The 141990-nt window shown below is 44.9% G+C and overlaps 5 protein-coding genes and 2 pseudogenes across 10 annotated transcripts in view; 6 read left to right on the plus strand and 1 right to left on the minus strand.

Annotated features, from left to right (window-relative positions):
- Positions 1-12999: 12999 nt before the first annotated feature.
- On the plus strand, positions 13000-18388 carry CYB5R1 (cytochrome b5 reductase 1). Its single transcript, XM_003938292.3, has 9 exons — positions 13000-13108; positions 13401-13550; positions 13699-13771; positions 14286-14392; positions 14732-14861; positions 15536-15619; positions 16517-16602; positions 17132-17231; positions 17593-18388. The coding sequence occupies exons 1-9, from the start codon at positions 13094-13096 to the stop codon at positions 17763-17765; spliced, it is 918 nt and encodes a 305-aa protein (XP_003938341.1). The 5' UTR covers positions 13000-13093; the 3' UTR covers positions 17766-18388.
- A 3098-nt stretch (positions 18389-21486) lies between these two features.
- On the plus strand, positions 21487-41168 carry ADIPOR1 (adiponectin receptor 1). Of its 5 annotated transcripts, none has more exons than XM_039465584.1 (9): positions 21487-21695; positions 26129-26195; positions 29170-29404; positions 32070-32186; positions 34861-35032; positions 36881-37067; positions 38085-38272; positions 39767-39960; positions 40283-41168. In XM_039465584.1, exons 3-9 carry the CDS (start codon positions 29264-29266, stop codon positions 40409-40411), a joined length of 1128 nt encoding a protein of 375 aa, XP_039321518.1. In that variant the 5' UTR covers positions 21487-21695; positions 26129-26195; positions 29170-29263; the 3' UTR covers positions 40412-41168. The 5 variants fall into 5 exon arrangements, with proteins under 5 accessions (XP_039321518.1, XP_039321517.1, XP_039321520.1 ...); XM_039465586.2 differs by lacking the exon at positions 21487-21695 and adding an exon at positions 21817-21981; XM_039465583.2 differs by lacking the exon at positions 26129-26195 and having other exon boundaries at positions 21558-21695.
- A 13927-nt stretch (positions 41169-55095) lies between these two features.
- KLHL12 (kelch like family member 12) lies at positions 55096-95244 on the plus strand. Of its 2 annotated transcripts, XM_074385020.1 has the most exons (13): positions 55130-55179; positions 55952-56051; positions 57332-57562; positions 64209-64362; positions 66105-66322; positions 71225-71374; positions 73372-73486; positions 89601-89707; positions 91140-91335; positions 92110-92268; positions 92572-92670; positions 93563-93749; positions 94314-95244. In XM_074385020.1, exons 3-13 carry the CDS (start codon positions 57380-57382, stop codon positions 94438-94440), a joined length of 1695 nt encoding a protein of 564 aa, XP_074241121.1. In that variant the 5' UTR covers positions 55130-55179; positions 55952-56051; positions 57332-57379; the 3' UTR covers positions 94441-95244. The 2 variants fall into 2 exon arrangements, with proteins under 2 accessions (XP_010347190.3, XP_074241121.1); XM_010348888.3 differs by lacking the exon at positions 55952-56051 and having other exon boundaries at positions 55096-55179.
- Positions 73494-89594, plus strand: LOC141581062 (phosphatidylinositide phosphatase SAC2-like; annotated as a pseudogene).
- Positions 86306-86475, minus strand: LOC120362893 (small nucleolar RNA SNORA26; annotated as a pseudogene).
- A 2766-nt stretch (positions 95245-98010) lies between the features above and the next one.
- RABIF (RAB interacting factor) lies at positions 98011-113670 on the plus strand. Its single transcript, XM_010348886.3, has 2 exons — positions 98011-98332; positions 110861-113670. The coding sequence occupies exons 1-2, from the start codon at positions 98027-98029 to the stop codon at positions 111104-111106; spliced, it is 552 nt and encodes a 183-aa protein (XP_010347188.2). The 5' UTR covers positions 98011-98026; the 3' UTR covers positions 111107-113670.
- Positions 113671-136362: 22692 nt separating this feature from the next.
- Positions 136363-141990, plus strand: part of LOC101029721 (tubulin alpha-8 chain-like) — a 6785-nt gene continuing 1157 nt past the window's right edge. Inside the window, 3 exon segments of the mRNA XM_074385021.1 lie at positions 136363-137087; positions 137089-137542; positions 139726-141990. The exon segment at positions 139726-141990 is cut by the window's right edge and continues 1157 nt beyond it. Of these exon segments, the coding sequence (XP_074241122.1) occupies positions 136948-137087; positions 137089-137542; positions 139726-139935 (804 nt within the window). The 5' untranslated portion in view covers positions 136363-136947 and the 3' untranslated portion in view covers positions 139936-141990.

Genomic DNA, 141990 nt, shown 5'->3' on the forward strand with positions numbered 1-141990 from the left:
AACAAGTTAAAAAGCTGACTTGATGCAATCAAATAGAAAATTAGTATATAATTGAAGATATTATCCACAATACAGCACAGATTAAAAGATAGGGAAATAATATGAGATAGAAATTAAAGGCTTAGGCCGGGCGCGGTGGCTCAAGCCTGTAATCCCAGCACTTTGGGAGGCCGAGGCGGGTGGATCACGAGGTCAAGAGATCGAGACCATCCTGGTCAACATGGTGAAACCCCGTCTCTACTAATGGTGCAAAAAATTAGCTGAGCATGGTGGCGCGTGCCTGTAATCCCAGCTACTCCGGAGGCTGAGGCAGGAGAATTGCCTGAACCCAGGAGGCGGAGGTTGCGGTGAGCCGAGATGGCGCCATTGCACTCCAGCCTGGGTAACAAGAGCGAAACTCCATCTCAAAAAAAAAAAGAAATTAAAGGCTTAGCAGACTGAAGAACAAATATAATTTCAGTCAGGGTTCTGCCCAAAAAGAACTGAGAATTAAGGAGAGGTAATATTCAAGAAGGTATTACTAAAAACTATTTTCCAGAACTGACAAAAGGAGCCAACTGTTAGACTGAGGAATCTCAATAAACAGTAAGAAAAATTAATAAAAAGAAATCAACCCATATCAGAAAAAATACAGAACATCAAAGAAAAAATAAGTTACTAAAGGCAGCCAGAGAGAAAAGAAAATTCACTTATAAAGGAAAATAATTACCCTGACAGGTAAGGCAGTGGCAACAATTATGCCAGAAAACAAAACACCGTCTTCAAAATGTTCTAAGAAAATAAGCAGCAACTTACAATTAACTTCTCAACCAAATTGTCTTTCAACATAAGAAGATTCTTAAAAAACTAATAAACATGGCCGGGTGCGGTGGCTCAAGCCTGTAATCCCAGCACTTTGGGAGGCTGAGGCGGGTGGATCACAAGGTCGAGAGATCAAGACCATCCTGGTCAACATGGTGAAACCCCGTCTCTACTAAAAATACAAAAAATTAGCTGGGCGTAGTGGCGCGTGCCTGTAATCCCAGCTACTCAGGAGGCTGAGGCAGGAGAATTGCCTGAACCCAGGAGGCGGAGGTTGCGGTGAGCTGAGATCGTGCCATTGCACTCCAGCCTGGGTAACAAGAGTGAAACGCCGTCTCAAAAAAAAAAAAAAAAAGAAAGAAAGAAAGTAAAGCAGTCTTATTGCTGATAGGGAGAAAGTTTGAGTGGTCTGGATAGATCAAACCAGCCAAAACATTCCCTTAAACCAAAGCCTAATCCAGAGCAAGGCCCTAATTCTCTGCAAGTCTATGAAGGCTAAGAGAGGTGAGGAAACTGCAGGAAAAAAGTTTGAAGCTAGCAGACATTGGTTTGTAAGTGTAAGGAACTTACGAACCATAATCTAAAAGTGCAAGGTGAAGCAGCAAGAGCTGAAGTGAGTCACGTTATCCAGAAGATGTAGCTAAGATCATTGATGAAGGTGGCTACACCAAACAGATTTTCAGTGTGAATGAAATAGCCTTCTAATGGAAGAAGATGCCATCTAGGGCGTTCTCGCTCTGTCTCTCTCTCTCTCTCTCTCTCTCTCTTTCTCTCTCTCTCTCTCCACCCCCCCCCACTCTTTCTTTTTAAGACAGAGTCTCGCACTGTTGCCCAGGCTGGAGTGCAATGGCAAGATCTCAGCTCACTGCAACCTCCACCTCCTGGGTTTATGTGATTTTCCTGCCTCAGCCTCCCAAGTAGCTGGTGTCACAGACGCACACCACCACATCCATCTCATTTTTTGTATTTTTAGTAGAGATGGGGTTTCACTCTGTTGGCCAGACTGGTCTGAAACTCCTAAACTTGTGATCTGTCCACCTCAGCCTCCCAAAGTGCTGGGATTACAGGTATGAGCCATCGCGCCTGGCCTGCCATCTAGGACTTTCATAGCTAGAGAGGAGAAGTCAATGCCTGGCTTCAAAGTGTCAAAGGACAGGCTCACTCTCTTGTTTGGGGCTAATGCAGCTGGTGACTTTAAGTTGAAGCCATGTTCATTTACCATTTCAAAAATCCTAGGGCCCTAAAGAAATATACTAAATCTACTCTACCTGTGCTCTAGAACTGGAATAACAAAGCCTGAATGACAGCATATCTGTTGATAGCATGGTTTGCTGAATATTTTAAGTCTGCTGTTAAGAACTGTTGCAAAAAAAGAAAAAAAAAGATTTCTTTAAAAATATTACTCATCGACAATGCACCTGGTCACCCAAGAACTCTGATGAAGTTGAACAAGAAGATTAATATTGTTTTTATGCCTGCCAACGCAACATCCAGTCTGCCATCTATGGATGGATCAAGGACTAAATTTGACTTTCCAAGAAACACATTTAGTAAGGCTATAGTTTTTTGGTTTTGTTTGTTTTTGAGACTGAGTCTTGCTCACTGCCACCTCCATCTTCCAGGTTCAAGGGATTCTCCTGCCTCCGCCTCTTGAGTGGCTAAAGCTACAGGCGCTGGTCATCACGTGTGGCTAACATTTTTATTTTCGGTAGAGACAGGCTTTCAGCATGTTGCCCAGGCAGGTCTGAAATTCCTTACCTCAAGTGATCTGCTGGCCTCGGCCTCCCAAAGTGCTGGGATTACAGGCATGGGCCACCGCACCCGGCCTAGTGAGGTGACAGTTGTATGATTCCTCTGATGGATCTGGGAAAAATAAGTTGAAAAATCTCTGAAAGCATTTACCATTTCAGATGTCTTTAAGAACATTTCTTACTCATGGGAGGAGGTCAAAATATCAACATGGGCAAGAATTTGGAAGAAGTTGATTCCAGTCTTCATGAATGACTTCGAAGGGTTCAAGACTTCAGTGGAGGAGGTACCTGCAGAGGTGGTACTTCTGGTTCAGGAGAACTATAATTAGAAGTGAAGTCTGAAGATGTGACTGAATTGCTGCAATCTCATGATAAAACTTGAAAAGACAAGGAGTTACTTCTTATGGAAGATCAAAGAAGGGGGTTTCTTGAAATGGAATCCATTGCTGGTGAAGATGCTATGAACATGGAAATGACAACAAAGGATATAGAACATTATACAAAAAATTAGCTGGGCGTGGTGGCAGGTGCTGGTAATCCCAGCTACTTAGGAGGCTGAGGCAAGGAGAATCACTTGAACCTGGGAGGCGGAGGTTGCAGTGAGCCGAGATCCTGTCACTGCACTCCAGCCCTAGCGACAGGCTGTTGACAGTGTGAGACTCCATCTCAAAAAAAAAAAAAAAAAAAAAAAAAAAAAAGACATTATATAAATTTAATTGTGGCTGGGCACGGTGTCTCAACGCCCGTAATCCTAGCACTTTGGGAGGCTGAGGCGAGTGGATCATGAAGTTGGGAATTCAAGACCAGCCTGGCCAATATGGTGAAACCCCGAAACCCCGAAACCCCGAAACCTCATCTCTACTAAAAATACAAAAATTAGCCAGGCGTGGTGTCCCGTGCCTGTAGTTCCAGCTACTTAGGAGGCAGAGGCAGAAGAATCACTCGAACCTGGGAGATGGAGGTTGCAGTGAGCTGAGATTGACCCACGGCACTCCAGCCTGGGGAGACTCTGTCTTTAGAAAAAAAAAAAAAAAAAAAAAAAGTAATTGATGAAGCAGCAGCAGCAGGATGTGAGAGGAATGACTCCAATTTTGAAAGAAGTTCTACTATGTAAAATGCTCTCCAACAGTGTCACCTGCCACAGAAAAAATCTTTTGGGAAAGGAAAAGTCAATCAATGTGGCAAACTTGATTGCCATGAAGGAAGGAAGCCAATAAATAAATCACTGGTCATTTATTTATGGGAGAATTGTACAGCCACGTTCTTCATTAGAGGAAGGGTGATGAGATCCAGTGCTCAAGCGGAGGGAGTAATTTTAAATTAACTAGTGGTAACAGGTGGAGGAGGCAGAGTAGAAGGGTGCTAAAGCTGGAGGGTGGGTGGACACGGTGGAGGGAGTCTATAGAAGTTTGCTTCTTATGCTTTAATTTCCCAGTGGAAAAAAAGAGGCCAAGTTATAAATTGAGAGTGAGGATGGAGAAAAGATATTGGAGGCTAAGAGGACAGAGAAGGTGGGAAATTGTCTATGAGATTATGAGGGAGAATGAATTAGGGAAGCATTACAAACAACATTAAGGGCCTACTCAGGGCTCTTGATTATGAATTCAACAGGATGTCAATCACCATGGTTGTGTGTTTCTCCCAACCATGGTCAGCTGAATAGGTGCAGGCTCAGAATAACCAGAGAAGATTGGCCATTGGATTTGAACAGTGCTGTGGATTTTCCAATCTTATACAAGGAATGGAGAAGCAAAGAAGTTACAAAAACATGCATGGCTCTGACTACAGGGATGGACGACTGAGTTAAATCTGTAAGCATGGGAGACAAGATATCAGGGAGGTGAGGTGTAGTAAGAGATGGAGGCAGTTCAGCGTCTAGGTCAGCACTCAGTGTCAGTAATATCAAGACATGAGGGGCTCTGATGACCTCTCACGTTTGTCAGAAATGCTGTTTCAGTACCTGAGGAAATCTCCCCACTGAAAACAATCCAGCAACTACAGCTCTTACTAAAGGCAAAACAGAACCAACAAAAATCTAGTAAAGTATCACCAACTTCCATAGGAACCTTGCTCAAAATCACTGGCATTTTCTAGAGTGACCATGTGATTTGTAAATATCATGGGCCTTAAGAGTGAGGATTTAAAGTCAGATTGCATGAATAAAAAACATAGCTCTACCTCTTAAGCAACTTCTTTCGGCCCCTCTAGGCATTTTCTCATCTCTAATACCGGAATAAAAATAGATCCTACTCATGAGGTTGTGAACATTAAATGATTTTATTAATGAAAGACATTTAAAAGAGTATTAGGCATGTACTAAGGGCTTGCTTATATTAGCTAATACTAACAGTGTCTTCATCGTTTAAAGGGTTAACTCCTAATACTTTGCAAGAATACCATCTGGCCACTACCTACATCTGCCAACTCACTGCTACTGGCCATCCCACACTCTGCTCGTTTCCTGGAATACCGTTTCTCCCTTTATTCTTTGACAATGTACAATGCTCAAACAGGCATGGAGAACTTGGACGTGATTCAGACCACGTCCTCAGCAAAGACTGATCAAGGCACAGCACCACTCACAATGAGGGGTAGTGGGCAGGAAAAAGAAGATAAAAAAACAATTGGGGCCGGGCACGGTGGCTCAAGCCTGTGATCCCAGCACTTTGGGAAGCCGAGGCGGGTGGATCACGAGGTCGAGAGATCGAGACCATCCTGGTCAACATGGTGAAACCCCGTCTCTACTAAAGATACAAAAAATTAGCTGGGCATGGTGTCACGTGCCTGTAATCCCAGCTACTCAGGAGGCTGAGGCAGGAGAATTGCCTGAACCCAGGAGGCGGAGGTTGCGGTGAGCCAAGATCGCGCCATTGCACTCCAGCCTGGGCAACAAGAGCGAAACTCTGTCTCAAACAAACAAACAAACAAACAAACAACTGGAAGAAAGAAACAGTCAATCCCAGTTATTTCCAGGGCTCTTTCTGTCCCCATGGAAGGCACTATTTCCCTCCAGATATTGGCTCCTCACCCCAGCCTCTATCATGGCAGGAAGGATATGTAGGAGGTATAGCAGATGCTGAAAAACAGATGCTGAAATTTGGGCTGTTTTAAATAACAAAGAGTGGCAAAGAACAGAGCAAAAGCAAAAATAAAATGAGACCATAAAGAAGTGTTTGATTTTGCTTCCCCAGTTCCACCCTACCCTCACCTTACGTATACCTTTTTCCCAGCCTCCCTGCATTCCGTTATTCCAGGGTCCTCTTTTCAACTGTGGTTCTCACTCAGGAGCAATGTTCCCTCAGGAGGACATTCTGCAGTGTCTGGAGATGTTTTTTGTTGTCACAGCTAAAGGATGCTATTGACATCTAGCGCAATAGCTGGAGATGCTGCTGTGAAAGAATAAATCTTGGGACCCCAAAATCACTAAGCCAGAGAAAAAAGTCAAGCTGGGAACTGTATCAGACAAACATGCCTCCTTCCCCGCTTTTTGTTTTTAGACAAAGTTTTCCCTCTCATTGGCCAGGCTGGAGTGCAATGTCGCGATCTCAGCTCACTGCAACCTCTGCCTCCCAGGCTCAAGCAATTCTCCTGCCTCAGTCTCCCAAGGAGCTGTGATTACAGGTACCCACCACCACACCCAGCAAAGTTTTGTATTTTTAGTAGAGATGGAGTTTCACCATGTTGGCCAGGCTGGTCTTGAACTCCTGACTGCAGGCGATCCACCCACCTCGGCCTCCCTAAGTGCTGGGATTATTCCTAAATAAGATAGCTAAGAAGATTTTTGTTTTTTAAAGCTACATACCTTCCTCACAATTTGCCCACAAGGAAATTCCTTGTGGGCCTCAGGATCTTTATCCTAAAACTGTTCTGCTGAATTTCACCTTGGCAATGTAAATTAATACCTTCTCTTCACAGGCGTAGGACAAAGAACTCAAAGTCATCCTGCTCACCTGAGACAAATGCATATCTATCTGATGCCTCCCTCTGCCTTCTTATTTATATGAAAATGCAGATTCACGGAGCCAAACTAAGGCATAAGTGACCATTTCTTTACCCCCACCTCACATGTAAATTGCATATTCAGTGAAAGGCTGATCGAAGACTCAAAATAGTGCAACCATTTGTCTCTTATCTACCTATGAATTGGAAGCCCCTGCTTCAAGTTGTCCTGCCTTTCCGGGCCCAACCAATGTACATCTTACATGTATTGATTGATGTCTCATGTCTCCCTAAAATGTATAAAACCAAGTTGTACCCCAACCACCTTGGGACACACAGTCAGGACCTGCTGATGCTGTGTCGTGGGTGCATCCCTAGCCTTGGCAAAATTAACTTTCCAAGTTGATTGAGACCTATCTTGGATACTTTTGGTTCATACTGTTAGGCAAACTATAATGGGCAGAACAGCCTTCGACAACAAAGAATTGACCAGCCCCAAATGTCAATGGTGCCAAGGCTGAGAAACCCTGCTCTTTGATAAATTAGCAACAGCTTTCATGACAGAGTGAGACTACATTTAAACAATTTCACTAAAAGCAGAGAGTGTCAAAATGATGCAGAGGGAATAGATTCTTCAAACAGCAGATGGGTCAAATTCCACCACAAAAGGCAAAACCACTAGGTAGATGAGCAAGGCATGGTACAGAAAACATGTCTGGAAAAATATCTATAAAGGACAGAATTCATGAATGTAAAGTCTTTACATTTAGATTTGTGTTTTTGGTCAATTGAAGGTTTTACTTGGGATTTATAGTATAAAAATAACCTGAATCCTTGAAAGAATTATACCTATATTTTATAAATCTATAAATGTCTCTCTCAGACCCTCTCCAACCAAGATTTTACCTCTGCCACTCAAGCAAAATTCTTCTTGTCATGATTTCTCCTGGCTGCACAATTTGAGGTTTGTCGCAATATAAAGCCATGAGATTAGCAAGGACCTCTCCCTGGATCATTTCAACATTAAGAGGTAGAGCAGATGAAGGGGAACTAGGAAAAGAAAGTGGGAAAGGGTAGATAAAGAGGTAGGAGGGAAACCAATTATGTGTGCTGTGAGGACAGTGTTCCAAAAGCAGGCAATAATCAGCTAGATCAAAGGCTGCTGATCAATCAGGTTCAATGAAGCATGATCACAGATCATTGGAGATTAAAAAAAATAATAGCAACAGAAGGATTATAATGAAAAACAGCCCTAGCCAGGCATGGTGGCCCACACCTGCAATCCCAGCACTTTGGGAGGCCAAGGCAGGCAGATCACCTGAGGTCAGGAGTTCGAGAAATGCTGTCTCTACTAAAAATACAAAATTAGCCGGTCATGCATGCCTGTAATCCTGGCTACTAGGGAGGCTGAGGCAGAAGGATCAGTTGAACCCAGGAGGCAGAGGTTGTGGTGAGCTGAGATCATGCCATTGCACTCCAGTCTAAGCAACAAGAGTGAAATGCCAGAAAGAAAAGGAAAAGGAGGGGAAGGGAGGGGAGGGGAAGGGAGGGAAGCAGGGAAGGGGTGGGAGGAAAAGGAAAGGAAGGGATGGGGAAGGGGAGGTGAGGGAAGTGGGGGTGAGAGGGGAAGGGAGGAGGGGGAAGGAAAGGGAGGAGGGGAGGGGTGGGGGCAGGGAGGGGAAGGGAGAAGCGGGGAAGGAAGGGAGAAGGGGAGGGGAGAAAGGAGAGGAGGGGCGGAGAGAGGATAGCCGCATCTTTGGCCCCAGTTCTGTTCCCTAAACATAACTGTAAGGCTCTCTACTATTTCTTCTAGTGTTGCACCCATCTTTCTAAATAATATACTTACATTGCCATTTTAAAATGTATTATAAACAATTCCTTGTCATGTTAGGACATATCCTTTTATTCAACTCAACAAATATCTCTTTCTTCTATTATTCTCCCTTTTTCTTTTCTTTTCTTTTCTTTTTTTTTTTTTTTAGACAGAGTCTCACACTGTCACCCAGGCTGGAATGCAGCGATGTAATCTCAGCTCACTGCAACATCTGTTCTGGGTTCAAGCGATTTTCATTTCTCAGCCTCCTGAGTAATTGGAATTACAGGCACGCACCACCACACCTGGCTAATTTTTGTATTTTTAGTAGAGACAAGGTTTCACCATGTTGGCCAGGCTGGTCTCAAACTCCTGGTCTCAAGTGATCTACCCGCCTTGGCCTCCCAAAGTGTTGGTATCACAGGTATGAGCCACCTCACCTGGCCCCATTCTTTCAATATAGTTGAATTAATAATTACATTTTGATGCTTTTGTAAAATATTCACTGCTGAACAAGTAGTTGTTGGGAGACAATTCTCCAAAGCATTTCTACATCTCGGACTATCTTTTCCAGGATATGTGGGCAGCAAACAACCTTAGAAGCTAGAGGTAGTGTCTCCTTTGACTGGGGGCAGATTTATTCATAAAGACAGTGACTCCGTCTGGGAGAGATTTAGAGGCATGGTTCTCCAGCCATATTAAGGGATAGTAAGATCTCCCCTCTTCTCCCTTCCTAGAGATTTCTTTGTTAACCAAGAAAATAAAGATAATGACTCCCTGTGGGACAAAGATTGGGCAGGCTTGCTAGTGGTCCCTTATAAGACTGGGGGTTTCCTAGGCTTAGCATTTCTCAGCTGTGAGGCAGATCCACTCTGTGCTTGGCATCCACCCAGGCCCACTCAACCTCCCTACTGCTCACCAAGTTCCCTCTTGGAACTTTTGGGGAAAGGGGCATTTTTGAAACCTTAAGCCCATGCTGCCTGCTGTGTCATGGGAACTAAAGGGCCCACTGTTTTCTTACTGGTTGGATTTATGGCAATGTGGCAAGTCAGCCTAGAAGCTTCACTGTGCTTGGGAATTGTTTGACCTGTTTTTTTGTTTTGTTTTGTTTTGTTTTTGTTTTTGTTTTTGTTTTTGAGACAGAGTTTCACTCTTTTTTTTTTTTTTTTTGAGACGGAGTTTCGCTCTTGTTACCCAGGCTGGAGTGCAATGGCGCGATCTCGGCTCACCGCAACCTCCGCCTCCTGGGTTCAGGCAATTCTCCTGCCTCAGCCTCCTGAGTAGCTGAGATTACAGGCACGTGCCACCATGCCCAGCTAATTTTTGTATTTTTAGTAGAGACGGGGTTTCACCATGTTGACCAGGATGGTCTCGATGTCTCGACCTCGTGATCCACCCGCCTCGGCCTCCCAAAGTGCTGGGATTACAGGCTTGAGCCACCAGCCTGGCCTTGACCTCTTGGTTAAACAGTAGCAATCTGTGATTATATTTTGTGTATAATTATTTTCCTAGAACAAATAATTGACTCTTTTATTATTTGCATTATCCTAGCCACTTGAGGTTCATGGGTAAACAGACCAAGTTTGCAACCCTCATGGAGCTTACACACTAAAGTGCAGGAGAAACAACGAAGATAATAAACAAGTGTGAAGCAGAGGAACTGCAGGGTTTCCAGTGAATGGTTAGGCATGATCTGGCTGCAGTTATGAAAGTAATACTCTGCCTGCTATGTAGAGACTAGATTATAGAGGAACAAGCATGGAAACAGGCCAGTTAGGATGCTTCTGCAGGAATCCAAGCAAGAAAAGATGGTGGTTTAGACCAGAGTGGTGGCAATGGAAGTGGTGAAACCAGCCAGATATTAAGTATATTTTGTATCTATTTTAGTAGCTGGGACTACAGGCGAGCGCCATAGCGCTCGGCTAATTTTTGTGTTTTTGTAGAGAAAGGATTTTGCCATGTTGCCGAGGCTGGTCTCAAACTCTTGGGCTCAAGTGATCCACCTGCCCCAGCCTCCCAAAGTGAAGGGATTAAAGGCATGAGCCCAACCTGTTCTATTCTTTACTATTACCCAGGAGGAAATCCTAAACTTAAAAGATTGGGTTAAATAAAAATTCAGAAATACCTATATTTTCCTCCAGACAAAGAATAATGAAAGATTACCGTGAGTCACAGTGGAGTAGAGTTCACCACAGAATCTGAGACAGGAAGACCTGCCAGGTCATCAGATCCCACCTCTGTCCCACTCAAGGCAGCAGCCCACCACTCCTGCAGCATTCATTTTCAGGAATGAAGGAGCTTTCCCACTATTGAGAACGACAGTTTCCAGGGTAAGCCCACACTCAACCATTCCGTCCTGTGGTTCCCGGTGATCGACTCATACTTGTTAGAATGTGCCACTTTGGGATTCAGAAAATGCAGTCACTGAGAGAGTTGTAGTTATGCTCTCCTTTGGTTCCATACCTCCCCCTCCTTTGCCATATCTATCCACTAGACGGAGGAGGGCCTAGAACCTCTTCAGCCAGTGACAAGCATCAGCAGTGTGTTCTTAACCAAGCCAGCAGTGGGGGCGTCAGAAGCCCTGAAACACAATCGCCTCATTCTCTAGAAACAGAAAAGAGGAAGGATCCCTTCCTTCTCCTTTTCAACCCTCTCTGCACAGATTGGCACGTCACCATGCCCTGGCACACTCACTTCCCCGAAGTCACTGTGCATGCCGGCTGCTTCAAAAATTCAGAGGAACATGTACTGGGGTCTGAGGAATATTTTAAGCCAGTGCAGCGGAAAAGGAATACTAACTATCTTTTGGATCATTCACAAAGTTCACCAAATACAACTGAAAATGGGCTCCAATGTCCCTGTTGCCCTGATGGCATTAGCTTAAGATGTTGACAATGACATCTGCAGAGATCTCATCCATCACTGTACATAAAAGAGCGAATGTCAGTCTAGTTGAGAAACTCATGTATGAGAAAGAATGATCACCTTGGGAGATTCGTAGCTCCAGTGGCTCCTGATGTCTTTTCCTGCCTCCCCCTGTCCCATGCTTGTGCCCTGCACAGAGCTCATTCCTAAAACCCTGGCTGATCCTCCCTGCTGTCTTTTGAGCTATAATAGTAGCTGCCATTGTTGAATAGTTTGCTTTATGACAAGGCATTACACTAAGCACATTAACATAGCTCATTGAAGCCTCATGCCAAGGCTGTGAACTAGATGCTATCCATCTATAGACAATCATATATATCCAACTGGAGATAAGAAACTCAGGTTGAGTAAGTTACCTAAAGTCACAGAGCCAATAAGTGATAGAGGCAAAATTCTTATTCTGTACACTCTGGCTCCAAAGCCCCCACCCTTTTTTTTTTTGAGATGGAGTATTGCTGTGTTTCCCAGGCCAGCTGGATTGCAGTGGTGCAATCTTGGCTCACTGCAACCTCTGCCTCCTGAGTTCGAGGGAGTCTCCTGCCTCAGCCTCCCAAGTAGCTGGGACTGCAGGAGCAGGCCACCAGCCCGGCTAATTTTTGTAATTTTAGTAGAGACAGTCTTTCACCATATTGGTCAGGCTGGTCTTGAACTCCTGACCTCATGCGATCTGCCCACCTCGGCTCCCAAAGTGCTGGGATTACAAGCGTGAGAACCTGCACCCGGCCTCCAAAGCCGCCCCCCGCCCTTTTTTTTTTTTTTTTTTTTTTTTTTTTTTTTTTTTTTTGATCCTAAAGGCACAAGAACCCAAATCAGGATGTGTAGCTTGGACTCTAAAGCCGAAGGAAGTTCCTGAATGATCTAGATAGCCTGACGGCTTGGCGCTGTAAACAAAATCAGTCTTTTGTCAAAAGGTAGCAGGAAATGAATTTGCCATGCCACTGTTCACTTCTGTAAGAGACTCCTCCAGGCTGTTCCATTCTTTTGCTGCAATTCAGCCAATTGAAAAACTAAGATGACTACACAATTCTTAACTTGAGGCCCTTCTGCTCTACTTTAAGCCTCTCTCGGGTTCATCGTTACACTCTCCGCTCAGCACTGGCAGAGTCAAGAAATTTCCAATCCCCCAATTTTGCGTGGTTCTACCATAATAGGCAGAACTCTCATCCTGTTCGAATATAAGTGGGTCAAAGTGGCAAGGACCACTTCACTGGGAGGAGGCGCTTGAGCTGCGGTCTTAAAATATCTTGGGGCCGAGCGCGAAAGCCCACGCATGTAATCCCACAATTTGGGAAGCCGAAACGGGCGGATCATTTGACGTCTGGAGTTCGAGACCAGCCTGACCAACAACGTCTCTACTAAAAATACAAAAATAAATAAATAAATAATAGCCGGGCAAAGTGGTGCACGCCTGTAGTCCCACATACTCGAGAGGTTGAAGCACGAGAACCACGTGAACCCGGGAGGCGGAGGTTCAATGAGCCGAGATTGCGCTACTGCACTTCAGCCTGGGTGAGAGAGCGAGGCTCCGTCTCAAAAAAAAAAAAAAAAAAAAACTCGGATAAGCCCCGGAGACCCTGCGCGCGAGAGCCACCAGTAACGGAGGGTGAAGGTGGGGCGCAGTGAAGGCCAGGCCCGCCTCTGCAGGCCCCGCCTCCAACAGGCCCCGCCCCCGACATCTGCTAGGCCCCTCCCCCGACAGACCCCCCCCCCCCCACCGCCAGGCCCCGCCTCCTGCCCCCCCCTCCGCCGCAAGGTCCCGCCTCCTGTCAGGCTCCGCCTCTAGCCTGCCCCGCCCTCCGACCCGCCCCGCGGCGCATTGTGGGATCTGTCTGCCGGCGGGTGGTGGAGGACAAGGCGCTCCGTCATGGGTATCCAGTCGGTAAGACCCCTGTTCCGTATCCTCCACTGGGAGACCCCTCCCCATCTGGTTCTAGCCACTCAGCTCCAGACCAGGGGCTGTCGCTGCCGACCCCGCCCTGTAGGGCTCTGGGCCCACCCTGGATGCTGGCGTGCCGGTCCCTTACACCTGGGATCAGGACCCTGCCAAGTTACCCCTCTGCCCTTGGCATGCCTCCGCGCTGGAGCTCGGGGTCGCCACCCCTGGAACGGTCACCACCTGCGCCCGGGGCTCTTCCCCAGCCTGGCGGTCACGCTGCCTTCTCTACCCACAGAGCCCCGTCCTGCTGGCCTCCCTGGGGGTGGGGCTGGTCACTCTGCTCGGCCTGGCTGTGGGCTCCTACTTGGTTCGGAGGTCCCGCCGGCCTCAGGTCACTCTCCTGGACCCCAATGAAAAGTACCTGCTGCGACTGCTAGACAAGACAGTAAGTTGGGGAAGAAAGGGGCAGGGTAGAGGAAGGGACCAGAGTGTTCCTGGCATGGAGGGGACAGTACCCACGGTGGTTGGGATACCCAAGGGATGTGGCAGTGCCAGGCGTGCTTGGTGAAACACTTGTATCCTCCACCCTCCAGACTGTGAGCCACAACACCAAGAGGTTCCGCTTTGCCCTGCCCACCGCCCACCACACTTTGGGGCTGCCTGTGGGTAAGGAAAGTGTGGAATGGACTCCTTTCCCTGGTATCCTCAGAAGGTGACTCCCCTCCTGGGGTCTCATGAAACATGCTGCTTCAACCTGTTTGCTCCTCACACCACTCCCCTTCCCCGACTTGGCTCTGCATCCTCCAAGCTGTGAAGTGCCACTGGGCCCCTCTAGGGTGTGGCTTCCGTGACCTCCAACCAGCTTTAACACTCAACAGTCTTGCCTCTTCCCTGCAGGATTTGCTTATTACTCCCTCTGAGCAAGCACTACTAACTTCTTCCCATTGCCCAGACCCTTCTGACTCAACTGTCAAGGTCCTGGCACTAACTGTTAAGTGTTTTCCTCAACTGGGGTTTTATGAGGGATCCAACTGAGGGCTCAACAGGGTGAATCTTCCCTGCCTGGTAGCTCCTTGGCACCACAACAGGAAGCAAGACATCTTGTTCTCTCAAATCTCTCGAGTATTTTGAGAGCAGCACATCACAGACAGCCCTTATGTAGCTCTCTGCACGTCCCCAGGCAAACATATCTACCTCTCCGCCCGAATTGATGGCAGCCTGGTCATCAGGCCATACACTCCTGTCACCAGTGATGAGGATCAAGGCTACGTGGATCTTGTCATCAAGGTAAGGGACTAGGAAGGGACACTAGGGGCTGCTTACACCTTCTTTCTGGGATTTGTAGAAATTTCTAAGATTTGCCTGATAGCAGGAAATGGCATGTACTTTGTGGATGTGAAGAAAGTATGTAGACTTTCTTTCTGCATGGAAAAGATAGCAGCACATAGCTGATCCCTGCCCCAGCCTCAGGGAGGTTTAGTCAACATGCGTTTAGTCATCCTGAAAGTCCCTGCAGATCCAACCCAATGCTTTCTGCTTTTTGCCAGCCAGGTTGGTTTGCTTTCCTCCACCTTAAAGCTTCAAAGTGATATTCCAAATAAGGTATTTTTCTCTCTGTCTTATAAGGTCTACCTGAAGGGTGTGCACCCCAAATTTCCTGAGGGAGGGAAGATGTCTCAGTATCTGGACAGCCTGAAGATTGGGGATGTAGTGGAGTTTCGGGGGCCAAGCGGATTGCTCACTTACACTGGAAAAGGTACTGACCTGTCCTCTCCTTGAGCCTGTCTCCCACTTTACCAGTTCCCATATGTCTGTGTGCACACGTGTGTGTACATGTGTGTAAGGGCCAGGCCGCCCTTCCTTCTAAACATAGCACTGATATAATAGAAAGGCATGTTTCTCAGCCTCATTTGCCCCAGGGAGCAGTTCCTCACCCACCTGAATTCCCTAGCCATGGCAGCTGTGGAGATTACTAAAGCAAACATGTGCCCCTCTTCCCTCCTTCAAAAATTTGCGCCCCAGCCCACCCCCGCCAGGGTGAGCTATGGAGAGAGCCAGAGATAGCTTTCAGCCCTTCCCATGGGAACAGCTGGGTGCATTAGCAAGTCCCTGGAGCTGCTGTGTACCACTTGGGAAAATAGATTCACATCTGGCTCCGTGCCTGTCTCCTTCACCAGGGAGTGACACTTTGCCAGAGGCAGCTGATATGCCTCGAGGCCCTGAACTGACTCACAGATAGCCCTGGCTCCATTGTCCCTCAAGTGTATTATTGTCAGGGCTGGCTCAACTCAAACTTCCACCCAAGTTCCAGGATCAGATTTCATAGCAGCTGCTCAACTGGGCTTGGGCAGATTTTCAATTCTGCATTTGTTTTCTAAATTTGCTGTATTGACTTTATTATTCCATTGCTCTCTTCACCTGATTTCTCAGGGCATTTTAACATTCAGCCCAACAAGAAATCTCCACCAGAACCCCGAGTGGCGAAGAAACTGGGAATGATTGCCGGCGGGACAGGTGCATTACACGGAGGGTCTTTCTCTCCCACCATTGTTGATTGTTTTCCTAAGTGACCCTCTGGAGACTGGTAATCATAGCCAAGTTGTTCATCAGGGGATTTCTGGCAATGCTTAGAGCTCCCTAGTATCTGAAAAACAAACTCATAAGCAGGTAGAAACCAAAAAAAATTTTAACTGATGGAATTAGAGAAATCCAAATCAAGTGAGCTTTCCTCATATTGAAAGGATCTAATACATTTTAGGTGACAGAAGAGGGAAGCAGCTAGGAATGACTAGCCAGGAAGAAAGAAACATTGCACACAACAATGTATTAGACACTATGTAGTCTAATAGTAGACACTGTATGTAGCCTAATAGGCTGCTATACATTAGACATATAAATTAGACACATATGTATGTATATATCTATGAAGTAGGTATTAGCCTTTCCCTTTTACAGAGAGACAATGGAGGTCCAGAGAGGCTAAATGATTTCCACAGGGTTATTTAACTGGTAATGGCCTGGAGTAAGATTAGTATCTGGCTCTGCCTGATTCCTAAGTATATGCACTTAACCTCTCTCCCAGTACAGTGTTCTAGAACCCTCATCACTGAATCCGGAAGTACCTGGAGTCATCTGACATGGGAGTCCTAGCTTCCAAGGGACTTTCAGAAGAGTCTTAGATTGGTTCCTAAGAAAGATTTCTACAATATGAACTTACATGAATTTGGAGGGTGTCTGGAAATGTAGATATTGGAGAATATGCAGGAGGAGTTTCGAGGATGGGAATGCTAAAGGAAAATGGAGCAGAGTGATGAATGAGCAGAATTAAGATGAAAAGGCTAGTCAGCCAAGAAGCCAGGACAGGGCAGAGAGTGTGGCCAGTACATTTCACTGTGGGGTATCTTCATGCAGGAATCACCCCAATGCTACAGCTGATCCGGGCCATCCTGAAAGTCCCCGAAGATCCAACTCAGTGCTTTCTGCTGTTTGCCAACCAGGTTGGTTTGCTTTCTTCCACCCTAAGACTTCAAAATTGCTGTGTGGGTAGAGCTGAGAAACATGGTAAGAATGGGCAGAACTGGCCCAGTGCCCTGTTTTAGTCTCTGCCCAAGGTCCCATCTCCAAGGTACAGGGCCCTCTTTTACTAAGGAGGAGAAAGGGCAGAGCACTGAATCAAATTCCTTTCCTGGCAAGCAAGGAAAGAAAACTTTTCAGGTATCTACTCTGGAGCAGAGAAACTTGGATCTTCTTGGTTAATTCATCTGTATTCCTTCATAATGTGTAGATAAAGGCGGTTCCCCTCTTCTCCTCATCCGAACTCCCTAAAAGCACTGCAAGTCTTGCATATTTCCTAGAATTTTGACATTCCCTTAACATTCTTTTTCCTAGTTGGAAAGTTGTAGCAGCAAAATACTTTTTTGTTGTTGTTATCTTTTTTTTTTTTTTAACATTCAAAACAACAGCAAAATATTTTTTATGTGGGCCTGAGAAGGTTCCTTAAGACTTTCCTTCCCCTTTGCCTTCCAGACGGAAAAGGATATCATCTTGCGGGAGGACTTGGAGGAACTGCAGGCCCGCTATCCCAATCGCTTTAAGCTCTGGTTCACTCTGGATCATCCCCCAAAAGGTATCCCTCCCATTTCTGGACATCCCACTATCCCTTCATCATCAAAACCAAGGGCTTGCCCGTCTGTGAGTTCTGGCTTCAGTGGCCTGCCTCACACTGCCAACTTGAAAGTCTGAGTGCACAGACACAGTGATCTGGTCCCTTTCCTTTGGGTTCCTGTTTGCCAGGTGGGTGACAGGGATGGCTATGCTGCTATGGCTCAGCCTAAAGCAGGCTGAGTGTACCCATTCCCAGCTGCTGCTACAACTTGACACTTTCTCAGGAGCCTTTCAGGTCCCTTCCCAGTGGCCCATTCTCATGGCATCACACCCTTTGCCGCTTGTATCTAGAGTGTAAGTACTTTCTTCTCCCCATACTTCAGACTGGGCCTACAGCAAGGGCTTTGTGACTGCCGACATGATCCGGGAACACCTGCCTGCCCCAGGGGATGATGTGCTGGTGCTGCTTTGTGGGCCGCCCCCAATGGTGCAGCTGGCCTGCCATCCCAACTTGGACAAACTGGGCTACTCGCAAAAGATGCGATTCACCTACTGAGCATCCTCCAGCTTCCCTGGTCCTGTTCTCTGCAGTTGTCTCCCACCCATACTCAAGCACTATAAGCCCTAGATTCCTTTCCTGAGAGTTTTGGCCTTTTTCAGCTCCATCTAAAGCTGAAATCTGGATAGTACCTGCAGGAACAACATTCCTGCAGCCATGGAAGAGGGCCAAGGCTGAGTCGCTCCTTGGAAGGCCCCCTAAATCTCCCCGTGGCAACAGGTTCAGGAGGCGTCCATGGAGCAGCTCCTTCCATGGAGTGGGAAAAAAGGGAGCGTGTACCCTTGGTCCAAGATTGGCTAGTTCCTTGATGGCATCTCACCTTCTTTATGTCTGTGGTGAAAGGAACAGTCTCTGCAATGAGTCTTACTTAATATTCACTGTTTTCCCTATGCGCAAATCCATACACGTGAGTGTAAGTGGAGCATACTTCCAGAGGCGGCCTTATGGAGATGGCAGTTTCTCAGACTCCATGGAGTCTGAAAGATGTGTTTCTGTGTGTCTCTCTCAGCCCCTGCCCAGGCTCGAGGGAAACAGCTACTGATAATCTAAAACTGCTGTTTGTGGCAGGAACCCCTGGCTGTGCAAATAAATGGGGCTAAGGCCCTTGTGTGATATTGAAAGGGTTGTCATGTCTGGGGGCCTCGTTTCCAAATGCCCGAAGACCTGGGGAGGAAGGGTTTGCCAGCAGGGAACTCTCCCAGGTGTTCCAAAGAACCTTTGAGAAGCTGTACCACGTGCTGAAATGTGAGCTGCCAGTAGACTTAGTGATCATCTCAGCAGCTGTCTCAGCAGAGCCAGAGCTCTGCTTCTCCCTGGAGGCCCTTGAGGTGGGGGAAGGAGAACACACATTAGAGGGGACTTTTCTGAGCCCAGCTGCCCCTCGCAGTGTTCCCTTAATATGCCACTCTTCCCCTTCTTCCTTCTGGCCCATCCTTCACCGTATTTATCCTTCAGGGAAGCTGGCACACAAATCAAAGTGTTGCCTTTCTGTTTGGAAGAGAAGCCATCTCCTTTAAAAAGTAACCTGACATCACCAGCCCCGGCCAGACTTGTTGATGCCTGGACAGAGTTGGCCTTCCCGAGGCCCAGCTGTCCTGAGCGCCAATCTACTCTGCTATGGAAGGCCAACCCTTTCCTAGGGCAGGACTAGGGCAGCCTCTCCAGATTCTTCTTTGTTAGTCTTACTGGAAGAAAACAATGTGATGGGCTCAGAAGGTCGGTCAGCATTGTTCTTCTGCTTCTCAACAACTATATATAGCTGTTCCTGAGGCTCCTGAGAGAAAGGTTTATGAGACCCTCAGGATACACTCCTCCCTAGAACAGAGGCATCAGTAAATTCTGTTGATGCTTTTCCATCCAGCATTTCTTGATCAGCTAACGTGTATGGCACTATGCTCTGTAACACAGTCTCAGCCACGTCACCTCCAGAAAGGAAAATGTTGCCTAGGAATGTTGGGCTCAGACAGTGACGCAGGATTGTAAAGAGAATTTTCCTCATGGAAGATCACCATTCCTTGTCTGGCATGGGTTTTTGCCTCATGCACTCAACATACAAATGTTTATTAAGGACTTGTCATGTGCCAAGCACTGTGCTAGGTCCTGAGGATACAAGTGTGACCAAGACTGGTCTGAGACACCCAAAGAACTCACAGTCTAAGATAGACAAGTGACAAATAATTATAACAGACTGTGACTAATACCAAGCAGAGGTACATACAAAGTGCAGCTGGGAAGAGGTTGAGAAAGATTCAGAAAGGAAGGAAGGGGAGAAAGACCTAACATTTTTTACAGTCAGGGCAACATAGTGAGACCCTATCTCTACAAAAACAATAAAAATTTACAAATTAACTGGGCATGGTGGCACAAATCTATAGCCCAGCTACTTGGGAGGCTGAGGTGGGAGAATCCCTCAAAGCCCAGGAGTTCGAGGCTGCGGTGAGCTATGATCTTATGATCATACCACTGCACTCCAGACTAGAGGACAGAGTGAGAGCCTGTCCCTAAAAATACAAAGAAAAATATTTTTGAGTTAATAGCTGTATATCAGGAACTATGCTAAGTATTCGATCCATAGCACATAATTTAATCCTTATGATACTCATATGAGTTGAAGATTAATAATTGGCCAAAGGTCGTACAGCTGGTCAGGGGCTGGCAGAGCCTAAATTTGAATTTAGGATTGTCTGAGGCCAAAGTCAAACCTAGAAGTGGGCATTGTAAACTGCTGGCATCTTGCAGCAATGAGAAGGGCAGTCCAACAGAAGGATCAGCCTGGACGAATGAAAGAGAAGTTCACTTTAGAGAACGAGTTCACCAAGGCCCAACGTGCCAGAGGGAAAATGGTCTCCAATGAGGCCTGAGAGGTTAGAACCAATTCATAAAGGGCCTTGAAACACTATGCTGAAGAAACCTGGACCCAGTCCTGTGGACAGTGGGAAGTTTCTGAGGGTCGGGCAACATGGTAATAGCTAACATTTACAAAGCACTTAGCATTGGCCGGGTCTCATAATCAGAGCCTGCATGGATTATCTCACTAAATCCTAACAAAGACCCAGTGAAATGCTATTATTTTATTCCCACTTTTCAGATGAGGAGATGAGGTAATTATCATTTGGAGGGGTTCAGTTATGTGTTCAAGATCATAGGCTGGCCTGGGACAGTAGCTTGGCTCTATATGACTTCAGAGCCCATGCTTTTAACCGAGACCAAGAGAACTAACCCCACGTCCCTGAGGCACCTATGTCAGATTACAATGAGTCGCTTTCTCTGCCATTAGAATGGCACTAGTTGCACAGTGAACTATGATCTCATGATTCCACTACTGCACTCCAGCCTAGGTGACAGTGAGAACCTGTCCCCCCCCCAAAAAAAAAAAATTGAGTTAACAGCCATATACCAGGTACTATGCCAAGTACTCTTTCTACATCACATAATTTAATCCCTATGATAATCCTGCGAGTTGAAGGGTTGGTCACAGGAGGAAGATCCACATTGCTGTTCAGCAACTGTGTATTGCCGTATCAGGGTCTCCAGAGCATGGGCTGTAAAGTCACACAGCGCCACGCTTCTGTCCCTGGCCAGTCCGTCACCTTGAGCACATTACGGAACCCCTCATCTGAAAAATGGGAATAAAATAAATACTATTTCATTCTTGGCAGAAATGAGAAAATGGCCAGACCCTGAAACCCCCTTTTGTGTTGTGTGGTTCAGACAAGGGCTGCACGGCCCTAGGTCGTCTCCCCAATCTGCGCTCTGGGTGCGTGTGGGAGCAGGAGCTGGGGCGCAGGTTCGCCAGCAAGAGTAGTTAGAAACAATTCGGCTCCCTGACAAGAAAATAACAGGAGCCAGAACCGAGGTCTAGCCCAGGGCCTGGCACATGGTAGGCGCTCAGTAGTCTGTGGAAGGCAGGGAGGGGCCATGCGGTTGAAGAAGGGATTGAGAAGTGTTTAGAGATGGAACGACTGGTCTTGGGGACAGATGAGACAAGGTGTCTGGTAGAAACGTCAGCATTCCCTCCCGGAGTCCCGTCTCATTCTCTGCAATTCCTTCTCCATCACGCACTCCAGGCTGCGAAGACGAGGCGGAGGGCGGAACGCGACCGGCGAGGGGAAGCCGGGGGCCGGTGGAGGCCACCTGGCCGCGGCCGGGAGGTGCCGGGCGGCGGGAAAGGCAGCGCGGCGGGGCGGGAGGCGTGGCCGGCGGGCGCGCGCCTGTGACCGGGACTCCGCGAGGAGGTCTGGGATTGGAGGGGCCCGGCGGAGCCCGCGGGGAGGTGACGCGGCTGCGGAGGTGACGCGTGCGGTCGCGCGCCCCTTCCGGCGCGGGGAGGGCGCTGAAGATCGGGGCCGCTCGGCCGCAGGCCGCCTCCGACGCCGCGGGATGTAGCGCGGGGGACCGCGGCCCCCAGCACAGCCCGCCCGCCCGGCCGTAAGTCTCCCCGGGGCTGCGCTGTGGGCGGGGACTTGGCGGGAGCGCGGGGGCCCCGGGGAACCGGCCCGGGCCTGCGGAGGCGACAGCCGTTGGGGGAACCCGCTCCGACGTGCCGAGAGCCCCGGGCCCCCGCCCTGGAGCCGCCCGGCCTCCGGGCGTCCCGGCGGTGGAGGTTGTAAACATTTCCGGCCCCTCCCACTGCGCGCCGCCTCCGAGGCGGCCTGGGTGCGGTGGGCGCCCGTGCCCTGCTGTCCCCGGCTGTTCCCCGACCCCCGGCAGTCCCGTGAGTACTGCGCCCTTAGCCCCGCGGGGTGGAGATGCCTGGGTTCCCAGGGTCGGGACCAGACCGCCAGAGATAAGCCTGGCCCCGAAGCCGCCGCGCTTGGGGACGGAGGGCTGCGGGCCTAGGTCGCGCACCGCCTCTCAGCGGGGAACACCCGCCCAGGGTGGCTGGGAAGCCCTAAGGTTCCTCGACCAACCATCTTTGGCAGGTCAAGCCGTGACAGTGCCCCCACCTTGATGAGGTGGGAAGGAAGGTTGGTGATCTCTGCAGGGCGAAGGTAATCCTGAAGGCCGAAATGCGGGGCAGAATCTAAGCTACTTTGGGGAGAAATGAAATTTCATTACCTCGCAAATCTAGAACTGATGTATGCTTTCTTCTGTTTAAGAATTTGGGTCTTGAAGCCTTCGATTTTAAGAAAACAGAGAAGTGCTTTTCCCTCGGTTTCTGGTGCTTCGTGGGAGAATGGGAAGCTGACAAGGCCCATTTCAGTTTACACAGTTTCAGATGTCAGAGGAGCACTGGGAGGCCACGGCACTTTGCTAGATTAGCCATAGTATTTCCCTCAAGTAACTTAGAAGAGGGGCTAGAAAATACAGCAGAGAATACATAGGCTGCCATCTTCAAAACAAATGAAGATTATAATGGCTGGCTCTTTTCTGAAATGAAGTAATAGTGGGGTCAGTTCATTGCTTTTCTCTTTTGCTGGTAGTTGGGGAGGCTACATTGGTGCAACTTCGGTTCCTGAGGTTGTGTATTATCTTTATACTGCCAGGAATTTAGAGTGGTGCTAAACAGTCTTCAGTGTCAGCGTTCCCAGCTTGCAGCCACTAAATTTATTTACTCCAGAGGTAACTTTTATGTACCTGTATTGTGATTTGCACTTGGGAAGTCAGTCATAAAAACTGATGTTACCTGTGAAGGCCCATCTTAGGGTAGACCTCCTCAAAACTATACCAAATTGCAGAGTAGAGTCTGAAAGCCTTCTTCTATTCTCAGTGGTCAAGGCTTTGCCAGCAGGTGGGAGAGAATCTCGGAAAAGTAGCAGGAAGCAACATTAATCCACTGATCCCCATTGCTGATTAGAAAAAGTACACCACCTTAGGTGGGCTTTTAGGGTATTTTCAGTTTCTTCAGTCTGGCCTCATTTTACCTTCCCAGGACTCTATGGAAAAATGAATTGTTTACTGCCCTAGGGACTGTGTTCCTTTATGGCTTTGTTCACACCCTGTACCCTCCTCGAATGCCCTGTTTCCATCTCCACCTATCAAAAGCCTTTCGTAAAATCTTCCCCAAAACTTTTCTGATCACTTCAACTAAAGTTGCGCTTTTCTTTTGAATTCCTCCTGCACATAATGGCACTAAGCCTTGTAGTAATGATGTTAGAAAAGTTACTTCCCCCATTCAGAGGCCAGCAACCATTTTCAAGCCTCTGACCCCTCTTTGCCTTGTCCCTGTGGCCACAATACCATGCATATTGTAAGTAATCAATCAGTATTCTCAGATTAATGAAGTATAGAAATTGCCCTTCTTTCTAGGCCAGAACGTGTTTGTTCTCTCTTTCCATAGGAAATTTCCTTTGACTTCTAATGCAAAGCCAAACAAACCCTTTAACACTCCTGCTACATTATCCTGTCCCATCTGCTTGTTATCACACAGGTAAAATAAGCAGTCGTCTTTATATCTAGAAATTTTATTAATTATGGTGAAGTTTTTTTCTTGGACCAGTACTCATCAACGTTGTTATGTCCATTTGTCCCTAATGTCACTTCCTGGACTTTGTTCCTCTCACCATGCTCAAAGTTGATTCCCTTCTTCCTGCTCAGAAATGTTGGGGGCATAGGCTGGGCACGGTGGCTTAGGCCTGTAATTCCAGCACTTTGGGAGGTCAAGGCAGGCAGATCACGAGGTCAGAAGTTTGAGGCCAGTCTGGCTAACGTAGTAAAACCCCGTCACTACTAAAAATGCAAAAAATTAGCCAGGCGTGGTTGTGTGCACCTGTAATCCTAGTTACTCAGGAAGCTGAGGCAGGAGAATCATGTGAACCCGGGTGGCAGAGGTTGCAGTGAGCCAACATCACGCCATTGCACTCCAGCCTGGGTGAGAGTGGGAGACTCAGTCTCGAAAAAAAGAAAAAAAATGTTGGGGACATGAATGATGTTACAAATTTTAAACTTTGTAACTATCTTGGATTGAGAAGATTCTTGAAAGTACCCTCTAGCCAGACCACTTCCATACATGCCTCTAGTTTGCTTTTGTCTCATTAAGCCTTCTGGGGTACATGGTATAAAGTGAGTACTATATTGTGCAATTGTGTTGATCATGTATCTGTAATGTACTTGAAAGATGGACATTAAAAATGGGCTCTCGGCCAGGCGCAGTGGCTCACGTCTGTAATCCAGCACTTTGGGAGGCCGAGGCAGGTGGATCACCTGAGGTCAGGGGTTCGAGACCAGCCTGGCCAACATGATGAAACCCTGTCTCTACTAAAAATACAAAAATTAGCCAGATATCTGGCAGGTGCCTGTAATCCCAGCTACTCGGGAGGCTGAGGCATGAGAATCACTTGAACCTGGGAGGCGGAGGTTACAGTGAGCCGACACCATGCCACTGCACTCCAGCCTGGGGGAATAGAGCAAGACTCTTGTCTAAAAAAAAAAAAAGCAGGGGCTGGCATTGGCTGGATATGGTGGCTCACAGCTGTAATCCCAGCACTTTGGGTGGCTGATGCAGTAGGATTGCTTGAGTCCTGGAGTACTAGGCTGCAGTGATCACACCACTGCACTCCACCCTGGGTCACAGAGCAAGATCCTGACTCCAAAAACAAACAAAAAAAGAAACAGAAAAAATGGGCTGGCATTAAAATCCTTCATATGCCTGTATACTGTTTACTTTTTTTTGTCATGATATTAGGAAAGTTTGCCTGTTAGGGCTTAAAAACACCCCTTCAGCCAGGCACAGCGGCTCATGCCTGTAATCCCAGCACATTGGGAGGTTAAGGCAAGGGGAATCCAAACTAGCCTGGACAACATAGTGAGACCTTGTCTGTACAAAAAATAAACAAAATTAGCTGGGCATGGTGGCACATGCCTGTAGAACCAGTTACTAAGACTTGGAAAGTTGAGGTAGAAGGACTGCTTGAGTCTGGCAGGTTGAGGCTGCAGTGAGCTGAGATGACACCACTGCACTGCAGCTTGGGTGACAGAACAAGACCCTTTCTTTTTTTAAAAAAAAAAAAATTTCTGTTGGGGAAGAGCTACAAAGGAAGTCAGATTGTTTTTTCACTGGGAGGCTTGACATCAAGTAGGAGAGCTGAGGCCCTATTGCTGCAGTTTGGTGATTTCAAGCATGTGCCTTTGCTTTGATTCATATTTCTCCAACACAGCTGTGAAACTGTCCTCCTAACAGACAGTAGATGGGAGAAAGCTGGCTATGTTCTTTATCTATACTGCTAGACTGCTCTTGCTTTAGCGCAAGAATCAAGCTAGGCATGGATAGAACTTAGCCATAGAATCTCTAAAGGCCTGGGAACCCCAGATTAAAAACTCTCAGAAGCTTTGTGTCTTTGCCTCCAGGAAAGGTGTGCTGTAGCCTAGAAAACTTGGGAATTGGTTCACAGTATAAATGTCTCCAAAACCTGTAAGTGAAATAACTCTCCAGTTAACTGACTGGTGATTAAAAATCAATCTTTTCCCCAAGTTTGACACAGGATTATCTTATTTATAGGAGCAAAAACGTCTCCCTGCTCCACAGCTTTACTCTAATATCCTAGGTTTATCCAGTTGGAAAGCTTAGTGGTAAAGGTTTATTAGCTAGAGTTGAAGAAATCCCATCAAAAATGCACTCAGTGGAGTTTGGCTCAAATAGAATTTGCAATATTGGGTGTGGCAAGCTTGAGGGGAAAGGCATTTCCTCTAAAACACATAAGGATATAGAAAGCTGCCAGAAAGTTGGCTCTCCTAGGATCACTCTAACACCTTAAGGATTTGTTCTGATTTTACATCATAGACTAAAACACACTTGTAATTCTCCATTGTATGTTAGTGGTCCATCCCAGAGAAGTGGTATTTTCAGATCCTGGTATTTGCTCTTCTTTCTTGCCAGACATCCGATCCCTATCTCTCCCTTTCCTGTCTCTGTGTTGCTACAGTTTAGAAGACCAAACTGGACAATGGACTTTGCTTACTATGCTGACATGATCTCCATTGACCTCCATTGTATGTACTTTAATGCATGATGATATATTTTGTGTGATGAGTTGTAGCTTACTATTAGTTGTGGTATAGGTACTAGTGATAAATGAGCCAGAGGGAATCAGAAGAATTAACAGAAAATGATTTGGACTGAAAAGGGAAAAGACTGTGGTGATAGCCAGAAGACTTGAGGGCATGAAAGCTTTTCAGATCAAATGATGAAATTAGTAAGAATGCCAAGCTGGATTCTGCGTATGATCTTTGGACCCTAACTGCCCAACTTAAAGTTTCTCTATATTATTCTCATTGCCTCTACTACAATAGTTACATAGCACTCAAAATAACTGAATTTAGTGTGTGACCATTCTAGTTGAGGGGTTCTCTCTCTCCACTGCCCTCCTGGAGCAATCAAATTTTATCACTTATTTTGTGCATATCACAAACTACCTATGTTATTTGGCTCTTTGAAAACAATGCTATAACTTGTTCTACTTGAATTTTGGACAGTATCTTAGAATGCCTTAGGGTGCCCGTCCTAAATACACTTGCTAAATATTCAATGAATGTGTTGACTTACTCTGGGGAAAGGGATAAAAGAAGCCACCACAAGGACAAGAAAATGCACATGAACCCTTATCTACATGGCTAGAAGCTAAGTCGTATGCTCTCAAGCTGGAATCTGCCCCCTTCATTCATTCGTCTTGAAATGCGGGTTCTAACCAAAATAAGAGATACTATGATTGTATAATCCATATATTGCATCCCAGAACCAGAATTTTGTTTTGTTTTGTTTCATTTCTGCCTTGGTGGCCTGATCTAAATTACTGCCAACAGTATTCCAAGCTAAGTGTGCCCCTCTTTTCAGACTTATTAAAGATGCCCAAAACTGTTTGTGTTTTTTGCTCACGATATAAAATATTTTTTAGTAAAGCTGTTGATTGAGTAGTACTTCACTTTGAGGAAATACGTTTTGAGGTCAGCCTATTGAGAAAGATTTCCCAGCGTCCCTTCTCAAGATGGCTTGCCCATCTTCAAGGTTTTCAGAAGCCTCCAGTTTCCTGTTCTCCTTGAGTGCAGTTGTTCACTGTGATTGTGTGCTGGCATCTCATTAGAGCCTTGCACATTTATAGGAAGAGGAACTGTCTATGTGTTGACACCATATAAAGGTCTGCTGTATAGCAAGTTAATTGTTTTTGTCTCTCTTGGACTAGATTTGCCGGTTGCTTTCAGCTGTGCCTGTGGGTTGAGCATAGCATGACTCACAACTGTTTAGAAGTTTGAGGATTGCCCTTACCTGATGTGTTAGTAAGTGTTCTCCAGAAAGAACCAATAGGATACATACATATGGATAGAGGGGGGATTTATTAGGGGTATTGGCTCATGAAGTTATGGCGGCTAAGTCCCACAATATGCCATCTGCAAGCTAGATAACCAGGGAAGTCAGTGACTGTCTCAGTTTAAGGCTGAAGGCCTGAGAACTCAAAGGGCTATTGGTGCATGTCCCAGAATCTCAAGGCAGAAGAACCTGGAGTTTCTGATATCCAAGGGCAGGAAAAGAAGGGTGTCCCAGCTCCAGGAGGGAAGAAGAGAGTGGGGAGAGAGAGAGAAAGAAGAGTTTGGGGGTCAAAGAAAGAGATTTATAATCCCTGAGAAGGAATTGTGATTACTCTTAGATAAAAAACAACACAAGATATCAAAGATATTTGTATATATAGTGAACAGCCCTGGATGATATAGTGTTGCCCTCAGAAGCAAAGTTATGTTTACTGTCCACTATAGAACACTGGGGCTCCCTAAGCTTAAGTTTCCTCTCCCGGAATGCAACCCATTCCACGCACAGGTGTTACCTGGCCCTCCCTGCATTGCAATGTGGTTATTTGGGTTTGGGTGGGGCTTGGGTAACCAATGCAAGAATATGCTAATATTCTGGCTACTGCTATTGCTATAACTCATCAAGTCCTTAGTACGGAGAGTGGGGGTGGGGAAAGTACTAATAATCTATAGCATCGTGGAAATCTTTGGAAACTTTCTTCCTCTTTCCCTCTTTTTTTATTTGCATTTTTCTGAGGCTTGATTAAAGACCACTGCTAAAGTCCAACCCAGGAAAATCCAAAGTGTCTGAGATTTTTCCTAGAAAATGGAATTCTGGTTTTTCTGATTTTCTGTGTGCCTGTCTCTAGTTTCTCAAATACTCGTTTGAGTGGGGCTTAGATTATGGGTTGTGGTGGTTGAGACAAGTTCTTGCGGAGCTAGTTATTAGGCATGTGTGTGGCAAAGGGCAAACTGGGGCTGCCTCCTCGTCTTTCGCTTCCTGCTTCCAGGTAAGTGCTTGCTTGCTTGCAGGACAGATTGTGATGAAAGCTTGTTATCCCAGGGTTGAACTCAGGCTATAATCCTATAATAGAATTAGTAGACTTTGCAGAGAAATTAACCACTAGGCATCTGTTCCACAACCAAGTTCCTTTTGTATGTATGACACATTTATCACAGCATTTGTAGATAATTGTAGATAAAGCCTAGCTGAGTTCAGTTGGCATTTAATTCATTTCTAAGTCTGGATGATGTTATTGTAATTGCAGCCAGATGTTGGGTTTATATTTTTGTTCCTCAATCTCAGAGCTAGACTTTTCTTGGGCAGAGTGAGGTTTGGGAGTGGTAGGGGAGACTCTTCTCACTAAACGGTTCCATACCTGTAGGAGGGAGTTGAGGGTGGGTGGCTGGTTTTCTGTGGTGAAGTTGGATGCAATAACCATAGATCATTTGAAGGCAAGCAACTTAATTGTTGTATTTTCAGCCTTACCTATAAGATGAGTGAGGTTCTGGGTAAAGGTTGACATTAAAGAGGGAGGACAGGAATAGATTTCATTTAAGCAATTAACTGTTCTTTAGAATTGGATACAGTATATGGGTTGGTTAGTTTCTTATTCAATATTAGATTATAGAAATGAAATGCAAGAGGAATAAATTGTCAATCCTTCATGTTTGTGTTTGCTTTTAGTGTCAACCATCACAGGGAGATCTCTGCCCCCTGGGGCTGAGAGACCCCAACCTTTCCCCAAGCTGAAGCTGCAGGGTATTGAGGTACCAGCCAGATGTCTTCCCACAAAGGATCTGTGGTGGCACAGGGGAATGGGGCTCCTGCCAGTAACAGGGAAACAGACACGGTGGAACTGGCTGAACTGGGACCCCTACTAGAAGAGAAGGGCAAACGGGTCATCTCCAACCCTACCAAAGTAAGTCATCGTCCCAGGAGTCATCCCTTGTCCATCTTCTCTCCCTAGAACTCTGTCACTTTCTCTTTTTTTAGGATCTCACTGTCCAAAAGGAGGAACATAGCCTGGAAATCTCTCTACCCAAGTCCCTATGATACCATTCTCGTTTTCTGTTTTCCTCATTGTAAGCTTTTGGGAGTTCACTCATCTTGGTAACCCTAGTACTTAGCACAAGGCCTACGGTCCAATAAATAACCTGTAAATGTCTGAATGAATGAAGGAAGCAGTCAGTTAGGACGACGTTCAATTTCATGTAACGCACAAAAATCCTTATAGCTTCGATAAGACAGAAGTCTCTCAAGCAAAAGCATTTTAGAAGTAATCAATCCAGGACTGATATGGAGGCTCCAGCACTGTCAGGCACCTGTGTTGCTCCCCCATCACTCTTAATATGTTGCCCACATTCTACCCACCATGGAAGAAAAAGAAGGAGAAGAAAGGCCCTCTCTTTCCTTTTTATTTTTATTGAGACAAGGTCTTGCCATGTTGCCCAGGCTGGTCTTGAACTCCTGGGCTCAAGTGATCCACCTGCCTCAGCCTCCCAAAGTGTTGGAATTACAGGTGTGAGCCACTGTGCCCAGCCAACTCTTTCCCTTTTAACAGGACTGTCAGGGCTGGCACAGGGCTCACATCTGTAATCCCAACACTTTGAGAGGCCGAGGCGGATGGATCACCTGAGGTCCAGAATTCAAGACCAGTCTGACCAACATGGTGAAATCCTGTCTCTACTAAAAATACAATAATTAGCTGAGTGTGGTGGCACATGCCTGTAATCCCAGCTACTTGGGAGGCTTAGGCAGAAGAATTGCTTGAACCTGGGAGGCAGAGGTTGCAGTGAGCTGAGATCGTGCCATTGCACTCTAGCCCGGGTGACAAGAGTGAAACCCTGTCTCAGAAAAACAAAGCTAAATAAAGGAACTATCAGGAAGTACCTCCTAACACTTGGGCCAGAACTTACTTACATAACTATATTCAGCTGCAGTGGAAGTTAGAAAATGCAGCCTGAGTAAAACTGCAGTAACACTATCACCCTGAACAAAACCATGGACTTACTTAGGAAGAGAGAGAATGGATATTGGGGTAGGCTGGCTGGAAGCTATAGCACAAAATCAAAGATGGACCATGTGTTTACCAGGGACCATCAACAACAGGAGAGGTATAGCCCAGAGAAGGAGTTGAACTGCCAGACTCTCTATAGCCATGATTCAGAGCCGTGGGATAGAGAGAGAAAGTTCTCTCCCTTTCACAGCCAAGTGCTCTCCTGGGTGCACTCTTTTGGGCCCTGGAGTCAGTACTGCTGTTTTCCACCGAACCAGTTCTGAGGCCCTAGTACTCCTGGGAGCTGCTATAGATAAAAAGTTTCAGTCATGACAGCATCCCTGGAATCATTGAACAGGGAACTCTGAGCAGAACTATTGTTAAGGAAATCTCTGAGCCTCTGTGTCTTTTTCACTATTTTGAAAATGTAGGCTGGGTGTGGTGGCTCATGCCTGTAATCCCAGCACTTTGGGAGACCAAGGTGGGAGGATAACTTGAGGTCAGGAGTTTGAGACCAGCCTGACCAACATGGTGAAACCCCATATCTACTAAAAATATAAAATTAGCTGGGCGTGGTGGTGGGTGCCTGTAATCTCTGCTACTCGGAAGGCTGAGGCATAAAAATTGCTTGAACTCAGGAGGCAGAGGTTGCAGTGAGCAGAGATCGCACCACTGTACTCCAGCCTGGGCAACAGAGGGAGATTCCATCTCAAAAAAAGAAGAAGAAGGAGGAGGAGGACCAGGCATGGTGGCTTATGCTTGTAATCCCAGCACTTTGGGAGGCCAAGGCAGGCACATCACCTGAGGTCAGAAGTTCAAGACTAGCTTGGCCAACATGGTGAAACCCTCTCTCTACTAAAAATACAAAAATTAGGCTGGGTGCTGTGGCTCACGCCTGTAATCCAAGCACTTTGGAGGCCAAGGCTGGCGAATCACCTGAGGTCAGGAGTTCAAGACCAGCCTGACCAACATGATGAAACCCCGTCTTTAAAAAAAAAAAATACAAAAATTAGCTGGGTGTGGTGGCATACACCTGTAATCCCAGCTAATTGGGAGGCTGAGGCAGGAGAATAGCTGGAACCTGGGAAGCGGAGGTTTCAGTGAGCCAAGGTCGCACACTGCACTCCAGCATGGCAACAGAGTGAGACCCTGTCTTGAGAAAGAAAGGGGCGGGGGTGGAGAGAGAGAGAGAGGAAAAAAAAAAAAGAAAGAAAGAAAATGTAATGGTCTAAAAGAGAGAACTATTTGGGAAACAGGGGGATGTTGAGAACCACTATCCTAGAGAAAAGGATGTTATTCAGTGCCTAGAGCTGGTGTGCTAATCTTGCATTCCTCCAGTGCTAGTCTGTGAGAGTCCTTCTCTTACGCACTGCACATGGAATGTTCACTGCAGCATTTATGAAGGATTTATAAGTCTCTAGTGTTGTAAACTCAGTATGTGTGCTTTTGGAGAAGAGACCACAAGACGCTCTGTAGGAAAGAGGCTGGGCAGAAAGTGTTAGGTTTGGATTTTTCTGGGTCTCTCTGCTCTGGCATAGTACAGTTTATGAGATGACTCCCTGGATTGTTGGGTTTTTTTCCCCCACAGGCTGAAGAAGAGCAAACATGCCCAGTGCCCCAGGAAGAAGAGGAGGAGGTGCGGGTACTGACACTTCCTCTGCAAGCCCACCACGCCATGGAGAAGATGGAGGAGTTTGTGTACAAGGTGTGGCCAGTGAGCTTCTGTCCTGGAAGGGGAAGGGCAGCAGGCCTGTCTGGGATGTTCCTAGCCAGCAAGCTTGCACTGGGTCGAAGAACTTTTACTCCTGGGAAGGAGTGGATTTGTTTTTTTGGTTAAGATGAGGTAAATCAACGTGAAGCTGGCTAAGTTTTTACTGCCTACTCTGTGAGGCATTGTTCAAAATATATTCTTAAAACAGGGGTTCTTTTCTATGCAAGGGGTCCCTTTGGAAGTCATCAAAATATTTCAGTATGACAGTAATATGAGTGCCTTTATTAACACATTAAATATGCATTAACGGTGAGCACTCATGTATTTTATTAAAGTTTGCAATTTCTGAGTAGTGATAGAGTATTTTGAGATACCTGCAGGACTCATGTGTGAAAGTATCTGATTTCTTTTGAAAGTATCTGATTTCTATTGGTGACAAAGCCACAAGTTCTACTAATACTGTGGTTTGTTGCCTATGCTCATAATTGAGGAAAATGCTCAATTCGCTTAGAGCTAAATGGAAATACAGTTTTTTTCCGTCATTCCTCAGATCCTGTCCATAGTACGTGGATCCTAGATTAAGAACCCCCTACTCAAGGCCGGACACAGTGGCTCAAGCCTGTAATCCCAGCACTTTGGGAGGCTGAGGCGGGCGGATCACAAGGTCAAGAGATCGAGACCATCCTGGTCAACATGGTGAAACCCTGTCTCTATTAAAAATACAAAAAATTAGCTGGGCATGATGGGGTATGCCTGTAATCCCAGCTACTCAGGAGGCTGAGGCAGGAGAATTGCTTGAACCCAGGAGGCGGAGGTTGCAGTGAGCCGAGATCGCGCCATCGCACACCAGCCTGGGTAACAAGAGCAAAACTCCGTCTCAAAAAAAAAAGAAAGAACCACCTACTCTTAAAAGACACAGGGCCAGGGCATGGTGGCTCACGCTTGTAATCCCAGCACTTTGGGAAGCCGAGACAGGCAGATCACAAGGTCAGGAGATCGAGACCATCCTGGCTAACACTGTGAAACCGTGTCTCTACCAAAAATAAAAAATTAGCTGGGCATGGTGGCACACGCCTGTAGTCCTGGCTACTTGGGAGGCTGAGGCAAGAGAATCCCTTGAACCCAGGAGGCAGAGGTTGCAATGAGCTGAGATCACACCACTGCACTCCAGCCTGGGCAACAGAGCAAGACTCTGTCACCAAAAAAAAAAAAAAAAGACATGGTAAGAACTTGGAATCTAATTGAGGGAGGGAATGGTACAGGAGGTTGCAGTGAGCCAGGATTGCACACTGCACTCCAGCATGGGACATGAGGTAGAATCTCCTGAAGAGGGGTAAAGGAGGGATCTGTATGTTTCTTAAAACTATGTTTATGAGCCGAGTGCAGTGGCTCACGCCTGTAATCACAGCACTTTGGGAGGCCAAGGTGGGTGGATCACAAGGTCAAGAGATTGAGACCATCCTGGCCAATATGGTGAAACCCCGTCTGTACTAAAATACAAAAATTAGCTGGGCATGGTGGTGCATGCCTGTAGTCCCAGCTACTTGGGAGGCTGAGGCAGGAGAATTGCTTGAACCCAGGAGGCGGAGGTTGCAGTGAGCCGAGATCACACCACTGCACTTTAGCCTGGCGCCTAGCGAGTGCACTCCAGCCTGGGCGACAGAGCAAGACTCTGTCTCAAAAAAAAAACTATGTTTATAATTTTTTTTTGTTTTTATTCAGTATATCAACTTTGAAATTTCAAGTATCCTAAAGGAGGTTGTACCATATTTTCTTGAAAGGTTGAGAAACACTGACCTAAAACTTCTCCATATAAACTAACATGAAACAAAGACAAAAGGATTTTTTTTTTTTTTCCTGAGACAGAGTCTCGCTCTGTCACCCAGGCTGGAGTGCAGTGGCGCAATCTCAGCTCACTGCAACCTCCGCCTATCCCAGGTTCAATCGGTTCTCCTGCCTCAGCCTCCCAAGTAGCTGGGATTAAAGATGCCTGCCACCATGCCTGGCTAATTTTTTGTATTTGTAGTAGAGATGGGGTTTCACCATATTGGTCAGGCAGGTCTTCAACTCCTGACCTCAGGTGATCCACCTGCCTCAGCCTCCCTTAGTGCTGGGATTACAGACCTGAATTTTTTTTTTTTTTTTTTTTTTCTTTTTTTGAGACAGAGTCTTGCTCTGTCACCAGGCTGGAGTGCAGTGTCACAGTCTTGGCTCACTACAACTTCCACCTCCCAGGTTTAAGGAATTCTCCTGCTTCAGCCTACTGAATAGCTGGGATTGTAGCTGCGCACCACCACAGCTGGCTAATTTTTGTATTTCTAGTAGAGATGGGGTTTCACCATGTTGGTCAGGCTGGTCTTGAACTCCTGACCTTGTGATCTGCCTGCCTCGGCCTCCGAAAGTGCTGGGATTAATAGGCTAGAGCCACTGTGCCCAGTCTGATTTTTTTTTTTTTTTTTTTTTAATGTTCAAAATATGAATCAGGACTCTACTAGCCCTGTTCTTGCTATGTCTTGGATATCTCCCGGTCCAGGCTGGTTCTCCTCTATTACTTAGAACCATTCAGAGCCTGATTGACATCTTCCTAGACTGGTTCTCCATCATTGCTTGTCCTTGGGGAAGGTACTATTCTCCAGTGCCCTACCTAAAGAAAGTGTATATATTCTAGGTCTGGGAGGGACGTTGGAGGGTCATTCCATATGATGTGCTCCCTGACTGGCTAAAGGACAATGACTATCTGCTACATGGCCATAGACCACCCATGCCCTCTTTTCGGGCTTGCTTCAAGAGTATCTTCCGCATCCATACAGAAACTGGCAACATCTGGACCCATCTGCTTGGTGAGTGATTTGGAAGGGTAAAAGTTGAATTTGTTGTCTCCCAAACTGCCAAGGGATTATAGAGCCAAACAAAGGTGCTCAGATTGATTGTCAGCTGGAGTTCTGTCTTTAAACTGCTAGTGACTTTAAGCTAATGACCTTGGTTGACCCTTGATCACTGATCTTTAAAACTGAGAGTAGGGCCGGGCGCGGTGGCTCACGCCTGTAATCCCAGCACTTTGGGAGGCCGAGGCGAGTGGATCACGAGGTCAAGAGATCGAGACCATCCTGGTCAACATGGTGAAACCCCGTCTCTACTAAAAATACAAAAAAATGAGCTGAGCATGGTGGCACGTGCCTGTAATCCCAGCTACTCGGGAGGCTGAGGCAGGAGAATTGCCTGAACCCAGGAGGCGGAGGTTGCGGTGAGCCGAGATCGCGCCATTGCACTCCAGCCTGGGTAACAAGAGCGAAACTCCGTCTCAAAAAAAAAAAAAAAAAAAAAAAAAACTGAGAGTAAAAGGCCTAGAAACCAAAGAAATTGGAACTGTATATTCTCTTGTGATCCCTGGCAGAACTTTTCTAGGTGGAGGCAATTCCTCCTACTTCGTAATTTCCCACTGTAAAAGTAAAATGTCAACATTTCAAAAAGTGGTCCTTTTGTGCCACTTTCTTTGAAACGTTTGACTGCAGTTACACAGCTAAACCTCACAGCCTTCTGATTTTTTTTTTTTTTTTGAGACGGAGTTTCGCGCAGAGTGCAATGGCGCGTTCTCGGCTCACCGCAACCTCCACCTCCTGGGTTCAGGCAATTCTCCTGCCTCAGCCTCCTGAGTAGCTTGGATTACAGGCATATGCCACCATGCCCAGCTACTTTTTTGTATTTTTAGTAGAGACGGGGTTTCACCATGTTGACCAGGATGGTCTCGATCTCTTGACCTTGTGATCCACCCGCCTCGGCCTCCCAAAGTGCTGGGATTACAGGCGTGAGCCACCGCGCCCGGCAGCCTTCTGATTTTTTAAAAAATTTCAGTAGCTCTTGGGGTAGGGGGTTTTGGTTACATGGATGAATTATATAGTGGTGAATTCTGAGATTTTAATGTACCCATAACCTGAGTAGCGTACATTGTACCCAATATGTAGTTTTTCTATCCCACACCCCTACCTCATCCTCCCACTTCTGAGTCTCCAAAGTCCATTATATCACTCTGTGCCTTTGCATACTCATAGCGTAACTCCCACTTATAAGTGAGAACATGTGCTGTATTTGATTTTTCACTCCTAAGTTACTTAGAATAGTGGCCTTCAGCTTCATCCAGCTTGCCGCAAAAGACATTATTGCATTCCTTTTTATGGCTGAGTAGTATTCCATGGTGTATATATACCACATTTTCTTTATTCACTCATTGGTCAATGGGCACGTAGGTTGGTTCCGTATCTTTACAGTTGTGAATTGTGCAAGAAACACACATGTGCATGTGTCTTTCTCATAGGACTTCTTTTCCTTTGGGTAGATACCTAGTAGTGGGATTCATGGATCAAATGGTAGCTCTATTTTTAGCTCTTTAGGGAATCTCTATACCTTTTTCCATAGAGGTTGTATAAATTTATAATTTACATTTCCACAGGTAATATGTATTCATTCCCCTTTCACCACATCCATGCCAACATCTGTTGTGCTTTTTTGACAGTTTAATAATGACCATTCTTGTAGGAGTAAGGTGGTATCTAACTGTGCTTTTAATTTGTGTTTCCCTGATGATTAGTGATGTTGCCCACAGCTCACTGATTCAGAGTGTCAGCTGTCACGTGTACACGTTCCCTTTTTCCTTACCGGTTTTTTCTTTTTTTTATTTTACCCTCCTGCAGGTTTTGTGCTGTTTCTCTTTTTGGGAATCTTGACCATGCTCAGACCAAATATGTACTTCATGGCCCCTCTACAGGAGAAGGTGGTTTTTGGGATGTTCTTCTTGGGCGCAGTGCTCTGCCTCAGCTTCTCCTGGCTCTTTCATACCGTTTATTGTCATTCAGAGAAAGTCTCTCGGACTTTTTCCAAGTGAGTGGAAAGAACAGCATAGGAAAAGACAGTGCACTGTTGTCACATCTTGAGACCCCAGTGCTGACTGGGTGCTAGGAGCTTGTGTCACTCCTAAAGGTTTCTTGGTTTGCCAGAGGAAAGGCTTTCTGTTTTGTGGGGATACTGGGGTGATGAAGCCTCTTAAACACTTCATGAACAGACTTACTGCATCCTCCTCAACAGATGGAGACCAATTGTGGAATATACTTTCTACCTGGAAAATACTATCTTTTGTGAGCCTTGGAATGCCAGTAGGCTGCTTTCCAAGACCTTGTACCCTTTCCTACAGTAACTTACTGTTGGCCCAAGCCAAAGTGGGGTGTGGTAAATAGTCTAGGCTTCGTTCTGCTGGTGCTCCTACTCAACAGTCAGCTAAAGCTTATCTTTGCTCCCCACACATTGCTGGAAGCTCCAGATGTCCATCACTGTGTGCTTTCTCTCTTCCCCAGCTGTGAGCCTGGGGTTCTATTTGTTTGCTTGTTTTTGTTGTTATTGTTGGTTTTGGTGGTGACGGTGGTGTATTATTTTGTTTTTCCTAATAACACCAGTAAGAAGGGTACATGTTCCTCATTTAAAAAGTCAACTAAGACAGAACAAGCTAGAATACCCCTTAATACTACCTCCAATTTAAGAATTCTGGTTTTTAGAACTCATTCTTTCAGAATAGGAGAATTTTCAAAGCCCTTCCTGAGTGTGATGCTGGGAACCAGCTGGATTGTGATGGAATTTCTAAACTCAAATGTGTACCAGGGGAGATACAGCTGTTCACTAGTAAGGGAAAGGGATAAGAGTTTTGAGTGGGGACTCTTAGAGACTTTTCCATTGTAAAATCAAAGTTACCTTGTGGAATTTTAATCCAGAATACAGGATAGAGTGTATGGGAAATGAGGGGATGGTTAAATCTGGGAGCAGGCAGAGAACAAAGAGAGCTAGTTAAGTGAACCATACAAATTCATTTTGCTCACTGATTCATTTCATGTTTGTGGTTTTTTTTAGACTGGACTATTCAGGGATTGCTCTTCTAATTATGGGGAGCTTTGTCCCCTGGCTCTATTATTCCTTCTACTGCTCCCCACAGCCACGGCTCATCTACCTCTCCATCGTCTGTGTCCTGGGCATTTCTGCCATCATTGTGGCACAGTGGGACCGGTTTGCCACTCCTAAGCACCGGCAGACAAGAGCAGGTAGGTCAGAAGACATACGTAAACCTCAGAGGTTTTGGATCTTAGGCCTGATAGGCTCAAACCTATCTGAGCCTTAAGGTTTGCAGCTTGAGAACCCCACCCAAATCCTGATTTGTGTTTCAGAACTTTCAAAACAGCATCAATTTCAAAGCTCAATTCTCCCCCAAGTGTGGTACTGTTTCAGTAGAATGCGAGGACAGATCATTACCGAGCTGGTCAATTAACTGCAAGCAGGGATATAGCTACTCTTACACACGGTTTGTGACAGTTTAAAAATGTAGCAAGCACAGTAATTTTAGTGACCCAAGTCCCAAGCACTCAGACCCAGGGATTAAAATTAAACACTCAGGGCATGGAATGCTTGGTTTGGCGAATGAAAATACCTTGACCATAAACACTGGTAACAAAGTAATAGCTACAAGCATAAACATCTATGTGTTGTCTCACCTCATCTGGACTCTTATTTTAAGCTTTTATTACTTGCAGCAACACCACCAATTACCGCTAGTCTTTAGCCCCTTTGCAATTAATATCTGCTATGTTTTAACCTTCAGTTAAAATAATTAAATGTTGGCCAGTGCGGTGGCTTATGCCTGTAATCCCAGCGCTTTGGGAGGCTGAGGAGGGGGGATCACTTGAGGTCAGGAGTTTGAGACCAGCCTGGCTGACATGGTGAAACCCTGTCTCTACTAAAAATATAAAAATTAGCCAATGTTTTGGCAGGTGCCTGTAATCCCAACTACTCGAGAGGCTAAGGCAGGAGAATCACTTGAACCCGGGGGACGGAGGTTGCAGCGAGCCAAGATCACACCACTGCACTCCAGCTTGGACAACAGAGCGAGACTCTATCTCAAAAAAGAATTAATAATAATAATAAAATATTTATCAAGCACTAGCCACATGCCATGCACTGTGCTTAAACAAGGGTATCTACAAAGATGGAGAGGTGGCCCCTGCCCTTCGGTTACCTGTAGTGTAATGGTGTTGAGACAAGGACCCGTTCTTCCCTTGCTCTTGCCTTATCTGTGTGTCTCAGCAGCTACAGGATAACTGCTAAGCTGGGTTTATCTGTCTGCTTGGGAGGTCAGAGTCCTGGTTATGTGAGACTTCTGTGATCTTAACAGGAAGCCTGTCCTACGCTTCTCTGACTTGGTAGCCAACTGAAGCCTCGCCGTCTAAGTTGTGTACCCAAGTGAGCCATCAAAGGGTCTTGACACATCATTGTTACCTAAATCCGTGACAGACAATTCGAATATGAGATGTTTGTTCTTAGTGCTCCTTAAAAGCTAGTAAGCACTTAAGACAGCTTCTTCCCCTTGACGACACAGTAGAAATACCTGCTGTTATCCATCTTGTAGCTAAGTTTCCTAAACATGTACTGTTCATCCAGAAATAGCTAACGATCATAAACATTTGAATTGCAGAGTAAGACAGCAGTGCCTTCCATGTGCTGGCTGTTTCCTTGCTTGACAGTCTGATGTCTGTTCCGTTCAGGGGTGTTCCTGGGACTTGGCTTGAGTGGTGTCGTGCCCACCATGCACTTTACTATCGCTGAGGGCTTTGTCAAGGCCACCACAGTGGGCCAGATGGGCTGGTTCTTCCTCATGGCTGTGATGTACATCACCGGAGCTGGCCTTTATGCTGCTCGAATTCCTGAGCGCTTCTTTCCTGGAAAATTTGACATATGGGTAAGAAATGAGTCTTCCAGCAGGGCCTTTGATGGTGAGTGAGCAGCCCAAAGTTAAAGGTCTGAGGAAAAGGTGGTAAGAGACTGGGATCGTGTAGTGTTAGGAGGTACATACACATACATTGGAGGAAAATTGTCAGTATTAACACTTTGGTGTGTCTCTCTGACAAGGACTGTGTTTTTAAAACTTTTAAATGTACCACTTTTATGATATTAACATATTGGTTTAATTAAGGAGAAACTGGAAGGAGTAAATGCTTTCTCATATTTGTTTCTCATTCCTCTGTGCAATCCTAAAGGCTCTTCTCTTTTTATTTCTGCAGTTCCAGTCTCATCAGATTTTCCATGTCCTGGTGGTGGCAGCAGCCTTTGTCCACTTCTATGGGGTCTCCAACCTTCAGGAATTCCGTTATGGCCTAGAAGGTGGCTGTACTGATGACACCCTTCTCTGAGCCTTCCCACCTGCGGGGTGGAGGAGGAACTTCCCAAGTGCTTTTAAAAATAACTTCTTTGCTGAAGTGAGAGGAAGAGTCTGAGTTGTCTGTTTCCAGAAGAAACCTCTTAGAGAATTCAGTACCGACCAAGCTTCAGCCCACTTTCACACCCACTGGGCAACAAACTTGCCATTTCCATTCTCCCGGCTGGGGATGGGGCATGGTCAAACTTAGCCGTCCCCTCGTCAGCAGTCACCCTCCTCAGCAAGGCACCTGCCGGCTCCTCACAGAGACACTACTTTGAAACTCACGTTGAGATTTTATCCTCCCCTCCAACCATTTTGGGAAAATGATGGACTGGGACTCTTCAGAAATTCTGTCTTTTTTCTGGAAGAAAATGTCCCTCCCTTACCCCCGTCCTTACTTTGTATCCTGGCTTATAACAGGCCATCCATTTTTGTAGCACACTTTTCAAAAGCAATTATATACCCTGGTCCCATCCTTCTAGGGCCTGGATCTGCTTACAGAGCAGGAAGAATAAAGCCACCAACTCTTACCTAGCCCAGCTAATCATGGAAGTGTGTCCAGGCTTCAAGTAACTTGAGTTTTAATTTTTTTTTTTTCTTGGCAGAGTAATGTAAAATTTAAATGGGGAAAGATATTTAATATTTAATACTAAGCTTTAAAAAGAAACCTGCTATCATTGCTATGTATCTTGATGCAAAGACTATGATGTTAATAAAAGAAAGTACAGAAGACACTTGGCATTCAAAGATTTCACATGTATGGTCTTGATTATTTGCACACAACTCCAAAAGATTAAGTAAGACCAGTGATAATTTCAGATTCTCCTGAGGCACAAATTTGAATCACAGGCATTGACAGGGTGGTACCTGCAGGCAATAAATGAACCCAACTGAACTCCTAGCATCTGTTCCCCAATGTGGCTCTTTTTAAATGTAATTATTGCATGGACTATCTTTTTTAATTTTTTTTTTCATGGAGCCATTTGGAAAAAATAGGCCATCTTGTTAAATCAGTATGCGATAGTAGTGTTCAATGATTAAAAGATTCTCAGGGCCGGGTGTGGTAGCTCATGCCTGTAATCCCAGCACTTTGGGAGGCTGAGGCAGGTGGATTGGTTGAGGCCAGGAGTTTGAGACCAGCCTAGCCAACATGGTGAAACCCCGTCTTTACTAAAAATACAAAAATTAGATGGATGTGGTGGTAAGCACCTATAATCCCAGCTACTCAGGAGGCTAAGGCACAAGAATCACTTGAACCTGGGAGGTAGAGGTTGCAGTGAGCTGAGATCACACCATTGCACTCTGGCCTGGGCAGCAGAGCAAGACTCTGTCTCAAAAAATAGTAGCAATAGGCCAGACACTGAGGCTCGCACCTGTAATCCCAACGCTTGGGGAGGCCAAGGTGGGTGGATCTGAGGTCAGGAATTCAAGAACAGCCTGGCCAAGATGGTGAAACCCTGTCTCTACTAAAACAAAAACTAGCTGGGCGTGGTGGCAGGTGCCTCAGGAGGCTAAGGAAGAGAATTGCTTGAAACTGGGAGGCAGAGGTTACAGTGAGCCAAGATCGTGCCACTGCACTCCAGCATGGGTGACAGAGCAAGACTCCATCTAAAAACAAAAAAACTAACAGTAATAATAATTAGAAGATTATCAAAAGTGTTAAGATATATTCCAGAGGCCGGGCGCGGTGGCTCAAGCCTGTAATCCCAGCACTTTGGGAGGCCGAGGCGGGTGGATCACGAGGTCAAGAGATCGAGACCATCCTGGTCAACATGGTGAAACCCCTTCTCTACTAAAAATACAAAAAATTAGCTGGGCATGGTGGCGCGTGCCTGTAATCCCAGCTACTCAGGAGGCTGAGGCAGGAGAATTGCCTGAACCCAGGAGGCGGAGGTTGCGGTGAGCCGAGATCGTGCCATTGCACTCCAGCCTGGGTAACAAGAGCGAAACTCCGTCTCAAAAAAAAAAAAAAAAAAAAAAAAGATATATCCCAGAGTTTAAGGATATATCCCACGTTGCCTAAGATTGCCTCATCCAGGGGTCATTCCATGCCTTTCAATGCTATTGTGAATTGTACTCAACCTAACATGACATTAGATAGCACAGTGATCATTTCTCAGCGAATGCAGGCAGTTTAAGAGCAGTCTTCTCAAGTTAAAGTTGGGTTCACATCAAGGATCAAGTTTCTAAACTGGAAGAATAAATGATCCTTTTATAAAAATAATTCACCTACACAAACAGGAAAAGTTTCTCTGCCTCAAGTGGTAACCAGGGAAATGTAAATTAAAACCAAAATGATAAACTGTCTCCAGCCAGATTAAAACCAAATGAGAAACCTATTATTGAGTGTTGGTGCAGATATGCAGCAGACCAGATGCTGCTGATGGCAGTGTACATTGGCAGCACCACTTCATGTGGACATACAGCATATGCATGTTAACAACAAACATTTCACGAAATAACACTGCAATATGAAATGCATCCGATATCTACCCTAGGTTACTTCACTTAAAAACACTGCTGGCTGACCCCTAAATTGTTCTCATGACTCAGTAATAGGTCACTACTCACGCTTTGAAAAACTGCTCTTGGCCAGGCGCAGTGGCTCACGCCTGTAATTCTGGCACTTTGGGTGGCCAAGGTGGGTGGATCACCAGAGGTCAGGAGTTCAAGACCAGCCTGGCCATCATGGTGAAACCCCATCTTAAAAAAAAAAAAAAGAAAAGAAAAACTGCTCTTGAAAAACTTGGCTTGTACCAATGGGTTCATTGCAGCTGTTTGTAGTAACAAAATATTGCAAACAAACCAAATGTCCAAAACTGTTGAATGGAAAAATGTATCTTGGTGTATTCATATCATGGAACACTCTCGGTGGAAATGAATTACAGTGACAAGCAACAACACAGTTGAGCCTCAGAAGTAAGATTGGCAGGAGGGGAGGGAAGCAACAGGGAGGGAATACATTTGCATAATTGTGTGTATGTAAAATTAAGAATGTTGCAAAATTAATGATAGGTTTAAGGTTACAAACATGGTAAAAACTTTAAAGAGGGAATATTAATTCAGAATAATGTGTACCTCTGAAGGACTAAGAATCTTTGTATTTTAAATTAGGTAGTGAAGACCAGGTGCAGTAGCTCATGCCTGTGATCCCAGCACTTTGGGAGGCCGAGGCAGGTGGATCACCTGAGGTCAGGAGTTTGAGACCAGCCTGACCAACATGGAGAGAGAAACCTCATCTCTACTAAAAATACAAAATTGCCTGGGTGTCGTGGTGCATGCCTGTAATCTCAGCTACTCAGGAGGCTGAGGCAGGAGAATTGCTTGAACCCAAGAGGTGGAGGTTGTGGTGAGCTGAGATCACACCATTCACTCCAGCATGGGCAACAAGAGTGATTCCAAAAAAAAAAAAAATCCGTAAGGAACTGTTGGCAGACGTCACAAACTGATAACCTGTACATTGAAAACGTCCATAGATATGTTTGGCCTTGCACAATAAGAATAGTCAACTGCGGCTCAAAAGCAGCTATGTGTGTCCTTTATAGAGGGTTTGTGCTCCCCAGTTCATCATGGTCCCTACCTAGAGTGATTGTCAATGCACTCACCTGCAAGCATGTGAGTTTGCAGCCACTAGTATAAGAAATGGAAGGAAATCTAGGGATCATATCTGATCCAACTGCATTTTCTAGATGAGGAAATGAGATCCATAGCAGTTGAGAAAGCCTCCTGTGTGTGGGAGAATTGCTTGAGTCTAGGAGTTGGAGGCTGCAGTGACCTATTATCACACCACTGCATCCAGTCTGGGTGACGGAGCAAGAGCTTATCTCTTAAAAAAAAAAAAAAAAAAAAAAAAAAAAAAAAAAAATTAAGAAACAACCTAGGCGCAGTGGCTCACACCTGTAATCCCAGCACTTTGGGAGGCTGAGGCGGGCAGATCACGAGGTCAAGAGATCGAGACCATCCTGGTCAACATGGTGAAACCCCGTCTCTACTAAAAATACAAAAATTAGCTGGGCGTGGTGGTGCCTGCCTATAATCCCAGCTCGGGAGGCTGAGGCAGGAGAATTGCTTGAACCCAGGAGGTGGAGGTTGCAGTGAGCCGAGATTGCGCCATTGCACTCCAGCCTGGGTAACAAGAGCAAAACTCCGTCTCAAAAAAAAAATACCAAAAAACAAGAAAAAACACAACCAGGCCGGGCGCGGTGGCTCAAGCCTGTAATCCCACCACTTTGGGAGGCCGAGGCGGGTGGATCACGAGGTCGAGAGATCGAGACCATCCTGGTGAACATGGTGAAACCCCGTCTCTACTAAAAATACAAAAATTAGCTGGGCATGGTGGCGCGTGCCTGTAATCCCAGCTACTCAGGAGGCTGAGGCAGGAGAATTGCCTGAACCCAGGAGGCGGAGGTTGCGGTGAGCCGAGATCGCGCCATTGCGCTCCAGCCTGGGTAACAAGAGCGAAACTCCGTCTCAAAAAAAAAAAAAAAAAAAAAAAAAAAGAAAAAAGAAAAAACACAACCTAATGTTTGTTTCTTCATTTCCCAGTACTAGACAAGATCCAGGAAAGAGAATCTAAGAGGTAACATTTATTGGGGACCTATTTGGTACTTTTGGTATGTCATTTTACATCTTTGACTCTGTGAAGTAGGTAGTAAGCATAGGTAGAAAACAAGTTAGTCTTTCCCCTAATTCTTCATTCACTAATGGGAAAGGGGTAGAATCAGATTCTTAGCTTTCATCCTTGGCCTTTTTTTTTTTTTTTTTTTTTTTTTCTTTTGAGACAGAGTCTTGGTCTGTTACCCAGGCTGGAGTGCAATGGGACAATCGCAGCTCACTGCAACCTCTGCCTCCCAGGTTCAAGCAATTCTTCTGCCTCAGCCTCCCACATAGCTGGGATTACAGGCGCCCACCACCACACCAGACTAATTTTTGTATTTTTAGTAGAGACGGGATTTCACCGTGTTGGCCAGGCTGGTCACAAACTCCTGACTTCAAGTGATCTGCTCACTTCGGCAAGCAGAGACTTGATTTCTTTAATCACACTTCATCGGTATTTCTGTTGTTTACTTACCCTATAGTCCCTAGCACCTAACAGGTCCTCAACAAGTTTGAGGACCACACTGGATTTCGGCTGCTATGGATCTGCTTATTGCCTCATCTAGAAAATGGATGGAGAGCCGGGCGCGGTGGCTCAAGCCTGTAATCCCAGCACTTTGGGAGGCCGAGGCGGGTGGATCACGAGGTCGAGAGATCGAGACCATCCTGGTCAACATAGTGAAACCCCGTCTCTACTAAAAAAAATACAAAAAACTAGCTGGGCGTGGTGGTGCGTGCCTGTAATCCCAGCTACTTAGGAGGCTGAGGCAGGAGAATTGCCTGAGCCCAGGAGGCGGAGGTTGCGGTGAGCCGAGATCGCGCCACTGCACTCCAGCCTGGGTAACAAGAGCGAAACTCCGTCTCAAAAAAAAAAAAAAAAAAGAAAGAAAGAAAATGGATGGAGTCGTATCAGATGTAATCTCTAGGTTTCCTTCCAGTTCAATACCAGTGGCTGCAAATTCAGATGCCTCCAAGAAACTAAAAATTAGCTGGGTGTGGCAGCAGGCACCTGTAATCCAAGCTACTCAAGAGGCTGAGTCACAAGAATCACTTGAACCTGGGAGGCAGAGGTTGCAGTGAGCGGAGATCATATCACTGCACCCCAGCCTGGGAGTCAGAGCAAGACTCCATCTCAAAAAAAGAAAAAAATCAGCCGGGCATGGTGGCTCACACTTGTAATCCCAGCTACTTGGGAGGCTGATGCAGGAGAATTGCTTGAACCTGGGAGGCAGGGGTTGCAGTGAGCTGAGATTGTGCCACTGCACTCCAGCCTAGGCAATAGAGAAAGACTCCATCTCAACAAAACAAAACAAAACCTACCTCTTTCCTTTATAAATTACCCAGTCTTGGGTATGTCTTTGTTAGCAGCGAGAGAGTAGACTGATACACCATCCATTTTCAATTTTTAAAAAACATAACTTTGGGAACATTAGTAAACTTGAATTATTGCAGATGAACAGGATCCAAAGAAATTCTCAGATGTCCTGCATGTTAGTCTAGTTCTCTTTGAAATTAATCTTTGAAATTAAATATGCAAAGATTTTATTAGGGAAAATGCTTATATGTAAAGGGAAGTAGGAAGGGGCCTAGAGAAGACTGGGACAGCCATTAGACCTTGAGGAAGAGGGAATTGGGAAAAGCATCCTAAGCTGCCTTGCAATCTAAGAAAGGTTCAGCAAAGTCATTTCAGGAAGGCCTTGGTCTGTTGACAAGTCCCTTCACTGACAAAGGAGTCCCATCTCCCCTGAAATGGGTTTGCCTGCATATCTCAGCTCTCCCTAGTCAGGGGTAGGCAGCAGCCCTTGGGAGGCATGACCTTGGCCTGCGTGCAAGTTCAGGGAATGAATTCCTAAGCAACAGGTGAGGCACTGCTTGGATTACACTCAGTGAGTCATTGAGAGGTGCATTCTCATGTCTGCCATATTCTGGCAGGACAAAAATGCAAAGTATTTTGCCGGGCCGGTTTGCAGATTCCATCTACATTCTATGTACTTGATCTAGAGTTCCAAGGCAAACTCCCTGTTTTCCCTCACTTCAGTAGCTTGAACACTCATAATCATCCCAAATGTGCAAACTGTAAAGGCAAGATGATGTATAGAACCTGACTGACAGCTTATCCAGACCCACCCCTCCAGAATAGACCTGAGAAACTCAGCATTCTGGGATGTAGAGTATTGGGTCCGATATCCAAATGACTGGGAATATTCTTGTATAGGCAGGATAGTGTCCTATGAGACAAAGACCCAAATACATGCCAGGACTGTACCCCTGAAGGGAACAAGAGCCAGGAGAAGGAGGTGGAGCAAGATAGTAGAAGTCTACACCATTCTTCCCCAGAACACCAAATTTTAACCAATATCTGCACACAGAAAAGCATCATTAAAAAAAATGAAAATCAGGTGAGCATTCACTGTACCTGGTTTTAACTACATATTGCCGCAAGAGGCATTGAGGAAGGCAAGAGAGACAGCCTTGAATTGCCAACGCCACCCCTCCATTCCCCAGCATTAGCCATTTGACATGGACAGAGAATCTGTGAACTTGGAGTAGGAAAAGCATGGCAACCATGAGACGTTATATTGAACTCAGTGCTGCCCTGTCACAGTGGGGAATAAAGCCATGCAGGGCTCAGACAGTGCCCATCTACTGAGGGAGCATTTGGACTAGCCCAAAGCAGGGGAGAATCGCCCATCAAAGTGGACAGGACTTGTTTCTCTGCAAGCCTCACCACCACGAGCTGAAGTGCTCTGTGGTTCCTGGTAAACTTGAAAGGGGCAGTCTAGGACACAAGGACTGCAATTTTTTTTTTCTTTTAAGAGATGGAGTCTTGCTATGTTGCCCAGGCTGGAGTGCAGTGGCTATTCACAGGCACGATCCCACTACTGATCAGCACGGGAGTTTTGACCTGCTCCGTTTCCGACCTGGGCCAGTTCACCCCTCCTTAGGCAAGCTGGTGGTCCCCTGCTCCTGGGAGGTCACCATATTGAAGCCGAACTTAGTGCGGACACCCGATCAGCATAATTCACTACAGCCCAGAACTCCTGAGCTGAAGCGATCCTCCCACCTCAGCCTCCTGAGTAGCTGGGACTACAGGCACGCGCCATTGCACCCGGCAGGACTGCAATTTCTAGGCAACTCTTAGTGCTGGGCTGGGCTTAGAGCCAGTGGACCAGCGTGGCACGTGCCTAGGGAGCACTTTTATTTTTGTTTTTTGTTTTTTGTTTTTTTTTAAATGATCATTTTCTGTGTGCAGATATTGGTTAAAATTTGGTGTTCTGGGGGAAGAATGGTGTAGACTTCTACTATCTTGCTCCACCTCCTTCTCCTGGCTCTTGTTTCCTTCAGGGGTACAGTCCTGGCATGTATTTGGGTCTTTGTCTCATAGGACACTATCCTTCCTATACAAGAATATTCCCAGTCATTTGGATATCTGACTCAATAAATGCTTGTTTCCAGTGTGGTTGGAGAAAATTTCTTGAGTAATACCACAGAAGCACAAGAAAGCAAATCAAAAATGGGCAAATGGGATCACGTCAAATTAAAAGGATTCTGCACAGCAAAGGAAACAATCAACAAAGTGAAGAGACGATCCACAGAATGAGAGAAAATATTTGCAAATTCTTCATCTGACAGGGATGAATAACCAGAATATATAAGGGTCTCAAACAACTCTACAGAAAAAAATCGGCCAGGTGTGGTGGCTCGCGCCTATAATCCCAGCACTTTAGGAGGCCAAGGCAGGCGGATCACGAGGTCAGGAGTTTGAGACCAGCCTGGCCAATATGGTGAAACCGTCTCTACTAAAAATACAAAAATTAGCCTGGTGTGGTGATGTGTGCCTCTAGTCCCAGCTACTCAGGGGGCTGAGACAGAAGAATCACTTGAACCCAGGAGGTAGAGGTTGCAGTGAGCCAAGATTATAGCAGTCCAGCCTAGGCAACAGAACAAGATTCTGTTTCAAAAAAAAAAAAAAAAAAAGTAAAAAGTAAAAAATTTAATAATCTGATTTAAAAATGGTTAAGGCCAGGTGCAGTGGCTCACACCTGTAATCCCAACTTTGGGAGGCTGAGGCAGGTGGATCACTTGAGTCCAGAGTTCCAGACCAGCCTGGGAAGTATAGAGAGACTTCTTGTAAAAAAGAAAAAAGTTTTAATTAACAGAGTGTCGTGGCAGGCACCTGTAATACCAGCTACTCAGGAGGCTTAGGTGGGAGCATTGCTAGAGCTCGGCATAGGGGAACAGCAGTTGCAGTGAGCTGAGATCATACCACTGCACTCCAGTCTGGGTGACAGAGTAACACCTGTCTTAAAATAAATAAATAAATATTCAAAAATAGAAACGGGCAAACAATTTAGACATTTCTCAAAAAAAGACATAAAAGGGGATGGGGCAATAAAAAAAAAAAAGACATAAAAATGGCAAATAGGTAGATGAAGAGGTGCTCAACATCATTAATCAGAGAAATGCAAATCAAAATTACATAAGCTATCATCTCCTCCCAGTTAAAATGGCTTTTATCCAGAAGTCAGGGAATAATAAGTGCCGGCAACGATTCGGAGAAAAGGGAACCCTTGTAAACTATTGGTGGGAATGTAAATTAGTACAATTACTATGAAGAACAGTTTGGAGGTTTCTCAAAAAACTAAAAATAGAACTATTATACAATTCAGCAATCCCACTGCTGTGTATATACCAAAAAGAAAGTAAAGCAGCCAGGCATGATGGCTCACGCCTGTGATCTCAACACTTTGGGAGACCAAAGCAGGTGGATCACAAGGTCAGGAGTTTGAGACCAGCCTGGCCAACATGGTGAAACCCGATCTCTACTAAAACTACAAAAATTGGCCAGGCATGGTGGCATGTGCCTGTAGTTCCAGTTAATTACTCAGGAGGCTGAGGTAGAAGAATCACTTGAACTGGAGAAGGGAAGGTTGCAGTCAGCCGAGATCACATCACTGCACTCCAACCTGGGTGACAGAGCAAGACTCTGTCTCGAAAAAAAAAAAAAAAAAAGAAGAAGAAGAAGAAGAAGCAGGAGGAGGAGGAGGAGGAGGAGAAGGAGAAGAAGGTGAAGGTGAAGAAGAAGAAGAAGAAGAAGAAGAAGAAGAAGAAGAAGAAGAAGAAGAAGAAGAAGAAGAAAAAGAAGAAGAAGGAGAAGGAGAAGAAAGAAAGAAAGTAAATCAGTGTAGAGATACCTGGACTCCCATGCTTGTTGCAGCACTGTTCACAATAGCTAAGATTTGGAAGCAGCCTAAGTGTCCATCAGCAGATGAACAGATAAAGAAAATGTGGTGCCTATTCATGATGGAGTACTATTCAGTCATTAAAAATAGTGAGATTCTATCATTTGTAACAACATGGATGGAACTGAAGGTCATTATGTTAAGTGAAATAAGTAAGGCACAGAAAGACAAACATCGCATATTCTCACTTATTTGTGGGATCTAAAAATCAAACCAACTGAACTGATGAAGACAGAGAGTAGAAGGATGATTACCAGAGGCTGGGAAGAACAGTGGGGGTTGTGGGAAGGTGGGAGGGTAATGGGTACAAAAAAAGTAGAAAGGATGAATAAGACCTGGTATTTGATAGAACAGAGTGAGTATAGTCAACAATAATTGAATTGCACATTTTAAAATAACTAAAAGTATACTTGGATTGTTTGTGCAAAGGATAAATTCTTGAAGAGATGGGTACCCAATTTTCTATGATGTGATTAGTATACATGACATGCCTGTATCAAAACCTCTCATGTACCCTCTAAATATATGCACCTGCTATGTACTCACAAATATTAAAAAGAGAAAAAAAGAAGAAAAAAGAAGTCTGAACTAGTTCCTTTGGTGTGCCTTTCTTGCTAACAGCTTCTCCATCTTTTATTTTGTGAATAAAAGGAGTGGGCATACTCTAAACAAAGCCTCTTTTATTAAGTTCCTTCTCATATTTGGAAAAATTCTTAATTTAGCAGTCAGGAATTAGGCAATATCATTAAAGTACTATTTTACATTCTGAAAACAAGAAATTATTTTTACTTTTTATTTTATTTTATTTGTTTATTTATTTATTTGATATGGAGTCTTGCTCTGTAGCCCAGGCTGGAGTGCAGTGGCGGGATCTCAGCTCACTGCAACCTCTGCCTGCTGGATTCAAGCGATTTCTTCAGCCTCAGCCTCCCGAGTGGCTGGGAGTACAGGTGTGCGCCACCATAACTGGCTAATTTTTTTATTTTTAGTAGAGACAGTGTTTTGCCATGTTGGCCAGGCTGGTCTTGACCTCCTCACCTTAGGTAATCCACCCTCCTCGGCCTCCCAAAGTGCTAGGATTACAGGCATGAGCCACTGGACCAAGCCTATTTTTACCTTTTAAAAATTTGAACATAAAAAAATAAAATAAATAAATTGAACATATAAGGCCGGTTGCAGTGGCTCACGCCTGTAATCTCAGCACTTTGGGAGGCTGAGGGGGGTGGATCATGAGGTCAGGAGTTCTAGAGCAGCCTGGCCAATATGCTGAAACCACGTCTCTACTAAAAATACTCCGTCTCAAAAAAAAAAAATTTAGATATATTTTGAGATGTGGTCTTACTACGTCACCCAGGTTGGTCACGAACTTCGGGGCTCAAGCAATCTTCCCACTTCAGTCTCCAGAGCAGAGAGGACAACAGGTGCACACCACTGCACCAGGCTCTGAACATTATTTATAATTCGCATGATGCAAAATTCAAAAGGCAAACAAAAATTATAAAGGGCAAAACTCTCTTTCCGACCCTGTCTCACAACCAAACAGTTCCTCTCCCAAAAGAAACCAATGTTACCACTTTATTTTGTCTTTCCAAATACAGTTTACACACACAAGCAAATATGAATATATCTTCTACGTTTTATTTTTTTGGGGGGGATGGAGTTTCCCTCTTGTTGCCCAGGCTGGAGTGCAATGGCATGATCTTGGCTCACCACAACTTTTGCCTCCTGGGTTCAAGCGATTCTCCTGCCTCAGTTACCCGAGTAGCTGGGATTACAGGCGTGCACCACCATGCCCTGCTAATTTTGTACTTTTAGTAGAGGCAGGGTTTCTCCATGTTGGTCAGGCTAGTCTCAAACTCCTGACCTCAGGTGATCTGCCCGCTTCAGCCTCCCAAAGTGCTGTGATTACAGACGTGATCTTCCACCTTTTACACCAATAATAGAGAATACAGATTGTTCACAGCTTCATGGTATTGGATTTTATGGATGTACTGTATTTTATTGAATTGGTCCCCTACTAATGGACATTGAAGGTTGTTGTCAGTCTAATCTACAAACAATGCTGCAGTTAATAATCTTGTACATATGTAGTCTTACATGTGAACGAGTATAAGTGAATAATTTTATTAAAATTGACAAATATTTCTGAAATGCCCCCAGTATATTTTATAACAATCTTGCATTCTTCTCTACAATGTGTCAGGGACAGTTTTAGACAAGGAAAATACGATATGGAAGATGGAGATGCAACGTAAATTTAGAATGCTGCCCACTGGCTATGGTTTTAGTATCCTTAAGAATGAAAGGGCTGGGCGCTGTGGCTCATTCCTGTAATCCCAGCACTTTGGGAGGCCTAGGAGGGTGGATCATGAGGTCAGCAGTTCAAGAGCAGCCTGGCCAACATGGCGAAACCCAGTCTCTACCAAAAATACAAAAATTAGCTGAGCGTGATTGTGCGTGCCTGTAGTCCCAGTTCCTGGCAGGGCAGGGCTGAGGCAGGAGAATCGCTTGATCCCGGTAGGCAGAGGTTGCAGTGAGCTGAGATCATGCCACAGTATTCCAGCCTGGGCAACAGAGTGAGACTCCATCTCAAAAAAAAAAAAAAAGGGGTGCTCACAGAAGAAAATAGTATTACCAATTTATTGTCTAGACATTCAGATAAGTTGAACCAATTAACCTCTTTGACTTTTCAGACACTAACTGCACCAAAATCAATTAGAAGCGAACTTCCTTAAATAAACCCTCAGCAACCATAATCTGGTGAAAAGTCAAGAGGGGAAGAACGGTGGTGATAAGGCTGTCTAAGATTTCCCTAAGAAGATTCTTTCCAATTTCCCTCTTAATGTCCACCTTGTAGTGGCCAAAAGTTCCTTTCACTTAATTGTCTTGGAGTGAAATAAGTAAAATCACCTTAGTGGTGATGATAAGCCCCATTATGACGCAAAGTATGTAATGAGGTCTGTGGATCGCAGGGCTCAGAGGATTCTTGCCGCAGCGTCGTTCGGCCCGAAGGCGTTATTGTGGACAATGGAAGGGAAGAAATTTGAGGACTCCGTGGGTTTTCTCGACATCAGAAAGTTCCTCAGTACCTGGAAGGTAAAACGCATTTCCTGCAATCAGATGCTTAGCATATTAAGCCTTGGAATTCTCGCCGTCTGCTTTGCTTCCCGAGCGGTGGGGAGGGACTCAGGCTCATCCAACCGCCAGACTGCAGAGCTGTATATTCCCAGGCTCCCTGCGAATCCCACACCACCCAACCGTCCGTCCTTCCTTCCATCTTTCCTTTCTTCTTTCTTTCTCTCTTTCTCTCCTTCCTTCTTTTCTTCCTTCCTTTCTTTCTCTTTCTTTCTCTCTCTTTCTCTTCCTCTTTCTCTCTTTCCTTCTTTCTCTTTCTCTCTTTCTTTCTTGAGACAGAGTCTCACTCTGTCGCCCAGGCTGGAGTGCAGTGGCGCGATTTTGCCTCACTGCAATCTCCACCTCCCGGGTTCAAGAGATTGATCTCCTGCCTCAGCCTCCCGAGTAGTTGGGATTACAGGCGCACACCAGAACGCCCAGCTAATGTTTTTGCATTTTTAGTAGAGACAAGGTTTAACCGTGTTGGCCAGGCTGGTCTCGAACTCCTGACCTCAAGTGATCCACCTGCCTTGGCCTCCGGGATTACAGGCCTGACCACTGTGCCAGCCCTCCTCCTCTCCGCCCCGCCCCCGGCAGGGTCTCACTATGTGGCCCAGGCTGGAGTGCAGTGGCTGTTCAGGTCTCCATACGCAAGCCTGGAACCAGAACATCTGAAGTCCTGCCTGCCTCTGCTAATTGTCTCCCACCCCACTGCCTGCGTTGGCCGTTGTCCCTAATCGCCCAGCAGAGCTTCCCCGGACAAGCCCTTCACCCCACCCTGCCATCTTAACTGTTCTTATGTTAAATGTGGACACCCCTCACCCCACTCTGCCATCTTAACTGTTCTTATGATAAATGTGGATACCTCTCGCCCCATCCTGCCATCTTAACTGCTCTTATGGTAATGTGAACGCTCCTCGCCCCATCCTGCCATCTGTACTGCTCTTCCGCCTTACTCAACCCGCCATTGTAACTGAACCTGTGGTCATGTATACTCCTTGCCACTACCCCCCACCACTGTAACTGATCTTACTCTGCAACGCCCTCGCCCCCCAAAACTACCCCGACTTATAAAACCAATTCCCACCCTTACTCCCTTCGCCTGTCCTTTCTCGGATTCGGTCCGCTTGCACCCAAGCGAGGAATAAAACGGCCTTGTTGCCCACACAAGGCCTGTTTGGAAAATCTCTTTATTAAATGCATTTAATATTCGGTACTATTGGACGTGAATAACAGTGGCGATCCTGGCCCACTGCAACCTCTGCTGCCTGGGTTCAAGGGATTCTCCTGCTTCAGCCTCCCGAGTAGCTGGGACTACAGGCGCGGGCCACCACACCGGGCTAACTTTTTTTTTTTAATTTTTTGGTAGAGACGGGGTTTTGCTGTGTTATCCAGGCGGGTCTGGAACTCCTGAGCTCAGGTAATCCGCTTGCCTCAGCCTCCCAAAAGTGCCGGGATTACAGCGGTGAGGTACCGGCCCCGGCCACCCAGCCTTTTTCTGATTCGGCTTCATAGCAGCTTACGGAAGTCCCGCCCCCGATACAGGCAGGTCACGTGACACCGCCTCGTCACGTGACGCGGACTCGCAGGGGGCGAGGAGGGCGGTCCTCCAGCTGCATTGCGTCATCACGTCGCGCGGCCGCGGGGTCCAGACCCGAAGGCTCCAGAGTCTCCGGAGCCTCCGGGTCGGGGCGGCGGCGGCGGCGGTGCTTCGGCTCCTCCTGAGCCGCCTGCTGGCCCCGCGCCCCACCCTATCCCCACAGGCCGGGGACAGGCCCGGCGCGGCTGTGTGGGCACGGGAGCGGAGGTGAGTTGCGCGGAAGTGGTGGCCGTCAGTCCTTCCCTTCCTGTCCATCAACTCCGGGTTATGGCCCTTCCCCCATCCTTGGTCTCCCTGCTAGGCGGAATCGGAGGCTCGCCCTGGATAGGAGGAAGGCTGCGAGGGGCGTCTGGCCTCGGTCGCCCTCTCACCTCTCCCCATACCTCCACCTGGCGGTGCTGGTCATATGCCTGCTGGTGCTAGGGAGAAGGACTTCGTTTCCTTCGCTAGAATTTAGCCTTTCCCGAATGTACTACCCCTCCCCTGCCCCGAATCTCCCGAAGCGGAATCCCTCTATTCAGATGTTAACGGAAATTCTAGAAAATACGTCACTTCAGAAAGGCGAGGGTAAAGGATATGCTGAGACTTGGAGTGATGGCAGGAATCCCCAAGAAGGAAGAACGACTTTGCACCAGGGTTACTGTCATTTTGATGTGGAAATGACAAACTCCCCTCCCTCCCAGGTTGTCATCACGGTAAATGGACATTTGTTTAGGACCCTTTTTACACCCCTAGAGTTGAAATTAAATTGACCTAAGTCTTCCTGAAAAACATCATATGCTTTGATGAATCACCTATTTTTCTGTAAAATGGGTCTTGCAGAGTTGTTGAAGGGATTATCTATAGTGCTTGTAGTGTAAAATGCCAACTATAAACAAGTAAATGAGAATCTAAGATCTCATTTTTCCTATTGAAAAATTGTGAGTTGTGGACTTTTAGAGACCATCGTTTGATCTTTCCCCACCTTGGATCATTTCAGAAAGTTTTGGATTCCAATATTGATTGGTTAACAGTAATGGACATTTACAGATGGAGAGTAGGAATACCCTCTTGTTGAAGAGTTTCAATAGCTTAAGCAAGTAAGTCCACTTGGGTGGTTTCCACCGTTCATTGTAGGTAATGGGTCCGGGTCCTCAATTGGTTTTTTGTTGTTGTTTATTTTTTTTGTTGTTTTTTTTTTCTGACAGATTCTCGCTCTGTTGCCCAGGCTGGAGTGCAGTGGCATGATCTAGGCTCGTTGGGTGCTCATTGGGTGGAGCAGTTCTCAACCGCCTCCTGGGTTCAAGCAATTCTCGTGCCTCAGCCTCCCCTGTAGCTAGGATTACAAGCATGTGCCACCACATCCGGCTAATTTTTGTGTTTTTAGTAGAGACAGGGTTTCATCATGTTGGTCAGGCAGATCTCGAACTCCTGACCTCAACTGATCCGCCCACCTTGGCCTCCTAAAGTCCTGGGATTACAGGCATGAGCTACTGGGCTGGGCCTGAAGTTTCTAAGAAGAAATCCAGATATATTTGGAAGTCATCAGACATAATTATTTGCATACATCTCTAGAAAAGTACATTTTCACCGAACTTTCTTGCTCTAAGTTGAATACACACTTTTTTTTTGCATTCAATTCTAAGCATTTATTGTACAACTTCTAGGATAGAAAGCATACATATAAAGCAGGATCTTCACCCTCTAAATACTTACCTACTTATGAATATTAAATAGTAATGATATAACACCTTTAGGGAATTTTATATTTTATTGTATTATTTTTTGGGGGGGACAGAGTCGCACACTATCGCCCAGGCTTTAGTGCAGTTGTGCGATCTTGGCTCACTACAATCTCTGCCTCCTGGGTTCAAGCAGTTCTCCTGCCTTACAGGTGTGCGCCACCACGCCCAGCTAATTTTTTGATATTTTTAGTAGAGATGGGGTTTCACCACGTTGGCCAGGTTGGTCTCGATCTGACCTCGTGATCCGTCCGCCTTGGCCTCCCAAAGTGCTGGGATTACAGGCATGAGCCACCGCGCCTGGCCTATATTTTCATTTTATCATTCGAGACAAGTACCTTGTGAAGATTTACAGGACATATATTGTTTACTTACATTTCAGCATTCATCATAATAAATGTCAAGTGGTAGAGACACTCCATGATAGAGGAATTCGGAGGAAGAAGAGAGATCTTTTACATGGACTAGATAGTAGCTAGATAGTGGTGGCGACGTCAGGTATAGGAGTGCCCTCTGCTTGTGTATGTTTAGGTCAGAGGAAACCCCTTAGAGTCTTAATTTGTAAAGCTAATAAATATGTTCAGTTTCCCTCGTTCTTTGACTACGCTCATTGTTTTTTTTTTCTCTTGTAATTGCAGAATCCAAGGACCCCTTTTGTTTCTCTGCACCACTTTCTGGGTGGCATTATGGCCCCCAAAGACATAATGACAAATACTCATGCTAAATCCATCCTCAATTCAATGAACTCCCTCAGGAAGAGCAATACCCTCTGTGATGTGACATTGAGAGTAGAGCAGAAAGACTTCCCTGCCCATCGGATTGTGCTGGCTGCCTGCAGTGATTACTTCTGTGCCATGTTCACTAGTGAGGTAAGTGGTCAGTTAGCCCCACACAAATGAAACTCGCCCATTGAACTCTAGTTGTCTAATTTCACTGAATAAAATAATAGAAGTTTGATATAATTGTGAATTTTTACAGTGTGATGTTTAAGTAGGCAGATTCTGGATAAGATCTACCACCTGACTATGCCTTAGTTTCATCATCTTTAAATTAGGGGTGATGGTAATATGTAATAACACATGGTTATTAAGGTTATTGTGAAGATTATCTTATAAAATAACTTATGAAGTGCTTAGAATGTTGTAATATGTAGTAAAACAAAAATGTCAGCTGTTGTATTTTACTATTTCTTAAATTTGTCTTCCAACTTTTCTCCTTTTTTTGTTTCTAATTTTATTTATTTATTTGTAAAGACAGGGTCTCACTATATATTGCCCAGGCTGATATTGAACTCCTGGGCTTAAGTGTTCCTCCTGCCTTGGACTCCCAAAGTGGCCACACCTGTCATTACAGGTGTGAGCCACTCTACCCGGCCTTTTCTCCTTCTAAAGTTTAAACATTTTTAAGCGAATACCAGAGGGATAAGAAGGAAGGAAGGAGAGAGGAGTAGGATTCAGACCTCATCCGACTCCTCCTAACAATATGTGAAGAAAAATCGGTGTAGATTTTAGGATAACTTCAAATGAAAGGAAGAAGAATTTTTTTTTTTTTTTTTTTTTTGAGACGGAGTTTCGCTTTCGTTAACCAGGCTGGAGTGCAATGGCACGATCTTGGCTCACCGCAACCTCCGCCTCCCGGGTTCAGGCAATTCTCCTGCCTCAGCCTCCTGAGTAGCTGGGATTACAGGCACTCGCCACCATGCCCAGCTAATTTTTTGTATTTGTAGTAGAGACGGGGTTTCACTATGTTGACCGGGATGGTCTCGATCTCTTGACCTCGTGATCCACCCGTCTCGGCCTCCCAAAGTGCTGGGATTACAGGCTTGAGCCACCGCGCCCGGCCCGAAAAGAAGAAGAATTTTTAATGAATAGCTGTACGGGTATAGAGTGCATAACCTGAAAAAAGATGTTAACTCAAACACTTAACAAAGGGAATTAGGAAAAAGGTGATATGACAGAATACAGGTAGTGCTTACAAAGTATTAAGAAACACTGCTGAGTAATTGCCTGACAAAATAGTTGAAATGTGGAGTAAGGCTGTATTGTGTTCAGTACTCCTAGAAAGCTGAACAGAAAAGAACATTGCAAGTCTTTGTTTTTTGAGATCCCAAGTCTGATTATAAGAGCAGATTTAAATAAATTACCTTGATTTTTTTTTTTTAAAGCTCAGTCATGGGTGCACCACTGTTTATTACATAATTTACAGTTATATGTATGCCTGAAATAATTCATTATGAAAACCGTTTTTTTTTTTTTTTTTTTTTGGAGACGGAGTTTCGCTATTGTCACTCAGGCTGGAGTGCAATGGCGCGATCTCAGCTCACTGCAACCTCTGCCTCCTGGGTTCAGGCAATTCTCCTGCCTCAACCTCCTGAGTAGCTGGGATTACAGGCACACACCACCATGCCCAGCTGATTTTTAGTAGAGACGGGGTTTCACCACGTTGACCAGGATGGTCTCGGTCTCTTGACCTTGTGATCCACCCGCCTCAGCCTCCCAAAGTGCTGGGATTACAGGCGTGAGGCACTGCGCCCAGCACGAAAACACTTTTTTAAACATCTTTTTAAGCACAATCTTTTTTTTTTTTTTTTTTTTTTTTTTTTTTAGTTAGTTCTATCATCTTAGTGAAGATATTGCTACAGGATCAGGATGGGAGAGGCCTGTCTTTAAAAATAAATAAATTCTTTGATGGTAGTAACTACCTTTTATGGGCCAGGTACTGTGCTAGTGATTGTTGTGCATATCTCACTCACCCTAGAGTTGGTTATTACCATCTCATTTTTAGAAATGAAGGAACAGGGTTTCATATATTAAGTTACTTGCCCAAAGTCCCATGGCTTATAAGTGCTCAAGGTGGGATTTAATTCTATATTTTCTGTCTCTAAAGCCCAAATGTTTTTTTTGTTGTTTTTTTTTTTTGGTTTTGTTTTTTAAATGGAGTTTTGCTTTTGTTGCCCAGGCTGGAGTGCAATGGCACAATCCCAACTTACCACAACCTCCCCGTCTCAGGTTCAAGCAGTTCTGCCTCAGCCTCCCTAGTAGCTGGGATTACAGGCATGTGCCACCACCACATCTGGCTAATTTTGTATTTTTATTATCGATGGGGTTTCTCTATATTGGTCAAGCTGGTCTTGAACTCCCAACCTCAGGTGATCCGACTGCCTTGGCCTCCCAAAGTGCTGGGATTATAGGCATGAGCCACCACACCTGGCCAAAGCAGGAACATTTTTTTTTTTTTTTTTTTTTGAGACGGAGTTTCGCTCTTGTTACCCAGGCTGGAGTGCAATGGCGCGATCTTGGCTCACCGCAACCTCCGCCTCCTGGGTTCAGGCAATTCTCCTGCCTCAGCCTCCTGAGTAGCTGGGATTACAGGCACGTGCCACCATGCCCAGCTAATTTTTTGTATTTTTAGTAGAGACGGGGTTTCACCATGTTGACCAGGATGGTCTCGATCTCTCGACCTTGTGATCCACCCGCCTCGGCCTCCCAAAGTGCTGGGATTACAGGCTTGAGCCACCGCGCCCGGCCAGCAGGAACATTTTTTAACTATTATTGTGCTGCCTTAGCCTCTGAAGTATGAATTTTATGTCCTACAATCTACTTTTAAAACCAGTATAATTAAAAATACTATGAGCCAATGCTCAGTCACATGGCTAGTAGGGAAAACAGGAACTGATAGGTCATTCCAGCTAATCCAGGCTAATTTTTAAATGAACTTGTGTGATAAAACAAGGCCGATCCCTGTCCTATACTGTTCTCCATGAGATATACCCAAGAGCATCAGAAGCATTTGGAATTTACCTAAGTAAAGAGAGTGTCACCCAGCAGCTGCTGAGCATGAAATGAACTAGAACTGTTGACTGCTAATCATGTGTTGTGCATCCTGTTTTTCGTCAGCTTGAAAATGGTCTGTCTTTACTCTTTTAATTCCAAAATTCTTTTTTTCTCATTTTTGATTTCTTTCTTTAAAAACTGACATCAGGCTGGCCGGTGCTGTGGCTCACGCCTGTAATCCCAGCTGTTAGGGAGGCAGAGGCGGGAGGATAGCTTGAGCCCGGGAGTTCAAGACCTGCCTGGGCAATATAGTGAGACCCTGTTCTCTGCAAAAAGAAAAAAAACAAGAAGACCAAAAAAAAAATAATAATAATAAAAATAAAAACTGACAAAAAATGGCAAAAAAATGCCAGATGGTTTTGTTTTTATTTTTCAGAGTCATTGGTTTAAAGGAGAGAGTCCAGAGACCTGGATTCTAGGCTTAGTTCTCTTAGCAATTCTGTATAAACCCTGCCAGCCATCTAACTTCACTGGGTTGGTCTGTAAAATAAAGTAGTCGAACTAGATGGTTTCCTTGTTCTCCTCAGCCATGAAATGCTCCTCAAATGTCATCTGATTGAAAGATCACAGGACTGAGGCAAGATGACCTGGGTTTTATGTCTCTCTCTCTCTCTCTTTTTTTATTTTCTGAAAGACTTTGATAGCAATGATGTCTGTCTCTTACTGGCTAAATGACTCTGGTTAAGTCTTATATCTGCTTTGATTCTTAGATCCTTTATCTCTTAAGTAGTAACAATATCAGATCTAACTACCTTACCAGGTTGTTGTGAAAATCAGATGAAATAGTAGAAAATGAGAAGCACACTGAAAAATTCTAAAGCAAAATATAAATGTAAAATGTATTATTGCTCTGAGTTCTTACATAGTGAAATTGTTTCAATATTTAAACTATTTGATGAAAATATAGTTTATTGAATGAGAAATTTCTGGAATACATGTACTTACTATATTTCAGTATCATTTTTTTTTTTTTTTTTTTTTTTTTGAGATGGAGTTTCACTCTTGTTACCCAGGCTGGAGCGCAATGGCGCGATCTCTGCTCACCGCAGCCTCCGCCTCCAGGGTTCAGGCAATTTTCCTGCCCCAGCCTCCTGAGTAGCTGTGATTACAGGCACGCGCCACCATGCCCAGCTAATTTTTTGTATTTTTAGTGGAGATGGGGTTTCACTGTTTTGACCAGGATGGTCTCGGTCTCTTGACCTTGTGATCCACCCGCCTCAGCCTCCCAAAGTGCTGGGATTACAGGCTTGAGCCACCGCACCCGGCCTTCAGTATCATAATTATTGAATATATTTAATTTGTTGGGACAGTAATTGTTTATAAATATTAGTACTGTATTAAGTGTTAATAAAACCTAATATGTTTTTTCAAAATAATGTGCTAGTGACTTTTTTTTACTGTTAGGGATTGATCTTGTTCTTGACTTTGTAGAGAGTGCTTTTGGTTATTCTCTGGCTGACAGAGAAATCAAACATGATAAAGCAATTTAGTTCATAATGGAGGTACACCAGATTTTTGTGAGTAAAATGAATTTCTAAACTAAGAGTTAGTAAAAATTTTATAAGGTATTTTTAGATAATTTACTGTCCTGTAAAGTTGAAGATTTCTTCTCTTAGCTAAACAGTTTTCTATGATATCTGGCCTCATCAATACTCAACAACTTCAAGGAAATACACTACTAACAATTCAGACTAAATATACTACTAACAATTCAGTTAGTCTAACCAAATATTTTGAAAAAGTAACAAACACTTTATTTGTATTCAGATGGTGTTACATAAGAAAGTCCCTTAGGATGACCTGCATATTCTTTTTCATCATTACTAAATGTAGTCTGAGGGCCAGGCATGGTGGCTCACTCCTGTAATCCCAGCACTTTGGTAAGCAGAGGTGGGTGGATCACCTGAGGTCAGAAGTTCAAGATCAGCTTGGTCTACAGGGCAAAACCTTGTCTCTACTAAAAATACAAAAAAAATTAGCTGGGCACGGTGACTCATGCCTATAATCCCAGCACTTCGGGAGGCTGAGGTGGGCCAGTCACTTGAGGTCAGGAGTTTTGAGACCAGCCTGGCCAACATGGTGAAACCCTGCCTCTACCAAAAATAATAAAAATTAGCTGGGAGTGGTGGCACATCCCTGTAGTCCTAACTACTCAGGAGGCTGAGGCAAGAGACTTGCTTGAACCTGGGAGGCAGAACTTGAAGTAAGCCAAGATTGTGCCACTGCATTCCAGCCTGGGCAACAGAGTAAGACTCCATCTAAAAAAAAAAAAAAAAAAAAAAGAAATTAGCTGGGTGTGGTGGTGTACTCTTGTAATCCCAGCTACTTGGGAGGCTGAGGCAGGAGAATCACTTGAACCTGGGAAGAAGTACAGTGAGCCGAGATCGCGTCGCTGCACTATAGCCTGGGCAACAGAGGGAGACCCTATCTACAGAAACAACAACAACAACAACATTCAGTCCGAGGACAGATGATAGGAACTACGTAATCCTGGAGAGACTGGAGTTAGAACCCACAGGGTCCTCTACAAATGTGAAATTTTTTTGAAATTTTGTGTCTTAGCTGGGTGCGGTGGCTCACGCCTATAATCCCAGCACTTTGGGAGGCTGAGGTGGGCGGATCACCTGAGGTCGGGAGTTCGAGATCAGCCTGACCAACATAGGGAAACCCTGTCTCTACAGAATTAGCCGGGCATGGTGGCGCATGCGTCTAATGCCAGCTACTTCAGAAGCTGAGGCAAGAGACTCAATTGAACCCAGGAGGTGGAGGTTGTGGTAAGCCAAGATTGCATCTTTGTACTCCAACCTGGGCAACAAGAGCGAAACTCTGTCTCAAAAATAAGAAAAGAAATTTTGTGTTTTATCTTAAAAGTTGATGGACTAGTGTTACATGGAAGTTTTGCATTCTATTCTATGATGCTTTTTTTTTTTTTTTTTTTTTTGGTGTTTTTAGTAGAGATGGGGTTTTACTATATTGGCCGGACTAGTCTTGAACTTCAGACCTCATGATCTGCCCATCTTGGCCTCCCAAGTGCTAGGATTACAGGCGTGAGCCACCATGCCTGGCCTACATCTGTATTTTAATATGAAATTGATTATTTTAAAGTTATTCACTGGCAACATTGCTATTCCAGGAAGGTGTCACATATTATTTACTCCTAGGGTATAGATAACTATCCATTTCATTTGGAAAGCTACAGACGTGTGACATATTTGCTTTATTCAAATCCAACAAAACAGACCATAATTTTTATTTTTTAAATTTTTTAATTTTTTTGAAAGAGTCTCACTCTGGTGCCCAGGCTGGAGTGCAGTGGCACAATCTGGGCTCACTGCAGCCTCCACCTCCCAGGTTGAAACAAACAATTCTCCTGCCTCAGCCTCCTGAGTAGCTGGGACTATCGGCATGTACCACCACGCCCAGCTCATTTTTGGATTTCTAGTGGAGTCGGGGTTTCACCATGTTGTCCAGGCTGGTCTTGAATTCCTCACCTCAAGTGATCTGCCTGCCTAGGCCTTCCAAAGTGCTAGGATTACAGGTGTGAGCCACCACACCTGGCCCATAATTTTTAAAGATATATGTTCAATTAAATTATTAACATCTGTAAGCTCTTAGATATGAGATTGTGCCTTTATCTTGTGGAATTATAACCATCATTCTTTTATACCTTTTGAATTTTCAGCTTTCAGAGAAGGGCAAGCCTTATGTTGACATCCAAGGTTTGACTGCCTCTACTATGGAAATTTTATTGGACTTTGTGTACACAGAAACAGTGCATGTGACAGTGGAGAATGTACAAGAACTACTCCCTGCAGCCTGTCTGCTTCAGTTGAAAGGTATAGACATTAAAACTTGCTATGTCAAATAACCCTGGAAAGGTTGAAAATTAATAGTGTAAACTTAATCATGACCATTTGGAGACAGGCTGTGGATGCTAATGTTTACTGGCTATCCCTTTTGTCTCATTAAGCAGTGAAAAATCAGATGTCAATATCACTATAAAGGAACTTCTCCTGATGTGCATATTTGGCTCTATAAAAGAGAGCACTTGCACCTTTTCTGTTTAAAAAAAAAATGGAAGAAGAAATGATGTATTTTTTTACATGCATGTATGTAACACATCTGTAAGTATAAAAAACTGATACTATACATAGCCTACAGGGATACTCTTTATTTACTTGGCCATTAAGTAGCCAGGTTGATAAGAAGGCTAAGGAGACTTTTCATGGTAAACCCTTTTGTATCTTTAAATGTTTGAACCATATAGAATATCTGTTAAATGAACTTTAAATTGATGCACAAAAATTATAGTTTTCACAGGATTACAGATGGTTTGTTTTCCCTTACAGTTCCCAGGTTTTTTGGGTTTTTTGTTTTGTTTTTGCGACAGGGTCTCGCCCTGTCACTCAGATTAGAGTTTAGTGGGGCAATCACAGCTCACTGTAGCCTTGAATTCTTGGGCTCAAGCAATTCTCCCACCTCAGCCTCCTGAGTAGCTGGGACCACAGGTGCATGCCACCACACCCAACTAATTAAAAAAAAAAGTTGTGGAGATGAGTTCTCTCTGTGTTGAATAGGCTGGTCTCAAGCTCATGTGATCCTCCTCAAGCTTAAGTGATCCTCCCACCTTGCCTCCCAGAATGCTGGGTTTATAGGCACGAGCTGCCATTCCTGGTCCCCGGTTTTTCTTTTTTAACATTCAGTTATGTTTTCATTGTTCTCAGTTTTTATGTATACATAATTGACACATTTTTAGTTTCTAATACATGATTTAAATAGTGTGAAGCTTTTGTATTAGTGCATAGCTGTAAAATTGAAATACTCTGAACTTTTCAATTAGGTAAATATGAGATTTGTTATTGTCTTCTGCTTTTCTTTAACTGGAGTCTTTTAGTAGGTTTTTGTGTAGAGTAGAAAATAGGTACCTTATGTTGAATTAGTAATTGGTTTTATAGTTTGATTCCCAAGAGTTTTATAGGCATTTTTGTTGAACTGTGCCAGTGTCTCTGGATGCAATTCATCTTGCAATACTGATTTTAAAGAATAAGCAGAGACAGGTGTAAAGGTCTTGCTGAAAGTGACACAGCACATAAGCCAGAAATAGAGTTTAAGTTCCTTAAGCATAGAATTTCTAATCTGTTTCTTACAGTTCATCTGATAACAGGTAGAGAAGATGTCAACATATAAGAATACAGACTAGGCCGGCCGTGGTGGCTCAAGCCTGTAATCCCAGCACTTTGGGAGGCCGAGGCGGGTGGATCACGAGGTCAAGACATCGAGACCATCCTGTTCAACATGGTGAAACCCCGTCTCTACTAAAAATACAAAAAATTAGCTGGGCATGGAGGCACGTGCCTGTAATCCCAGCTACTCAGGAGGCTGAGGCAGGAGAATTGCCTGAACCCAGGAGGCGGAGGTTGCGGTGAGCCGAGATCGTGCCATTGCACTCCAGCCTGGATAACAAGAGCGAAACTCCGTCTCAAAAAAAAAAGAAAAACAAAACAAAACAAAAAAGAATATAGACTAGATCACACCTGTCCAACTATTCTACAGTGTTTGCCACCTGTTTCTATTCTAGGTGTGAAACAAGCCTGCTGTGAGTTCTTAGAAAGTCAGTTGGACCCTTCTAATTGCCTGGGTATCAGGGATTTTGCCGAAACCCACAATTGTGTTGACCTGATGCAAGCAGCTGAGGTTTTTAGCCAGAAGCATTTTCCTGAAGTGGTACAGCATGAAGAATTCATTCTTCTGAGTCAAGGAGAGGTGGAAAAGCTAATCAAGTGCGATGAAATTCAGGTACAGATTTGTCCTGGTGTTATGGTTTCTTCAAGATTAGGCAATTACAAAACTGGCAAAGTCGGATGCAGTTACTTATCAGGGCTTGATAATCAAGTGTTCATATTGGCTCAAAGATTTCATTAACCTCTCCTGTACCAAATTTATTTGTATTTTTATGGAGAGGGAGTTTGCCACTTTCTTCAGTTAGATATATGATCCCACTGGGTAAGAATCACTATAAACAGAGTATAAAATAAGCAGAAATTGGAAGTAAAGGAGATATCTGTAGAGCACATCTTTATTATGCATTCACTCATTTCACAAACATTTATTGACCATATCTACTATGCAGCATTACTATGCTAGGTGCTACGGATCCCAAAGTGGGTAAAGATAGTTCTTGCTTTCAGAAAATTCACAATATGCTAGTAGAGACAGGGATATAGACAAAAGAAAAAAAAAAAAAAGTTCAGAGGATAATGAGAATAATGAGCCTATACAAAGTAAGGACATTACTTAGAAGAAAGAAGAATAAACCCAGGAGTGGATCAAAAATGAAGAGATAAAAGTTTGGAAGTGAGGATCTACGTAAGCCAGAGCCAAATCAAAACTTTCTTTTGGGGGTGCAGGGGATGGAAGGAAGGGACACGAGAACTAGATGGTAAAGGAATAGTAGGCCAGGTGCAGTGGATTATGCCTGTAATCCCAGTACTTTGGGAGGCTGAGGCAGGAGACCTGCTTGAGCCCAGGAGTTTGAGACCAGCCTCGGCAACATGGCAAAACCCTGTCTTTACAAAAAAAAATATAGTTAGCCTGGCATGGTGGTGAGCACCTGTGGTCCCAGCTATTTGGAAGGCTGAGGTGGGAGGATCTCTTGAGCCCAGGAGTTTGAGGCTGCAGTGAGCCATGATCACACCACTGCACTGTAGCCTGGTCAACAGAGCAAGAGCCTGTCTCTTGTGGGGGAAGAAAAAGGAATAATACTTCACTTACCAGCAGGATACTACGTGTACCAGGCAGGCATTCAGTGACTTAACCTATATAGAAGAATCTTAAGTCAATTCTAAATCAGAGTACCAGTAGCAGAGTTTTATTGCATATAGGTCTATAGTTAGGCTAAGAATCGGAGTGAGAAGTCCAATATAGTTAATTATTTTTTCCTTTGTTTTTGCGATGGTCTCCCTCTGTCACCCGGGCTGGAGTGCAGTGGTGCAATTATGGCTCACTGCAGCCTGTATGTCTGAGCTCAACCAACTCTCCCACTTCATCCTTCTGTGTAGCTGTAACTGCACACCACCACTAATTTTTAACATTTGTTGTTGAGATGGGGTCTCACCATATTTCCCAGACTGGTCTTAAACTCCTGGGCTCAAGCAATACTAGCCTCAGGCAATACCATTTAAAGAAAGACTAAAATATACTTCCATAACCTAAATGATTACTCCCTCCTAATTTATTTTGTTATAACTAGGATATTTGTACAACAGAATAACAGATCTTAAGTATACTTCTTCCAGGCTGGAGTGCAGTGGCGTGATCTCAGCTCACTGTAACCTTTTGCCTCCTGGGTTCAAGCTCTTCTCCTGCCTCAACCTCCCAAGTAGCTGGGACTACAGGCATGCACCACTATGCCAGCTAATATTTATATCTTTAGTAGAGACAGAGTTTCACAATTGTGGCCAGGCTGGTCTGGAACTCCTGACTTCAAGTGATCCACCCACCTCGGCCTCCCAAAGTGCTGGGATTACAGGCATGAGCCACTACTCCTGACCTTAAGTATATTTCATGTCGGCCGGGCGCGGTGGCTCAAGCTTGTAATCCCAGCACTTTGGGAGGCCGAGGCGGGTGGGTCACGAGGTCGAGAGATCGAGACCATCCTGGTCAACATGGTGAAACCCCGTCTCTACTAAAAATACAAAAAATTGGCTGGGCATGGTGGCACGTGCCTGTAATCCCAGCTACTCAGGAGGCTGAGGCAGGAGAATTGCCTGAACCCAGGAGGCGGAGGTTGCGGTGAGCCGAGATCGCGCCATTGCACTCCAGCCTGGGTAACAAGAGCGAAACTCCATCTCAAAAAAAAAAAAAAGTATATTTCATGTCAAATTTTAGCCAAGTGTTTCTTTACACCTTTCCCTAGTGACTGTTATTGGTGACATTGGTTACAACTGTAGAGAAATTATTTTCCAGCTTCCCAGAGAAGCTGCTATTGCAAATGCTGTTGAGACAAGAATTTGCTAAAATCTTGGTTCTCATCCTCTTAGTGTGGGACATTGTCTCCTTGTGCCGAAATGGCAGGCATAGCCAAAAGATGTATTCATCAGACTTGGAAACCGGCAGTTCACTAGAATATCTCGATTTTTCTTGATTTGTCCACGTATTGGAAAATACAGTGAATAGAATGACCACTATAGACTTGAAGTTCACTACATATACATAATAGATAATACTTACTCAGCATTTACTGTTGGTTCACTTACTGAATACCTGTTGAACACTAACTGTGCTCAGAACAGTTCCGGGTGCTGGAGATCACATTATGAACAAAGCAAACAAAAATCCCTGTCCACTGGAGCTTCTATTATGGCACTGTTCTTGGTATTTTTATCTTGTTTAATTATCACATCTTCATTTTTCAGAGGAGGAAAGTGAAGATTGGAGTTTAACCATCATACCGCAACTAGTAAGTGGTAGAGCCACAACTAGTAAATGGTAGAGCCAGGATTCATATTCAGGTGGTCTGGCTCCAGAGTCATTCTCTTAATCACTCACCTCTGAGCTGGTCATGTTTTCAGTTTGTTTCTAATTGTCCAGATCAGGAAACAATCACAGAAGGCATTTATTTTGGAACTATACAGGCTTTGGAATAAAACTGGATGGAGCAGAGAGAACAACTAACTAACCTTATTTAGAAGCTGAAATGAAAAAAAGCCTGAGAACTCTTATGTATAGTTTAAGTGTGTGTGAAGACTGCCCTTTGCCTTTTTTTCTGGAAAGAAAGCAAGTGACACATTTTTTTCTGTTCCATATACCAGCCAGAAACAGGAACAAGATGTCTGACTCCCAGTTGCTAATGCTTCCTCTTGTCAAATCCAGTGTTCCGGTGCTCTCTGTATCTGGCCCTTGCTTAACTCTCCAGCTTCATCTTTTACTCCTCTGTCACCCTCATTCACTCGACTACACTAGCCTCTATCATTACTTCAAGCTGCCAGTTCTTTTTCGCTGTAGGGCAGCTGTTCAGCAGAACATTCTGTGAAGATGGAAATACTCTGTATCTGTACTGCCTAGTTTGCTCCCACTAGCCCCGTGTTGCTGTTGGGCACTTGAAATGTGGCTCATGCCACTGAGAAGCTATTATTAGTTGAATTTGAATTAAGGTGAATGTCAATAGCCACACGTGGGCAGTGTATTGGACAATGTATTTCTAGTGCTCTTACGTGTGCTCTTCTGTCTGCCTTGCAGTACTGTCTTACTCTCCTGGCTAACTGCTACTTAGCCATCAGATTTCAATTTGTTACTTCTTCAGGGAGGCCTTCCCTGACTCACCAATCTAAATTAGGAAATCTCATGTTGTTCTCTCTCAAACCCCAGTATCTATCCTATGTCGTATGCAATAATAGATTGTTCGTTTTTCTGATATAACAGTTTCATTCCCCACTTAAGAGCAGGGATCATATTTGATTTCTTCACCATTGTATAATCAGTTTCCAGGACAGTGTCTGGCACTTAAGAGAGGGGTTCAGTAAAGCCCTCGAATGAATGAACTTTGTGAAACATTTTCTACTTTTAGAGTATCACACTTCTTGGGAAAAGTGTACAAGGTGGTTTTTTGTTTTTTTTTAATCTAGTCACAGTGACATTCTGAAAGGTATCTCCCAGAATATGTACTCTCTAAGTACTGGTAGAAGGGACACAGGACCTGTACTCAGGTGTCTGTCTTTGGGAAGTTGCAGGTGTTATTATATACCTAGGTCTTCCAGTGATGTAGGTGTTTTTAGAGTGTCTCTCACATTATCTAATTGGTCATATGTAAGCTTAGACCTAAGTTCCCCAAATGATTAATTAAATATATCTTCTCAAATAGCACAGTGCCTAATATATAATAGTTGCTGGAAGGCTAATTGATATTGCTTTTGAAAACTGCAACCTAGTGATGTTAGAGAAGCTCCTGCTTCAGAGGCTTGGGTAGACAATTTGAAGGGTGAGTCTGGAGATCATTAGATAACAATTATGACCAAAAATTATTTTAAGAGCTAATTTTGAATAAGGCAACAGGTTCTCCCACCTACCTTCCCTAAAGTTACAGAGATGACTAGAAGCAATTCAGGAATGGGGAAAATTCTGAAATGAAGGCCAATATGTGACTGGTGATTTATTAGGTACTATCTATTTTAGATTTTTTGTTTGTTTGTTTGTTTTTTTGAGACGGAGTTTCGCTCTTGTTACCCAGGCTGGAGTGCAATGGCGCGATCTCGGCTCACCGCAACCTCCGCCTCCTGGGTTCAGGCAATTCTCCTGCCTCAGCCTCCTGAGTAGCTGGGATTACAGGCACACGCCACCACGCCCAGCTAATTTTTTTGTATTTTTAGTAGAGACGGGGTTTCACTATGTTGACCAGGATGGTCTCGATCTCTTGACCTCGTGATCCACCCGCCTCGGCCTCCCAAAGTGCTGGGATTACAGGCTTGAGCCACCGTGCCCGGCCTAGATTTTTTTTAAAACCCAAATTGACTGTAATTCTTTTCCTGATCTGTTAACTGTGTCTGAATAAAGTTGTTTTCCCAAGAGCCTAGCTATTTCTGGAAGGTGGGAAATGATGGTGATGCAATGGGAAGCAGGAAGGAGAAAGTGAATGTGGTTACTATTTGAGATAGTGAGCTAATTGAAAAAGTAGATTCACGGTGTGTAATTACACATTTATAGGTGGATTCTGAAGAGCCTGTCTTTGAGGCTGTGATCAACTGGGTGAAGCATGCCAAGAAAGAGCGGGAAGAATCCTTGCCTAACCTGCTGCAGTATGTGCGGATGCCCCTGCTAACCCCCAGGTATATCACAGATGTAATAGATGCTGAGGTAAGTAATGCAACACTCTCAGAATCCAAAACCGTGACAAACTCTTACCTTAGGTTATGTATTCAAAATTGATTATTTTAATGTAGGCACAGTATCTCCTGGTTTGCCTCTCTAGGAATGCCAGTGAGAGTGATGCCGGGTCGTCCCCAGGCATATTTCTAAGAAAAGTGAATTTCTCGACAGGTCAGGCTCTTAACACAAATGAAAATCTGTGGTTCAGTTTTGTGTTTTGCTGTCTTTTGTTTTACATGCCTCTAAGTGTTTTGTATCAACACCTGATAATAAGTTTTGTCTCCTCTGTTAAACATAAATTGTTCAAATTGCCCTGATGCCACACTTAGCAGACCTCTTCAATTTTGACTTCTGGTGAAACCAGTATGAAAGGAGTTTGATACATTTTAGTGTCAACTTTAGTTATATCATGTTGAGTTTATTTATAGAAGTGTTTTTCCAACTTAAGTTCTTTGTGATACTTTTTCATAATTTTTACCATATATACCACCTATGTTGCCTGGACCATACTTTGAGGGAGCACTGATTTATAGCATGTAGGTAAGGCCCAGGCCAGTAAAAGAGTTCCTCTTGCTGACCCAGCCCTAGATCTCTTAGTGAGTTAATTACAAACAGTTTTCAGTTGTTCACATGAGAAAAGTTGCAAGATGGTTAGTGTCACATCTCAAACTCTTTTTCTCCTATTTGTGATTTCTGTCTTTCTTACAACCCACTCACATATCCCTTGTGTTTAGTTCTTTACATTGTGGTTAGAAGCACAGACGCTGGAACCAGACTTGGGCCTGAAATCCCAAATTCACCACTTACTCTGTGAACTTTTAGCAGATGTCTTAATATATTTGTGTCTTAGCTTTCTTATCTGTAAAACAGTGATGATAATAGTATCTTCCTCATATGTTATTGTTAGCATTGAGTTAAGTTACTATGTGAAAGTTTTCCTTTCCAGTTCAACTGAGAACTTCTTGGATCAGGTTAATAGAGGTGCTATGTCATTAGAGCTGTGTCCTTTAGAGTCCCAACAGGAAACAGATGGTATGCTCAAAATAGGACAATTTGAGAAGAGCTTTTATTATAAAGAAGCTGTTTACAGAGGTGCAAGTTTAGAGAAACAACAAAAGACAGTGAAATAACCTGGATTTAGGACACATAAGCTATTAACAGCCCCTAAGACTGAAGGGACAAGGTTAAGGAGTGGTTACTAGAACATTAAAGGAAAGAGAATCATGTAGAGTCACTACCTTGAGAGAAACCTTGAGCTTTGATTGGGCTATCCCAACCAGAAGCTAGAAGGCATAGGAAGACCTATTGACACGGTTCATATAGGCCAGTTTTCTGAGCCAGAGGCAGAGTGAAAAGGGTAGAGAGCGAGTTGGGAGGCAAATGAAAGATGTCCAGTACAAAGCTATCAGAAATAGACACGGTGATCACAACAGTACTGCGAACCTTGGGGAAAATATTTCAGGTAAAATATACTTCTTCCTGTCATCCAGAAAAGAACAATCTTTTTGGTTTTTCCCTTATTATTTTTCTTGTTAGTTATTATGAACTTGTGTTTGCATAACCCTTGGAAGGACATACATACTATGTAAAAACAGGCACACGTCATCCCTGAGAGAGATGGAAAATACTGCTCAACATGCCTTTTTATATCATCTGATTTTTGATCCATCTAGTATATTATCTGTTTTTTAAAATAACTTTAAAAAGTCATTTCTGGATCTGAAGCAAGGAAAAGAACCTGGGAATGTGAAGAGCGTGAGATGGTAGCCAAACTCCCAGTCGCATTAGAAATTAAAAAAAAAATAAAAATAAAAGTCATTTCTGGAAACCCAGAGCATAGTTACTACTGGCAGTACTCCTAGAATCACGGGGCTTTGGAAACTGGTTTTCCGTGTTCAGAAGTCAGTTCTTTGCACGTGCCCTTTGTACTCTTACAGTATTACAGGTGTCCTCTGTGCCTCACTCTACTGTCTGCTGTATTTCAGCCTTTCATCCGATGTAGTTTACAGTGCAGGGATCTGGTTGATGAAGCAAAGAAGTTTCATCTGAGGCCTGAACTTCGGAGTCAAATGCAGGGACCCAGGACAAGGGCCCGCCTAGGTAAGCTGGTATCTTGGCAGAATGAGGGGTTGCTTTTCAACTGTTTCTTGCAGGTGACAACGTAGTTGAAAATAACACTCTATAAGAAGTACAAAGACCTTGTTTCAGATCTTTTATGCTGTCATCTCAGACAGGTCAGTTTACCACTCTGAGCTTTCTTTCCTAATTCAAATCTTTTTATTCTGTCATCTCAGACAAGTCACTTTACCACTCTAAGCTTTCTTTTTCTTTCTTTTTTTTTTTCTTTGTTTGTTTTGTTTTGTTTTGTTTTTGCCACTCTAAGCTTTTTTTCCTATAAACCAAAGATATCTTCTCTGTCTACTTCACATAACTATTTGGAAATTATAAAAGCACTTTATACATTGCCAAGCATTACTGAATATGTTACACTTTTTTGTCAATATTATGTAGAGTCTGTGAATTAGAGATATTTTTTAGTGCCACTTAGTGGCACGTAAGTAGTATATGCTCCCACCTACCTCTTCACTTCCCCTTATGTGGTTTCCATTCTGGAATGAAAAGAGGAAGAAAAGGAGCCCAGTATGGTAGAAAGTACATGGGTTTTGGCAGTGACAGTGGCACGTACCAGTTTACCTCATACTAGGTGTATTAATTTGGTCAGGAACCTTAACCTATATGTGCTTCAATTGCCTCATCTGTAAATGGAATCATCATGGGACCTGCCTGTAACATTGTTTTGAAGAGTAAATGAAGTTATTTATGTAAAGCCTTAAAACAGTTGTTGGCACATAATAACTATGTGTATTAGCTATTATCTTAGCAAATAGACCTAGGTTCAGATCCAAGCCCCAACAGTGGCTGGTTGGGCAAGGGATCAATTTATCTGAGCCTGTACATCTGCCACTAAGATGAGAGTTAGTGTCTTATCTCTGTGGGTTTTGGGGATTAAATGAGATGTATATAGGATACCTAACACTATAGCTGGCACATACTAAGTACTCAGATATTATTATACTTTCCATGTCCTATTCTCTCTGCTTCACTGTCCCAAGAGCCTAAGTACATAATGTATAAAAGCATTTTATGAGTTATAAATTACTCTATATGTACGGGGTGGTATTTTGTTTTATTTCCTTTCATCTGACTGAGGACTCATCATGCATACTAAGGTGTTAATTGATAATTAAGCTGCTCACTCACTGATGGGTTTAGGTAGAATGGTGATTTATCCCTATATTAAATTTTTTTTAATAGAAGTGGGATGGGGTCTCACTGTGTTGCCCAGGCTGGAGTGCAGTGGCACGATCTTGGTTCACTGCAGCCTTGGCCTCCCAGATTCAAGCAGTCTTCCCACCTCAGCTTCCCAAGTAGTTGGGACTACAGGCATGTGCTACCATGCCTGGCTCATTTCTGTATTTTTTTATAGAGACATAGTCTTTGTTGCTCAGGCTGGGTCTTGAACTGCTGGACTCAAGCAATTCACCTGCCTCGGCCTCCCAAAGTGCTGAGATTATAGGCCTCCCATATATATTAATTTTTAAAATTAATTAATTATTATTACTATTTTTGAGATTGAGTCTTGCTCTGTCTCCCAGGTTGGAGTCCAGCGGTGCAGTCTTGGCTCACTGCAACCTCTGCCTCCCAGGTTCAAGAGATTCTCCTGCCTCAGACCCCTGAGTAGCTGGGATTACAGGCACATGCTGCCACACCCAGCCAATTTTTGTATTAGAGACAGGGTTTGTATGTAGAGACAGGGTTTCACCATGTTGGTCAGGCTGGTCTCGAACTCCTGACCTCGTGATCCACCCGCCTTGGCCTCCCAAAATGCTGGGATTACAGGTGTGAGCCACTGTGCCCAGCCACTATTTCGTTTGTTTTTTTTGAGACAGAGTCTTGCTCTGTCACCCAGGCTGGAGTGCAGTGGCATAATCTCAGCTCACTGCAACCTCTACATCCTAGGTTCAAGCAATTCATGTGCCTCAGCCTCCCAAATAGCTGGGACAGTAGGCAACTACCACCATCCCCAGCTAATTTTTGTATTTTTAGTAGAGACGGGGTATCTCCATGTTGACCAGGCTGGTCTCAAACTCCTGGCTGCAAGTGATCCACCTGCCTCTGCCTCCCAAAGTGTTGGGATTACAACCATGAGCCACTACACGTGGCTGCCTCCTCTATATTTTTTAATGGCATAAGTACTATATGTTCAGTGTATAACTTTTAGAAATACAGAGAAGCAAAAAATAAATAAAAATCATTCGTAATCTTACCATTCAAAGAGAGATAAAATCTTACCATTTTTTTTTTTAAGAGAGAACTTTTAGATAGGGCATTGTAGGTGGTATTTTCTATTACTGCAGGATGACAAAATGTGATCTGTGTTTTATATACTTTATACAAAGATACATATCAACACAAGATAGGTCGAAGGACTAAATGTTTGAAAAACTATGAGAAGATTAAAAGAAATTATAGAAGCCGGGCGCGGTGGCTCAAGCCTGTAATCCCAGCACTTTGGGAGGCTGAGGCGGGTGGATCACGAGGTCAAGAGATCGAGACCATCCTGGTCAACATGGTGAAACCCCGTCTCTACTAAAAATACAAAAAATTAGCTGGGCATGGTGGCACGTGCCTGTAATCCCAGCTACTCAGGAGGCTGAGGCAGGAGAATTGCCTGAACCCAGGGGGCGGAGGTTGCAGTGAGCCGAGATCGCGCCATTGCACTCCAGCCTGGGTAACAAGAGCGAAACTCCGTCTCAAAAAAAAAAAGAAATTATAGAAAAATATTTGCATACATTCTGGATGGAAATCTTTTTCCTTTTTTGTAAAATACAAGTAATAGGCCAGGCATGGTGGCTCACGCCTATAATCCCAGCACTTTGGGAAGCCGATGTGGGCAGATCACTTCAGGTTAGGAGTTCAAGACCAGCCTGGCCAACATGGAGCAAATCCCATATCTACTAAAAATACAAAAATTAGCCTGGTATGGCTCACACCTGTAATCCCAGCTGCTCAGGAGGGTGAGGCAGGAGAATCGCTTGAACCCAGGAGATGGAGGTTGTAGTGAGCAGAGATTATGGTATTGCACCCCTGCCTGGGCAACAGAGTGAGACTCCATCTCAAAAATAAATAAATAAATACACACACACACACACACACACACACACACACACACACAACATAAAATGTACCCTCTTAATCATTTTTACATGTACAGTTGAATAATGTCAAATACACTTACATTGTTATACAGTCAATCTCTATAACTCTTTGTCTTAACAAGACTGAAACTCTGTGGACATTAAACAATAACTCCTAATTCTCCTTTCCTCCCAGGGTAGTAACCTTTTTAACCATAGCAGAAAAACTCAGAATCCTTCAAGGTTGCTTGACTACATTAAATTTGTTTTAATTGATGACGAAAGACAGAAAGTTAAAGACATGGACTGGAAAAAATATGTTCAACATGTATGATAAAAGATTATATTTCTAATATAAAAAGAACCCATATGAACCAATAAAATAAAAATAATAGCCCAATAGGAGATTGAGTACAGGTAACACATATAGGAGGAAATACAAGGGACCAATAAACATTTTAAAATGTGCTTCATTAACAGGTCTAGAAATGCATATTAAACAAGATAACTTTAAAAGCTTAAAATGTTCATATGCCTTGTGTCCTATTTCTTGAAATGTATGCTATAGAAATAAAAGCCAGTATATAAGGATATATTTGTAAGAATATTGGATTTACTATAAATTGTTAGTATTGCCAGAAAGAAAGGGATACAACCTGAATTCTATCTCAAGGGGAATGAATAGTTGCCCGAATTATAGTACAGTTTTTTTTGTTTGTTTGTTTTTGAGACGGAGTTTCGCTCTTGTTACCCAGGCTGGAGTGCAATGGCGCGATCTCAGCTCACCGCAACCTCTGCCTCCTGGGTTCAGGCAATTCTCCTGCTTCAGCCTCCTGAGTAGCTGGAATTACAGGCACGTGCCACCATGCCCAGCTAATTTTTTGTATTTTTAGTAGAGACGGGGTTTCACCATGTTGGACAGGGTGGTCTTAAACTCCTGACCTCAGGTGATCTTCCCACCTCAGCCTCCCAAAGTGCTAGGATTACAGATGTGAGCCATTGTACCTGGCCGTTACTTTTGTTTTTAAAATAGTATCATTATTTTTAAAAATCAGGTTGGATATCCCTAATCTGAAAGTCTGAAACTCAAAACGCTCCAAAATCTAAAATTTTGAGTGCCAGCATAATGCTTAAAGGAAATACTCACTGGAGCATTTTGGATTTGGTCTTTCTGAATTAGGGATGCTCAAATAGTTACGCAAATAAGTAACGCAGATATTACAAAAATGTCTAAAATCTGAAGCACTTCTTATCCTAAGCATTTTAGGTAAGGGTTACTCAACCTATACCATGAGAGCCAGTGACGTAGTGGAAAGAACCTGGCACAAGGAGATAAGACATTTTGCTTACTTTGATTTTTACTCCCATTTCTGTCACTGACTCTAGTAGCTTTCTGTTTGGACAAGTCCTTTAGCTTCTCTGGGTTACCAGTTCTTTATATCAAGAGAGTTAACATTCTATATCAAGAGAGTCACTAAAGTACTTTCCAACACAGAAAAATGTTTTTTTGTTTGTTTGTTTGTTTTGCATAATAACACTCATTACTTGCTTATTAAACAAAATAATAAGTTTTTTAGTTTTTGAACTAAAAACTAACAAATCAATAAACCCAGAAGATTCTTTGGAGGTACATTTCCTGCATGTCTCTCAGCAGGCAACAGAAGGGGCTCCTGTTTGGTTAGAGAACTTCTTTATTGCCCTGACCTTGAGGGATTAAACTATGAATCTTTATACCTTCATAGTTTTTAGGTTATTTTTGAGAAGTTCTAGAAGGGAAGGGCTGAAGCAATTTCCAATTAGATTCTTAACATCTCCTTGTCAGTGCCTTAGAAGGTGGATTGTTCTTCCATCATGTCTTCTACCCATCTCTATGCATATTGGCTGCCAAACCAGCTACCAGAATAATGACTCTTCTGCATATAGCAGAAGGAAATTAAATTGACAGCCAAGTTAAAAATAGCCTGCCAAATTTTAGTTATTAACCTTACCCATTACTGTCTCAAAGAAGATGTAATGGAAATTGCTATTCTAATTTGTGGCTGTCTCCATTTTTGAACTGAAGATCAATGCAAATGGAAATGTAAGTCTCTGAACCCTGTTATTTTAGCAGTCCTGCATTAGCTCTATTTCTCTAATAGTGTTTCACAGCACACACACTCCCCTTCCCCTCCGGCTAAAAGTAATGAGCAAACCACTGCCAGGTTCTTCAGTTTTAGAAATTCGCTTTTTCTTGTTAGATGTCCTAAACAAGCTTTTCTCATTAGAAAGATAAAAATCTCACTTAACAAGTACTCCATCATTGGCAGAGAACAAACAGCCTTCTTCTGGTTGACCTTTTCACTAGCTCTTTTTTGGACGAGTCAGATTGTTTCAGTATTGGTCCCCAACTTAGGGTTCAAAGATGTTAAAACCTTATGAATTCTCCCGGGGGAGAAAGACTTTCTAGGCACAAAATAGTGAAAGAAATCACGAAGGATAAAGTCAATATTGACTAAATAAAAAATCACATATAAAATTATGGCAAATTTGGAACATAGGTTTGGAACACTTTAAAGGGTTAAAGGGTTGGCCCGGTACGGTGGCTCATGCCTGTAATCCCACCACTTTGGGAGTCGAGGAGGGTGGATCACCTGAGGTTGGGAGTTTGAGACCAGCTCGACCAACATGGAGAAACCCCATCTCTACAAAAAATACAAAATTAATCGGGTGTAGTGGCACATGCCTGTAATCCCAGCTACTTGGGAGGCTAAGGCAGGAAAATCACTAGAACCTGGGAGGCAGAGTTTGCAGTGAGCTGAGGTGGCGCCATTGCACTCCAGCCTGGGCAACAAGAGCGAAACTCCATCTCAAAAATAAAGTAAAATAAAATAAAGGGTTAAAATCATTTGTATGTAAAGAGCTCATAAGAATGCATGAGACGGGGCAAGAGCAGTGGAGAGGTTGAAGTGGACGGATCTTTTGAGCCCAAGAATTAACCACCTGGCCAACATGGTGAAACCCTGTCTCTACTGAAATACAAAAATTAGCCAGAGGTGGTGACTCATGCCTGTAATCCTAGCTACTAGGGAGGTTGAGGCAGGAGAATCATTTGAAACCAAGAGGTTGCAGTGAGCCGAGATCATACCACTGCACTCTAGCCTGGGTCACAGAGCAGACTCCATCTCACACAGAAAAAAAAGAAAAAAGAAAAGAAATTAGTGGTTGCAAGTACTCGGGAGGCTGAAATGGAAGGGTGGGAGGATGCTTGAGCTCAGGAGGTCAAGGCTGAGGCTACAGTCAGCCATGATTGTACCACTGCACTCCAGCCTGGGCAACAGAGCAAGACCTTGTTTCTAAAAAAAAAAAAAAGAATACATGAGAGAAACAATAATGATTAGAGTGTACAGTTCACAGAAGGGCAAGTAAAGCTGGCTACTAAATATGAGGGAATTCAACCTAATTAATAATAAGGTCTTGATCTCCTGGGTTTATGCAGTCACCTTCCAAAGTGCTAGCATTACAGGTGTGGGCCACCATGCCTGGCCCCAAATTTTTTTTTCTAATTCATGTTCATTACTCAGCATTCTTCCCATTTTTTTAAGAAAACAATCAGGAAAAGTTTCATATTCAGGTTATTTATCACGAGTTATTTATGTGATTGTTTATAACCCAAAATTATGAAACCTGAAGTGCCTAAGAATATTATAACCATTTACTAAAAGAATTATTCATATATTTGGAAAATGAAATAAAAACATCAAGATACAATATAATATAGTCCCATTTGTGTTTTATAAATATGTAGAAGGGAGGCTGGAAGGAAATTATGTTACATTTTGGTGTGTCTTTATATTGCAGAACTATGAGCAATTTTTTTCATAATACTTCAATTTTCCAAGTTTTTTAGCAGTAAAAATGTATATGTTTTATAATCACAAGGAAAATACTTTTTAAGTCTTTTTAACAGGGAGAAGTAATATGTGAGTGGGGATGGTGATTATACTATCCTTTAGTAATTTTTATATTTTCTAAAAGAAAATCATTTTTGTGCTAGAAAAAGCTGAACAGGCTAAGATTTGACTAAAATTATATCCATTCATTGTGAAACACTGGTGCTCATAGTTATCAAAAGCTCTCTTGGCAGTGGGAAGTTAATTACTTAAACTCACTTTGGTAGACAGTCTGTCAAAACACAGATCTGTCAGGGGAAAATAATGAAGAGAGTTCTTCACAGCAAAGAAGCTTGGGAATCAGTTATCAAAGGTTCCCAGTCATTTAGAGCCATAAAATCCCTGAGTGGCTGGTTTTTGTGCCTCATGTCTATAATCCTAGCACTTTGGGAGGCCAAAGTAGGAGCATCACTTGAGTTCAGGAGTTAGAGACCATTCTGAGCAACATAGTGAGACCTTGACTCTGGAAAAAGTGTTTTTTAAAAATAGCTGGGTTTGGTGCACACACCACAGTCCCAGCCACTTGGGAGGCTGAGGTAGGAGGATTGCTTGAGCCTGGGAGGTCGATGCTGCAGTGAGCCAAGATTGTGCCTGGGTGACAGAGGAAGGCCCTGTCTTTTAATTTAAAAAAAAAAAAAAAAGATTCTCTGCATTCGCTGCAGGTGTGAGGTTGGGTGCAGGTGGCTGTCTTACTGCCTTGAGGCATCGACAGATGGACGGACAGAATGACTGACAGTGCCACACTCCCACAGGCCTCCATCTACCACACAGCAGGCTGCCACTGCCACCACCACCAATCCCAAGTCTGATGGCATTCTGGCCATGACTTTCAAGATTGTTCTCCTTTTTGCAGCACCTATGGTTAAAGTTCCTATGGGGCTATATTTTTCCTTTAAATTACTTCTTTTCCAAAGTCTGAAGTTAATGTCCCCTGAAGACAGCACCTTTTATGAGACCATTGTCGCAGTGGTTGGGCTTCATGTGGTGTTTCATAGTGTGGAAAGAGGGCTTGCCCCAATGATGGGAAAACAAAAACGAATAAAGCACTTCTTGAGAGCTGCAAGTGTGGGGGGTGAGGAAGTACCTAAAGCGTTTTTTGTTTTTCTTGTTTGTATTAAATGTACTTATTATTATTATTATTATTATTAAAAAGGAATAGTGGATGGGGAGGGAATTAAGTATTTACTGCAGCTAAGACTTCGGTAAAAATGGGGATTGGGGGAGGGTTGACATTTTCTGACCCACCTGTTAACATGCTAAGTGCTTTTCATTAAGGACAGAATATGTTTGACTGAGGATTGTGTTTGGCTGGTGTAAATATTAATGCCAAAATAGGAAGCAAGGATGAAAGTAACACTGTAATTAGTAGCCAAATTTATTTCATATTAAAATGTGTCGTGACATAATTTTTATGACTTGGCTCAAGCAACAATTTTCCGAGCGCACCCGCTTTGATGCTGCTCACAGAACTGTGGATGGGCTGTTCTGCTTCCTAACTCTGCCTACTATGTGGCCTATTGTGATGATGAAGTTGATAAAGTAGACCAGTATCAACCACTAAGTCTAGAAGACCTGGAAAAATTGAAACAGGTCCTGAACCCCTCTTTTTGGTAAGCCAGAGTTCTGCATGCCACTACACTACAGACAAAAAGAAGCAAGTGGCCATTTCCGCACCTTGCGAGCTGTAATGCGCGTCCTGAAGAGGATGGAAAAGATTCCCTTCAGTGCATTGCAGAGATGCTACAGCTCACCATCCAAGCCACAGGATTGGAGGTTACCATAATCGAGAAGAAACTTGAGAGGGAGAGCAGTAAACCTCACAAAGACATCATTGGTATCAGATCTCAAAACCAAGGGTCTTTGGCCCAGGGAAAGAATTTTTTAATGAGCAAATTTTCATCTCTAAATCAAAAAGTGAAACAGACCAAATCCAATATAAATATTGACAACCTTGGAAAGCTAGAAACTTTACCAAACCTGAAACAAAAGTTAACTTTCTAAAACCAAACTTAAAAGTAAATCTTTGGAAATCAGATAGTAGTCTTGAAACAATGGAAAACAGAGGAGTGATGGGTAAGGTTCAGGCAGAGTCTGATGGGGACATGTCTTCAGATAATGACTCATACCACCCTATGAATTCCTTACAGATTCTAAGTCTGATGAAGACAGGCAGCTAGCTAATTCATTAGAGTGTAGAGCCAATAGATTACGTTCTTCCTAGTTGTGGTATTATTGCTTCCGCTCCTCAGTTAGGCAGTTGGTCCCAGTCTCTTAGCAGCACTGATAGTAGCATTCATGCCCCTTCAGAGATTACTGTTGTCATGGGAGTGGGCTTGGAAAAGGCCAGGAGTCTCGTTTGAAGAAAAGTCCTTCTGCTGCAACTTTTCAACATACACATACTGACTGGCTTTGCCAAGCCTATGGATATTTACTGCCGCAGATTTGGGCAAGATGCACAAAACAAAGTGACCTACCTATTAGACACTAGGTCTGTGTCTCAGCAGGCTACTCAGGAAAGAAGTCAAATGACCAAGTTTCCAACAAAGAAACCCAATCAAAATCAACAGAACACACACCTCCTCAACTGTCTCAATTAGGTGTGTCTCTTTCTGCAACAGGCCCACAGTTTTAGTTGAGCCAGCACATTCAGTTGCATTTCAAAAGACCCTTAGTTCTGCTTCCAGCATGCTTGAACTTGAGACAGGCCTTCATGTAACTCCTCCTTCAGAGAGCAGTAGCAGCAGAGCAGTCTCCCTTTGCAAAGATTTGAAGTTCCATGGTTGCTGTTACTAGTATTACCCAAACTAGACTAACCCATGGTTTAAACTTCGCAGTGGCAAAAGTTCAGAAGAGTCCTGCAGAACCTGAAATGATTAATGAAGATGAAGTCCAGCAAAATGAACTTAAAAGTGTGTTTATACAATGCCAGACACAGATAATTCAGATTTAGCTTTTAGCCATAAGAATTCTTCCATGACTTTTATTTTAAAATAGGAGATGTTTTTACCTCTTGGGGTATTTTAATTTTACTGTCTGAATCCAGGGCCCACAAATTCTGTTTATTGAAAGGATTTTAAAAGGAGTCTGAACCTGAGTAGATTTCTTTTTTTTTTTTTTTTTTTTTTTTGAGACGGAGTTTCGCTCTTGTTACCCAGGCTGGAGTGCAATGGCGCGATCTCGGCTCACCGCAACCTCCGCCTCCTGGGTTTAGGCAATTCCCCTGCCTCAGCCTCCTGAGTAGCTGGGATTACAGGCACACGTCACCATGCCCAGCTGATTTTTTTTTGTATTTTTAGTAGAGACGGGGTTTCACCATGTCGACCAGGATGGTCTCGAACTCTCGACCTTGTGATCCACCCGCCTCGGCCTCCCAAAGTGCTGGGATTACAGGCTTGAGCCACCGCGCCCGGCCCTGAGTAGATTTCTAAATTTTAGAGTCAGGGCTACAGAAGTGCATCATCCTAGAATGTGTAGACCTGAATAGCTTATACACTACAGAGCACTTTGCTTATCTGAAAGTAATTCAGCAACAGGTCACTTTGGGATATAACCTGAAACTTTTTTTGTAGTGGGATGGGTAGAATACATGAAGTAGATACAAGGGCTGGACATGCAGATACTTAGGGGATTAGCATTTTTCATGATTTGTTCTGTTTGTTCATTCCTGTGTGTTAACCTCTACAAAATAAAGTATACATTTAGTTTTTAGTGACTTTAGCATGTTACTGAAGCGTTTAAATATAAAGCTATTTTAGTTTTGATGGCTTAACTATTCCCTGAGGAGTTGAGGGTCATTGATACTAAAGTCAAAAAATGAATTCTCATTTGATCCTAATTTTCCCTGTCTTCTACTTGAACACATTTAAAATTTTCTTCTGCCTATACCATGTAAACCTAGGAGCATTAAGTCTTGTCAGTCACATAGTAAACCTGATAGATCAGATGTGAATACCAGCACTTATTAAATTTCATTTTTGCTGTTTTCGGGAATGTAAGAACACATATATTGTCTACTGGAAGTTCTAGAAGAAAGTCAGGTTTTAATTTATTCTAGGAGGGGCATCCTCAACCCCTTAATAGACAATCCACAACTTCAAAATTTAGTCTGGGCCAAGTGCAGTGGCTCACACCTATAATCCCACCGCCGTGGGAGGCCAGGAGTTTGAGACCAGCCTGGGAAACATCTGTCTCTACAAAAAAGTACAAAAATGGGCCGGGTGTAGTGGTAGACACCTGTGGTCCTAGCTACCCAAGAGGATTGCTTGAGCCTGTGAGGTTGAGGCTGCAGTGAGCTGTGATTGTGCCACTGCCCTCCAGCCTAGGGAACAGATCGAGACCCTGTCTCAAAAAAAAAATTCAGTCTGAAGCACAACTGTGCTGAAACTGGTCTTCTGACTATACCCCTGACCACACAGAACCAGGGCTGCCTCTGTAATCCACACAGTAAGAAAGTTGCACAGCATATGCCAGCAAGTATTAGAGCTTTACTCTGTTGAAGTGATTCTCAGCTGAACATTATGTCTGTTGTAACTTTGATGAGCATTCCATTTTTCTTTTTTATTAGTGGTATCTTTTTGTGTGTGTGTTAAATCTTGTGATTATTAAAGTACCATTGTAATTTAAAACAAAACGAAACAAACCTCTGTGCAAATCACAGCAACACCTCTTACCAAGTTCTGTGGACAGAGTTACCAGAATGTTTACGTAGGAAAATTTCAGCCAACAGGAAGTGTTACCAGTTCTCTAGGTTTTGATTATAATCTGTTTCCTTTCTACTGCTTTTCTCCCACCTCTCAAAAGGTGCCTGAATGAAATCATATGAAGATAGAGTAGGGGGTTTTATTTTATTTTATTTTGAGACTATCTTGCTTTGTCACCCAAGCTTGGAGTACAGTGGCGTGATCTCGGCTCACTACAACCTCTCCCTCAGCCTCCAGCATAGCTGGGACTACAAACACATGCTACCACACCTGGCTAATTTTTCTATTTGTATTTGTATTTTTTTGAGACAGAGTCTTACTCTCTCACCTAGGCTGGAGTGCAAGTGGCGTGATCTCTGCTCACTGCAACCTGCATCTCCCAGGTTCAGGTGATTCTCGTGCCACACCCTACCGAGTGGCTGGGACTACAGGTGTGTGCCCCCACACCTGGCTCATTTTTATATTTTTAGTAGAGATGGGTTTCACTGTGTTGGCCAGGCCAGCCTCAAACTCCTGACCTCAAGTGATCCACCCATGCCTCAGCCTCCCAAAATGTGATTACAGGTGTGAGCCACCACACCCGGCCTTCTTTATTTTTTGAGACAAATTCTCACTCTGTAGCTTAGGCTGGAGTGCAGTGGCACGACGTTGGCTCACTACAGCATTAACCTTCTAGGCTTAAGTGATCCTCCCATGTCAGCCTCAGGAGTAGCTGGGACTATAGGCGTTTGCCACCACACCCGGTAATGTTTTTTATTTTTTGTGGAGATGGGAGTCTCACTGTGTTGCCCAGCTGTCCTTGAACTGGGCACAAGCAGTCTGCCCACTTTGGCCTCCCAGAGTGCTAGGATTATAGTCATGAGCCGCTGTGCCCAGCCTCCTTAGTTTTTTGTTGTTGTTGTTGTTTATTTTTTGGTTTTAGTTCTGGGGATGGGGTGGGGAGTTAAATAAAGCAACAGAAGTAAGAGCTGAAAAATCGGTAGAAAGCTTTAAAATTTGCATAGCACAGGAAGTACCTCTTGGTTGGTGTGGGAATGTATTTATTTATTATTATTATTTTAATTCTTTTTTATTTATTTATTTATTTTATTCAAGCGTGACTCCAGACAGGATCCAAAGAGATTTTCAGTCTCTCCTCTGGGTTTTTTTTTTTTTTTTTTTTGAGACAGAGTTTCGCTCTTGTTACCTCTGGGTTTTATGAAGACTTACTTTACCCTTCTATGTTAGCCTCTTCAAGCACTAGGTCAACCTTAAAAGGGCACAGGGAGGGGCAGGGAAATTTTTATTCATACTTACATCATCTGCTGGCATCATATTCCTCTACAAGGGAAATGTGTTTGGAAAGAAGGATCACACTTACCTTCTCTATTCAAGTCAGGAAGAGAAGAGGTGGCGTACAAAAGGGACTCATAGGGGAATTGTGCCCCCAAGGAAGAAACAACTTGTGGTCCTCACTTCTCCCAGATTGAAGTAATTTTAGGCAGACATAAAATTAGTTCAGTCAATGAAGAACTCTTCATTCATAGGCTTTGATTTCTTTCTTTTTTTTTTTTTTTTTTTTTGAGATGGAGTCTTGCTCTGTTACCCAGTCTGGAGTGCAGTGATGCAAGGTAGGCTCACTGCAGCCTCTGCCTCCTGGATTCAAGCAGTTCTCCTCCCTCAGTCTCCCAAATAGTGCACACCACCACACCCGGGTAATTTTTGTATTTTTAGTAGAGACAGGGTTTCACTGTGTTAGCCAGGCTAGTCTCAAACTCCTGACCTCAGGAGTCTGATCTGCCTGCTTTGGCTTCCCAAAGTGCTGGGATTAACAGTTGTGAGCCACCGTGCCCGGCCATGCTTTGATTTTCGAAGGAGCTGACTCCTGAGACCTACTTGCTGGCTCACTTTGGAGAGGGTCCACTTTATTTGGCAAGTATGTAAGACAAAACCTTATTAGAAAAGCTGCATGGTTTAGATGTAGGTATATATGGTTTATTAAGAAAAATCTCAAACATAAAAACAGTAATATAATGATCCCTTATGCCCATCACACAATTTTAATAGTTATCAACATGTGGCCTATTTTATTTATTTGTTTATTTATTTAGAGGTGGAGTCTCACCTTGTTGCCCAGGCAGCTAATTTTTATATTTTTAGTAGAGACGGTATTTTGCCCTGTTGGCCAGACTGGTCTTGAACTCCTTACCTCAAGTGATAAATCAACCTCAGCCTCTCAAAGTCCCAGGATTACAGGCATGAGCCACTGCACCCAGGCTATTTTGAAACAAATTCCAGACTGGATATCCCTATGTCTCATACTTCCACATATATCTCTAAAAGATAAGGAATTTTTTTTAAACATCTAGAATGCCATTATCACTGTTTAAAATCACACATTTCCTTATTTTCTTAAGTACATGTTTGTGTAATTTTTTTTTCCGATAATTTTTTGTTGTTTGTTTTTGAGTACTTAATGTTGTTTAAATCAGGATCCAAAGTCCACACATTGCTGTTGATTTCATGTCTCTTTCAGTATCTTAACCCAAAAAGTTTCTATCCTGATTTGGTTTTTCCTAGCCAATTTATTTCTTGAAGAAACCAAGCTATTTGACCTGTAGAATTTCCCACATTCTGGACTTTGCTGTTGCATATTTGTAGTGTCATTTTACATGTTCTTCTCCCCTGTATTGCCTGGAAACTAGTGGTTGGACTAGAGGCATGGTAAGAGGCTCAATTTTTTGGAAAAAAGACTGACTACGTGGTAGTATGGTCCTTCCTATTCTTCACCATTAGGAAGCACACAATGTCTCACAGTAATATATTAGCTTTTGACAGAATGACTCTAGCCCAGTAATTGATGTTGCCAAATCCATTACTTCATCAGGGGTTTATCTGTGCTACCTGTCAGCTTCAAGGTACTGCATTGGCTCTTTCAAGTCCAGGTTACTTATAAGATTTATAAGATCGCCGGGCGCGGTGGCTCAAGCCTGTAATCCCAGCACTTTGGGAGGCCAAGGCGGGTGGATCACGAGGTCAAGAGATCGAGACCATCCTGGTCAACATGGTGAAACCCTGTCTCTACTAAAAAGACAAAAAAATTAACTGGGCATGGTGTCACGTGCCTGTAATCCCAGCTACTCAGGAGGCTGAGGCAGGAGAATTGCCTGAACCCAGGAGGCAGAGGTTGCGTGAGCCGAGATCGCGCCATTGCACTCCAGCCTGGGTAACAAGAGCGAAACTCCATCTCAAAAAAAAAAAAAAAAAGATTTATAAGATCCCTTTGGTCTCCTAGATGCTTCCTAGTGATTGAATTTTCCAAAGCTCTAGCTACCTATTCTTTCCATGAGTTCTAGTGGAGCACACGCACAGGGAATTTTCTCAAACAGACTTTGCCCTTTGAAAAAAGCCAAGCTGGGTGTTGTGGCTCATACCTGTAATCCCAGCTACTTGGGAAGCTAAGGCAAGAATATTGCTTGAGGCCAGGAGTTTGAGACCAGCCTGGGCAATATAGTAAGACCCTGTCTCTTAAAAAAAAAAAAAAAAAAAAAGCCAAGGTAGGCAATATTTTGTCAGAGTAAGGCCTTAGAGGAAAGGATAGGATATAAAGACTGCCAGAATAGCTTCTTTGGGAAAATAGAGAAAAAGACTTTTGCTTTAAATCTCTAGTCATTTGTTGCCTGGTAGTTTTGATGAATTGTCAGGCAATGTGATCATATCGTTGACTAAATTGGAGAAGTAAGTGTTCATGGAAAAGAGATTTTAGGCCAGGCGCAGTGGCTCATTCCTGTAATCCCAGCACTTTGGGAAACTGAGGCAGGAGAATCACTTGAGGCTAGGAATTTGAGATTAGCTTGAACATAGCAAGACCCTTTCTCAATTTAGAAAAAGAAAAAGAGATTTTAAGTCCATCACTTGGATCCTAAGTTTCAACATGCAACTTTTTTTGTGACAAGGTTAGGAGAGTTCTTACTACATTACAACAACAAAAAACCTTCTAATGTTCTGCAGCAAGAGAAAATAAAAATTTAAAAAATCTCTCCCAATTTGAGTTTTTCAGGCTGAGAAGTACAGAGAGTGCCTTTAGCTTCTCACCTGCACTTAAGACCTCAAGTATTATGTCAGCCAGTCATCTAACTGGATTGAAATGGTACAGTGTCATGTTGAAGTTTGCCTTCTAGAGTTTTAATGTTGTCCAGAAATTTAAGTTTCAGAGACTCAAGAGCTACAGCCTCAAGGAGAAATAACTCCCCATTCGACAGCCTTATGATTATCTTCTATTTCAGATTGTATCCCTCAGCCACATAAAACAAGACATCCTAGAACTGTTTCTGTTTACACTTCCCTGTGACTAGTTATCCATCCAGGGATGCCGAACTAACCTATCTTTTCTCTACCTTGTCTTCAGGAGCCAATGAAGTGCTTTTGGTGGTTGGGGGTTTCGGAAGCCAGCAGTCTCCTATCGACGTGGTAGAGAAATATGACCCCAAGACTCAGGAGTGGAGCTTTTTGCCGGTAAATAATGGTGAAACCATTTGTTGGAAGGGAGCTTAAATTCCTCAGTCTCTGGCTCCAGATCATAGCTAATCCAGCCGTAAGAGTAGAAAAGCCTAATAACAGGTTGTTTCTTACAACAGTCTTGTGCACATAGTAGGTACTCAGTAAACAGTTTTTGGCTGTTTAGATTAGAAGATTATACCTTAGAAATGTTAGTGGCCCTGTGTCAAGTTAAATCAGATGGCCACCACTAGTTAGGTGCTTTTCTAAGCTGTCTTTATAATTCCCAGCATATTTCATTGGTCATGTTTTGTTAAACTGAACCCAATGTTAAACTGTGTTGAATTGAACCTAGTATTCAATTGAGCTCAGAAGTTTGGACTGAGCGTGGTAGCTCACACCTGTAATCCCAGCACTTTGGGAGGCTGAGATGGGAGGATCTCTTGAGGCCAGGAGTTCAAGACCAATATGGTGAGACTCTGTTTCTACAAAAAAGTAAACAAAAAAATTAAGACAGGTGGTGCATGCCTGTAGTCCTAGCTGCTTGGGAGTTTGTGATAGAAGATTGCTTGAGCCCAGGAGTTCGAGGTTGCAGTGAGCTGTGATTGTGCCACTGCACTCCAACCTGGGTGACAGAGTGAGATCCCAACTCAGAAAAAAAAAAGTTTGTATCTGTCTCCCTCAGCATGTCTCTCAGTGCTGAATGAACAATAGTAATTTCTGAGAAAACATAGAAATCCAATCCTCCTACCTTTTAAGGTTCTTATAATAAATCCTGGCCCTTTGATTAGCAATGTGGGACTACTTTTCCACTGTCTGGAAAAATATCAGTCTCTTAGCCCAGTGCCTTATGGAAAAGAAAGGAGTCAGATACTGGATAACAGAAAGCTGTTAAATCTTTTGAAAGCCTTGGAAAGAGGCAGATGTGCAGAAAGCTTACATCTTTAAGAGACCCACAACAGCTGGGCGCGGTGGCTCAAGCCTGTAATCCCAGCACTTTGGGAGGCCAAGGCGGGTGGATCACGAGGTCAAGAGATTGAGACCATCCTGGTCAACATGGTGAAACCCCGTCTCTACTAAAAATACAAAAAATTAGCTGGGCATGGTGGCGCGTGCCTGTAATCCCAGCCACTCAGGAGGCTGAGGCAGGAGAATTGCCTGAACCCAGGAGGCGGAGGTTGCGGTGAGCCGAGATCGCGCCATTGCACTCCAGCCTGGGTAACAAGAGTGAAACTCCGCCTCAAAAAAAAAAAAAAGAGACCCACAACAAGCTTTTCCTTCAGTAGGTAGCCACCTGGGAGCCACTTGAGGATGAACCACTCAAGGAGGGTTCATGATGACAGGTGAAGAAGCATAGAGGTGTGTAGATACAACAGGGAAGATAGCAAAAGTTAAGGCCCGAAACTTGCTTAACTGAAATGCTCTGTACCTCTTCTCTCCAAATCCATAGAGCATCACACGTAAGAGACGTTATGTGGCCTCAGTGTCCCTACATGACCGGATCTACGTCATTGGTGGCTATGATGGCCGTTCCCGCCTTAGTTCAGTGGAATGTCTAGACTACACAGCAGATGAGGATGGGGTCTGGTATTCTGTGGCCCCTATGAATGTCCGACGAGGTCTTGCTGGAGCCACCACCCTGGGAGGTAGGCTTGATATGCAGGGCAATATTTCCATCTTACTGTGGCTGGACCAGGGTTTTTAACCTCTCATGTTTTCTGGCAGGAGCGTGAAACATGGAGGGAAAAAAATGAGGTCAAATATTATTATTATTTGAGACAGGGTCTCTCTCTCTCTGTTACCCAGGCTGGAGGGCAGTGGCGTGACCACGGCTCACTACAGCCTCACCTCCCCGAGCTCTAGCGATCCTCCCACCTCAGCTTCCCGAGTAGCTGGGACTACAGGTGTGCACCATCATGCCCAGCTATTTTTATGTATTTTTAGTAGAGACAGGGTTTTGCCATGTTGCCCAGGCTGATCTCTAACTCCTGAGCTCAAGCGACTCACCCGCCTTGGCCTCCCAAGGTGCTGAGATTACAAGTATGAGCTGCTGTGCCCAGCCGACAAATACTGTTTTTGCTTTCAGAAATATCAGTGTGATAGAAGCTGTTCAATATTCATGGATGTTTCAGTACCAACTATAAAGTTGGCAAATCAAGTTCTAATGTGCTGGGTGGGGAGCTGGCACTGGCTGTATTTTTGCAAATTCCCAAGTGGTTTTTGAATGCTTCTAAGGATTTTATTTTACCCCATTCTTTTTAGATGTCTTTCTTGTCTGTAAAACTTAATTGACTTATCTCATTTAAAAATATTTTGTTTTTGCTCTCAGACTTTTAGAGGACACTTGAAATTTTTGTAGAGGAAAGAGTTCTAGAAATCTCTCATTCTCTAATAATCTGTAATTTGTTTATTCTGAGCAGATATGATCTATGTCTCTGGAGGCTTTGATGGAAGCAGGCGTCACACCAGTATGGAGCGCTATGATCCAAACATTGACCAATGGAGTATGCTGGGGGATATGCAGACAGCCCGGGAAGGTGCCGGACTTGTAGTGGCCAGCGGAGTGATCTACTGTTTAGGTACTGAGTCTGTGATGCAGGAATGGGAGATAACTCAATGGGTAGTAGATTGTGGGTAAGGGTTCCTTTTTAGCAGAATGAAGTTCATAGACTTCCCTTCAACTAAAACCCTGATGTGTCAATGTATTTTCTGTTAATTGGGATTATCATTTTCTTATAAGCAGAAAGTAGGGTGCTATCAGTTAGAGTTACTGGGACTCTAGTGGGAAAAATAAAATAATTAGTTGAAGCACTTGGAGAAAGGCTGTCCAGGAATAGGCATGAGGATTTACCACTCATCCTGCAGTGGTCTCTGTCTTCCAGGAGGATATGATGGCTTGAATATCTTAAATTCAGTTGAGAAATACGACCCTCATACAGGACACTGGACTACTGTTACACCAATGGCCACCAAGCGTTCTGGTAAGATCAGATCTGAGGGAGGAGACAACAGGCAGTGCTGTCAGACCTTTACGTATATAATAGTGATGCAGGGGACAAATTAGATTAATGTAAAAATGAGATTCTGCTCCTCCTTGTCTCTGTTTTCTCCAAATATTAGGATAAAGACAGTTTATACTTAAAACTAGATTATACATTTGAAAGCTGAAGCCTTCATGTCTTTGTTCTCTCCCTGTGTTTTAGAATACAATTTTGTCTGTGTAGCACATGTTAAATAAATGTTTGTTAAATAATGTTTCTAATGTATAAGAACAAAAGAGTAGCACCTTACCTTCACAAGAGCTTTTTGAAGTGGAGCAGGCTGAGACGTAGAAAAGGAGAAAACTCTGTGCCATTCTAGTTTACGTATTCTGAGTAAAAATCGCTTCAGAACCATAATCACAGTTCCTTTCCCTCCATCTATCTTTATTGCTGCCTTTTTTTCATTTCTTCCATTTCTGAGAAGGGTGTGGCTCTGAGTTAATGAGAGTAAAGAAGAGAACCATTTCTTTTTTCTTTTTCTTTTTTTTTTTAAGATGGGGTTTCACCATGATGGCCAGGCTGGTTTTGAACTCCTGACCTCAGGTGATCCACCCACCTCAGCCTCCCGAAGTGCTAGGATTACAGGCATGGGCCACCGCGGCCGGCTCTGAAGAGAACCATTTCTATTTATCTTTTATCATTTCAAATCCAGGCCAAAGGGTTTATAGATGGAATAACTTGTGCTGGACTAGATTATTCTAGGCCTGTCTAGGTCCAGTCCGTATCTCATCTACTCTAGAACTCAGCTGGCCATTAGTGACCATAGTTTATTTCTATAACTCAGATTCTAGGCTTAGTACCATTCATTTGCTAATGCCTTCATTTTCCCCAGGTGCCGGAGTAGCCCTGCTGAATGACCATATTTATGTGGTGGGGGGATTTGATGGTACAGCCCACCTTTCTTCTGTTGAAGCGTACAACATTCGCACTGATTCCTGGACAACTGTCACCAGTATGACCACTCCACGATGCTATGTAGGGGCCACAGTGCTTCGTGGGAGACTCTATGCAATTGCAGGGTGAGGATTTAAACAACTCCAGACTCAATATGTAACCAGAGCACAAGTCTATGTGATCTGATCCTTACTTTTGAATGGAGACAAGATTTAGGTAGGGGTAGACATCTCCAGTAGCAACTTGATTGTTTTTAATTAGATTTTTTAAATTTTTTTAGAGACAGTCTTTCTCTGTCATCCAGGCTGGAGTCTGAGTAGAGTAGCTGGGACCACAGGTGCATGCCACTGTACCACGCTAGTTTTTTATGTTGTCTAGGCTGATCTCCAACTCCTGGGCTCAAGCAATCCTCCCACCTCAGCCTCCCAAAGTGCCAGGATTACAGGCGTGAGTCACCAAGGCTCCAGTGGCAGCCTTAAGGAAGAACTTGTGTGGAAAGGAACAGAAGGCTAATTTCTTTCTTTAAATTTAATTGAGACAGAGTCTCACCATTTTTCCCAGGCTGGTCTCAAATTCCCTCCTAGGCTTAAGCAGTCCTCTTACCTCAGCCTTCTTCATAGTTGAGATTACAGGCAAGTGCCACTGCACACGGCTGACTCATTTTTTTCTTTTGCCTCTTTTCCACTCAGATATGATGGTAATTCCCTGCTGAGTAGTATTGAATGTTATGATCCTATCATCGACAGCTGGGAAGTCGTGACATCCATGGGAACCCAGCGCTGTGATGCTGGTGTGTGTGTTCTCCGTGAGAAGTGACCATTGTTGGAGCACCATTCAAAACTAGTGACCAGTCTGGTGGACAGTTAGTGGGAGAATCAAGAATCCTTTCCAGAATGTCTGTTTCTCAGTATGTGCACAGGGTGATTACAGGCACCAGTGCAGTGATGAATGTACTTATTTGACACATATTCCACCTTGTCCTGGTTATTGTTCCTGAGAAGGGTGGCCAACAGATACTCCAGGGAAAAGAATTCAGATTGAATGGATGTGAGAGACCAGATTGCCTCTCCCACTGCCTTGGGGAGCTGTTTCCTGTCTTTTCTAACTTACCACATGCTCAGTGTACTATGTGTATGTTGTGCCTCAGATGTTGCAGAGAACGAAGGTGAGTATAGCCTACTAGATGTGGGCAATATCCAGCCTAGATGATTGGAAAGGTACCAGTTTAAGTAAACTTGGTAAAATCCAAGTCTTTTTTTTTTTTCCCCCCTAAGAAAAGATACGTTTTCTAATCTACAGGTAGCTAGAGGCAACACAGTTCCATTCTAGAGGGAAACAGAAGGGAGAGCCCCATAAAACTTTGGGGGCAAGGGAGAGAGACTCATCCGACACTTCTTGTCGGGGATAGGGTTGGTATATCAGAATTGAGGTTAGAATAAGTGAATCAACTGAATTTGACGGAATGTGAGTGAACCTACAACAGCACTGAAGTATTACATAACCTGGAAGACTGAGAAGGGTTTATCATTTGAAGGATCTTTTTATTTCCCCAAGTCTTCCTAAAGTAGAATGTTACGCATTGTAGCACTGGAGACAGCGTAACAGTGAACAAATGCTGGGATAAGAGAAGATGGCATCAGTGTGGGAGTTCAGTATAACTGGGGTTAAACTAGAAGTACCTGTGATTCTACAGTCTTATTCCCTGCCAGGGCTCATCTAGCCATGGCAATGTATGCCTTGAATGGGGGTGAAAGCCTTTCTTTGTTGAATCAGATACTACTACACTGTTACACTTCCACACTATTTATTTGGGGATGGGCTGGGAGTGACAGTAGCCCAGTAGTTCAGCTACCTGATTACTGCCCATTCTTTTAGGAGTACACTTCTGCCAAGGAGTGGTTTGTACTGCTGTGTTTGGTACATTTAGTCTTTTTTCTGCTATAAGTTTCCCTGATCTGTCCTTTAGTGTAGATGTTATTCGTCACAGGACAGAATAATCAAGGACAACCAAAATCCTTTTGTCAGTTTCAGTACCTCAGCTATCAACATTTCTGAGCTATTATTCAATGTTCTCTATGTCATGGAGTGAAATTCTTGTTTTATGGGTATTGGGAGTGTGGGAATGTGATAAATAACCTTTGCTCTGAAATTCCATTTTTCCCTTTTTCCCTGAATCATATTGACCTACAGAGTTAATTTCCTTTGTATTTTTTTAAGAAAATATTAAAAATCAACGGTCTCAAATGCTGAGAGTTTGTGGCTAACCAGCATTGCCTTTAGCAGATACTTGGGAGGGAATGATGTAGGGATCAGCTGTAACTCTTGTGCTTCAGCCTGTTCATCTTGTGTGTTTGCCAACTAGTTCTGCTTTTTCTGTTGTAAGAGGCAGCCACTTTACACTATGGAGATTCTCATCAGTCAAATATTTACCTGATTTGCCATATTCATTAGCTCCTCTCATGCTTGGAGTTACTTGAAAACCAAAGGAGTAAAGAAGAGACATCTGGAATTCACTTAGCACCCGCTTGAATTTTAGGGTTTCATTCATGCCAGGCCTTTTTTCCATTTGCTTTGAATTATGAGTTGTGATACTAACAGCTATGCAGAAGGCCTGCAAAACTGCAACAATCCTGATGCTTCCAGAACAAAAGGAAGGAGAAGCCACAGGAAGTTATTTTCCCTAAAGATGCCTGCCAACTTTGGCAGATACATTGTGCCTGCTAATTAAACTACAGCCTGTAAAACATGTGGCTCTTCCTATCTCAAGAAGAGATCTAGGAGAGGCTGAAGGACTGATGGCTCCTATACTGTCTTCAGTGCTGACAAATTAGTTTCAGACCAATTTCACAAATAGTTCATACACTGCAGCCACTGAATCTTCTACAGAAAAATCAACACCTAAAACTTAATAGCTCCTTTTTCACTCTTTTCACAATCATACACACTTTCACGTGCTCACATACATACACAGAGATACCCCTAATTTGGTGAGTTCTCTTAATTTTTTTTTTTTTTTTTTTTTTTTTTTTTTTTTTTTTTTTTTTAGACAGAGTCTCGTTCTGTAGCCAGGCTGGAATGTAGTGGTGTGAACTTGGCTCACGGCAACCTCTGCCTCCCAGGTACAAGCGATTCTCCTGCCTCAGCCTCCCAAGTAGCTAGGACTGCAGGTGCGCATCACCACACCTGGCTAATTTTTTGTATTTTTAGTAGAAATGAAGTTTCACTATGTTGGCCTGGGTGGTCTCAATCTCTTGACCTCGTGTTCCACCCTCCTCGGCCTCCCAAAGTGCTGGGATTACAGGTATGAGCCATCACGCTTGGCCAACATCTTAATTTTTTCAGCTCCCACCACTGGCAACCAGCTACTTAGTTATCTAACCTAGGAAAACCAGCAGTTGCTTTGTGTCACCCCCATCGCAATACAGACATCCAGCTAGTTTCTAAGTTCTATACCATTGTAATTGTTCCTAGTCCATTCCCCTATCTTCACTCCCTCTGCTAGCTTCAGGGCCTTTCTCAGCTAGACCCTAAGGTAACAGCCACTTGATATCCTTACTCTATTCCTCTCTTCAATCTAGCCTCTCCATTTAGTTATAGGTTATCTTTCTAAAGCATGGAAGTACTTAACATACAACAGACAGTAAATATTGAAGTTATTTCTGGGCCTAAAATTCCACAGATTCCCATTGTTCATATTGTAAATGTTAAATTCCTTAGCATGACGTTAGATCCATGGAGCTCTGGGCCCTCTGTACCTTCCTGATTTTACCTACCTCTGTTATCACTTCTTCCCAGGTTTGTGGGTCAGCCACAGCGGTCTGTTAACCATTCCTAAATTTGTTCTCACCCTTGTTCATATACAATACTGTTCTGTCTGCAATAATCTTGCTTTCCTGACAATCCCAGTTAAGAGCAGTGGCTTTAGAGTTGTGCTGCAACCTTTCTGATCTTTACCTTTCTCATTTTGTGCACAAGAGGACCGACCCCATAAGGAAACTGATAATTTAATACGTTTCTAAAGGCGCTTTGACACATTTGCCGCATAGTAAATGGTCACAATGATTAGAAGCGGCCAGAAATTACAGCTTCCACACACCTTTTTTCCACTACCCAAAAGATACCTGCCCCTCTAAGTAGTTTCCTATAGAAGAAGCTAATGTGGCTAAAATTTGATGAGAAGTCCGACCCAGATTCCCTTCACATTGCCCCCAATAAAGTCCCCATTCATTCAGGAGCCTAAATTCAGATCTCGGAAAACTAAACAGTACGGTCAACCTAATGATTTATTTGTTTAGGTCTTACTATTAAGCACAGTGACCAGGTGGGTATGGAGATGTGTCACTGGTCCCAAGAAGTGTCCCTGTCACAAAGCCTGTCGACACCTAGCCACTCAGGTTAGGCAATGAATGAAGGCGCCTGCGTAGTAGAGTCCAGAGCGGGGAAGCGGGCGCCTGCGCACAGAAGTAGTGACCGTCCGCTCCCCGCCCCCGCCTCTGCCAAACCGCGCCAGCGCAGTGAGGATCGAGCCAGCAGAGACAGCGCCTGCGCGGCCGTGGCTGAGGAGCCCGTGGCGGCAGCGGCGATGGAACCGGCAGAGCAACTGAGCGAGTTAGTGTCAGCAGAGGGCCGAAACCGGAAGGCGGTGCTGTGCCAGCGTTGCGGCTCCCGGGTGCTGCAGCCAGGGACCGCTCTCTTCTCCCGCCGACAGGTAGGGAGGCAGGTTGGAGGGCGTTTACACTCGCAGTCTCGCAGACGAGCCGCCGCCGCGGTCAGAATCTGAACCCCAGCTCCTCAATTTCCGGAGACCGCGCCCTCCTCGCGGGGCCTTAAGCCCCGCCCCTCGGGCCTTCGCTCTGCGAGGCTCCGCCCCTGGGGCCGCCGGCAGCGAGGGAGAGAACCGGATCCCGCCCCGGGATCTTCTGCTGCGGAGCCCATTCCTGGGCTACCCGGTCCAGTCTGCCCGGCCCTCCGCCCCCGGGGCCGCCGCGAGCGCGGGCCCTGCGCCCTGCCGCAGTCCAGGGCCGTTGCTTCGCGGCCGCGTAGAAGGGAGTCGCCCCATTCCGGCTCCCGGAGCTCCCGCCAGCCTGCAGGAGCTGGCAGGTGCCTCTCGGCCGCCGCTCACCGCGGATGTGGCCGGGTTCCTGTTCTGCTCCAGACCCCACCCGCCAGTCCTGAATTCTCCGTCTCATTTACGGCAGGCACCTGTTTCACGAAGGAGCCCCAGAAACAACTGGTGTAGGGGACGCGGCAAAATCACCCCGGTAACCTGCATACCGAGGAAGTTAACGTTTTCCAGATGAATTGTATTTCAAATGCAGTAGATAGATACCTGAAGTAAATTTCAAAGAAAAACAGATTTTTTTTCCTTGAGTTTAGGGATTTTAATACCCTTCCTACCACTATGACCCCAAGCAAGAAAGTTGAAAAAAAAAAAAATTATTTCGGTGCCGGGCGCGGTGGCTCACGCCTGTAATCCCAGCACTTTGGGAGGCCGAGGCGGGTGGATCACGAGGTCAAGAGATCGAGACCATCCTGGTCAACATGAGGAAACCCCGTCTCTACTAAAAATACAAAAAATCAGCTGGGCGTAGTGTCACGTGCCTGTAATCCCAGGAGAATTGCCGGAACCCAGGAGGCGGAGGTTGCGGTGAGCTGAGATCGCGCCATTGCACTCCAGCCTGGGTAACAAGAGCGAAACTCCGTCTCAAAAAAAAAAATTATTTTGGTCAACTCTGTATTGAAGTGCAAGTATAAAGTCGTTTCAACCATATGGACATCCTGTCATTCAAAATTATTTATAAAAATATGCAGATCATTTTATAATTTCATGTGGTTGAACAGATCGTGGAGTGTAATGTCTAGTAGAGGAGCAAGAATTCCCCTCATACCTCCAAAACAGGCTTTCGTCAAAGGTGGAAAAAAGGAATCTGTGTATGTTGTTTTGTAGGTATATTGATGACTTTTGATCTAGATATTGGTGGAGCGCCCAGCGTTCTTTTAAGACTTCCAAAGTTTGGGAGTAGAGTTGTCAATTAATTTTACCAAGTTAGTGGCATTATGGAGTCACTGGAAAGAACATGGATCTTGGAATTAAAATATACGTGGAATTAAATCCTGACTTTATCATTCATTAACACTGAAAGAGTTATTTAGGCAGGGCGCGGTAGCTCATGCCTGTAATCCCAGCACTTTGGGAGACCAAGGCTGGTGGATCACCTGAGGTCAGGAGTTTGAGACCAGCTTGGCCAACGTGGTGAAACCCTGTCTCTACTAAAAAAAAAAAAAAAAAAAAATTGGCATGGTGGCACGCACCTGTAATCCCAGCTACTCTGGAGGCTGAGGCAGGAGAATCGCTTGAACCTGGGAGATGCAGGTTGCAGTGAGCTGAGATTGCATTACTGCACTCCAGCCTGGGCAACAGTGAGACTGTCTCAAATTTGAAAAAAAAAAACAAGTAAAAAATTTTTAAAAAAGTTATTTAAGCTCCATGAGATGTACGGTGCTATTGTGTAAAACAGGGGTGTCCAATCTTTTGGTTTTGCTGGGCCACATTGGAAGGAGAATTGTCTTGGGCCATACAACATACACTAACAGTAGCTGATGAGCTAAAAAAAAAAAAAAAAAAAAAAAAAAAAAAAAAACCTCACAATGTTTTAAGAAAGTTTCCGAATTTGTTTTGGGCCGCATTCGAGCCATATGCAGGCTGCGGGTGGGACAAGCTTGGAAGCTTGGTGTTAAATGATGATGATGATAGAGGGAAGAATTTGTATGAAAGCACTTAGCACTGTGCCTAGTATATAGCCCATTATATAGGTTAGTTCCCATACTCCTTTTCCATGGCAAGGTTCTAGTTTTTTATTTATTCATTTGTTTTTGAGACGGAGTCTTGCTCTGTGACCCAGCTGAGAGTGCAGTGGCACAATCTCAGCTCACTATAACCTATGCCTCCTGGTTTCAAGCCACTCTTCTGCCTCAGCCTCCCTAGTAACTGCGATTACCAACATGTCCAGCTAATTTTTGTATTTTTAGTAGAGATGGGTTTTCGCCATGTTGGCCAGGCTGGTCTCAAACTCCTAACCTCATGCTCTGCATGCCTCGCCCTCCAAAATGCTGGGATTACAGGCATGAGCCACAGCACCCAGCCTGGTTTTGTCTAATTTTATAAACTGACATAAATTAAGAGAGACTTCTTAATGGAGTTTATAGTTTTATAAAAATTCTTAATTTTTTTTCATATTTATTGATTTTATTTATTTTTTGAGACATCTCGCTCTGTTGCCAGTCCAGAGTGCAGTGGCATGACCTCGGCTCACTGCAACCTCCACGTCCTGGGTTCAATCAGTTCACCTGCCTCAGCCTCCTAAGTAGCTCTGGGACTACAGGCACGTGCCACCATGCCCGGCTAATTTTTGTATTTTTAGTAGAGATGGGGTTTCTTCATGTTGGCCAGGATGGTCTCGATCTCTTGACCTCATGATCCACCCGCCTCAGCCTCCCAAGGGGCTGGGATTACAGTCATGAGCCACCGCGCCCGGCCTATTTTATTTTTATTTTTTTATTATTTTTTATTTTTATTTTTATTTTTTTTTGAGACGGAGTTTCCCTCTTGTTGCCCAGGCTGGAGTGCAATGGCGCGATCTCGGCTCACCGCAACCTCCGCCTCCTGGGTTCAGGCAATTCTCCTGCCTCAGCCTCCTGAGTAGCTGGGATTACAGGCACGCGCCACCATGCCCAGCTAATTTTTTTGTATTTTTAGTAGAGACGGGGTTTCATCATGTTGACCGGGATGATCTCGATCTCTTGACCTCGTGATCCACCCGCCTCGGCCTCTCAAAGTGCAGGGATTACAGGCTTGAGCCACCGCGCCCGGCCTTATTTTTATTTTTATATTTTGAGATGGTGTTTCGCTTTTGTTGCCCAGGCTGGAGTGCAATGTCAGGAGCTCAAGACTGGCCTGGCCAACATGGTGAAATCCTGTCTCTACTAAAAATACAAAAATTATCTGGGTGTGTTGGTGGGCACCTGTAATCCCAGCTACTTGGAAGGCTGAGGCGCAAGAATCGCTTGAACCTGGGAGGCGGAGGTTGCAGGGAGCCAAGATCACCAAGTGCACCACTGCACTCCAGCCTGGGTGACAGCGAGATTCTGTCTGAAAACAAAACAACAGAAAAAAACATAGACGAGCTCACTGTATTGCCCCTGGTCTCGAACTCCTGGACCCAAGTGATCCATCCACCCTGGGCTCCCAAAGTGGTGTGATTACAGGTGTGAGCCACTGTGCCTGGCCAGGATCTTTTCTCCCTTCCCTTCCTTTCCCTTTCCTCTCTCCTTCCTTCTTTCTTTCCTTCCTTCCTGCCTTCCTCCCTCCCTCCCTCCCTGTTTTCTGTCACCTGACTGGAATGTAGTGGCACAAGCTTGGCTCACTGCAGCCTCCAATCAGCCAAAATTATTAATTCTTGTTTGATACTATTTTAAACTGATTTTGCCAGAAATTGTGTGGGCAAAATAAATCATGTATATTTCTTTTTGTTTCTCAACTGACACAGTGGCTCCTATTCTCTAGAAAGGTACCTAATAATTTTTTTAATGCATTTTATGTGTTTAAAAACGTTTTCCCTCTTTTAAAAAGACAGAAAGGTTTTTTGTTGTTGTTGTTTTTAACAATGGCTTCAACATTTCTGGAAATTTCCTATTTCTTGAGAGAGAACTGTGGGAAGAATCCTGTCCCCTTTCTGGACTCTAGCAACTGAGCTGTAATCTAACCCAGTGTTCTGAGTCTCGTCCCAATTGTTTTCTCCTTTCTTTCCTCAAATACTAATTTCAGCAAAAATATAACCTCTAGGACATGATGTAAATAGAAGGTAAAAAATTTCCTGGGAGATTCTAGCAGTTATTAGTCCCTCCTCTGCTCTGTGTCACATATTTTAAGGTGGAGGAAAACAGTTCTGTCCTTGCAGAGCGCAAGGAGCTTTTGAGATGCGGAGCTCCTTAACTGAAGCTTTGGGGTAAACCCCCTAAAGTTTTAGGGTAGCCCTTTTTTGTCGTAACTGAAATATTGCAGATAAACCACCATTAGGGCAATTACAGCAGGGCTGTTACTCATCTCCCAGCAGTTAAGCCTGGAGAAGGGCGTGTAAGGAGTCCTGCTTAGAGGTGGCCTACAGCTTTCCGTCTCGCTCCACCCAGTGGAGGAGAAGAGCCTAGTAGTCTGCAGACCGGAACAGTCGGAGAGCTAGACTGCCAGTCCTAACCTTTGAGGTGATCCGGGGCCTGCCCCTTACTGTGTCTTACATTCCACAGCCCTTTAGTCTAAAGCAGTGTGTTTCTCTATTTCATCCCCCACACCCAGACCTCCAAAAGACATTTAGCAATATCTGGAGACATTTTTAGTTGTCAGAATTAGGGAGGTGTGCTACTGGCATCTAGTGGGTAGAAGCCAGGAATGCTTTTAATCATCTTTTTCTTTTTCTTTTTTTTTTTTCTTTTTTTTTTTTTTTTTTTGAGATGGAGTCTTGCTCTGTTGCTAGGCTGGAGTGCGGTGACGCGATCTCTGTTCACTTAACCTCTGCCTCCCCGGTTCAAGCCGTTCTCCAGCTTCAGCCTTCCAAGTAGCTGGGATTATAGGCATATGCCACCACACCCAGCTAATTTTTACATTTTTTAGTAGCGATGTGATTTCACCATGGTAGCCAGGCTGGTCTGGAACTCCTGACCTCAGGTGATCCACCCACCTCCACCTCCCAGAGTGCTGGGATTACAGGCATGAGCCACTGTGCCCAGATCCTGTTAAGCATCTAATAATACACAAGACAGCCCCCAGCAGTGATGAATTCTGCAGCCCAGAATGTCAGTAGTGCCCAGGTTGAGAAACCTTGGCCTAAAGACTACAAAGCAGTCTCCCGTCTATCATCTCAGTCAGCCTTAGCAAATGATTTGCATGATTTGTTTTTACCACTAGACCAGGCGTCCCCAGACTTTTTACACAGGGGGCCAGTTCACTGTCCCTCAGACCGTTGGAGGGCCACTACATACTGTGCTCCTCTCACTGACCACCAATGAAAGAGGTGCCCCTTCCTGAAGTGCGACGGGGGGCCGGATAAATGGCCTCAGGGGGCCGCAGTTTGGGGACACCTGCACTAGACTGTTAGGTCCTGTGTCCTGTCCGCTTCTGTATCTCCTATGTCTAGACTGTGCACGAGAGAACTGAGTAAATACTGGAATTTAAATAAACTAGTGAATAAAACTATTAGTCCAGTATATTATTAGCATGGATACAATAGATCAGTATATTCAGTTGGCGCTGTCACTCCGCTATTTGTGCAGCATGCGATTTGTGTTTTATTATTTTTACCTTTAAACTATGTTGGACTTGATGTGTTCTTTTTAAGTCATATAATTAGTTTCACATATGCAATGTTCATATCCTGGGGCCAGTTACAGTGGCTCATGCCTGTAATCCCAGTACTTTGGGAGGCTGAGGCGGGTGGATCACCAGAGGTCAGGAGTTCAAGACCAGCCTGACAAACATGGTGAAACTCTCTCTCTACCAAAAATATGAAAATTAGCTGGGCATAGTGGTGTAGGCCTGTAATCCCAGCTACTTGGGAGGCTGAGGTGGGAGAATCACTTGAACTCAGGGGGCAGAGGTTGCATTGAGCTGAGATGGTGCTACTGCACTCTAGCTTGGGCAACAGAGGGAGACCCTGTCTCACAAAAAAGAAAAATAAAAGTTCATACCCTTGAAGTCAGCGCTTCTCAGAATCGTACCCAGTTTCTGGTGGAGGAAGTGATAATTGAGCTGAGTAGAGGCAGGGTGCAGCAATGTGATGCTTCATAGTTGTGAGAGAAAGCATGGGATGTTTGAAGAATTGAAACGTTCAAATTGGCCAGGACATGGAGTGTGTAAAAATGACAAGAAGTGAGGCTGAGGTGGGATTGAGAAGACTGGAATAGAAGAGGGGAGGGAGTTTCGGGATGAATCCTCTCCATGCGGGGTAGAAGCCCATGACTGGGGGTGGGATACGGAATCAAAAGCAAGATTGAGCCGGTCAGCTGTGGATAGGAGTGGACTAGAGCTTCCTCAGACACCCCTGAGGGGTTGCCAGATGGCAGAAACCTTAAAGGAGCAAAGGTGAGCAGAGGAGGAGTCATAATTTGGGAACTACTTTTGGGAGCAAGGAGGACACTGATGCCCAGCCCCAGATCCTGAAGGATGTGGAGTGTCAGAGGATGGACAGTGGCCACTGGGTTTGCAGCAGTATCTTCAGCCAGAGCCTCAATTCTGTGAAGACAAAGAAAACAGGAAACTCCAAAGAGCTTGGAAATGTAGGAAAAGGAAGATGATGCTGGAGAAGAAAGTTGCGTGCTCTTGTATATATTTAGGGGGTCAGGGGAGCATTGTGGCAGGAGTGGGCAGTGAAAGGTTGGCTTGTGGGAGGGAAAGTATAGGACAGTGTTGGGTTAGGACTGTGAGGGCAGAGGACCCCAAGGGCAGTAACCAAGGGTGGTTTCTTATAAAACTAAATGTGGACTTCACAGAATGACCCAGCACTCTGGGGTCTTTTTCCCAGAGAAATGAAACTTATGTTCACACCAAAACCTATACGTAAATGTGCAAAGCAGCTTTATTCATGATAGCCCCAAACTGGAAAAAGCCCAGATGCCGTTCAACAGGTGAATGGTTAAACAAATTGGTACATCTGTACCACGGAATACTATTCAGCAACAAAAATAGAATGAACTATTGATGCACATAACTTGGATGCCTGTCAGTGACTTGAGTGAATAAAAAGCTAGTTTCAGAGGGTTCCATACTGTCTGGTTCCATTTAAATGACTTTTTTTTTTTTTTTTTTTTTTTTTTTGAGACGGAGTTTCGCTCTTGTTACCCAGGCTGGAGTGCAATGGCGCGATCTCGGCTCTCCGCAACCTCCGCCTCCTGGGTTCAGGCAATTCTCCTGCCTCAGCTTCCGGAGTAGCTGGGATTACAGGCACGCGCCACCATGCTCAGCTAATTTTTTGTATTTTTAGTAGAGACGGGGTTTCACCATGTTGACCAGGATGGTCTCGATCTCTTGACCTCGTGATCCACCCGCCTCGGCCTCCCAAAGTGCTGGGATTACAGGCTTGAGCCACCGCGCCCGGCTTAAATGACATTTTTGAAATGACAAAATTTTAGAAATGGAGACCAGCTTAGTGGTTGCCAGGAGTTAGGCATGCAGTGGGCGGCGTGTGATGAGCATGGTTGTAAAAGGGTAAGGAGGGATCCTTATGGTGATGGAACTTAACCATGTTGATGGAAACACGAACCTACGTGTAGTAAAATTTTATAGAACTAAATACACGCATGAGTAGAGGTAAACTGGGGAGATCTGAATAAGGTGTGTGGTTGTGTCACTGTTTCTCTCCTGACTGTCATTTTGCACATAGTTTTGTAAAATGTTACTTTTGGGTGAAACAGGGTAAACGTTAGATGGAATTTCTGTATTTCCTATAACTACACGTGAACCTGCCGTTATCTCAATAAACTTTTAATTGAAAAAAATCAGGCCAGGCACAGTGACTCACACCTGTAATCCCAGCACGTTGGGAGGATCACCTGAGGTCAGGAGTTTGAGACCAGCCTGGCCAACTTGGTGAAACCCTATCTCTACGAAAAATATGAAAAATTAGCCACGTGTGCTGATGCATGCCTGTAAGCCCAGCTACTCGGGAGGCTGAGGCAGGAGAATCCCTTGAAACTGGGAGGCAGAGGTTGCAGTGAGCTGAGATCATACCACCACACTCCAGCCTGGGTTGACAAAGCAAGACTGCCTTAAAAAAAAAGGGACATTAAGTGAAAAAAGCCACTCACAAAAGGACAAATACTGCATGATTTCACTTCTCTGAGGTACCTAGAGTAGTCAAATTCATGGAGAGAAAGTAGAACAGTGCTTGCCAGGGGCTGTGGGGTAAGGGGATGGGAGTATTGTTGAATGAGTACAGAGTTTGTGAAGAAGAGAAAGATTGAAGATGGATGGTGGGGTGGTTGCACCATAGTGTGAATGTACTTAAAGATGCTGAACGATACACTTAAAAATTGTTAAAATGGCAAATTTCGTATTTTACCACAAAAAAAAATCAGGACTCAAAATGGAACATGCATCTCAGCTATTTAAGTATTGCTATTATCTATTACTATTCAACAAAATCACCCCCAAACAGTGACTTCAGAACCGTGATGTATTTTTTTTTTTTTTTGAGACAATATTGTTCTGTTACCCAGGCTGGAGTACAGTGACGTGATCTCGGCTCACTGCAACCTCTGCATCCCAGATTCAAGTGATTCTCCTGCCTCAGCCTCCTGCGTGGCTGGGATTACAGACACCCGCCACCATGCCCAGCTAATTTTTTTTGTATTCTTAGTAGAGACGGGGTTTTGCTGTGTTGGCCAGGCTGGTCTTGAACTCCTGACCTCAGGTGATCTGCCTGCCTCAGCCTCCCAAAGTGTTGGGATTACAGGCATGAGCCACCACACAGCCAAAAAAGTGACGTATTTTGCTCAGGAATTTAGGGGTTGACTAGTCTTAGTGAGGCAGTTCTCACTGGGCACAAGCGTCCCACGAGAAATGGCAAAAGTTGTGTGCCATTTTCTAACCAGCATATGTTCATCAAGTAATCACCATCAAGCTATCACCATGGCCTGCCCAGACCAGAGGGGAGGGGCATGAACTCCACTCTTGGTGAAGGGATTATCAGAGAATTTTCAGATGTGTTTTGAAACCACCACACGTAGGCCCCAGAAGGGGGAAAATTACAAAAAAGTTAACAGAAGTGTACTCTGTATTGGAACAGTTTTTATTCTCATCTATATTATAGCATGTTTGCCAAGTTTCCTATAATGAGAATGTATTTTTACAATAAGAAAGGTAGTATTTTATTTTTAAGAGGGTGCTGTTAGTAGTAGATCAGCAGTCTCACTGAGTTGTGGTGTTCCATCTATTTCTGAAGAGGTGGTCCAGGATTCGCTGGGGTCCTGAGAGAGCAAAGGTAACCCATCTGTTCAGGGATCTCACTGGCAACTTTGCACCAGGTCGAGTTTGCCTCAAATTACATATTAACTTTTTTTTGTTTCTACCTCACAGTAGTCTGTCTAGAAATCCTCATTATATTCCAGATGTTGTATCTAATCTCCTGGCCCTAGCAGTTGTCCTCGACATTGCAGTGAAGAGGTTGAGATCCAAGTAGGGATACACATACATATGCATGTATATGGGTATAGTCTTGTGGGCCTGACGTAGAGGATGTAAGTAAAAATGGGAATGTTGAGGAATAGAGCAAACAGTACCCAATAGGATGTCTTGAATGGAGCGTTAATAATAGTAGTACTGGCCGGGCGCGGCGGCTCACGCCTGTAATCCCAGCACTTTGGGAGGCCGAGGCAGGTGGATCATGAGATCAAGAGATCGAGACCATCCTGGCCAACATGGTGAAACCCCATCTCTACTAAAAATACAAAAAAAATTAGCTGGGCATGGTGGCGTGCGCCTGTAGTCCCAGCTACGTGGGAGGCTGAGGCAGGAGAATTGCTTGAACCCGGGAGGCGAAGTTTGCAGTGAGCCAAGATGGCGCCACTGTACTCCAGCCTGGGAACAGAGTGAGACTCTGTCTCAAAAAATAATAATAGCCGGGCGCGGTGGCTCAAGCCTGTAATCCCAGCACTTTGGGAGGCCGAGGCGGGTGGATCACGAGGTCGAGAGATCGAGACCATCCTGGTCAACATAGTGAAACCCCGTCTCTACTAAAAATACAAAAAACTAGCTGGGCGTGGTGGCGCGTGCCTGTAATCCCAGCTACTTAGGAGGCTGAGGCAGGAGAATTGCCTGAGCCCAGGAGGCGGAGGTTGCGGTGAGCCGAGATCGCGCCACTGCACTCCAGCCTGGGTAACAAGAGTGAAACTCCGTCTCAAAAAAAAAAAAAAAATAATAATAATAATAATAATAATAGTAGTAGTACCTTTAAATCACAAATCAAAGGAGGGACAACTGGACAGGTGACACTTTGTGCTACAGATGGGAACCGAGAGCAGGAAGTGGTATTCTTTTGTTGGGCACCTCCTGAATGCTGATGCTTTAGTCCATTTTCTTTTTGTTTTGTTGGACACGCTGAATTCTTGGTTGATTGGTTTAGGTGTCTTAACTTGTCCACCAAAGTTCACTCCGTCTATGTTATGATGTGTGAGATTTCACACCTACAATATAGGGGATAAGCCAGAAATATATCTAGGAAAATTGAGGCCCACAGAAGTTACAGATAGGACTGGAATTCAGGTTTCCTGGTTCTTTAATTTTGATTCCTCTCTTTGCCTCTACTTGTTCCTGTTTTTGTTTAAGGTAGAACAAAGTGTTAAGGACATGTTTAACATGAGGCAAAAGAGTGACTGGAGTGACAGTATCACACAGTGGCTTGTGGCATAGCCCCAGCTACTTGGGAGACTGAGGCTGGAGGATCACTTAAGCCCAGAAGTTCAAACCCAGCCTGGGCAATGTAGAGACACCCCATCCCTAATTACAAAAAAAAAAGTATAATGTGGAGTGGGAAATGGGAAATAAGTGATATGACAGCAGCCGTATGAGGAGCAGAGGGGTAACACACTTCGCTGGCATTATATTTTGCAGTAGTCTGGGACAGCTAAGGGTATATACACTATCCATATGGAAGAAATTAAAGCAGTTGTGTGTGTCAGAGGCCTCCTAATGATTGAGAAGTCCTGTAGATTGGAGGGTGCAGGCATCCTAGAGCTGACAATTCCAAGCTGTAGAACTAGATTTTCCTTTTTATAAGATAAATCCAGTATGTTCCTAACTGATGGAATAGATCAAAGCCAGATATCCCGTGTTCATTCTTCCAACAAATAGTTGAGATTCTGCTCCATCCCAGTTGCTATTCTAAGCACTAGAGAGCTGGTAATGAACAAGATAAGCTCCTTTCTTTTCAGGAGCTGATATTTTGGTGGAGGTAGACACATGGTAAATAAGTAAGCCAATAAATTAATATGATAATTTCAGAAAATAAGCAATAAGTAAACAAGTAGGAATGGCATGAAGAGACTTCCAGGGGAGATGAACGTGTTCATTATCTTGATTATGATAATGGTTTCACTGGTATACATGTGCTAAGGTAAAAGAAACTGTGCATTTTATTTTATTACTTTTTGAGACAGGATCTCACTCTGTCACCCAGGCTGGAGTACAGTGACATGATCTTGGCTCACTACAGTTTCAATCTCCCTGACTCAAGCAATCCTCCTACCTCAGCCTCCTGTATAGCTGGGACTACAGACATTCGCCACCATGCCCAGCTATTTTTTTTTTTTATTTTTGAGGCAGAGTCTTGCTTTGTTGCCCAGGCTGAAGAGCAGTGGTGTGATCTCAGCTCACCTGCAGCCTCAACAACCTCCTGGGCTCAAGCGATCCTCTTACCTCAGCCCATAAGTAGCTGAGACTACAGGCGTTGCACCACCACAGCCAGCTAATTTTCGTATTTTTTGTAGAGATCAGGTCTCACTATGTTGCCCAGGCTGGTCTTGAACTCCTGAGCGCAAGAGATCCTCCTGCTTCAGCCTCCCAAACTGCTGGAATTACATTCATGCACCACTGCGCCCAGCCCTGGCTAATTTTTTCGAAATACTTTTGGTGGAGACTAGGTCTCATTATGTTGCCCAAGGGGATGTGCATTTAAAATGTGTGCAATTCATGTGTCAGTGATACCTCAATAAAGCTCTTTTAAAAAAAAAAATACGGTGGGCAGTAAGTAAAGCTAATTCAGGTTGTTTGGTTAGAGAAGACCTCCTGAGAAGGCTGCATTTGGGCTGACTACCGAGGAGGAGCCAGCCATGCCAGGATCTGAGGCCAGAGCAGACTAACGCTGTTTGAGGATGGCAGGAAAGCCAGTGTTGTCTGAAGCATAATGAGCTGGGGAGACTAGGACCTCGAGGGGCCCATGGTGAAGACAGCAGTGAGGCCAAGTTCCCAGACCACCCAGCTGGCGCCCGTCTTTCATTTCTCTTAAGAATCAGGGCAGGGACCAGAGGCAAAAAAGAGCCACCCAGCATCATCGTGTACAGCTTAACGAGAGGGCTTCTCTCTTTCAGTTTGTCATTCCTGCTAGGGAGCAATGCGAAGTGTACCGAGAATGCGGGTATTGATGGAACTGGGCCAGTTCGACTTCTGTGTTCTTTATGTTCTCTCCCACTGCAGCTTTTCCTTCCCTCCATGAGAAAGAAGCCAGCTCTGTCTGACGGCAGCAATCCCGATGGCGATCTCCTCCAGGAACACTGGCTGGTTGAGGACATGTTCATTTTTGAGAACGTGGGCTTCACCAAGGACGTGGGCAACATCAAGTTTCTGGTCTGTGCAGACTGTGAAATTGGACCAATTGGCTGGCATTGCCTGGATGACAAGAACAGTTTCTATGTGGCCTTGGAACGAGTTTCCCATGAGTAACTGAAGGGAGGGGTACTCAGCTCCACCCCAGAGATAAACTTGTTCCCCACAAGAACTGGTATTTAATGTGGTCTAACCGTTCCGCTGCCTCCTTCTCTGTGCTAATATAAATACCGAGTACCAGCATGTCCACTGGAACATGCAGAGGGTTCATCCTGCTTCCTAAAGCCTCACGTACATGCCTCCTGCCTAGTTCACGTGCATCACATTTCCTAAGCTCCCTTTTCCCCCAGTTTTGGGACACTGTGCTTCCGCAAATCTCGTCTCTTTCCTGGCATTCTGCCTCGGCTCTGTTTTACCCAGGGGCTCCCTCTTTTTCTTGCTCTAAAAGAGCAGTATTCAACCTTTTGGTCGTGATGACACATGACAAAAGATGTTTATGTGCTAATAGTTGAAAGTCTGCCTTTTTCTCATTCAAGAAGGCATACAAACATCTGAAAGTGGCTTTGTTGTATGGCTACCCTTGTGATCTACAGTAACTTACTCTTTCTAAAAGGAAAGCATTTACAAAACTCAGTATTTAAACCACCAACCAGAAACATTACTTTGGACACATCTCTAATACCATGTTTGAGCACCTCTGCTATAGGTTGAGAATGACATTTTATTGTGAAGATGGGTGTAGTCCATCTGCCCTTGAAATCTGTGGTTTCTTTTTATATTAGCTCCTCCCTGCTACAGCCTAGAAGGTGAGAAGCAAATCTTTAACCCCATCTGGCAGTCACTCAAGGAAAACCCAGCCCTGGCTGTTTACCCAGGCTCTCTCAGGATCAGAGTGGAGGGTGTAGGATATGAGAGTTAGGCCTTTGCCAAATTATACACAAGTTTATAATTTGCCTCATCTGGACAGGTAACTTTCCTTTTTTCTTTTTTCTTTTTCTTTCTTTCTTTTTTTTTTTTTTTGAGACAGAATTTTGTTCTTGTTGCCCAGGCTGGAGTACAGTGGTGCCATCTTGGCTCACCACAACCTCAGCCTCCCAGGTTCACGATTCTCCTGCCTCAGTCGTCTGAGTAGCTGGGATCACAGGCATGCACCACCACGCCCGGCTAATTTTGTCCTTTTAGTAGAGACAGGGTTTCTCCATGTTGGTCAGGCTGGTCTCGAACCCCCAACCTCAGGTGATCTGCTTGTTTTGGCCTCCCAAAGTACTGGGATTACAGGTGCGAGCCACCGCAACCGGCCTGAACAGGTAACTTTCTTCCTTTGTTCGTAGGCAAGACTTCTTTAATGTATAGTATCATCATTTACTAAACATACTGGGCATGGTCCTCATGGAGTTTTGGTCCAACTGGAATCTCTCTACCAACCCAGGATACAAACTTCCATTCAGATGCTTCTATTTCCATAGCTCTGGGGTTGCTCTAACAGTTTGATATTAGCAGACTTGTTTAAGCCTTCGACTTGATTTCCAATTATTCCATCGTTTCTATTCTGAAATGACTCACTGTCATAGAAGGAAGTTTATTATATAACCAAGGTTTCAGGTATCCTTCTTTCACCTCTGCAATTCAGAAGGCCTAAAATTGAATAAGTACTTAATAGAAACTTACTCTCTGAAGTCCCTTCCATTGTTTTCTAGTGGCTTCCTCCTTCCTTTACCCCCAAACTTTCTAAGGGCTTCCTCACTGAAGTGCAGGCTGGCTGTGAGCACAGTTTTGCAACAACCTACTCCCCTGGAAAGGTGGCTTCCTTCTGCTGTCAGCCTGAATGAGCTTCAGTAAGCAATTGAGAGAACTGTTTTCCGACAGATGATCATGTCCATTGTTACGGCATCTGCAGAAGAACAGAATTACCTACTGAAGTCGGGAGCAAAACCAAGTAGACACCTCTAGGGACACACGGCCCCTCACATCACAAACCAGAACCTAAGCTAAGCATTTTTTTAAAATTAGGCTTTAAAAAGAACTGTTTGTTCTTTTTTAAATCATAGATTACATATTCGTTGCAGGTAAATTCAAAAATGCATAAACATTTTTTTAATTGCTAATACTCCCACCATTCAGAGATTGCCAATGGTAATGTATATATCCTCTTCGATGTACAGTCTATGTATATATTATATACATGTGCAGTTACAAATAGGACATCATACTGTCCTCTTAAAACTTGCATGTAGGCCAGGCATGGTGGCTCACGCCTGTAACCACAGCACTTTGGGAGGCCAAGGCAAGAGGATTGCTTGAGCCCAGGTGTTCAAAACCAGCCTGGGCAACATAGTGAGACTCTGTATCTACAAAAATAAAAGTTTGCTGGACATGGTGACACGTGTCTGTGATCCCACAGGCTTGGGAGACCTGAGGTCAGAAGATTGCTTGAGTTTAGGAGGTCGAGGCTCCAGCGAGTCACGTTTGCATCACTGCACTCCAGCCTGGGCATCACAGCAAGATCCTCTTTCAAAAGAAAAACAAAACTTTGATTTAACAAAATAGGATGGAAATCTTCCCATGACAGTAGATATGTATCTAAGTCCACCGTGATTAGTATTCCATTGTATTGCTGTACTGTAACAGTCCACTATTATGTTGTCTTCAATTTCTTGTAAACAATGATATGACATGCACCTGACATTCTGTATGCACCTTCTTAATTATTTACTTGGCATACATTATTAGATGTGAAATTGTAGGGTATGCACATTTTCGAGGCTTTACTGTATTGACACATACTTCTCAAAAACTGTGCTAACATACCCCCCAGCAGCATAAAAGAGCACTCATTTCTCTGAACCCTCACGAACACTGGATATTACTAAAAATATTTTGCCGCTTGTGCCTATAATTTCAGCACTTTGGAAGGCTGAGGCAGGAGGATCCCTTGAGCCCAGGAGTTTGAGACTAGCCTGGGCAACATAGTGAGACTCCATCTCTATAGAAAATGAACAAAATGACCTGGGCGTGGTGGTGTGTGCCTATAATCCCTGCTAATTGAGAGGCTCAGGTGGGAGGATCACTTGAACCCTGGAGATGGAGGCTGCACTGAGCCTAGATCACACCACTGGCACTGCAGCCTGAGTGACAGAGTGAGAACCTGTCTCAAAAAAAAAAAAAAGTGTGTGTGTATATATATATGGTCACTTGAATAGGAAAACAGTATTTCATTGTTTTAATTTGCATTTATTGAAATTTTTATATACTTATCGGTCATTTCTATTTCCTTTTTTGAGAACTGCCAGGTGTTGCCCTAGTAGCCAAAACATCAAGTCGCTATTCTGCCTTTTCAGTTTGATTTGAAAGAAAGGCATTTAAGCAATGGAAATTAGATTTCTGCATGTCCTTGGGAAGAATATATAAATTGAAAAAACAGGAGAGCTGAAACCTGATTAGGGTTTAGCTTAAGGTCACCCAACTGATGATCTAGTCCACTGTAAAATGCAAATGTCATTTCATTTCCCTCACACATAAAAGGCTCTCACTCCATACCTTGTGCTTGCTGCTCCAAGTATAGAAACTTCTGTTTTCTGTCTGGAGAGCAGTTGATTTTGCGAAGGCCTAATTGTTTCTGCATGATTGTCTCTTGTTTTACAGAAACAGAATTCAAGATGGACAATGGTGTACTACATTTCACAAATCGTCACCATGTTGTACATGAGGCTACACGTCTAACTGACAATAACTAGTGGGGACTTTTGCTTCTGGTAATGGTGGATAGGTCCTTTGGACTGACTAGCTCACTGGTCAACTAGAAAGGCTGGACAAAATATTTAAAAAATCTGTTTGAAGGCACTGAGAGAGCTGACATTGCTTTGAAGAATTACTAAACCAGGAGGGCAGAGAAGATGGGAATCTTGGGAGGTGAGCTTGGTGTGATGGGCCACCGTTCTCCAGGGAGCATTTGCCAAACTTGGAGGTGATTCAGGGGCTTAGCAGTGATTTTAGCAGCCTTTCAGAAGTAGGGGTCAGGGCCTGTTAAAGGGTGATAGACTTGGTGGTGTCCCTCACTTTTGGTGGAAGCCCTCAGTCTTTTGCACTCAGGAATAAGGGTGAGGCAGTGTGAGCAACAGGCTCTTGGGACTGCAGCGCAGCTTTCAATTACTGATTTCAATCCTTGACATTAGATTAAGGTGATCCCAGTGTGGTAGTTTGCTCAAACTCTTTGAATACACAAACAAAAACCCTCTAGAGGATATTATTATTATCCTAAACTTCAGATTATTTCTACAAACAATTTTGCTAATGCAATATGCTGAGTACAACACAATGTAACCAGGCATGTGAGACAAGATAGCAGGCCCATAGTGGCTAGAGATATTGGCGCCCTCAAATAGACTAAAATAACTATTTACCATGTCAAGGAGAGACACAGTTTGGGAATTTCAGCAGCTACGTGGACATGTTTTGTTTTGCTTTTGGGTTTTTTGTTGTTGTTGTTTTGAGACAGTCTTGCTCTGTTGCTCAGGCTGGCGTGTGGTGGCACAATCTCGGCTCACTGCAACCTCTGCCTCCCAGGTTCAAGTGATTCTCCTGCCTCAGCCTCCTGAGTAGCTGGGATTACAGGCATATACCACCACACCTAGCTAATTTTTGTATTTTTAGTGAAGACAGGGTTTCACCATGTTGGCCAGGGTGGTCTTGAACTCCTGACCTTGTTGTCTGCCTGCCTCGGCATCCCAAAGTTCTGGGATTATAGGCATGAGCCACTGTGCCCAGCTGGACATACTTTTTTTAAAATATAATTCTAGAATTTTTAAGAATCCAATAATTAAAATTAAGAATACAGTGGAACCAGCATAGGCAACATAGTGAGACCTTGTCTCTACAAGAAAAAAATATATATATATATATCCAGGTGCGGTGGCACCTCCTGCAGTCCGAGGCTGAGGTGGGAGGATCACTTGAGTCCAGGAATTAGAAGTTTCAGTGATGATGCCACTATATGATGATGCCACTATACTCCAGCCTGGGCAACAGTGTGTCCCTCTCTCTAACTTTAAAATTCACTGGGACATTTTAACGTCAGCTTAGGCACAACTGAGTAGAAAACTAGGGGCGAGGCATAACAGTAGATGTGTGAGACCACAACACGAAACCTTATATAAGAGAAAGTAAAAGAAAACAAATTCATGGGGCCAGGGAACTACAGCCCACAGGCCAAATTCATTCAGCCAGTACCTGATCTACTGAGACTCAGAAACTTTGAAACTAAAAATGGATTTTACTTTTTTTTTTTTTTTTTTTTTGAGACAGGGTCTTACTCTATTACCCAGGCTGGAGTGCAGTGGCACAATCACAGCTCACTGCAGCCTTGACCTCCCAGGCTCAGGCAGTCCTCCCACCTTGGCCTCCTGAGTAGCTGGGAACACAGGCACTCGTGCCACTGCGCCTGGCTAATTTGTATTTTTGGAAGAGACAGGGTTTTGCCATGTTGCCCAGGCTGGTCTCAAACTCCTGGGCTCAAGTAATCCTCCTGCCTTGGACTCCCAAAGTGCTGGGATTACAGGTGTGAGCCACTGGACCTGGCCAGTTTTTATGTTTTGTAAATGGTCATATAAGTCATCTATATAATATCTCCAATTCTGCCTCCGCCCACAAAGCATAAATACTTATCTAACTCTTTAAGAAAAAAGTTTGCTAACTCTTAATATTGTTAACAATCTCATCTCTGCCAGGCACGGTGGCTCACGCCTATAATCCCAGCACTTCGGGAGGCCAAAGCGGGCAGATCACCTAAGGTCAGGAGTTCGAGGCCATCCTGGCCAACATGGTGAAACCCCTGTCTCTACTAAAAATACATAAAAAAATAGCCAGGTGTGATGGTGCATGCCTATAATCCCAGCTAGGCAGGAGAATCACTTGAACCCAGGAGGCAGAGGTTGCAGTGCGCCAAGACTGCGCCATGGTACTCCAGTCTGGGCAACAAGAGCAAAACTCTTGTCTCGAAAAAAAAAAAAAAAAAAAAAAAAACACCTCCAAACTGAAATTCAGTAAATCCCAGTTAAAAACTCAACAAGTGCCGGGCGTGGTGGCTCAAGCCTGTAATCCCAGCACTTTGGGAGGCCGAGGCGGGTGGATCACAAGGTCAAGAGATCGAGACCATCCTGGTCAACATAGTGAAACCCCGTCTCTACTAAAAATACAAAAAATTAGCTGGGCATGGTGGTGCGTGCCTGTAATCCCAGCTACTCAGGAGGCTGAGGCAGGAGAATTGCCTGAACCCAGGAGGCGGAGGTTGCGGTGAGCCGAGATTGCGCCATTGCACTCCAGCCTGAGTAACAAGAGCGAAACTCCATCTCAAAAAAAAAAAAAAAAAACAAAAAAAAAAAAACTCAACAAGTTTGTGTGTGTAAAATTCAACAAACTGATTGTAAAAGTTAAAAGAAAATGAAGAGAGCCAGGAATAGCCAAGGCAGTCATGGAGAAAAAGCAGGAGAATTTTTCTATTGGATAGAAAGCATAGCTTATCACAAGGACAGACAAATAGACTGATGGAGCATAAGAGCTCAGAAACAGAAATATATGTCCGTGCATATCTGTGGACACTTGATTTATGATAAAGGTAGGAGTATGACTTGGAGGGGGCATGAGGAGGGCTTCTGCAATGCTGGTAATGTTCTGCATTTTAAATCTTGGCAGTTGTTATATAATACATTGAGCTGTACATCTGTGCACTTTTCTGAACATATATTTTCACAATAAGGTTTTTGTTTTTCTTGGGACAGGGTCTCACTCCATCACCAAGGCTGGAGTGCAGTGGCATAATTGTGGCTCACCGCAGCCTCAAACTCCCAGGTTCAGATGATCCTCCTGCCTTAGCCTCACGAGTAGCTGGGACTACAGGTGCATGCTGCCATGTCTGGTTTGTTCGTTTTTTTTTTTTTAAGAGACGGGATCTCACTGTGTTCCCAGGCTGGTCTGGAACTCCTGGCCTCAAGTGATCCCCCTGCTTCAGCCTCCCAAAATGCTGAGATTTATAGGTGTAAGCCACCACGACTGACGACAGTAAGATTTTTTTTTTTTTTTTTTTTGAACTGGAATTTCACTCTTGTTGTCCAGGCTGGAGTGCAATGGTGTGATACCTGCTCACTGCAACCTCCACCTCCTGGGTCGAAGGACTTCTCTTGCCTCAGCCTCCCAAGTAGCTGAGATTACAGGGATGTGCCACCACACCCGGCTAATTTTGTATTTTTAGTAGAGACGGGGTTTCTCCATGTTGGTCAGGCTGATCTCAAACTTCCAGCCTCAGGCGATTCACCCAGCTCAGCCTCCTGAAGTGCTGAAATTACAGGCCTGAGCCACCACACTGGGCCGACAGTAAGATTTTTAAAAGAATGTAAGTAGTGGTACTATACAAAGCCCACTTTTTTTTTTTTTTTTTTTTTTTTTTTTTGAAACGGAGTTTTGCTCTTGTTACCCAGGCTGGAGTGCAATGACACGATCTCAGCTCACCGCAACCTCCGCCTCCTGGGTTCAAGCAATTCTCCTGCCTCAGCCTCCTGAGTAGCTGGGACTACAGGCGTGCGCCACTATGCCCAGCTAATTTTTGTATTTTTAGTAGAGACGGGGTTTCACCATGTTGACCAGGATGGTCTCAATCTCTTGACCTCGTGATCCACCCGCCTCAGCCTCCCAAAGTGCTGGAATTACAGGTGTGAGCCACTGCGTCCGGCCCAAAGCCCGCTTTTCTAAACATCAGTTCTTCCCTTCAAAATAAGATAGCATTTCATTTCCATTATCTCCTAGATGCATACATATTTAAAAATTAAATGCCTGACTCTACTTCCTCACTTCTAAGGATGATAAATTTCTTTTTTCTTTTTTTTTTTTTTTTTGAGACAGAGTTTCGCTCTTGTTACCCAGGCTGGAGTGCAATGGCGCAATCTCGGCTCACCGCAACCTCCGCCTCCTGGGTTCAGGCAATTCTCCTGCCTCAGCCTCCTGAGTAGCTGGGATTACAGGCACGTGCCACCATGCCCAGCTAATTTTTTTGTATTTTTAGTAGAGACGGGGTTTCACCATGTGTGACCAGGATAGTCTCGATCTCTTGACCTCGTGATCCACCCGCCTCGGCCTCCCAAAGTGCTGGGATTACAGGCTTGAGCCACCGTGCCTGGCCGATAAATTTCATATGCATAAGGACTCAGAATAAATACCCTCTCTGCCCTTGGTGCCTGGCCTAGCATCTGACAAATTTATAGTAGTTCAGCAAACAGTTTTGAAGATAATTTAAAATGAACTCTGCTGAATGCTGTCTCATTTGAATGGGACTAACTTAAAGAAGTTCATGTAGATTTTTGAAAATGGAGCTAGGGTTAGAGTTAATTATACTTATTTTTTTATTTACTGTAGCACTTTAGTATTCCTTACACAAATAACAGTGGAAAACCAAAATTTATGGTCATTTCTTTAAAAATTAAGAATTTTGTACAAAAAATTTACATAAATTAAAAAGAATGAATATAATTCACAGGTATAAATGCAAACTGCTTATCTAGTTCAATACTTAACACAGATAGACCAGCAAAACAGAAATGAAACTGGTTCAGGAGCTCTTGCCAGGCGCTAGAAAAATCCTGGAACGCTGAGCTCTGACACGTTAGTACCTCTGCACAGATAGGGAGACTGCAGGTCACACAGACTCACCAAGCCACAGACACCCTCCCACACGCATGTCCTCACCTCAGCCATGAAGTTACTGAGCCACATGTACTAAGGGATGAATCAAAAATATGTACAGGATAGCCGGGCTCGGTGGCTCAAGCCTGTAATCCCAGCACTTTGGGAGGCCGAGGCGGGTGGATCACAAGGTCGAGAGATCGAGACCATCCTGGTCAACATGGTGAAACCCCGTCTCTACTAAAAATACAAAAAAATTAGCTGGGCATGGTGGCACGTGCCTGTAATCCCAGCTACTCAGGAGGCTGAGGCAGGAGAACTGCCTGAACCCAGGAGGCGGAGGTTGCGGTGAGCCGAGATCGCGCCATTGCACTCCAGCCTGGGTAACAAGAGCGAAAAACTCCGTCTCAAAAAAAAAAAAAAAAAAAAAATATGTACAGGATATTAAATAAATACCAAGGGAACAGTTAACTTGAACGTAAAGTCAAAATCAGCAACAAGTTCTACAATCCAGTGCTGATATACAAGCTTCAAGGACCAATTTCCTTTCAAAGGCTTGTTCTAGTTTATTGAGGCCAGCATGGGCAAATTTGTACTTCTGCGCTAACCCCTGAAGCACATGATACCATGAGACGCATCTGCTTGCGGTCCATGGAGAAGCATTTGCAGTAAGTGATGGAGGGGCCTGATTCATTCTACTTCTGCTTGTTGATCCGCAGCTGCTGGTAGGTGGCCATGGCAACCAGGATGGCGCTGCCAATCTACACAAGTACTTGTGCTCAGGGGAGGCGACGACCTTGATGTTCATGGAGCTGGGCACCAGGGTGGTGATCTTCTGCATCTTGTAGGTGATGCCCAGGTACATGGGGGTGTCACCAGACAGCACCACATTGGCATGCATGTCATTGGCGGATGTGCAAGTCATACTTTATGATGGAGTTGAAGGTGGCCTGGTGGATGCCACAAGATTCCATACCCAGGAAGGAGGGCTGGAGCAGTGTCTCCATGCACTGGAACCACTTGGACAGCTCCTAGATCTTCTCCAGAGAGGAGGAGGACGCTGTGGTGGCCATCTCCACAAAGTTCAGGGTGACGTCACACAGCTTCTCCTGACGTTGCGCGTGACCTCCTGCTTGGCTGTGGTGGTGAAGCAGTAGCTGGGCTCCCTGAAGGTCTCCGTGGGGTGGCCGGTCACGTGCTGGTTGGTCATCCAGATGCAGGATGGCATGGGAGAAGGCATAGCCCTTGTAGATGGGCACCGTGTGGGTCTCCGCTGTCTATGATAATACCAGTGATGTGACCAGAGGTTTACAGGGACAGCACAGCCTGGATGCCCATGTACCTTGCTGGGGTGTTCAAAATCTCAACATTATCCAAGTCATCTTCTTTCTGTTGGCCCTGGGGTTCAGGGGCCCTTGGGCAGCAGCACCAGCTGTGTGCAGCTAATTGTAGCAGGTGTGGTGCCAGATCTTCTCCATGTCATCCCAGTTGGTGATGACACGGTGCTCCACGGGGCACTTCAGGTCAGGATGCTGCACTTGCTCTGGGCCTCATCCCCCAGGTCGGAGTCCTTCTGGCCTCTCCCCATCATCATGCCCTGGTGCCAGGGATGCCCGACAATGGAGGGAACATGGCTCAGGGGGCACTGTACCCAGCAAAGCCAGCTTTGCACGTGCTGGAGCCATTGTCAATTACAAGTGCTGTGATCTCTTCTTCCATCAGCAGAGGAGCCGGCAGTGGAGTGATGGGAGAAACCAGTGTGGGCCGGTGGTGAGGGAGTGAGTTATAGTTCTAATACAGGAATAGTGGGGGGCAATGTGTGGCAGCTCACGCCTGCAGTCCCAGCACTTTGGGAGGCCAAGGCGGGAGAATTGCTTGAGTCCAGGAGCTTGAGGTTACAGTGAGCCATGATCACACCACTGCACTGCAGCCTGAGTGCCAGAGACTCTTTCTCCAGGAAAAAAAAAAAAAAAAAAAAAAAGAATAGGTACTATACTTTTTTTCAATGCTATTTGAAAAAGACAATGAAAACAGTTATATGGGTTACTAAGAGAGTATTCCAAGGTGGTTGTGACCATGACTAAGTCTTCAGAGGGTAAAAGGGAATAAAGATGTTAACCTCAGCAGATGCTTTATTATTATTATTATTATTTTTAAACAGAGTCTCCCTCTATCACCCAGGCTGGAGTGCAGTGGCATGATCTCCACTCACCACAACCTCCACCTCCCAGGTTCAAGAGATTCTCACGCCTCAGCCTCCTGAGTACCTGGGACTACAGACACGTGCCACCACGCCCAGCTAGTGTGCTAACCATTCAATTATGATCAGGATTTTCCTGTGTTTGGAAAATTAAGCTCCTGGAATATATAGGTGTCAGAATTTAGAGTTAAGTGGCAGGAGTGTCCACCAAATTCACTTGAAGTCAGTTGAAACTTAGAATGCATTTTGCCTCCGAGAGAAACAACAGATGTTGAGTAGTTTTTGAATGCCAGGAGCAAGGCCTCTGCTGCTGTGAGCACAGGGTCCCTTCACAATCCAAACTTGGTGACCCCACACAGTCTATTTCAAGTTGGGGACCAGGATGAACTCTGACCTACAAAATGATAGGGAAACTACTGAGGAGGTAGACGGTGGGCTGGGAACACTTACTCCACCAAGGAGGTAAGAGGAGAGTGAGCAACTCCATGGGTTTATACCTCATCCCTTCTTCCCTGTGTCCTGAATGGGCCCTGAAATGAGATGTAAAATAGGGATTGAGTGGAAACTGGGGGTTCTGTCGTAGGAAGCAGCTGCCTGAGTCAAAGGGGAAATAAATTTCAAGCTAAGACCAGAAGAAAAGAAAGTGCTTGGGCCGGGCGCGGTGGCTCATGCCTGTAATCTCAGCACTTTGGGAGGTCGAGGCAGGTGGATCACGAGGTTAAGAGATCGAGGCCGGGCGCGGTGGCTCAAGCCTGTAATCCCAGCACTTTGGGAGGCCGAGGCGGGTGGATCACGAGGTCGAGAGATCGAGACCATCCTGGTCAACATGGTGAAACCCCGTCTCTACTAAAAATACAAAAAATTAGCTGGGCATGGTGGCTCGTGCCTGTAATCCCAGCTACTCAGGAGGCTGAGGCAGGAGAATTGCCTGAACCCAGGAGGCGGAGGTTGCGGTGAGCCGAGATCGCGCCATTGCACTCCAGCCTGGGTAACAAGAGCGAAACTCCGTCTCAAAAAAAAAAAGAAAGAAAGAAAAAGAATAGAAAAGAAAGTGCTTGGCAACTGTTCTTAGGTATTTGTAAGAAATTCCAGGCCAGGCACAGTGGTTCATGCCTGTAAATCCAGCACTTTGGGAGGCTGAGACAGGTGAATCACCTGAAGTCAGGAGTTGGAGACCAGCCTGGGCAACATGATGAAACCCCATCTCTACTAAAAATACAAAAAATTAGCTGGGCATGGTGGCATATGCCTGTAATCCCAGCTACTCAGGGGGCTGAGGCAGGAGAATCGCTTGAACCCAGGAGGTAGAGGTTGCGGTGAGCCAAGATCACACCATTGCACTCTAGCCTGGGTGGCAGAATGAGATTCCATCTCAATAAATAAATAAATAAATAAATAAATAAATAAATAAATAAATAAAAAGAAAGACAGAAAGAAGTACCATCATTGGAAAGCCAGGTACTGCCTATACAGTCTTGGCACTGGCTCAAGAATGAATCCTGAAGCATGGTCCTGGTCTATCACCGTTTACCTTGATTCTTCACCACTGGGTGAACAGGATATTCTTGTTCCCACAAAAGCCTCTCCATCCATTTTCTTTTGTCCTTCCCTTGCCCAGACTGAAGGATTTACTTCAATTCACAGTGTCACTTCATTGCTATGTGGTGGTGGAGGATGGGGAGGATATACATAGAGAAAGGATGCAGGTTTTTCAGGATACTTTAGATTGCTTGAAAACTAGAGCTGATCATGGGGTTTGGGAAACAGGAGCATGGAGAGCCAGGGTGACACCATTTTAAAATCAATTCCAGCTCTAGGAACCATCAGGCAAGAATAGGTATAAAAATAAATAAATAAAATTAACTCCAGCTTAAAACTAGCAAGGCACATTCCTTGCCAGTCACGACCCATGGCCATATGATGTTTTGAAGATGTTTTAGTAATGCCTGCAAGAACAAACTCCTCTGATAGCAGAATATTCAGCTGTCCCAATATTGCAAAGGATTATATGTTTTTAAAATAGTTATTGACATACTTACACATTCAAATGCCAAGAATAACTTTCTTTTCTTTTCTTTTTTGAGATGCAGCCTAGCTCTTGTCGCCCAGGCTGGGGTGCAGTGGTGTGATCTCAGCTCACTGCACTCTCTGCCTCCCAGGTTCAAGCAATTCTCCTATCTCAGCCTCCCAAATAGCTGGGATTACAGGCACCCAAAGTGCTCGCATTAGAGGCATGAGCCACTGCTCCTGGCTGAGATTTTCTTTTTCTTATACAGTTGAGCAAGTTCTAGATAAAATGGAAACATCAGAGACTCATTTGACACCGAGGGAAAAAAATGTGAAAAGGCTTTTAAAAACCAAACTTCCAGCCAGGTGTGGTGGCTCATGCCTGTAATCCCAGCACTTTGGGAGGTCAAGGTGGGTGTATGACTTGAAGCCAGCCTGGGCAACATGGTGAGACCCCATCACTACTAAAAATACAAAAATTAGCCAGACATGGTGGTGCATGCCTATAATCCCAGCTACTCGGGTGGCTGAGGCAGGAGAATTGCTTAAGCTTGGGAGATGGAGGTTGCAGTGAGCCATGATCACACCACTGCACTCCAGTGTGGGTGACAGAGTGAGAATGCCATCTCAAAAACAACAACAACAAAACAAACAAACAAAAACAAAAAATCCAAACTTCCATAAAGACTTTCCCCAAAATTTTGGTCCACAGCTTTCCTTGGATTGATTAATGGATGTCTGGGTTACTTCCAATTAAGAAGAGTTTATTTGGGCTTATTTCCAATTAAGAAAAGCCTGTAATCCCAGCACTTTGGGAGGCCACGGCAGGCAGATCACAAAGTCAAGAGATCAAGACCATCCTGGCCAACATGGTGAAACTCCGTCTCGAAAAAAAAAGAAGTTTATGATATGCAAAAACATGTTTCTAGAATTGTGGAATGATTTTCTCTAGCAAATTTTCCGTAAGTTTTCAGATTCACAGACAGGTGTTCCTTTATTGTTCCTTCCCGTCTCTGTGTTGTTCCTTTTCCTGCTGAGCTTTCTGAGCCCCGGGAGTCATGGGATGCCCGTGTTCCTTTATATTCCCTGGGGTCTGGGGGTTGGGCCCCTGCCCAGGGCTGTGGGATGAGCTGAGGTTCAGAGGCATATTTGCCAGCACCTACTGCTTCTTGGTCCCCCTTGTCCCCTTTGTCGGCTGCATATTTGCTGTCTATGCCTCCTTAGTGACGTACATCACCCTCGGCTTGTATGCCTTGAAGCTTACACCTGTCTTGTTCCTTCCGGTCTTGATGGTTTTCATTCTTTGGGCTGTTTAATTCAGCATCTCTCTGGGCAGTATTGGAGGGCAAAAGCCTCCTGGAAACTAGTCTTATTGAGAAAATAAAATATTTAATTCAGAAGCTATCTAAAGGTCAGTTCAAATTATGGACTTTAAAATAGTTGCTTATGGCTGGGTGCAGTGGCTCATGCCTATAATCCCAGCACTTTGGGAGGCCAAGGTGGGCAAATCACCTGAGGTCACGAGTTCAAGACCAGCCTGCCCGACACAGTGAAACCCTGTCTCTACTAAAAATACAAAACTTAGTCGGGCGTGGTGGCATGTGCCTGTAATCTCAGCTACTTGGGAGACAGGAGAATCACTTGAATCCGGGAGGCGGAGGTTAATCCAGGAGGCGGAGGTTGCAGTGAGCTGAGATTGCACCATTGCACTCCAGCCTGGGCAATAAAGCAAGACTCTGTCTTGGCGGAGGGGGCTTGGGGTGGAGAAAATGCTTACTTATGAAAAAAGGTAGAAAGAAGCCAGTAAGTAGGAAAGAGAGAGAGATGAAGAAAGTTTTGGAAATGAAGATATATTTTTGGTAAGGAAAGTTATAAAGGGAATAATTTTATATAAAAAAGGTGGCCAGGCCAGGTGGCTCATCCCTCTAATGCAGCACTTTGGAAGGCTGAGACGGCCAGATCTCCTGAGGTCAGGAGTTCAAGACCAGCCTGGACAACATGGTAAAACCCCATCTGTACTAAAAATACAAAAATTAGCCAGGGCCGGGCACAGTGGCTCATGCCTGTAATCCTAGCACTTTGAGAGACTGAGGCAGGTGGATCACTTCAGGTCAAGAGTTCAAAACCAGCCTGGCCAACATGGTGAAACCCCATCTCATATATATATATATGAGATGAATCACTTGAATCCGGGAAGAATCACTTGAATCCGGGAAGCAGAGGTTGCAGTGAGCAGAGATCGTGTCACTGCACTCCAGCCTGGGCGACAGAGTGAGAGACTCCATCTCTAAATAAATAAATAAATAAAGCCTTAACCCTTCTAAATCTCAGTGTTTTTATCAACCAAAATCCTAATAAACATAGCATAGGAATTATCTTGATAAAATATAAAATCTTGGGGTTTTTATTTTCTTTCTAAGCATCTAGGTAGTGCATAGAGAACAAGGGGTTTTATTTTTTTGTTTTGGTCTGTTTTTGTTTTTTAATTTGTTTGTTTGTTTTGAGATGAGGTTTCCCTCTTGTCGCCCAGGCTGGACTGCAATGGTGTGATCTCGGCTCACTGCAACCTCCACCTCCCAGGTTCAAGTGATTCTCTTTCCTCAGCCTCCCTAGTAGCTGGGATTACAGGCATATGCCATCACGCCCGGCTAATTTTGTATTTTTAGTAGAGAAGGGGTTTCATCATGTTGGTCAGGCTGGTTTCAAACTCTTAAACTCAGATGATCCGCCCTCCTCAGCCTCCCAAAGTGCTGGGATTACAGGTGTGAGCCACTGCGCCCTGCCTGATTTGTTTTTTAATACTGTCTCTGACATACCTTGACAAAAAAAGGAGGAATATAAACTAATAATCAAAAAAACCCACTGGGTGCTGTGGCTCACGCCTGTAATCCCAGCACTTTGGGAGGCCGAGGCGGGCAGATCACAACATCAGAAGATTGAGACCATCTTGGCCAACACGGTGAAACCCTGTCTCTACAAAAAATAAAAAAATTAGCTGGGCGTGGTAGTGAGTGCCTGTAATCCCAGCTACTCCGGAGGCTGAGTCAGGAGAATCACTTGAACCTGGGAGATGGAGTTGAGATTGCGCCATTGTACTCCAGCCTGGGTGACAGAGCAAGACTCCATCTCAAAAAAATGCTCCCTCCTGAATCTCACTTGTTTTTTGCGCTTCTTAGGACCTTTGGTAGCTATCTTGTTATTACCAATCATAGACGCTGACTTGTTTAACTCCTAGTGAAGTTTGTATCTTCTAGATTACAATTTGACATGATGCTGGCACAAGGCTTCCAGCTCATCCCATTTTCTGACCCAGGAAATAAAGACATCCTGCCTTTGGGCCCCATAGATGGGGCATCCAGAGAATTTTTACTTCTCCAATATTATGCCCATAAAATCAGCAAGTAGAAATTACAGAAGAATGACCATCGTACCTCATCGCCATTTAAGATTAAGTGATCCCTACAGCCGGGCGTGGTGGCTCACGCCTGTAATCCAAGCACTTTGGAGGCCAAGGCGGGCAGATAACCTGAGGTTGGGAGTTCAAAACCAGCCTGACCAACATGGTGAAGCCCCATCTTAAAAAAAAAAAAAAAAAGATTAAGTGATCTCTTATAAATTGAGGATTATGTTAGGGAAACAGGAGCATAGGAGAACCAGGGTGATACCATTGAAAAAATCAACTCCGGCCGGGCGCGGTGGCTCAAGCCTGTAATCCCAGCACTTTGGGAGGCCGAGGCGGGTGGATCACAAGGTCAAGAAATCGAGACCATCCTGGTCAACATGGTGAAACCCCGTCTCTACTAAAAATACAAAAAATTAGCTGGGCATGGTGGCGCGTGCCTGTAATCCCAGCTACTCAGGAGGCTGAGGCAGGAGAATTGCCTGAACACAGGAGGCGGAGGTTGCGGTGAGCTGAGATCGCGCCATTGCACTCCAGCCTGGGTAACAAGAGTGAAACTCCGTCTCAAAAAAAAAAAAAAAAAAAAAAAATCAACTCCATCTTAAAACTAGCAAGGCGAGGAGGAGAAGGAGGAGGGAAAAAAAAAAAAAAACACTAGCAAGGCACATTCCTTGCCAGTCACCACTCACGGTCATAAGATGTTTTGGCTAAGGAAGCAGTTTAGTGATGCCTGTGAGAACAAACTCCTATGACAGCAGAATGTCCAGATGTCCTGATATTGAGTAACAATATATGCTTTTAAGAGAGTTATAATCATGCTTTGAGGTACTTATACACTCAAATCCCAAGGATAATTTTCTTTCAATCAACAGATTCCTAAATAGTCATACTGTTAGCCCACTAGCATGTAGATATAACTTAGGTTTAACATAGGTAAGATCCCTACATAAGAAAAGTTTATTTTATTTAATTAAATAATTAATTTTTTTGAGATGGAGTCTTGCTCTGTCACCCAGGCTGGAGTGCAATGGTGCAATCTCAACTCACCGCAACCTCCACCTCCCAGGTTCAAGCGATTTTCCTGCCTCAGCCTCCTGAGTAGCTGGGATTACAGGTGCGTGCCACCATGCCCAGCTAATTTTTTGTATTTTTAGTAGAGGCAGAGTTTCACCATGTTGGCCAGGCTGGTCTCAAACTCCTGACCTCAGGTGATCTGCCCACCTGAGCCTCCCAAAGTGCTGGGTTTACAGGACCGAGACACCGTGCCCGGCCAGAAGAGTTTAAAACAATGATGGCGTGTTCCTCCTCTTGCTTTTTGAGAACGCCTTGCTATGTAACTGAGTAGCTTTCAATGAGCTACCTCTTACTGTGCACTCTGTGACTCACCTTGAATTCCTTACTGCATGAGATCCAAGAACCCTCTCTTGGGGTCTGGATTGGACTCCTTTTTCCAGCAACAATGAGACTGAATTTTGGAAGATTTTACATTCCTGTAATGGCAGAGGTGTTAAGGAGGGTGATATAGAGGAGGAGGAGGAAAAGTTAGAAATAAAACTCCGAGCTAGGAGGCAGTCTGGATAATAGAAATAAATTCAAATGTCTTTTTTTTTTTTTTTTTTTTTTTTTTTTGAGACGGAGTTTCGCTCTTGTTGCCCAGGCTGGAGTGCAATGGCGCGATCTCGGCTCACCGCAACCTCCGCCTCCTGGGTTCAGGTAATTCTCCTGCCTCAGCCTCCTGAGTAGCTGGGATTACAGGCACATGCCACCATGCCCAGCTAATTTTTAGTATTTTTTTAGTAGAGACGGGGTTTCACCACTTGACCAGCATGGTCTCGATCTCTTGACCTCGTGATCCACCCGCCTCGGCCTCCCAAAGTGCTGGGATTACAGGCTTGAGCCACCGCGCCCGGCCTCCAAATGTCTTAAAAGAGGATTAGTTTTAATCAGTTTGATGTAAAGAAGTATACTGCCAATGGCAGGGGTGGAGGATTGTGCAATTTCCATAAGTAACACCGAAGATGTCACTGTTTCAAATGTATTTATAATCCCTGGGTTAGAGTCAGCTCAGGAATGGAAAGACATTTTTAACTGGCTGAGTCTACAGCAGGTGGAGTGAGTGCTTCCTAAGGTGGGGCAAGCAAGAGATGAAGAGTGTTGAGTTTATGATTTTTTGAGTTTATTACTAGGTAACTTAATTTTAATCATTGATATGCCTGCCTTCAGTGGAAGGCAACAATTCAAATGTAACATTTGAGTTGTGTCGTTTTGCTCTTTATATACATGAGGTTTCAAAGCACTTATGCGGATGTTTGCCCACATTCTCTCACCCTATCTCCTAACCAGAGGCATCCACTTTAGATCTGGCAGCCTTATAAAGCCCATTAACAAGGATTGAGACCAAAGAATACTTTTCAGACTTTAAAGTTAACCTCTGCACCCTGAACTTAAACCTTCTTGAGTCACCTGAACAAGCATTTCATTTCAAAACATTACAGGACAGTTTTTTTGTTTGTTTGTTTGTTTTGTTTTTTTTTTTTTTTTTTTTTTTTTTTTTTTTTTTTTTTTTTTTTTTTGGGACGGAGTTTCGCTTTTGTTACCCAGGCTGGAGTGCAATGGCGCGATCTCGGCTCACCGCAACCTCCGCCTCCTGGGCTCAGGCAATTCTCCTGCCTCAGCCTCCTAAGTAGCTGGGATTACAGGCATGCACCACCACGCCCAGCTAGTTTTTTGTATTTTTAGTAGAGACGGGGTTTCACCATGTTGACCAGGATGGTCTCGATCTTTCGACCTCGTGATCCACCCGCCTCGGCCTCCCAAAGTGCTGGGATTACAGGCTTGAGCCACCGCGCCCGGCTACAGGACAGTTTTGAATGACATCATTAGAGTCTTGTTTAAAAATGGGTGCAGGTATCCAGGGGACAGCTGGTCTGATGTCACACTGGCCAGTGATGCAGTGACAGTCTTCCTGAGCTCTATCAGCAGAAAGTCGTATCAGCTGCAGATTTTCCCCCTGGGCAATTCAAACCTCCAAGCCTGATTCTATATACAAACTGGGCGCACCTGTCCACTGGAAGGCGATGCTTTGGGTTCCTCTGGAATGTGCTTCACAAATACTAAGGGTAATCACTGGGTGGGGTGGTCAATCATTTGATAAACCAAACACCAATTAACCCTCCCAAAAGGAAAGGGGCTAATTTGTTGCACTTAGAAGTAAAACATCTCAGCTAAGGAGAAGTTTGGAAAGAGGGAAAAGTATGTGAATGCTCTTTAGCATGGAACAATATGAAACCACCACCGGAAAAAAATAATGCACAGGTAACATCCAAGGGCTGCTCAGAATGCTGCGGTGATCACACCACTCCTCTGCTCAAAATCCCTGGATGGTTTGAAATTATATGTCAAGGAAATTATATATAAACTCTCCAGCCTAGCATTGAAGGCCCCACGCTTCCTTTCCAACTCCACCCCACAGGCCCCACTCAGTCTGCTTTGGCCAGCCCGGGCTCCAGCAGGAATCTGAGTCACCTGAACCTGAGCAGCTGCTCCGGTCAAAAGAGAAGTAAACATCAATTACCGGCGCCTGCAATAGCCTTTCCCACACCTGTCTGCCCATCCTACCCACCCCAGCTGCATTTTGTCCGGCTCTGGAAGCTCCCAGCAGTCGGTTCTCCTAACAGCAACTTTCCTTCTCTAATGGTTGCTGAACCTAAGTCTGCACCCTCCTCCAAGGCTGACACACTTTTCGAATCAGGTCCGCGGTGTCACCGGTGTAAAGTCCTAAAACTGAAACGGAACAAAGGTGCTTCCCCAAAGATACCACCTCTCAGATCCCACACTCGGGGAAGAGGATCGAACTGGCCCGGAGGACGCGGACCCCCCCCGCCTCCCTCTGGCTGTACAAACTGCCCAATGACCGGCTGCAGCGGCCGGCCAATAGCGGAGAGGGGGGCGGGCCTCGGCAGGGGCCTGGCCCAGTGGGAGGCGCGAGGGGGCCGTCCCCCGCGGCCCGTCCGGGTATATAAGGCCCCACCAGCGCCCGCACCCTGGGATTCGTGGTGTAGCTGGAGGTTTGTATCGCGTCTGCAGTCAGCGGCCCTCCGCCGACTTAAACTACTGGGTCAGCCATGGTGAGGGACGCTGTGCAGGGGAGGGTGTCGCACGATAGAGAAAATACCGGGGCCCCCGGGGGGTCGGTGGGAAGCGCCTGCGGCGCAGAAAGGAAGGACGCCCCGGGAACCCAGGGTGTGGAGTGGGCTGCGCGGGGATGCCAGGGGTGTTTGGGCGTTCAGGGCGAGGGTGGGCTCTGCAGAAAGCCCGGGGAAGCCCGAGGAGTCCCGGTACCACTTTTCTACCCTACTTCCCCCTGCGGGAGACGGTGCGAGCTGGAAACGTTCTGAGCGCTCCAGGAGCGCTGCGGGACTGGGCAAGCTGGAGAGGTAAAGCGCGGGGCGAGAACGCGGTGGAGTCGCTCTGCGCCAAGTTCGGGCAGCAGAGTCGATTCTGCGGCGGAGCGCGCTCTGGAGCCTGGAGGGGATCTGGGAGCCGCCCTTAGTTCTCCCGAGGCGGTCCTGGACAAAGAGATGCCCGCCGGTAGCTGCGGTCCCCGCCTCCCTCCGAGATCTCACTCCCACGCAGAAGGCAGGGCCCGGGATGGTTGAGACGCTCTAACAGGTTTCTCCAGTTCAGAACCTGTTTCCCTGAATGCCTTCGTCTTGGGCCCGACTCTGGCCAGAGGTCAGGCGAAAGGTCCTCTCCCTTTGGCCCCATACTTCACTAGGGACTCCTGTAAGCTCTTGGGGTCTTGAAAAGAACGTTCTTGACTCTACTTCTCTGCTGTTTTGGACCCCAAGGACTTCAGGTCTCTCCGTTAAAATGGAGAACTTGGGGTGGGTACACAGAGGTCCCTGTGCCCCCTAAAAGTCTTGATCCCCCTCTCTGCTCTGAGCTCCCTTAAAGGCTCAGAGGCTGTCTTGGAGGGTAGATCCTAAGACTGTTAAACTGTTACCTACCGTCACCCTAGAAGTTCCCTTCTACATTTTGGAGGTGCTCCGCCCTTTTAAATTGATCCCCTAGAATGTGGATTGGGGTGAAGGACCAGAAGAGGGGAGGGAGGGTTTCTCCACCATAGAAGCTACCTGAGTGAACAGAGTTGAAAGGTAGAGTGGGTCTTCTGGACTCCACTGTGATGCTTAATTAAGGGGTACTTGCTTGGTACTGCAGTTGGCAGGGTAGGTGCCTGTCCCCCCAAAATAGGAGTTTGTGGGTGAACTTTCAGAAGGCTAGCTCTAACTCCAAGGCTGCTTCCTCAGTTGATCCGCATGTCTGAACTTCATCTTCTGCCCTTTCGGGTTGTCGGGGAGACAGTTGCTGCACATGGAGACCTCCTCTTTTAGGTCCCAGTGCTTGAGTCTAGAAGCTCTTGGTGGGCCTGTCTCGGAATACAGACTCTGAACTTTCCCAAGCCACCCAAACAGCAGAGGGCACTGTGCAGTGGGATTTGGCTGTTTGGTTTTGGCTTTCTCTAGTTCCTGCCCCTAGAGACCTAGGCTAATATAACCACCACATTAAGCCCTGTGTGAATAAAGGAAAATGAGGGCCTGGAGATGGTTTGGCTTAAAGTATGGGAAGGCCTGAAAGAGAACTGAGTCTTCTGGGCTTTGGCTTTTTTGTTGGGGGAGGGGGTGTGGGGAGACAGAGTCTCGCTCTGTCTCCTAGGTCGGAGATTGGCTTACTGCAATCTCCACCTCCTGGGTTCGAGTGATTCTCCTGCTTCAGCCTGCCGAGTAGCTGGGATTACAGGTGCCTGCCTATGATCTCATTCCTTGGTGAAAATTTACATTAGTCTGTATTCTTACCCCATTCAAAAGTGAAGTGAGATTCCCCTAAACATCAAAAATAGCCTAATTTTGTATTTTTAGTAGAGACGGGGTTTCACATGTTGACCAGGTTAGTCTTGAACTCCTGACTTCAGGTTATCTGCATGCCTCGGCCTCTTAAAGTGCTGGGATTACAGGGGTGAGCCACCTTGCCCGGTCAGGCTTCAGAACTTTGGACTAGGTAACACTAAGCTTCAGCCCTTAGGAAAGACAAGGGTGCTCCCAGGGAAGGCTTTTCAAACGCCCATCTTTTACTCCACACCACTCAGGGCATGTTCCTCTGCTCACCCTCATAGTGTGAGTGCATCTCCATCCACGTGGGCCAGGCGGGAGTGCAGATGGGCAATGGCTGCTGGGAGCTTTACTGCCTGGAGCACGACATCCAGCCCAGGGTACCATGCCCAGCCACAAGGCCCTGGGGAGCAGTGAAGACTCCTTCAACACTTCCAGGGAGACCCAGGCTGGCAGACATGTGTCCCAGGCTGTCTTTGTGGACCTGGAGCCTGCTGTCATAGGTGAGTGGATGGAGGAGTAGGGCCTCCTCCCCCAGGCCATAGTTTTTGCTCCCCCCAATGTCAGATGGGAGCTCTGCTTAAGGGGAAAATACTTGAGATGAAAGCCATGCCCTCCCATGAACACTGATGTCTGAAGTCTATTGCTTTTGTCTAGACTCTGTCCTCAGAAGGGGTCCTGGGGGCTTCCTGTATTGAGAGGAAGATCATTCCCACAGCTCTGTCTGGAGACTGCCAGATATAAGTCAGCGATCAGGCGGAGAACGCAGACTGCAGAAAGGAGCGGATGTAAAAGCAGAAATTTAAAACTAGCTTTTCCCTGCCCTCAGGCTCTTGAGGGTGGCCCATTGCCTAAGAAACAGGGAGCCGAGAACATTCATAATGGCCTTCTGCTTGGCCTCAACTGAAACAGGCCCCTGGTGGGATGTGGGCCTGTGTGAACCGGCTGGTGGTGGCTTCCGGAGGCTTTCCTGCTTCCTCCCTTCTGCAGCTGCATCTCCTCAGCTTCTGAGTCATGACAATCCTACCCCTCCCCCGTTTTTAAAAGCTGTTATTTTAGATGTTAAACGCTGGACTGGGTTTCTTCATTAGTCTGTATTCTTTCCTTTTTCTCATTCCTTGGTGAAAATTTACATTAGTCTGTATTCTTACCCCATTCGAAAGTGAAGTGAGATTCCTCACCTAGCAAAATGAAATGGCTGCGATCAGAGGGAAGGGGCCACCAAAGGTACTGCCTGCTCTCCCCATCCCAGGCCCAGGCAGGACCCAGCCTTAGACGTGGCCCCTGGAACGCTGTGTGCCATCACTCCGTTGAGCAGTTTGGAGAGGCTTAGCAGCAAAGGTTCTGGTGTGTGGTGTTCCGTTGGGGAATGAGACCAGCTTGTTTTTACCTTTGTTCTTTCTCACCCTCGAGATGCAAGATGCAGTAAGAACTGACTTTTTTTTTTTTTTTTTTTTTTTTTTTTGAGACGGAGTTTTGCTCTGTTGTCCAGGCTGGAGTCCAATGGCGCGATCTCAGCTCACTGCAACCTCCACCTCCCAGGTTCTCCTGCCTCAGCCTCCCAAGTAGCTGGGGTTACAGGCACCTGCCACCATGTCCAGCTATTTTTTTTTTTTTTTTTTTTTGTATTTTTAGTAGAGACAGGGTTTCCTTACTTCCTTCACCAGGTTGACCAGACTGGTCTGGAACTCCTGACCTCAGGTGATCTGCCCACCTCTGCCTCCCAAAGTGCTGGGATTACAGGCATGAGCCACCGCACCCAGCTCAAGAACTGGCATTTATAGGCAGCTCTTCCACCCTGAGCAGCTGATATCTGGTATGGAACATGCTGCCAACAGCTATGCCTATGGGCAGTACACTGCAGGGAAGGAGATCATCAACTTGGTGCTAGAGCGAATCCGAAGACTGGTGAGCAGGCCTCAGGCACCTACAGGAGGTCATTGCATCCTTAGCCTTCCCCCTGGCTGAGAGGCAGCCACAGCCTGTGCTGGTACCTGACATCATTCCGCCGGCATGTCGGTCCACTCAGCTTCCCCTAGGGGGATGTGTGTTCTCCGACCTGGTGCGGATCTAGGGTTGGAAGCCTGAATAACTTGCTCTGCCTTGAGTTTGTGGACTCAAGCTTCTGTCCTGGTGGTTCCTCGCTTTGCCAGGTCTGTCCGATCCAGGCCGTCTTTGACCTTTGGTCTGTGGTTCTTAGACTCCTATGCAGATCTGTCCGGGCAGGAGGGGCTCCTGCTTAGTGCTCAGCCATTTCTCCAGTTGACCATCCCCCGTTTGAGGCACTGAGAACCACGAGTGAGGCTACCTGTGAGCCAAGACTTTGGCCCTGTTGCTGTAAAGGATTGTCTGGCCACCCTCTCTGCGGCTCAGTAGGCATGAGGACTTGGAAGGGACCTGAGGAGTGGGAGTCTGTGCTCCTTCCTCAAGAATGAAAAGAAAATACCTCCTAGGGCTAGAATTCTCTTATACTGTCACTACCCATGTGTCTGGTATAGACTGATGCTTTTCTTACCCAAGAAACACCTATATGAGAATCACCTGGGGTACTTGTTAAAGCTGCGGGTTCCTGCGTTCCTGTCTGACACCTGGTAATCTTTTCCTTTTTTCTTTCTTTTTTTTACTGAAACCACCTCTGCAAGTATGTTCAATAGGTTGCCACCACCACTCCCACTCCGCTGTAACTAGATGGCAGAGCAACGTCACTGAGAGGGCCTGGCTCTCTGACGGCGCATCTTTTTTTTTTTTTTTTTTTTTTGAGACGGAGTTTCGCTCTTGTTACCCAGGCTGGAGTGCAATGGCGCGATCTCGGCTCACCGCAACCTCCGCCTCCTGGGTTCAGGCAATTCTCCTGCCTCAGCCTCCTGAGTAGCTGGGATTACAGGCACGTGCCACCATGCCCAGCTAATTTTTTGTATTTTTAGTAGAGACGGGGTTTCACCATGTTGACCAGGTTGGTCTTGATCTCTCGACCTTGTGATCCACCCGCCTCGGCCTCCCAAAGTGCTGGGATTACAGGCTTGAGCCACCGCGCCCGGCCAACGGCGCATCTTATATCCTGTCTCATCCCTACCATTGCATAGACACAGCACTGCCTTTCCGGGCCATCTTTTCCCCGGGAACTCCTAGCCTCTTGTAGATAATCTTTGCTTTTTTTTTTTTTTTTTTTTTTTTTTTTGAGAGTCGCTCTGTTGCCTAGGCTGGAGTGTCACTAGTGGTGCAGTCACAGCTCACTGCAACCTCCGCCTCCTGGGCTCAAGCGATCCTCGAACCTCAGCCTCCTGAGTAGCTGGGACTACAGGTGTACACCACACCCAGATAAGTTTTGTATTTTTTTTTTTTGTAGAGATGGGGTGTTGCCATCCCAGCACTTTGGAGAGATGAGGTCCACCACACCTGGACAGGTGATCTTTTTTCACCTCTATGGAGGTGAAGCAAAAGGATATGAGGGAACTTTCTGAGGGCAATGAGAATTTCTGTATCTCTGTTGGTTCAGTTGTACAGGTGTCTACGCATGTCAAATCGTTCACCATACATCCAATAAGACGCACACACTTAACTATAAACTATACTTCAAAGTCTTTCTAAAATACAGAAGTGAATGCAAGTGTAGTTGGGTAACAGTAGCTTTCAATACAGAAGTTTCCTCAGGAAAAGAGGGTTGGGGCAGGTGATGTGCCATCTGCATCCTTAACGATGTTATCTCCTACTCCAGACAGATGAGTGGGGGCTTCAGGGCTTCCTGATCTTCCATAGCTTTGGGGGTGGCACTGGCTCAGGCTTTACCTCCCTGCTGATGGAGCAGCTTTCTGTTGACTGTGGCAAGAAGCTCAAGTTGGAGTTTGCTATTTACCCAGTCCCTCAAGTGTCCATGGCAGTTGTAGAACCCTTTAACTCCATCTTGAGCACCCACGCCACCCTGGGGCACTCAGATTGCCTTCATGGTAGACAATGAAGCCATCTCTGATACCTGCTGCCGCAATCTGGACCTCAAGTGCCCTACCTGTGTCAACCTCAGCCGGCTCATCAGCCAGATTATGTCCTCCATCACTGCTTCCTTGCATTTTGATGGTGCCCTCAACATGGACCTCACAGAGTTCCAGACCCATCTGGTGCCCTACCCTTGCATCCACCTTCCCCTGGTGACCTGCTCGCCCAGTATCTCAGCTGAGAAGGTCAACCATGAGTGGCTGTCGGTGGCAGAGATCACCAGTGCCTACTTTGGACCCTGCAATCAGATGGTCAAGTGTGACTCTTGCCACGGCAAGTACATGGCCTGCCATGTACTCTGCTGTGGAGAGGTGGTCCCCAAGGCTGTGAATGCTGCCATCACCACCATTAAAATTAAGTGCAATATCCAGTTTGTGGACTGGTGTCCCACAGGTTTCAAGGCAAGTGGGGTAAAGGGCAGTTAGTGCGTGGCCTGTGTTCCTGGTGAGAAGGGGCTTTCTGCAGAGCAGGTGTGAGGAACAGATGCACAGGATCTTACTCTGTCACCCAGGCTGGAGCACATTGGTGTAATCTTGGTTCACTGCAGCCTCGACCTCCTAGGCTCAAGCGTCCTCCCATCTCAGCCTCCTCAATAGCTGGGACCACAGGTTTGTGCCACCACATCCTACTAACTTTATAGTTTTTGTAGAGGTGGGGCTTCACCATGTTGCCCAGGCTGGTCTCAAACTCCTGGGCTTGGGTGATCCACCCACCATGGCCTCCCAAATTGTGGGGATTATAGGTGTGAGCCACTGTGCCCTGCCAGCGGATGTCTTTAACTAGATAGATTTCAGCTGGTCTAGAAGCCAGGCCTTTGGACTGTAAGCTAGGGTGGATTCTACTTAAAAGACTGCCTTGATGGAAGGAAGAGTATCCGTTTTATTTTACTTAGCCTGGTATATAGGCATTCCCAGAGCTGCCAGTCACACTGGGGAGAATGGCCTTCTCATCACTTGTGCTAGGGATGTAACCACGTGGTCTGGCCCCTGCTCAGAAGGGAAGGCTTTTAGAAGCCAGAGAGGCCCATTATCAGATGATGGGAAAATTGTGGATCAGAAGGTCAGAAGGATTCTTGTGTTCTGCATCTCTGGATGCGTTCTCTTCCTTCTGCAGTAATGAGGAAGAAGCACTCATTTATGCCGCACCCTGTTATCAGTTCACCTTCTCAGGGTGCTGGGCATATGACCTAGTTTGTTTTGTGGGTTTTCTTCTGGAATAAGATTCCAGATAGATTAAAGATGGCAGCTGTGGCATTAGAAAACATATATAGCTTTACTGCCCAATGGCACTGCTGTGAACATGACCACAACGGGAGGGGAGGCAGGGATAGTATAGGAAGATCTTTAGCTACTTAGGGGAAGAATAGGCTGCCTTTAGGACACGGTCAGCTTGCTGTCCCTAGAGGCACTAATGGAAAATTGACTTTTTTTTTTTTGTTTTTTTTTTTTTTTTTGAGAATGAGAACCACTAAAATGTATTATGTATTCTGGGCTGGGTGCAGTGATTCAGGCCTGTAATCCTACCACTTTGGGAGGCAGAGGTGGGAGGATGGATTGAGCCCAGCAGTTTGAGACCAGCCTGGGCAATGTGAGACTCCATCTGTACAAAATATAAAAAAAAAATTAGCCAGTCATGCTGGCGTGTGCTTATAGTTCTAGCTACTCGGAAGGCTGAGGTGGGAGGATTATCTGAGTCCAGGAGGTTGAGGCTGCAGTGAGCTATGATTGCACCCCACACTCCAGCCTCAGTAACAGAGTGAGACTCTGTTTCTTAAAAAATAAAACTACATATTCTGGTAGATTAGCGTTTAAAGCAGGTTAAATTTAGCTCTAATTGGAGATCTTCCCTAAGTTTAACATTTTTTAAACTTAATTTTCTTACCTACAGGAAAGGAGGGATTACTTCTTCATTTAACACCCATATAGCCACTACATGGAATTAACATCTAGGTCTGTTTCCCTTATTTTTGCTTTACTGACCTTATTTAAACTCACTCCTCTTTAGGGGCAGGGGGAGATGGAGTCTTGCTCTGTCACCAGAGTGGAATGCAGTGGTGGGATCTCAGCTCACTGCAACCTCCGCCTCCAGGATTCAAACAATGCTCTTGTCTCAGCCTCCCGAGTAGCTGGGATTACAGGCGTGTGCCACCATACCCTGCTAATTTCTGCTATTTTTAGTACAGATGGGGTTTCGCCATGTTGGCTAGGCTGGTCTCAAACCCCTGACCTTGAAGTGATCTGCCTGCCTCGGCCTCCCAAAGTGCTGGGATTACAGGTATGAGTCACTGCGCCCAGCCCACAAATGTTTTTTAGAGTTACTTTTTCAGTCATGATCTAATAAAGGAGCAGGAATTATGCTGCTTTGTCTCCACGTATGAGTCCACCCATTCACTTGACTGTGACTTTGAAGTCACTTGTCTTGCAGAAGCTCCCACATTCTAGACTTGTTTCCCTGTGGTGATCATCTTCCTCCATCTTTGTTTCTTATAAGTTGATAAACGCCCCTTCCCCAGTTTTGGGGATCCCTGTACAGACCTTCTGGAAAACACAGAACCAGGCACTTACACTTCTGTGTTTCTTCTTAGGTTGGCATCAACCACCAGCCCCCTATAGTGGTGCCCGGGGGTGCCCTAGCCAAGGTTTGGCGGGAGGTCTGCATGCTGAGCAGTACCGCAGCCATCACCAAGGCCTGGGCCCGCCTGGACCACAAGTTTGACCTGAAGTATGCCAATTGGGCATTTATGCATTGGTATGAGGGCAGGGGCATGGAGGAAAGGAAGCTGTCTGAGGCATGAGGACCTGGCTGCCCTGGGGAAGGATTATGAAGTAGTCACAGTCTTTGGCTGGCGAGGATGAGCATGAGGAGTTCTAGGGGTCCTGGCACCTGTAACACCTGGTCTCTTGTACCTCAGTTGTGTATCTCATTCCCCTGTTTCCTGAACCCCTACTCATACAGTTGATGTTGCAAGTGATCTGAAGCTGTGTGGAATTCTGCCCAGGCAGTGGGCCATCTTTAAGATTCCCAGCTTCCTTTGATGTCTTTTTTTTTTTTTCTTTAGATGGAGTTTTGCTCTTTCACCAGGCTGGAGTGCAGTGGCACCATCTCAGCTCACTGCAACCTCTGTCTCCTGGGTTCAAGCGATTCCCCGGCCTCAGTCTCCTGAGTAGCTGGGATTACAGGCACGCGCCACCACGCCCCGCTATTTTTTTTATTATTTTTATTTTAGTAGAGACGGGGTTTTACCATGGCCAGGATGGCCTCCGTCTTGATCTCCGGACCTCATGATCTGCCTGTCTCAGCCTCCCAAAGTGCTGGGATTATAGGTGTGAGCCACCTCGACCGACCCCTTTGATGTCTTTCTAAGTGAAAGGGCAAGGTGGCCTCTGCTGCCACGGCCTCCGGCCAGGGCGTGTCTAGTGGAGGACTGGCACTGCTTTCTCCTGTGTGAGCAGCCCACCCTGCCAGCTCTTTGCCAGCTCAGCACCCAGGCTGTAGAACTTTGGCTTCACAGGGGTCCCTGTTTGTGCCCCCTTGTTGCCAGCCCACCCCGAGGAACAGTAAGGCTTCTAGAGGTTCTGTTGAAAGTTGCCAAGGGTTTATCTGCTCCCAGTATTCTGGGACAGAAACTGCTGGACTTCAGTGCCGCAAGGAATCGAGCACGTCTCACTCTCCTCCTGCCTGATGGCCGACAGAGGGCAGTAGAGGTCGCCTTCACAGGCCTGCCTGCAGCGGCCATCTTAGACTTGAGGGCTCTACCCTGATGTCTTACAAACGCAAGGTCCAAGAAACAGGATTCCAAAACAAACAAACAAACAAACAAAACCAGTGGTCTCCAGCCTGGGACTATGGACATGGGAAACAACTTACTTTAAGGCACAGGGTCTCACCGTGTTGCATGGGCTGGAGTGTCATGGTTACTGTCACACGTGGTCACAGCATGCTGCAGCCTTGGACTTCTGGGCTCAAGCCATCCTCCTGCCTCAGCCTCCCCATGTGGTGGACTACAGTCACCACCTCATACCTGGCTGTGAAGTAAATCTTAAAAGTGCCTATGAGACTTGTAGGCAAGAAGTCTTATGTCTTATTCTCAACGGAGTTCCTAGGGAGGAAATCAGGAACGACTGTTTTTGAGCCGTAACCTTATCTGGTCACATGTGGTTTCAGAGATCAATATATTAGTAAAAGGTTCTGGCGGTAGCTAAGGACTAAATTGATGGCCCCTTCTAGAACAGTCCAGGTTCAAGGAGGCTGCTTTTGTTATTATTATTTTGTTATTCTTTTGAGACACAGTCTCTCTCTCCCAGGCTGGCATGCAGTGGCACGATCTCAGCTCACTGCAACCTCTGCCTTCTGGGTTCAAGTGATTTTCCTGCCTCAGCCTCCTGACTAGCTGTGATTACAGGGGTGCACCACCACATCCAGCTTATTTTTGTATTTTTAGTAGAGATGGGGTTTCACTATGTTGGCTAGGATGGTCTCAAACCCCTGATCTCAGGTGATTCACCCACATCAGCCTCCCAAAGTGCTGGGATTACAGGTGTGAGCCACTGCACCTGGCCAGGCTGCCTTTAAATAATGTGCTTAAAGTCCCCTTAGCTAGGAGAGGTTGCAAGCTTGTGTACTCTGCAACCACAGAGAATCTCCATGGAGTCCTGGCAAGGCTAGGACTGAGCAGAACCTAACCCAGCCCCTGCCAGAAAGGCGATCCACCCATACTCTTGGCCTGGATCTACCAACTCTGGGTTTTGGACACTTAATTCTAGCACGTGTCTGCCTCTCTCAAGCACCAGTGAGCCTCGAGGTTGCCTAAATGTTACCTGTGGCCTTGCTTTGGCTTCAGGAAACTGGT

Source organism: Saimiri boliviensis, chromosome 14 (genome assembly GCF_048565385.1).
Source record: "Saimiri boliviensis isolate mSaiBol1 chromosome 14, mSaiBol1.pri, whole genome shotgun sequence".
NCBI lineage: Eukaryota > Metazoa > Chordata > Mammalia > Primates > Cebidae > Saimiri > Saimiri boliviensis.

Bases quoted from the DNA above. Each gene is read 5' to 3' on its own strand.
- CYB5R1 (XM_003938292.3), top strand. The intron at 13,772-14,285 runs GTAAGGAAAGTG...GCACGTCCCCAG, and splicing joins CACTTTGGGGCTGCCTGTGG to GCAAACATATCTACCTCTCC. The intron at 14,862-15,535 runs GTACTGACCTGT...CTGATTTCTCAG, and splicing joins GCTCACTTACACTGGAAAAG to GGCATTTTAACATTCAGCCC.
- ADIPOR1 (XM_039465584.1), top strand. From the start codon at position 29,264: ATGTCTTCCCACAAAGGATCTGTGGTGGCACAGGGGAATGGGGCTCCT. The intron at 35,033-36,880 runs GTGAGTGATTTG...ACCCTCCTGCAG, and splicing joins CATCTGGACCCATCTGCTTG to GTTTTGTGCTGTTTCTCTTT. The intron at 38,273-39,766 runs GTAGGTCAGAAG...TGTTCCGTTCAG, and splicing joins GCACCGGCAGACAAGAGCAG to GGGTGTTCCTGGGACTTGGC.
- KLHL12 (XM_010348888.3), top strand. From the start codon at position 57,380: ATGGCCCCCAAAGACATAATGACAAATACTCATGCTAAATCCATCCTC. The intron at 66,323-71,224 runs GTACAGATTTGT...ACACATTTATAG, and splicing joins TCAAGTGCGATGAAATTCAG to GTGGATTCTGAAGAGCCTGT. The intron at 91,336-92,109 runs GTAGGCTTGATA...TATTCTGAGCAG, and splicing joins TGGAGCCACCACCCTGGGAG to ATATGATCTATGTCTCTGGA.
- RABIF (XM_010348886.3), top strand. From the start codon at position 98,027: ATGAATGAAGGCGCCTGCGTAGTAGAGTCCAGAGCGGGGAAGCGGGCG. The intron at 98,333-110,860 runs GTAGGGAGGCAG...CTCCCACTGCAG, and splicing joins CTCTCTTCTCCCGCCGACAG to CTTTTCCTTCCCTCCATGAG.